At 45.5% G+C, this 140,301-nt stretch overlaps 48 non-coding genes and 2 pseudogenes across 48 annotated transcripts; 22 read left to right on the forward strand and 28 right to left on the reverse strand.

Annotated features, from left to right (window-relative positions):
* Positions 1-13,593: 13,593 nt before the first annotated feature.
* Positions 13,594-13,667, reverse strand: TRNAS-ACU (transfer RNA serine (anticodon ACU)). The gene has a single exon. It is a non-coding gene; the product is annotated as a tRNA-Ser (tRNA).
* Positions 13,668-17,098: 3,431 nt separating this feature from the next.
* TRNAS-ACU (transfer RNA serine (anticodon ACU)) lies at positions 17,099-17,172 on the reverse strand. The gene has a single exon. It is a non-coding gene; the product is annotated as a tRNA-Ser (tRNA).
* Positions 17,173-36,327: 19,155 nt separating this feature from the next.
* Positions 36,328-36,491, forward strand: LOC134986642 (U1 spliceosomal RNA). Its single transcript, XR_010192492.1, has one exon. It is a non-coding gene; the product is annotated as a U1 spliceosomal RNA (small nuclear RNA).
* Positions 36,492-36,643: 152 nt separating this feature from the next.
* LOC134986573 (U1 spliceosomal RNA) lies at positions 36,644-36,806 on the forward strand. The gene has a single exon (XR_010192423.1). It is a non-coding gene; the product is annotated as a U1 spliceosomal RNA (small nuclear RNA).
* Positions 36,807-37,479: 673 nt separating this feature from the next.
* On the forward strand, positions 37,480-37,643 carry LOC134986569 (U1 spliceosomal RNA). Its single transcript, XR_010192419.1, has one exon. It is a non-coding gene; the product is annotated as a U1 spliceosomal RNA (small nuclear RNA).
* A 152-nt stretch (positions 37,644-37,795) lies between these two features.
* Positions 37,796-37,958, forward strand: LOC134986578 (U1 spliceosomal RNA). The gene has a single exon (XR_010192428.1). It is a non-coding gene; the product is annotated as a U1 spliceosomal RNA (small nuclear RNA).
* A 670-nt stretch (positions 37,959-38,628) lies between these two features.
* On the forward strand, positions 38,629-38,792 carry LOC134986553 (U1 spliceosomal RNA). The gene has a single exon (XR_010192405.1). It is a non-coding gene; the product is annotated as a U1 spliceosomal RNA (small nuclear RNA).
* A 152-nt stretch (positions 38,793-38,944) lies between these two features.
* Positions 38,945-39,107, forward strand: LOC134986593 (U1 spliceosomal RNA). Its single transcript, XR_010192444.1, has one exon. It is a non-coding gene; the product is annotated as a U1 spliceosomal RNA (small nuclear RNA).
* A 670-nt stretch (positions 39,108-39,777) lies between these two features.
* Positions 39,778-39,941, forward strand: LOC134986643 (U1 spliceosomal RNA). The gene has a single exon (XR_010192493.1). It is a non-coding gene; the product is annotated as a U1 spliceosomal RNA (small nuclear RNA).
* A 152-nt stretch (positions 39,942-40,093) lies between these two features.
* LOC134986591 (U1 spliceosomal RNA) lies at positions 40,094-40,256 on the forward strand. The gene has a single exon (XR_010192441.1). It is a non-coding gene; the product is annotated as a U1 spliceosomal RNA (small nuclear RNA).
* A 671-nt stretch (positions 40,257-40,927) lies between these two features.
* Positions 40,928-41,091, forward strand: LOC134986537 (U1 spliceosomal RNA). Its single transcript, XR_010192390.1, has one exon. It is a non-coding gene; the product is annotated as a U1 spliceosomal RNA (small nuclear RNA).
* Positions 41,092-41,243: 152 nt separating this feature from the next.
* Positions 41,244-41,406, forward strand: LOC134986610 (U1 spliceosomal RNA). The gene has a single exon (XR_010192459.1). It is a non-coding gene; the product is annotated as a U1 spliceosomal RNA (small nuclear RNA).
* An 18,005-nt stretch (positions 41,407-59,411) lies between these two features.
* On the reverse strand, positions 59,412-59,575 carry LOC134986640 (U1 spliceosomal RNA). The gene has a single exon (XR_010192490.1). It is a non-coding gene; the product is annotated as a U1 spliceosomal RNA (small nuclear RNA).
* A 443-nt stretch (positions 59,576-60,018) lies between these two features.
* Positions 60,019-60,181, reverse strand: LOC134986574 (U1 spliceosomal RNA). Its single transcript, XR_010192424.1, has one exon. It is a non-coding gene; the product is annotated as a U1 spliceosomal RNA (small nuclear RNA).
* A 152-nt stretch (positions 60,182-60,333) lies between these two features.
* LOC134986617 (U1 spliceosomal RNA) lies at positions 60,334-60,497 on the reverse strand. The gene has a single exon (XR_010192466.1). It is a non-coding gene; the product is annotated as a U1 spliceosomal RNA (small nuclear RNA).
* A 671-nt stretch (positions 60,498-61,168) lies between these two features.
* On the reverse strand, positions 61,169-61,331 carry LOC134986587 (U1 spliceosomal RNA). Its single transcript, XR_010192437.1, has one exon. It is a non-coding gene; the product is annotated as a U1 spliceosomal RNA (small nuclear RNA).
* Positions 61,332-61,483: 152 nt separating this feature from the next.
* On the reverse strand, positions 61,484-61,647 carry LOC134986628 (U1 spliceosomal RNA). Its single transcript, XR_010192477.1, has one exon. It is a non-coding gene; the product is annotated as a U1 spliceosomal RNA (small nuclear RNA).
* Positions 61,648-63,015: 1,368 nt separating this feature from the next.
* On the reverse strand, positions 63,016-63,179 carry LOC134986641 (U1 spliceosomal RNA). Its single transcript, XR_010192491.1, has one exon. It is a non-coding gene; the product is annotated as a U1 spliceosomal RNA (small nuclear RNA).
* A 443-nt stretch (positions 63,180-63,622) lies between these two features.
* LOC134986575 (U1 spliceosomal RNA) lies at positions 63,623-63,785 on the reverse strand. The gene has a single exon (XR_010192425.1). It is a non-coding gene; the product is annotated as a U1 spliceosomal RNA (small nuclear RNA).
* Positions 63,786-63,937: 152 nt separating this feature from the next.
* LOC134986618 (U1 spliceosomal RNA) lies at positions 63,938-64,101 on the reverse strand. Its single transcript, XR_010192468.1, has one exon. It is a non-coding gene; the product is annotated as a U1 spliceosomal RNA (small nuclear RNA).
* A 671-nt stretch (positions 64,102-64,772) lies between these two features.
* Positions 64,773-64,935, reverse strand: LOC134986588 (U1 spliceosomal RNA). Its single transcript, XR_010192438.1, has one exon. It is a non-coding gene; the product is annotated as a U1 spliceosomal RNA (small nuclear RNA).
* Positions 64,936-65,087: 152 nt separating this feature from the next.
* LOC134986629 (U1 spliceosomal RNA) lies at positions 65,088-65,251 on the reverse strand. Its single transcript, XR_010192479.1, has one exon. It is a non-coding gene; the product is annotated as a U1 spliceosomal RNA (small nuclear RNA).
* Positions 65,252-66,330: 1,079 nt separating this feature from the next.
* LOC134986548 (U1 spliceosomal RNA) lies at positions 66,331-66,494 on the forward strand. Its single transcript, XR_010192400.1, has one exon. It is a non-coding gene; the product is annotated as a U1 spliceosomal RNA (small nuclear RNA).
* A 152-nt stretch (positions 66,495-66,646) lies between these two features.
* Positions 66,647-66,809, forward strand: LOC134986594 (U1 spliceosomal RNA). Its single transcript, XR_010192445.1, has one exon. It is a non-coding gene; the product is annotated as a U1 spliceosomal RNA (small nuclear RNA).
* Positions 66,810-67,480: 671 nt separating this feature from the next.
* Positions 67,481-67,644, forward strand: LOC134986633 (U1 spliceosomal RNA). Its single transcript, XR_010192483.1, has one exon. It is a non-coding gene; the product is annotated as a U1 spliceosomal RNA (small nuclear RNA).
* Positions 67,645-67,796: 152 nt separating this feature from the next.
* LOC134986589 (U1 spliceosomal RNA) lies at positions 67,797-67,959 on the forward strand. Its single transcript, XR_010192439.1, has one exon. It is a non-coding gene; the product is annotated as a U1 spliceosomal RNA (small nuclear RNA).
* A 671-nt stretch (positions 67,960-68,630) lies between these two features.
* LOC134986646 (U1 spliceosomal RNA) lies at positions 68,631-68,794 on the forward strand. Its single transcript, XR_010192496.1, has one exon. It is a non-coding gene; the product is annotated as a U1 spliceosomal RNA (small nuclear RNA).
* Positions 68,795-68,946: 152 nt separating this feature from the next.
* Positions 68,947-69,109, forward strand: LOC134986566 (U1 spliceosomal RNA). The gene has a single exon (XR_010192417.1). It is a non-coding gene; the product is annotated as a U1 spliceosomal RNA (small nuclear RNA).
* A 671-nt stretch (positions 69,110-69,780) lies between these two features.
* Positions 69,781-69,944, forward strand: LOC134986552 (U1 spliceosomal RNA). The gene has a single exon (XR_010192404.1). It is a non-coding gene; the product is annotated as a U1 spliceosomal RNA (small nuclear RNA).
* Positions 69,945-70,096: 152 nt separating this feature from the next.
* Positions 70,097-70,259, forward strand: LOC134986605 (U1 spliceosomal RNA). The gene has a single exon (XR_010192453.1). It is a non-coding gene; the product is annotated as a U1 spliceosomal RNA (small nuclear RNA).
* Positions 70,260-70,930: 671 nt separating this feature from the next.
* On the forward strand, positions 70,931-71,094 carry LOC134986550 (U1 spliceosomal RNA). Its single transcript, XR_010192402.1, has one exon. It is a non-coding gene; the product is annotated as a U1 spliceosomal RNA (small nuclear RNA).
* Positions 71,095-71,246: 152 nt separating this feature from the next.
* On the forward strand, positions 71,247-71,388 carry LOC134986616 (U1 spliceosomal RNA; annotated as a pseudogene).
* A 688-nt stretch (positions 71,389-72,076) lies between these two features.
* Positions 72,077-72,240, forward strand: LOC134986559 (U1 spliceosomal RNA). The gene has a single exon (XR_010192411.1). It is a non-coding gene; the product is annotated as a U1 spliceosomal RNA (small nuclear RNA).
* A 2,075-nt stretch (positions 72,241-74,315) lies between these two features.
* On the reverse strand, positions 74,316-74,478 carry LOC134986567 (U1 spliceosomal RNA). Its single transcript, XR_010192418.1, has one exon. It is a non-coding gene; the product is annotated as a U1 spliceosomal RNA (small nuclear RNA).
* A 152-nt stretch (positions 74,479-74,630) lies between these two features.
* On the reverse strand, positions 74,631-74,794 carry LOC134986541 (U1 spliceosomal RNA). Its single transcript, XR_010192393.1, has one exon. It is a non-coding gene; the product is annotated as a U1 spliceosomal RNA (small nuclear RNA).
* A 695-nt stretch (positions 74,795-75,489) lies between these two features.
* Positions 75,490-75,631, reverse strand: LOC134986601 (U1 spliceosomal RNA; annotated as a pseudogene).
* Positions 75,632-75,783: 152 nt separating this feature from the next.
* On the reverse strand, positions 75,784-75,947 carry LOC134986622 (U1 spliceosomal RNA). Its single transcript, XR_010192472.1, has one exon. It is a non-coding gene; the product is annotated as a U1 spliceosomal RNA (small nuclear RNA).
* A 661-nt stretch (positions 75,948-76,608) lies between these two features.
* Positions 76,609-76,771, reverse strand: LOC134986595 (U1 spliceosomal RNA). Its single transcript, XR_010192446.1, has one exon. It is a non-coding gene; the product is annotated as a U1 spliceosomal RNA (small nuclear RNA).
* A 152-nt stretch (positions 76,772-76,923) lies between these two features.
* Positions 76,924-77,087, reverse strand: LOC134986624 (U1 spliceosomal RNA). The gene has a single exon (XR_010192473.1). It is a non-coding gene; the product is annotated as a U1 spliceosomal RNA (small nuclear RNA).
* Positions 77,088-85,312: 8,225 nt separating this feature from the next.
* Positions 85,313-85,475, reverse strand: LOC134986604 (U1 spliceosomal RNA). The gene has a single exon (XR_010192452.1). It is a non-coding gene; the product is annotated as a U1 spliceosomal RNA (small nuclear RNA).
* A 152-nt stretch (positions 85,476-85,627) lies between these two features.
* Positions 85,628-85,791, reverse strand: LOC134986551 (U1 spliceosomal RNA). Its single transcript, XR_010192403.1, has one exon. It is a non-coding gene; the product is annotated as a U1 spliceosomal RNA (small nuclear RNA).
* A 671-nt stretch (positions 85,792-86,462) lies between these two features.
* LOC134986598 (U1 spliceosomal RNA) lies at positions 86,463-86,625 on the reverse strand. The gene has a single exon (XR_010192449.1). It is a non-coding gene; the product is annotated as a U1 spliceosomal RNA (small nuclear RNA).
* A 152-nt stretch (positions 86,626-86,777) lies between these two features.
* LOC134986539 (U1 spliceosomal RNA) lies at positions 86,778-86,941 on the reverse strand. The gene has a single exon (XR_010192392.1). It is a non-coding gene; the product is annotated as a U1 spliceosomal RNA (small nuclear RNA).
* A 671-nt stretch (positions 86,942-87,612) lies between these two features.
* LOC134986614 (U1 spliceosomal RNA) lies at positions 87,613-87,775 on the reverse strand. The gene has a single exon (XR_010192464.1). It is a non-coding gene; the product is annotated as a U1 spliceosomal RNA (small nuclear RNA).
* Positions 87,776-87,927: 152 nt separating this feature from the next.
* LOC134986554 (U1 spliceosomal RNA) lies at positions 87,928-88,091 on the reverse strand. Its single transcript, XR_010192406.1, has one exon. It is a non-coding gene; the product is annotated as a U1 spliceosomal RNA (small nuclear RNA).
* Positions 88,092-88,761: 670 nt separating this feature from the next.
* LOC134986580 (U1 spliceosomal RNA) lies at positions 88,762-88,924 on the reverse strand. The gene has a single exon (XR_010192430.1). It is a non-coding gene; the product is annotated as a U1 spliceosomal RNA (small nuclear RNA).
* A 152-nt stretch (positions 88,925-89,076) lies between these two features.
* On the reverse strand, positions 89,077-89,240 carry LOC134986565 (U1 spliceosomal RNA). The gene has a single exon (XR_010192416.1). It is a non-coding gene; the product is annotated as a U1 spliceosomal RNA (small nuclear RNA).
* A 674-nt stretch (positions 89,241-89,914) lies between these two features.
* On the reverse strand, positions 89,915-90,077 carry LOC134986576 (U1 spliceosomal RNA). Its single transcript, XR_010192426.1, has one exon. It is a non-coding gene; the product is annotated as a U1 spliceosomal RNA (small nuclear RNA).
* Positions 90,078-90,229: 152 nt separating this feature from the next.
* On the reverse strand, positions 90,230-90,393 carry LOC134986644 (U1 spliceosomal RNA). Its single transcript, XR_010192494.1, has one exon. It is a non-coding gene; the product is annotated as a U1 spliceosomal RNA (small nuclear RNA).
* Positions 90,394-109,773: 19,380 nt separating this feature from the next.
* On the forward strand, positions 109,774-109,847 carry TRNAS-ACU (transfer RNA serine (anticodon ACU)). Its single transcript has one exon. It is a non-coding gene; the product is annotated as a tRNA-Ser (tRNA).
* Positions 109,848-140,301: the final 30,454 nt, after the last annotated feature.

Raw genomic sequence — 140,301 nt, forward strand, 5'->3', positions numbered from 1 at the left:
TTTAATTTGTTTTAATAGTATATTGACAGTATAGTTTTCTTTCAAAAATCCACTTAATTTTCTTTACCCTATTATTAAAATGGTAATTGACAAAAACAAACTACATTGTCACCAGAAGAGCAATACAAAATGTACAAGTGATATATTAAAATCATCTTTCCAGCTTGAATTTCAATGATGCATTGGGGCAACGATTTTGTGAGAAACATCTTCACCCTTAAATAAAGATTTTCTTAATTCCTTACCTGTGTGCTAATTAGATATCACCTTGTTTTCACATTAAACAGACTTCCACATGAGAAAGCAGCAAGGATGCATTGGCGTTAATGTTTCCTGGTGTCAACCTGTATTATTTCAGTAGACATTGAAATGAGGATGCATCTTGCTGCCTTTCCAATGAAGCAAGTTTAATTTAGTAATAGGTTAAAAACCATCCTTACAAAGGTGTTAATCAGAGACTTGGCTTTGTGGACACTTTTCAGAGAACAAATTTGTTAGCATAAAAATAAAGCCAGAAAATTAAGAGCTGTTGAATCACTCAATTAGATTTTTTTTGCCAGCATATTTCTTTTTCTCTGCAACCCACTGCTAAATTGTGCTTCCTAGCTGTTTTTATAAAATCACTGAATCAAATCTAACTCTGATTACATCAGAGAAGGCCAGGTACCCTACACCAGAACAGGGGGTTTGAAATTTTGACTTGTCTACTTAAAGATCACCAAAATCTGATAACAAGGTCAATTACGTCCCTGGTTGGGATTGAACCACCAACCTTTTGGTTAGTAGCCGGACACACTAACCGATTGCGCCACAGAAACACTTTGCAAAAAGTACATACTGACAAAGGATAATAAGCATACATCTAGAACGTTTCCTAGAAAAACTTTAAAAAGTCAATAATCTGGAGAGTTTTTGTAAGATGTTTCTTCCATCAACCAATGAAGAAACACATTGGTACTTTCCCATGATGAGTGAGTGCTTCAGGATCTCTTGCACTTACATGTGCAGCAGAGTACTGCAATGGAAGCATGCTGGGCCCATTACCCAGAGGTAGGCAGATTGAAACTATCCTCTGCTATATGCATTTTTTTTGTTAAAGTAATCAAAACTGGGATTGATATTTTTGCTCTTTTATTTTTACTTAAAGTACAATAACTTTTACCATTTTAATTTGTTTTAATAGTATATTGACAGTATAGTTTTCTTTAAAAAATCCACTTAATTTTCTTTACCCTATTATTAAAAGGGTAATTGACAAAAACAAACTGCATTGTCACCAGAAGAGCAATACAAAATGTACAAGTGATATATTAAAATCATCTTTCCAGCTTGAATTTCAATGATGCATTGGGGCAACGATTTTGTGAGAAACATCTTCACCCTTAAATAAAGATTTTCTTAATTCCTTACCTGTGTGCTAATTAGATATCACCTTGTTTTCACATTAAACAGACTTCTACATGAGAAAGCAGCAAGGATGCAGTGGCGTTAATGTTTCCTGGTGTCAACCTGTATTATTTCAGTAGACATTGAAATGAGGATGCATCTTGCTGCCTTTCCAATGGAGCAAGTTTAATTTAGTTATAGGTGAAAAAACCATCCCTACAAAGGTGTTAATCAGAGACTTGGCTTTGTGGACACTTTTTAGAGAACAAATTTGTTAGCATAAAAATAAAGGCAGAAAACGAAGAGCTGTTTAATCACTCAATTGGATTTTTCTACCAGCATATTTTTTTCTCTGCAACCCATTGCTAAATTGTGCTTCCTAGCTGTTTTTTATAAAATCACTGAATCAAATCTAACTCTGATTACATCAGAGAAGGCCAGGTACCCTACACCATAAGAGGGGGTTTGAAATTTTGACTTGTCTACTTAAATATCACCAAAACCTGATCACAAGGTCAATTATGTCCCTGGGTGGGATTGAACCACAAACCTTTTGGTTAGTAGCCAGACACACTAACCGATTGAGCCACAGAGACACTTTGCGAAAAGTACATACTGACAAAGGCTAATAAGCATTCATCTAGAACGTTTCCTAGAAAAACTTTAAAAAGTCAATAATCTGGAGAGTTTTTGTAAGATGTTTCTTCCATCAACCAATGAAGAAACACATTGGTACTTTCCCATGATGAGTGAGTGCTTCAGGATCTCTTGCACTTACATGTGCAGCAGAGTACTGCAATGGAAGCATGCTGGGCCCATTACCCAGAGGTAGGCAGATTGAAACTATCCTCTGCTATATGCATTTTTTTTGTTAATTTAAGTAATCAAAACTGGGATTGATATTTTTGCTCTTTTATTTTTACTTAAAGTACAATAACTTTTACCATTTTAATTTGTTTTAATAGTATATTGACAGTATAGTTTTCTTTAAAAAATCCACTTAATTTTCTTTACCCTATTATTAAAAGGGTAATTGACAAAAACAAACTGCATTGTCACCAGAAGAGCAATACAAAATGTACAAGTGATATATTAAAATCATCTTTCCAGCTTGAATTTCAATGATGCATTGGGGCAACGATTTTGTGAGAAACATCTTCACCCTTAAATAAAGATTTTCTTAATTCCTTACCTGTGTGCTAATTAGATATCACCTTGTTTTCACATTAAACAGACTTCTACATGAGAAAGCAGCAAGGATGCAGTGGCGTTAATGTTTCCTGGTGTCAACCTGTATTATTTCAGTAGACATTGAAATGAGGATGCATCTTGCTGCCTTTCCAATGGAGCAAGTTTAATTTAGTTATAGGTGAAAAAACCATCCCTACAAAGGTGTTAATCAGAGACTTGGCTTTGTGGACACTTTTTAGAGAACAAATTTGTTAGCATAAAAATAAAGGCAGAAAACGAAGAGCTGTTTAATCACTCAATTGGATTTTTCTACCAGCATATTTTTTTCTCTGCAACCCATTGCTAAATTGTGCTTCCTAGCTGTTTTTTATAAAATCACTGAATCAAATCTAACTCTGATTACATCAGAGAAGGCCAGGTACCCTACACCATAAGAGGGGGTTTGAAATTTTGACTTGTCTACTTAAATATCACCAAAACCTGATCACAAGGTCAATTATGTCCCTGGGTGGGATTGAACCACAAACCTTTTGGTTAGTAGCCAGACACACTAACCGATTGAGCCACAGAGACACTTTGCGAAAAGTACATACTGACAAAGGCTAATAAGCATTCATCTAGAACGTTTCCTAGAAAAACTTTAAAAAGTCAATAATCTGGAGAGTTTTTGTAAGAATTTTCTTAAATCAACCAACGAAGAAACACATTGGTACTTTCCCATGATGAGTGAGTGCTTCAGGATCTCTTGCACTTACATGTGCAGCAGAGTACTGCAATGGAAGCATGCTGGGCCCATTACCCAGAGGTAGGCCGATTGAAACTATCCTCTGCTATATGCATTTTTTTTGTTAAAGTAATCCAAAACTGGGATTGATATGTTAGCTATTTTATGTTTACTTAAAGTACAATGACTTTTACCATTTTAATTTGTTTTAATAGTATATTGACAGTATTTTTTTCTTTCAAAAATCCACTTAATTTTCTTTACCCTATTATTAAAATGGTAATTGACAAAAACAAACTACATTGTCACCAGAAGAGCAATACAAAATGTACAAGTGATATATTAAAATCATCTTTCCAGCTTGAATTTCAATGATGCATTGGGGCAACGATTTTGTGAGAAACATCTTCACCCTTAAATAAAGATTTTCTTAATTCCTTACCTGTGTGCTAATTAGATATCACCTTGTTTTCACATTAAACAGACTTCCACATGAGAAAGCAGCAAGGATGCATTGGCGTTAATGTTTCCTGGTGTCAACCTGTATTATTTCAGTAGACATTGAAATGAGGATGCATCTTGCTGCCTTTCCAATGAAGCAAGTTTAATTTAGTAATAGGTGAAAAACCATCCTTACAAAGGTGTTCATCAGAGACTTGGCTTTGTGGACACTTTTCAGAGAACAAATTTGTTAGCATAAAAATAAAGCCAGAAAATGAAGAGCTGTTTAATAACTCAATTGGATTTTTTTGCCAGCATATTTCTTTTTCTCTGCAACCCACTGCTAAATTGTGCTTCCTAGCTGTTTTTATAAAATCACTGAATCAAATCTAACTCTGATTACATCAGAGAAGGCCAGGTACCCTACACCATAAGAGGGGGTTTGAAATTTTGACTTGTCTACTTAAAGATCACCAAAATCTGATAACAAGGTCAATTACGTCCCTGGGTGGGATTGAACCACCAACCTTTTGGTTAATAGCCATACACACTAACTGATTGCGCCACAGAGACACTTTGCAAAAGTACATACTGACAAAGGCTAATAAGCATTCATCTAAAACGTTTCCTAGAAAAACTTTAAAAAGTCAATAATCTGGAGAGTTTTTGTAAGATGTTTCTTCCATCAACCAACGAAGAAACACATTGGTACTTTCCCATGATGAGTGAGTGCTTCAGGATCTCTTGCACTTACATGTGCAGCAGAGTACTGCAATGGAAGCATGCTGGGCCCATTACCCAGAGGTAGGCAGATTGAAACTATCCTCTGCTATATGCATTTTTTTTGTTAAAGTAATCAAAACTGGGATTGATATTTTTGCTCTTTTATTTTTACTTAAAGTACAATAACTTTTACCATTTTAATTTGTTTTAATAGTATATTGACAGTATAGTTTTCTTTAAAAAAATCCACTTAATTTTCTTTACCCTATTATTAAAAGGGTAATTGACAAAAACAAACTACATTGTCACCAGAAGAGCAATACAAAATGTACAAGTGATATATTAAAATCATCTTTCCAGCTTGAATTTCAATGATGCATTGGGGCAACGATTTTGTGAGAAACATCTTCACCCTTAAATATAGATTTTCTTAATTCCTTACCTGTGTGCTAATTAGATATCACCTTGTTTTCACATTAAACAGACTTCTACATGAGAAAGCAGCAAGGATGCAGTGGCGTTAATGTTTCCTGGTGTCAACCTGTATTATTTCAGTAGACATTGAAATGAGGATGCATCTTGCTGCCTTTCCAATGAAGCAAGTTTAATTTAGTAATAGGTGAAAAACCATCCCTACAAATGTGTTAATCAGAGACTTGGCTTTGTGGACACTTTTCAGAGAACAAATTTGTTAGCATAAAAATAAAGGCAGAAAATGAAGAGCTGTTTAATCACTCAATTGGATTTTTTTTGCCAGCATATTTCTTTTTCTCTGCAACCCACTGCTAAATTGTGCTTCCTAGCTGTTTTTATAAAATCAATTAATCAAATCTAACTCTGATTACATCAGAGAAGGCCAGGTACCCTACACCATAACAAGGGGTTTGAAATTTTGACTTGTCTACTTAAAGATCACCAAAATCTGATAACAAGGTCAATTACGTCCCTGGGTGGGATTGAACCACCAACCTTTTGGTTAGTAGTCGGACACACTAACCGATTGCGACACAGAGACACTTTGCAAAAAGTTCATACTGACAAAGGCTAATAAGCATTCATCTAAAACGTTTCCTAGAAAAACTTTAAAAAGTTAATAATCTGGAGAGTTTTTGTAAGATGTTTCTTCCATCCACCAACGAAGAAACACATTGGTACTTTCCCATGATGAGTGAGTGCTTCAGGATCTCTTGCACTTACATGTGCAGCAGAGTACTGCAATGGAAGCATGCTGGGCCCATAACCCAGAGGTAGGCAGATTAAAACTATCCTCTGCTATATGCATTTTTTTTGTTAATTAAAGTAATCCAAAACTGGGATTGATATTTTTGCTCTTTTATTTTTCATTAAAGTACAATAACTTTTACCATTTTAATTTGTTTTAATAGCATATTGAAAGTATTGTTTTCTTTTAAAAATCCATTAATTTTCTTTACCCTATTATTAAAATGGTAATTGACAAAAACAAACTACATTGTCACCAGAAGAGCAATACAAAATGTACAAGTGATATATTAAAATCATCTTTCCAGCTTGAATTTCAATGATGCATTGGGGCAACGATTTTGTGAGAAACATTTTCACCCTTAAATAAAGATTTTCTTAATTCCTTACCTGTGTGCTAATTAGATATCACCTTGTTTTCACATTAAACAGACTTCTACATGAGAAAGCAGCAAGGATACAGTGGCGTTAATGTTTCCTGGTGTCAACCTGTATTATTTCAGTAGACATTAAAATGAGGATGCATCTTGCTGCCTTTCCAATGAAGCAAGTTTAATTTAGTAATAGGTGAAAAACCGTCCTTACAAAGGTGTTAATCAGAGACTTGGCTTTGTGGACACTTTTCAGAGAACAAATTTGTTAGCATAAAAATAAAGCCAGAAAATGAAGAGCTGTTTAATCACTCAATTGGATTTTTTTGCCAGCATATTTCTTTTTCTCTGCAACCCACTGCTAAATTGTGCTTCCTAGCTGTTTTTATAAAATCACTGAATCAAATCTAACTCTGATTACATCAGAGAAGGCCAGGTACCCTACACCATAAGAGGGGGATTTGAAATTTTGACTTGTCTACTTAAAGATCACCAAAATCTGATAACAAGGTCAATTACGTCCCTGGGTGGGATTGAACCACCAACCTTTTGGTTAACAGCCGTGCACACTAACTGATTGCGCCACAAAGACATTTTGCAAAAGTATATACTGACAAAGGCTAATAAGCATTCATCTAAAATGTTTCCTAGAAAAACTTTAAAAAGTCAATAATCTGTAGAGTTTTTGTAAGATGTTTCTTCCATCAACCAACGAAGAAACACATTGGTATTTTCCCATGATGAGTGAGTGCTTCAGTATCTCTTGCACTTACATGTGCAGCAGAGTACAGCAATGGAAGCATGCTGGGCCCATAACCCAGCGGTAGGCAGATTGAAACTATCCTCTGCTATATGCATTTTTTTTTGTTAATTAAAGTAATCCAAAACTGGGATTGATATTTTGGCTCTTTTATTTTTACTTAAAGTACAATAACTTTTACCATTTTAATTTGTTTTAATAGTATATTGACAGTATAGTTTTCTTTCAAAAATCCACTTAATTTTCTTTACCCTATTATTAAAATGGTAATTGACAAAAACAAACTACATTGTCACCAGAAGAGCAATACAAAATGTACAAGTGATATATTAAAATCATCTTTCCAGCTTGAATTTCAATGATGCATTGGGGCAACGATTTTGTGAGAAACATCTTCACCCTTAAATAAAGATTTTCTTAATTCCTTACCTGTGTGCTAATTAGATATCACCTTGTTTTCACATTAAACAGACTTCCACATGAGAAAGCAGCAAGGATACAGTGGCGTTAATGTTTCCTGGTGTCAACCTGTATTATTTCAGTAGACATTGAAATGAGGATGCATCTTGCTGCCTTTCCAATGAAGCAAGTTTAATTTAGTAATAGGTGAAAAACCATCCCTACAAAGGTGTTAATCAGAGACTTGGCTTTGTGGACACTTTTCAAAGAACAAATTTGTTAGCATAAAAATAAAGCCAGAAAATGAAGAGCTGTTTAATCACTCAATTGGATTTTTTTTGCCAGCATATTTCTTTTTCTCTGCAACCCACTGCTAAATTGTGCTTCCTAGCTGTTTTTATAAAATCACTGAATCAAATCTAACTCTGATTACATCAGAGAAGGCCAGGTACCCTACACCATAACAGGGGGTTTGAAATTTTGACTTGTCTACTTAAAGATCACCAAAATCTGATAACAAGGTCAGTTACGTCCCTGGTTGGGATTGAACCACCAACCATTTGGTTAGTAGCCGGACACACTAACCGATTGCGCCACAGAGACTTTTTGCAAAAAGTACATACTTACAAAGTCTAATAAGCATACATCTAGAACGTTTCCTAGAAAAACTTTAAAAAGTCAATAATCTGGAGAGTTTTTGTAAGATGTTTCTTCCATCAACCAATGAAGAAACACATTGGTACTTTCCCTTGATGAGTGAGTGCTTCAGGATCTCTTGCACTTACATGTGCAGCAGAGTACTGCAATGGAAGCATGCTGGGCCCCTAACCCAGAGGTAGGCAGATTGAAACTATCCTTTGCTATATGCATTTTTTTTTGTTAATTTAAGTAATCAAAACTGGGATTGATATTTTTGCTCTTTTATTTTTACTTAAAGTACAATAACTTTTACCATTTTAATTTGTTTTAATAGTATATTGACAGTATAGTTTTCTTTAAAAAATCCACTTAATTTTCTTTACCCTATTATTAAAAGGGTAATTGACAAAAACAAACTACATTGTCACCAGAAGAGCAATACAAAATGTACAAGTGATATATTAAAATCATCTTTCCAGCTTGAATTTCAATGATGCATTGGGGCAACGATTTTGTGAGAAACATCTTCACCCTTAAATAAAGATTTTCTTAATTCCTTACCTGTGTGCTAATTAGATATCACCTTGTTTTCACATTAAACAGACTTCTACATGAGAAAGCAGCAAGGATGCAGTGGCGTTAATGTTTCCTGGTGTCAACCTGTATTATTTCAGTAGACATTGAAATGAGGATGCATCTTGCTGCCTTTCCAATGAAGCAAGTTTAATTTAGTAATAGGTGAAAAACCATCCTTACAAAGGTGTTCATCAGAGACTTGGCTTTGTGGACACTTTTCAGAGAACAAATTTGTTAGCATAAAAATAAAGCCAGAAAATGAAGAGCTGTTTAATCACTCAATTGGATTTTTTTGCCAGCATATTTCTTTTTCTCTGCAACCCACTGCTAAATTGTGCTTCCTAGCTGTTTTTATAAAATCACTGAATCAAATCTAACTCTGATTACATCAGAGAAGGCCAGGTACCCTACACCATAAGAGGGGATTTGAAATTTTGACTTGTCTACTTAAAGATCACCAAAATCTGATAACAAGGTCAATTACGTCCCTGGGTGGGATTGAACCACCAACCTTTTGGTTTATAGCCGTACACACTAACTGATTGCGCCACAGAGACACTTTGCAAAAGTACATACTGACAAAGGCTAATAAGCATTCATCTAAAACGTTTCCTAGAAAAACTTTAAAAAGTCAATAATCTGGAGAGTTTTTGTAAGATGTTTCTTCCATCCACCAACGAAGAAACACATTGGTACTTTCCCATGATGAGTGAGTTCTTCAGGATCTCTTGCACTTACATGTGCAGCAGAGTACTGCAATGGAAGCATGCTGGGCCCATAACCCAGAGGTAGGCAGATTAAAACTATCCTCTGCTATATGCATTTTTTTTTGTTAATTAAAGTAATCCAAAACTGGGATTGATATTTTTGCTCTTTTATTTTTCATTAAAGTACAATAACTTTTACCATTTTAATTTGTTTTAATAGCATATTGAAAGTATTGTTTTCTTTTAAAAATCCATTAATTTTCTTTACCCTATTATTAAAATGGTAATTGACAAAAACAAACTACATTGTCACCAGAAGAGCAATACAAAATGTACAAGTGATATATTAAAATCATCTTTCCAGCTTGAATTTCAATGATGCATTGGGGCAACGATTTTGTGAGAAACATTTTCACCCTTAAATAAAGATTTTCTTAATTCCTTACCTGTGTGCTAATTAGATATCACCTTGTTTTCACATTAAATAGACTTCCACATGAGAAAGCAGCAAGGATGCAGTGGCGTTAATGTTTCCTGGTGTCAACCTGTATTATTTCAGTAGACATTGAAATGAGGATGCATCTTGCTGCCTTTCCAATGAAGCAAGTTTAATTTAGTAATAGGTGAAAAACCATCCTTACAAAGGTGTTAATCAGAGACTTGGCTTTGTGGACACTTTTCAGAGAACAAATTTGTTAGCATAAAAATAAAGCCAGAAAATGAAGAGCTGTTTAATCACTCAATTGGATTTTTTTGCCAGCATATTTCTTTTTCTCTGCAACCCACTGCTAAATTGTGCTTCCTAGCTGTTTTTATAAAATCACTGAATCAAATCTAACTCTGATTACATCAGAGAAGGCCAGGTACCCTACACCATAAGAGGGGGATTTGAAATTTTGACTTGTCTACTTAAAGATCACCAAAATCTGATAACAAGGTCAATTACGTCCCTGGGTGGGATTGAACCACCAACCTTTTGGTTAACAGCCGTGCACACTAACTGATTGCGCCACAAAGACATTTTGCAAAAGTATATACTGACAAAGGCTAATAAGCATTCATCTAAAATGTTTCCTAGAAAAACTTTAAAAAGTCAATAATCTGGAGAGTTTTTGTAAGATGTTTCTTCCATCAACCAACGAAGAAACACATTGGTACTTTCCCATGATGAGTGAGTGCTTCAGGATCTCTTGCACTTACATGTGCAGCAGAGTACAGCAATGGAAGCATGCTGGGCCCATAACCCAGCGGTAGGCAGATTGAAACTATCCTCTGCTATATGCATTTTTTTTGTTAATTAAAGTAATCCAAAACTGGGATTGATATTTTGGCTCTTTTATTTTTACTTAAAGTACAATAACTTTTACCATTTTAATTTGTTTTAATAGTATATTGACAGTATAGTTTTCTTTCAAAAATCCACTTAATTTTCTTTACCCTATTATTAAAATGGTAATTGACAAAAACAAACTACATTGTCACCAGAAGAGCAATACAAAATGTACAAGTGATATATTAAAATCATCTTTCCAGCTTGAATTTCAATGATGCATTGGGGCAACGATTTTGTGAGAAACATCTTCACCCTTAAATAAAGATTTTCTTAATTCCTTACCTGTGTGCTAATTAGATATCACCTTGTTTTCACATTAAACAGACTTCCACATGAGAAAGCAGCAAGGATACAGTGGCGTTAATGTTTCCTGGTGTCAACCTGTATTATTTCAGTAGACATTGAAATGAGGATGCATCTTGCTGCCTTTCCAATGAAGCAAGTTTAATTTAGTAATAGGTGAAAAACCATCCCTACAAAGGTGTTAATCAGAGACTTGGCTTTGTGGACACTTTTCAGAGAACAAATTTGTTAGCATAAAAATAAAGCCAGAAAATTAAGAGCTGTTTAATCACTCAATTGGATTTTTTTTGCCAGCATATTTCTTTTTCTCTGCAACCCACTGCTAAATTGTGCTTCCTAGCTGTTTTTATAAAATCACTGAATCAAATCTAACTCTGATTACATCAGAGAAGGCCAGGTACCCTACACCATAACAGGGGGTTTGAAATTTTGACTTGTCTACTTAAAGATCACCAAAATCTGATAACAAGGTCAGTTACGTCCCTGGTTGGGATTGAACCACCAACCATTTGGTTAGTAGCCGGACACACTAACCGATTGCGCCACAGAGACTTTTTGCAAAAAGTACATACTTACAAAGTCTAATAAGCATACATCTAGAACGTTTCCTAGAAAAACTTTAAAAAGTCAATAATCTGGAGAGTTTTTGTAAGATGTTTCTTCCATCAACCAATGAAGAAACACATTGGTACTTTCCCATGATGAGTGAGTGCTTCAGGATCTCTTGCACTTACATGTGCAGCAGAGTACTGCAATGGAAGCATGCTGGGCCCCTAACCCAGAGGTAGGCAGATTGAAACTATCCTTTGCTATATGCATTTTTTTTTGTTAATTTAAGTAATCAAAACTGGGATTGATATTTTTGCTCTTTTATTTTTACTTAAAGTACAATAACTTTTACCATTTTAATTTGTTTTAATAGTATATTGACAGTATAGTTTTCTTTAAAAAATCCACTTAATTTTCTTTACCCTATTATTAAAAGGGTAATTGACAAAAACAAACTACATTGTCACCAGAAGAGCAATACAAAATGTACAAGTGATATATTAAAATCATCTTTCCAGCTTGAATTTCAATGATGCATTGGGGCAACGATTTTGTGAGAAACATCTTCACCCTTAAATAAAGATTTTCTTAATTCCTTACCTGTGTGCTAATTAGATATCACCTTGTTTTCACATTAAACAGACTTCTACATGAGAAAGCAGCAAGGATGCAGTGGCGTTAATGTTTCCTGGTGTCAACCTGTATTATTTCAGTAGACATTGAAATGAGGATGCATCTTGCTGCCTTTCCAATGAAGCAAGTTTAATTTAGTAATAGGTGAAAAACCATCCCTACAAAGGTGTTAATCAGAGACTTGGCTTTGTGGACACTTTTCAGAGAACAAATTTGTTAGCATAAAAATAAAGCCAGAAAATGAAGAACTGTTTAATCACTCAATTGGATTTTTTTTGCCAGCATATTTCTTTTTCTCTGCAACCCACTGCTAAATTGTGCTTCCTAGCTGTTTTTATTAAATCACTGAATCAAATCTAACTCTGATTACATCAGAAAAGGCCAGGTACCCTACACCATAACAGGGGGTTTGAAATTTTGACTTGTCTACTTAAAGATCACCAAAATCTGATAACAAGGTCAATTACGTCCCTGGGTGGGATTGAACCACCAACTTTTTGGTTAGTAGCCGGACACACTAACCGATTGCACCACAGAGACACTTCACAGAAAGTACATACTGACAAAGGCTAATAAGCATGCATCTAGAACGTTTCCTAGAAAAACTTTAAAAAGTCAATAATCTGGAGAGTTTTTGTAAAATGTTTCTTCCATCAACCAACGAAGAAACACATTGGTACTTTCCCATGATGAGTGAGTGCTTCAGGATCTCTTGCACTTACATGTGCAGCAGAGTACTGCAATGGAAGCATGCTGGGCCCATAACCCAGAGGAAGGCAGATTGAAACTATCCTTTGCTATATGCATTTTTTTTTGTTAATTTAAGTAATCAAAACTGGGATTTATATTTTTGCTCTTTTATTTTTACTTGAAGTACAATAACTTTTACCATTTTAATTTGTTTGAATAGTATATTGACAGTATAGTTTTCTTTAAAAAATCCACTTAATTTTCTTTACCCTATTATTAAAAGGGTAATTGACAAAAACAAACTACATTGTCACCAGAAGAGCAATACAAAATGTACAAGTGATATATTAAAATCATCTTTCCAGCTTTAATTTCAATGATGCATTGGGGCAACGATTTTGTGAGAAACATCTTCACCCTTAAATAAAGATTTTCTTAATTCCTTACCTGTGTGCTAATTAGATATCACCTTGTTTTCACATTAAACAGACTTCCACATGAGAAAGCAGCAAGGATGCAGTGGCGTTAATGTTTCCTGGTGTCAACCTGTATTATTTCAGTAGAAATTGAAATGAGGATGCATCTTGCTGCCTTTCCAATGAAGCAAGTTTAATTTAGTAATAGGTGAAAAACCATCCCTACAAAGGTGTTAATCAGAGACTTGGCTTTGTGGACACTTTTCAGAGAACAAATTTGTTAGCATAAAAATAAAGCCAGAAAATGAAGAGCTGTTTAATCACTCAATTGGATTTTTTTTTGCCAGCATATTTCTTTTTCTCTGCAACCCACTGCTAAATTGTGCTTCCTATCTGTTTTTATAAAATCACTGAATCAAATCTAACTCTGATTACATCAGAGAAGGCCAGGTACCCTACACCATAACAAGGGGTTTGAAATTTTGACTTGTCTACTTAAAGATCACCAAAATCTGATAACAAGGTCAATTACGTCCCTGGGTGGGATTGAACCACCAACCTTTTGGTTAGTAGCCAGACACACTAACCGATTGCGCCACAGAGACACTTTGTAAAAAGTACATACTGACAAAGGCTAATAAGCATACATCTAGAACGTTTCCTAGAAAAACTTTAAAAAGTCAATAATCTGGAGAGTTTTTGTAAGATGTTTCTTCCATCAACCAACGAAGAAACACATTGGTACTTTCCCATGATGACTGAGTGCTTCAGGATCTCTTGCACTTACATGTGCAGCAGAGTACTGCAATGGAAGCATGCTGGGCCCCTAACCCAGAGGTAGGCAGATTGAAACTATCCTTTGCTCTATGCATTTTTTTTTTAATTTAAGTAATCAAAACTGGGATTGATATTTTTGCTCTTTTATTTTTGCTTAAAGTACAATAACTTTTACCATTTTAATTTGTTTTAATAGTATATTGACAGTATAGTTTTCATTAAAAAATCCACTTAATTTTCTTTACCCTATTATTAAAAGGGTAATTGACAAAAACAAACTACATTGTCACCAGAAGAGCAATACAAAATGTACAAGTGATATATTAAAATCATCTTTCCAGCTTGAATTTCAATGATGCATTGGGGCAACGATTTTGTGAGAAACATCTTCACCCTTAAATAAAGATTTTCTTAATTCCTTACCTGTGTGCTAATTAGATATCACCTTGTTTTCACATTAAACAGACTTCCACATGAGAACGCAGCAAGGATGCAGTGGCGTTAATGTTTCCTGGTGTCAACCCGTATTATTTCAGTAGACATTGAAATGAGGATGCATCTTGCTGCCTTTCCAATGAAGCAAATTTAGTTTAGTAATAGGTGAAAAACCATCCCTACAAAGGTGTTAATCAGAGACTTGGCTTTGTGGACACTTTTCAGAGAACAAATTTGTTAGCATAAAAATAAAGCCAGAAAATTAAGAGCTGTTTAATCACTCAATTGGATTTTTTTGCCAGCATATTTCTTTTTCTCTGCAACCCACTGCTAAATTGTGCTTCCTAGCTGTTTTTATAAAATCACTGAATCAAATCTAACTCTGATTACATCAGAGAAGGCCAGGTTCCCTACACCATAATAGGGGGTTTGAAATTTTGACTTGTCTACTTAAAGATCACCAAAATCTGATAACAAGGTCAATTACGTCCCTGGGTGGGATTGAACCACCAACCTTTTGGTTTATAGCCGTACACACTAACTGATTGCGCCACAGAGACACTTTGCAAAAGTACATACTGACAAAGGCTAATAAGCATTCATCTAAAACGTTTCCTAGAAAAACTTTAAAAAGTCAATAATCTGGAGAGTTTTTGTAAGATGTTTCTTCCATCCACCAAAGAAGAAACACATTGGTACTTTCCCATGATGAGTGAGTGCTTCAGGATCTCTTGCACTTAAATGTGCAGCAAAGTACTGCAATGGAAGCATGCTGGGCCCATAACCCAGAGGTAGGCAGATTAAAACTATCCTCTGCTATATGCATTTTTTTTGTTAATTAAAGTAATCCAAAACTGGGATTGATATTTTTGCTCTTTTATTTTTCATTAAAGTACAATAACTTTTACCATTTTAATTTGTTTTAATAGTATATTGAAAGTATTGTTTTCTTTTAAAAATCCACTTAATTTTCTTTACCCGATTATTAAAATGGTAATTGACAAAAACAAACTACATTGTCACCAGAAGAGCAATACAAAATGTACAAGTGATATATTAAAATCATCTTTCCAGCTTGAATTTCAATGATGAATTGGGGTAACGATTTTGTGAGAAACATTTTCACCCTTAAATAAAGATTTTCTTAATTCCTTACCTGTGTGCTAATTAGATATCACCTTGTTTTCACATTAAACAGACTTCCACATGAGAAAGCAGCAAGGATGCAGTGGCGTTAATGTTTCCTGGTGTCAACCTGTATTATTTCAGTAGACATTGAAATGAGGATGCATCTTGCTGCCTTTCCAATGAAGCAAGTTTAATTTAGTAATAGGTGAAAAACCATCCTTACAAAGGTGTTAATCAGAGACTTGGCTTTGTGGACACTTTTCAGAGAACAAATTTGTTAGCATAAAAATAAAGCCAGAAAATGAAGAGCTGTTTAATCACTCAATTGGATTTTTTTTGCCAGCATATTTCTTTTTCTCTGCAACCCACTGCTAAATTGTGCTTCCTAGCTGTTTTTATAAAATCACTGAATCAAATCTAACTCTGATTACATCAGAGAAGGCCAGGTACCCTACACCATAAGAGGGGGTTTGAAATTTTGACTTGTCTACTTAAAGATCACCAAAATCTGATAACAAGGTCAATTACGTCCCTGGGTGGGATTGAACCACCAACCTTTTGGTTAATAGCCATACACACTAACTGATTGCGCCACAGAGACACTTTGTAAAAGTACATACTGACAAAGGCTAATAAGCATTCATCTAAAACGTTTCCTAGAAAAACTTTAAAAAGTCAATAATCTGGAGAGTTTTTGTAAGATGTTTCTTCCATCAACCAACGAAGAAACACATTGGTACTTTCCCATGATGAGTGAGTGCTTTAGGATCTATTGCACTTACATGTGCAGCAGAGTACAGCAATGGAAGCATGCTGGGCACATAACCCAGAGGTAGGCAGATTGAAACTATCCTCTGCTATATGCATTTTTTTTTGTTAATTAAAGTAATCCAAAACTGGGATTGATATGTTGGCTCTTTTATTTTTACTTACAGTACAATAACTTCTACCATTTTAATTTATTTTAATAGTATATTGATAGTATTGTTTTCTTTCAAAAATCCACTTAATTTTCTTTACCCTATTATTAAAATGGTTATTGACAAAAACAAACTACATTGTCACCAGAAGAGCAATACAAAATGTACAAGTGATATATTAAAATCATCTTTCCAGCTTGAATTTCAATGATGCATTGGGGCAACGATTTTGTGAGAAACATTTTCACCCTTAAATAAAGATTTTCTTAATTCCTTACCTGTGTGCTAATTAGATATCACCTTGTTTTCACATTAAACAGACTTCCACATGAGAAAGCAGCAAGGATGCAGGGGCGTTAATGTTTCCTGGTGTCAACCTGTATTATTTCAGTAGACATTGAAATGAGGATGCATCTTGCTGCCTTTCCAATGAAGCAAGTTTAATTTAGTAATAGGTGAAAAACCATCCTTACAAAGGTGTTAATCAGAGACTTGGCTTTGTGGACACTTTTCAGAGAACAAATTTGTTAGCATAAAAATAAAGCCAGAAAATGAAGAGCTGTTTAATCACTCAATTGGATTTTTTTGCCAGCATATTTCTTTTTCTCTGCAACCCACTGCTAAATTGTGCTTCCTAGCTGTTTTTATAAAATCACTGAATCAAATCTAACTCTGATTACATCAGAGAAGGCCAGGTACCCTACACCATAAGAGGGGGTTTGAAATTTTGACTTGTCTACTTAAAGATCACCAAAATCTGATAACAAGGTCAATTACGTCCCTGGGTGGGATTGAACCACCAACCTTTTGGTTAGTAGCCAGACACACTAACCGATTGCGCCACAGAGACACTTTGTAAAAAGTACATACTGACAAAGGCTAATAAGCATACATCTAGAACGTTTCCTAGAAAAACTTTAAAAAGTCAATAATCTTGAGAGTTTTTGTAAGATGTTTCTTCCATCAACCAACGAAGAAACACATTGGTACTTTCCCATGATGACTGAGTGCTTCAGGATCTCTTGCACTTACATGTGCAGCAGAGTACTGCAATGGAAGCATGCTGGGCCCCTAACCCAGAGGTAGGCAGATTGAAACTATCCTTTGCTCTATGCATTTTTTTTTTTAATTTAAGTAATCAAAACTGGGATTGATATTTTTGCTCTTTTATTTTTACTTAAAGTACAATAACTTTTACCATTTTAATTTGTTTTAATAGTATATTGACAGTATAGTTTTCTTTAAAAAATCCACTTAATTTTCTTTACCCTATTATTAAAAGGGTAATTGACAAAAACAAACTACATTGTCACCAGAAGAGCAATACAAAATGTACAAGTGATATATTAAAATCATCTTTCCAGCTTGAATTTCAATGATGCATTGGGGCAACGATTTTGTGAGAAACATCTTCACCCTTAAATAAAGATTTTCTTAATTCCTTACCTGTGTGCTAATTAGATATCACCTTGTTTTCACATTAAACAGACTTCCACATGAGAACGCAGCAAGGATGCAGTGGCGTTAATGTTTCCTGGTGTCAACCCGTATTATTTCAGTAGACATTGAAATGAGGATGCATCTTGCTGCCTTTCCAATGAAGCAAATTTAGTTTAGTAATAGGTGAAAAACCATCCCTACAAAGGTGTTAATCAGAGACTTGGCTTTGTGGACACTTTTCAGAGAACAAATTTGTTAGCATAAAAATAAAGCCAGAAAATTAAGAGCTGTTTAATCACTCAATTGGATTTTTTTGCCAGCATATTTCTTTTTCTCTGCAACCCACTGCTAAATTGTGCTTCCTAGCTGTTTTTATAAAATCACTGAATCAAATCTAACTCTGATTACATCAGAGAAGGCCAGGTACCCTACACCAGAACAGGGGGTTTGAAATTTTGACTTGTCTACTTAAAGATCACCAAAATCTGATAACAAGGTCAATTACGTCCCTGGGTGGGATTGAACCACCAACCTTTTGGTTAATAGCCGTGCACACTAACTGATTGCGCCACAGAGACACTTTGCAAAAGTCCATACTGACAAAGGCTAATAAGCATTCATCTAAAACGTTTCCTAGAAAAACTTTAAAAAGTCAATAATCTGGAGAGTTTTTGTAAGATGTTTCTTCCATCAACCAACGAAGAAACACATTGGTACTTTCCCATGATGAGTGAGTGCTTCAGGATCTCTTGCACTTACATGTGCAGCAGAGTACAGCAATGGAAGCATGCTGGGCCCATAACCCAGCGGTAGGCAGATTGAAACTATCCTCTGCTATATGCATTTTTTTTTTGTTAATTAAAGTAATCCAAAACTGGGATTGATATTTTGGCTCTTTTATTTTTACTTAAAGTACAATAACTTTTACCATTTTAATTTGTTTTAATAGTATATTGACAGTATAGTTTTCTTTAAAAAATCCACTTAATTTTCTTTACCCTATTATTAAAAGGGTAATTGACAAAAACAAACTACATTGTCACCAGAAGAGCAATACAAAATGTACAAGTGATATATTAAAATCATCTTTCCAGCTTTAATTTCAATGATGCATTGGGGCAACGATTTTGTGAGAAACATCTTCACCCTTAAATAAAGATTTTCTTAATTCCTTACCTGTGTGCTAATTAGATATCACCTTGTTTTCACATTAAACAGACTTCCACATGAGAAAGCAGCAAGGATGCAGTGGCGTTAATGTTTCCTGGTATCAACCAGTATTATTTCAGTAGAAATTGAAATGAGGATGCATCTTGCTGCCTTTCCAATGAAGCAAGTTTAATTTAGTAATAGGTGAAAAACCATCCCTACAAAGGTGTTAATCAGAGACTTGGCTTTGTGGACACTTTTCAGAGAACAAATTTGTTAGCATAAAAATAAAGCCAGAAAATGAAGAGCTGTTTAATCACTCAATTGGAATTTTTTTGCCAGCATATTTCTTTTTCTCTGCAACCCACTGCTAAATTGTGCTTCCTAGCTGTTTTTATAAAATCACTGAATCAAATCTAACTCTGATTACATCAGAGAAGGCCAGGTACCCTACACCATAACAAGGGGTTTGAAATTTTGACTTGTCTACTTAAAGATCACCAAAATCTGATAACAAGGTCAATTACGTCCCTGGGTAGGATTGAACCACCAACCTTTTGGTTAGTAGCCAGACACACTAACCGATTGCGCCACAGAGACACTTTGTAAAAAGTACATACTGACAAAGGCTAATAAGCATACATCTAGAACGTTTCCTAGAAAAACTTTAAAAAGTCAATAATCTGGAGAGTTTTTGTAAGATGTTTCTTCCATCAACCAACGAAGAAACACATTGGTACTTTCCCATGATGACTGAGTGCTTCAGGATCTCTTGCACTTACATGTGCAGCAGAGTACTGCAATGGAAGCATGCTGGGCCCCTAACCCAGAGGTAGGCAGATTGAAACTATCCTTTGCTCTATGCATTTTTTTTTAATTTAAGTAATCAAAACTGGGATTGATATTTTTGCTCTTTTATTTTTACTTAAAGTACAATAACTTTTACCATTTTAATTTGTTTGAATAGTATATTGACAGTATAGTTTTCTTTAAAAAATCCACTTAATTTTCTTTACCCTATTATTAAAAGGGTAATTGACAAAAACAAACTACATTGTCACCAGAAGAGCAATACAAAATGTACAAGTGATATATTAAAATCATCTTTCCAGCTTGAATTTCAATGATGCATTGGGGCAACGATTTTGTGAGAAACATCTTCACCCTTAAATAAAGATTTTCTTAATTCCTTACCTGTGTGCTAATTAGATATCACCTTGTTTTCACATTAAACAGACTTCTACATGAGAAAGCAGCAAGGATGCAGTGGCGTTAATGTTTCCTTGTGTCAACCTGTATTATTTCAGTAGACATTGAAATGAGGATGCATCTTGCTGCCTTTCCAATGAAGCAAGTTTAATTTAGTAATAGGTGAAAAACCATCCCTACAAATGTGTTAATCAGAGACTTGGCTTTGTGGACACTTTTCAGAGAACAAATTTGTTAGCATAAAAATAAAGCCAGAAAATTAAGAGCTGTTGAATCACTCAATTAGATTTTTTTTGCCAGCATATTTCTTTTTCTCTGCAACCCACTGCTAAATTGTGCTTCCTAGCTGTTTTTATAAAATCACTGAATCAAATCTAACTCTGATTACATCAGAGAAGGCCAGGTACCCTACACCATAAGAGGGGGTTTGAAATTTTGACTTGTCTACTTAAAGATCACCAAAATCTGATAACAATGTCAATTACGTCCCTGGGTGGGATTGAACCACCAACCTTTTGGTTTATAGCCGTACACAGTAACTGATTGCGCCACAGAGACACTTTGCAAAAGTACATACTGACAAAGGCTAATAAGCATTCATCTAAAACGTTTCCTAGAAAAACTTTAAAAAGTCAATAATCTGGAGAGTTTTTGTAAGATGTTTCTTCCATCCACCAACGAAGAAACACATTGGTACTTTCCCATGATGAGTGAGTGCTTCAGGATCTCTTGCACTTACATGTGCAGCAGAGTACTGCAATGGAAGCATGCTGGGCCCATAACCCAGAGGTAGGCAGATTAAAAATATCCTCTGCTATATGCATTTTTTTTGTTAATTAAAGTAATCCAAAACTGGGATTGATATTTTTACTCTTTTATTTTTCATTAAAGTACAATAACTTTTACCATTTTAATTTGTTTTAATACTATATTGAAAGTATTGTTTTCTTTTAAAAATCCACTTAATTTTCTTTACCCTATTATTAAAATGGTAATTGACAAAAACAAACTACATTGTCACCAGAAGAGCAATACAAAATGTACAAGTGATATATTAAAATCATCTTTCCAGCTTGAATTTCAATGATGCATTGGGGCAACGATTTTGTGAGAAACATCTTCACCCTTAAATAAAGATTTTCTTAATTCCTTACCTGTGTGCTAATTAGATATCACCTTGTTTTCACATTAAACAGACTTCTACATGAGAAAGCAGCAAGGATGCAGTGGCGTTAATGTTTCCTTGTGTCAACCTGTATTATTTCAGTAGACATTGAAATGAGGATGCATCTTGCTGCCTTTCCAATGAAGCAAGTTTAATTTAGTAATAGGTGAAAAACCATCCCTACAAATGTGTTAATCAGAGACTTGGCTTTGTGGACACTTTTCAGAGAACAAATTTGTTAGCATAAAAATAAAGCCAGAAAATTAAGAGCTGTTGAATCACTCAATTGGATTTTTTTTGCCAGCATATTTCTTTTTCTCTGCAACCCACTTGCTAAATTGTGCTTCCTAGCTGTTTTTATAAAATCACTGAATCAAATCTAACTCTGATTACATCAGAGAAGGCCAGGTACCCTACACCAGAACAGGGGTTTTGAAATTTTGACTTGTCTACTTAAAGATCACCAAAATCTGATAACAAGGTCAATTACGTCCCTGGGTGGGATTGAACCACCAACCTTTTGGTTAATAGCCGTGCACACTAACTGATTGCGCCACAGAGACACTTTGCAAAAGTCCATACTGACAAAGGCTAATAAGCATTCATCTAAAACGTTTCCTAGAAAAACTTTAAAAAGTCAATAATCTGGAGAGTTTTTGTAAGATGTTTCTTCCATCAACCAACGAAGAAACACATTGGTACTTTCCCATGATGAGTGAGTGCTTCAGGATCTCTTGCACTTACATGTGCAGCAGAGTACAGCAATGGAAGCATGCTGGGCCCATAACCCAGCGGTAGGCAGATTGAAACTATCCTCTGCTATATGCATTTTTTTTTGTTAATTAAAGTAATCCAAAACTGGGATTGATATTTTAGCTCTTTTATTTTTACTTAAAGTACAATAACTTTTACCATTTTAATTTGTTTTAATAGTATATTGAAAGTATTGTTTTCTTTAAAAAATCCACTTAATTTTCTTTACCCTATTATTAAAATGGTAATTGACAAAAACAAACTACATTGTCACCAGAAGAGCAATACAAAATGTACAAGTGATATATTAAAATCATCTTTCCAGCTTGAATTTCAATGATGCATTGGGGCAACGATTTTGTGAGAAACATCTTCACCCTTAAATAAAGGTTTTCTTAATTCCTTACCTGTGTGCTAATTAGATATCACCTTGTTTTCACATTAGGGTAATCTCCTGTTTGCGGTCAGCACACTCTTTGAGGGTAGCCGTATCCTGGGACGGGAGGGCTACCTTCTTGGATAAGCGTGTTATCCACGGGAGGATTCCCATCGTAACCTATCCGTTGATGGGAAAGGATACGCCATAAGAATCCTTTTGGAAATCTGCAGTCTTTTATCTGGAGATTTCCAAGCTTTTTCACATAACTCGTTCAGCTCGTGTGAGGGGGGAAAGGTTACCTCAGGCTTCTTTCCCTTGTACATATGTACCCTCTTGTCAGCGACAGGGGGTTACTCTGTGATGTGCAAAACATCTTTTATTGCCATAATCATAAATCGAATGGATTTTGCCAATTTTGGCTGTAACTTTGCATCATCGTAATCGACACTGGAGTCAGAATCCGTGTCGGTATCTGTGTCAACAAACTGGTATAGTGGGCGCTTATGAGACCATGACAGTCCCTGCAACATAGGATCAGGCATGTGTTGAGACCCTGACTGTCCCAAAGCTTCTGCCTTGTCTAATCTTTTGTGCAATGAGTTTACACTAGCATTTAAAACATTCCACATATCCATCCAATCAGCTGTCGGCGGAGACACCACATTCATTTGCTCCCGCTCCTCTCTAATATAGCCTTCTTCCTCAGACATGTCGACACACGTGTACCGACACACCACACACACAGGGAATGCTTTTTCTGAAGACAGTTTTCCCACAAGGCCCTTTGGAGAGACAGAGAGGGAGTATGCCAGCACACACCCCAGCGCTATATAACCCAGGAATAAAACAGTAACTTAATGTTTGCCCAGTAGTGCTGCTGTATGTAATTTGCGAATTATGTGCCCCCCCCTCTTTTCAACCCTCTTGTCTAACATGGTATAAGCAGGGTAGAGTCCGGGGAGCTTCCTCTCAGCGGTGCTGTGGAGAAAAAATGGCGCTGGTGAGTGCTGAGGGAGAAGCCCCGCCCCCTCGGAGGCGGGCTTCTGTCCCGCTTAAACTGTAAAATTGGTGGGGGCTCATACATATATACAGTGCCCAGCTGTATATATGTTATATTTTTGCGAAAGAGGTTTATATTGCTGCCCAGGGCGCCCCCCCTGCGCCCTGCACCCTTACAGTGACCGGAGTATGTGAGGTGTATGGGAGCAAAGGCACACAGCTGCAGTGCTGTGTTTTACCTCAGTGAAGATCATGAAGTTTTTCTGCCGCCTCTGAAGTCTTCTTTTCTTCTCATACTCACCCGGCTTCTATCTTCCGGCTCTGCGAGGGGGACGGAGGCGCGGCTCTGGGACGGACGGCGAGGGTGAGATCCTGCGTACCAATCCCTCTGGAGCTAATGGTGTCCAGTAGCCTAAGAAGCAGGACCTTGCAACTCAGAGAGTAGGGCTGCTTCTCTCCCCTCAGTCCCTCGATGAGGGAGTCTGTTGCCAGCAGTGCTCCCTGAAAATTAAAAACCTAACAAAATACTTTCTGTCAGAAAGCTCAGGAGAGCTCCTGAAAAGCACCCAGTCTCCACTGGGCACAGTATCAAACTGAGATCTGGAGGAGGGGCATAGAGGGAGGAGCCAGTGCACACCCAGAACTAAAGTCTTTCTTAAAGTGCCCATGTCTCCTGCGGAGCCCATCTATCCCCATGGTCCTTACGGAGTCCCCAGCATCCTCTAGGACTTTAGAGAAAATAGGATTTTAATACCTACTGGTAAATCCTTTTCTCTTAGTCCGTAGAGGATGCTGGGCACCCGTCCCAGTGCGTACTGTGTCTGCAGTTATTAAATGGCCCTTAACTCCAGAACATTTATGTGGAGACAACTTTCCTGACTTGACCATCTTCCTTGGATGTTTTCCCCCTGTGTGACTGCTCCCCAGCCTCGGAGGGTTGCATCCGTGGTCCCTAGGATCCCGTCCTGGATCCCAAACCATCGCCCCTCTAGGTGGTGAGAACTGTGCAGCCACCAATGGAGTGAGATTCTGGTCTTGGAAGACAGGATTATCCTCCGGTGCATGTGTAGGTGGGATCCGGACCACTTGTCCAACAGGTCCCACTGGAACACTCTGGCATGGAGCCTGCCAAACTGAATGGCCTCGTAGGCCGCAACCATCTTCCCCAGCAACCGAATGCATTGATGGATTAACACTCTTGCTGGTTTCAGAATTTGTTTGACCAGACTCTGGATCTCCAGAGCCATTCCACTAGAAGAAAACCTCTTCTGTGTCCAGTATCACTCCCAAAAACAACAACCGCGTCATTAGGACCAACTGCGATTTTGGCAAGTTTAGGAGCCAACCATGTTGTTGAAGAACTGTCAGGGAGAGTGCAATGTTTTGCACCAACTGGTCCCTGGATCTCGCCTTTATCAGGAGATCATCCAAGTACGGGATAATTGTGACTCCTTGCTTGCGAAGGAGAACCATCATTTCCGCCATCACCCTGGTGAAAATCCTCGGAGCCGTGGACAGACCAAACGGCAACGTCTGAAATTGGTAATGACAATCATGAATTGCAAACCTCAGGTAGCTTGATGCAGTGGCTAAATGGGAACATGTAAGTAGGCATCCTTTATGTCTACCAAAACCATGAAATCTCCTTTATCCCCCGGACTGGAGATCACTACCCTGAGAGATTCCATCTTGAAATTTAATTTCTTTAGGTAGAAATTAAGGGATTTCAGATTTAAGATTGGTCTGACTGAGCCGTCCGGCTTCGGGACCACGAAGAGGCTTGAATAAAAACCTTCTCCCTGCTGACTAAGGCTGATTTGAACAATCGGTGAGGGGGAACTTTTTGAAACCCCAGTTTGTACCCTTGGGACACTATTTGTAAAACCCACGAGTCGAGGTCCGAATGAATCCAGAACTGACTGAAGAGTTTTAGACGTGCCCCCCAGTGGCGGAACTAGCGAGCAGTGGGCCCATGTGCGACAAAATGGCTTGGGCCCCCCTCCATCCCATCCCATCCAAGTCCACCCCCTCACCCCTGGAGAGGATCTGGTGAGGGGGGCCTGCTCAGGGAAGTGGATACCTAGCAACAGTGCCGTAACTAGACATTTTAGCAGTGTGTGCAAGAAACGGCATTGGAGCCCCACCCCTGCATGCAAAACAGGGGCAGTGCGCGCCGTAGGCGCGTGCAAAAAAACATAGTGGCGTGGCTTCGTGGTTAAGGGGTGTGGCCACAAAATAATACCAATTCATAAAACGGTGCACAGTAGTCTCCATTATTCAAATTACGCCCCACAGTAGCACCACTACACCAGGTAGAGACCCTTTTACACCTTACGGCGGACAGCGTCCTCTTTTTACACATTACAGCAGACAGCGTCCCCTTTTTACACATTACGGCAGACAGCATCCCCCTTTTTTACACAACGGCAGACAGCGTGCCCTTGTTACACATAGCGGCAGACAGCGTACATTTTTTTCACATAACGGCAGACAGCCTGCCCTTGTTAAACATAGCGGCAGACAGCGTACACTTTTTTCACATAACAGCAGTCAGCCTGCCCTTGTTACACATAATGGCAGACATCGTACACTTTTTACACATTACAGCAGACAGCTTGCCCTTGTTACACATTACAGCAGACAGCTTGCCCTTGTTACACATTTTGGCAGACAGCGTGCCCTTGTTACACATTAAGGCAGACAGCATCCCCCTTGTTACACATTACGGCAGGCAGATTCCCCCTTGTTACACATTGCGGCAAGCAGATTCCCCCTTTTTACACATTGCGGCAAGCAGCTTCCCCCTTTTTACACATTGCGGCAGGCAGATTCCCCCTTTTTACACATTGCGGCAGGCAGTCCCCCTTTTTACACATAGCTGCAGGCAGATTCCCCCTTTTTACACATAGCGGCAGGCAGATTCCCCCTTTTTACACATTGCGGCAGGCAGTCCCCCTTTTTACACATAGCTGCAGGCAGATTCTCCCTTTTAACACATTGCGGCAGGCAGATTCCCCCCTTTTACACATAGCTGCAGGCAGATTCCCCCTTTTTACACATAGCGGCAGGCAGATTCCCCCTTTTTACACATAGCGGCAGGCAGATTCCCCCTTTTTACACATAGCGGCAGGCAGATTCCCCCTTTTTACACATAGCGGCAGGCAGTCCCAAGAAAGAAAGAGAAGAAAGAAAGAAAGAAAGAAAGAAAGAAAGAAAGAAAGAAAGAAAGAAAGAAAGAAAGAAAGAAAGAAAGAAGAATTATACTTACCCTCTTCGCTGGCTCAGGCTCCTCGTGCAGCTTGACGATTCCCGGGCAGTAGAGAAGGAGGAGGAGGGAGGTAGAGGAGGGAGCCGCAGCAGCGCTGTGTTATTGGTGGAGGCGCTGCTGCTGCTGCCCCTCTGCTTCACTATAGGCTGTTCTCGGTAGACAGCCTATAGTGAAGCAGAGGGGCAGCAGCAGCAGCGCCTCCACCAGTAACAAAGCGCTGCTGCGGCTCCTTCCTTCACCTCCCTCCTCCTCCCCCCCCCCCCCCTCCGTGCCGCTGCTCCTCTCATCTCCAAGCGACCCTCCTCCCTCTTCGTGTGTTACAGAGGCGGCAGCGTGTCTGGTGCTGCGGCTGCTGCCCGTAGTGCCCTGGCCTGATCTGTTCGTTACGACGGGCGGGCGGCTGGAGTCGCAGGACGCAGACCCGACGGGAGCGCTGGTGTGCGGCTGCGGCATGATACAATGAGTCATTGTGACTCATTGTAATGCCGGCGGCTGTGGGCCCTTGAGTGCGGCGGGGCCCCAGTGCAATGCACTGCCTGCCCTGCCAGTAGTTCCGCCCCTGGTGCCCCCCACTGGTGTGGGCTCCTGCAAGAGAGCCCCAGCGTCATGCAGTGGATTTGGCAGAAGCAGAGGACTCTGCTCCTGCGATCTTGAAGAGGCTTCTTGGAGTCAGCATCAGCATTCCCTTGGTGAATCCACAATGCCCTCCTATCCGAGACTGCCATGAAATTGGCCCGTGAGCACTTGTGCCCGGTGTAGGATTTTTAAATATGTGTAGTTTACTGTATGCAAGGGTTTAAAACCTTTTAGGAACTGAGATCTAAGGTGTATTACATGTAGTTTAAAAAAAACAAAAAAGGTTTATTTTATGGCAGTAGTTTCCAAACTGGGGTTCTTGCACTGGTAGCATAGTTTGGTGGTCCAGGACCAATTAAAATTATTTATACTTTATTAAATTGGCAAAACCATTCCCTCACAACATAACTGAACCTGAGGATGACATGCTATAAACACAATTTACTTAATTTTATATTTTTTTCTGAATTTCTCAATAAAAAAAACTTTGGCCTAGGGGTGCCGTGAAACAAATTTTGATACTATTTATTTATATAGTGCTCTTTCTCCAACAGGACTCAAGGCGCTTGAGATATGGCTTCTGGAACTGAACACAGGATTCTAAATGTGGCTGTACCAAGGACCTATACAGTGGCATTACAGGTTGAGTATCCCTTATCCAAAATGCTTGGGACCAGAGGAATTTTGGATATCGGATTTTTCTGTATTTTGGAATAATTGCATACCATAACGAGATATTATGGTGATGGGACCTAAATCTAAGCACAGAATGCATTTATGTTTCATATATACCATATACACACAGCCTGAAGGTCATTTTAGCCAATATTTTTTATAACTTTGTGCATTAAACAAAGTGTGTGTACATTCACAGAATTCATTTATGTGTCATATACACCTTATACACACAGTCTGAAGTTCATTTAATACAATATTTTTAATAACTTTGAGTATTAAACAAAGTTTGTGTACACTGAGCCATCAAAAAACAAAGGTTTCACTATCTCAGTCTCACTCAAAAAAGTCCGTATTTCGGAATATTCCGTATTTCGGAATATTTGGATATGGGATACTCAACCTGTATTACTTTTTTCTGCTACTGGTTCTTTACCTATGCAAACAAGCATCTGACTTGCCTTTCCTATTGCTTTGTTACATTGCTCACCTGAAATAGTAATACTTAGATAGCTTTCCTCTTGCCATTATAATGCCCTTAATATTATAGTTAGCCTTTGTATTTTTGAGACGTGTATGATTTTGCATTTTTTGGCATTAAATGTTGCCATGTTCTTGACCATTCCTCTAGTCCAGGGGCGGAACTGCCAGAGACAACGGAGTCAGTTGCCGCCGGGCTCCAGCCCTAAAGGGGCTTCCTCCATTGCCCTCCGGCTGTTACGTGCCCTTCCTACTAAATAGACAAAGGCGCTACCAGCAGGGTCTCGCAGTTTGTACATTCCATGCCGTAACACCCTTCTTTCCACCTTTTTCAAGACCCAGCCCAGCAGCCTCGCCGCTGCCACCACCGCTAGCTGCAGCACTGCCAGCGGTGGGGTGCCCCTGCTTCTTCTCACACCACAGATAGCTGGGCAGCACTGCAACTGCCTGCCTGATTGCTCCGCCCCCTTCCGGCTCCAAAGCACCTCTGCTGCCCAGTGATCCAGGAGCCTGCTGCTAGGAAGAAGTGGCCGAGCTTCAGCAAGCGAGTCTGGACACTGGCGGAGGAAGCCATGATAACCAGATAATGGGGAGTGGAGAGCCAGTTCCAAGGTAATACTTTATACAGCTGGTTGAGATCCTGGTCGGTGGATATGGATTCCAAGAAAACCCTGGAGGTGCTTCCTTTCAAGGGAGACACTCTCTTTGGAGAAGACCTCAATAAGATTGTAGCTGATCTGGCTACTGCTAAAACTGCTTGCCTACCTAGTATGACTCCTACCACGCAGAAGGCTAAAAGTACTTTCCCTTGGCCCTTTCATCCTCAAGGTAAAGCGTACCCAAGGTCAGGCATACCCAAAGCAAGCTCATGCTTCCAGACCTGCCAAGCCCAGACTGAAGCAAGCCTGGGCTGCCCATTAGCCTGCTTCCAAAACGGACAAGCCTGCCGCATGACGGTGCAGGCCTCCCTCTGGGGGATCCCAGGGTGGGGGGCCCGACTTCTAGGTTTGGCATAATTCTAAGCTAGAGAATTCTGTTTGGAGCTCACCTTGTACTTTGTGAAGAAATAATCAGCATTGTGGCTGAGCAGATACATGTAGTGTGTGGCTGCAAACTGCATGGATCTGCTGCGTTGTAATACTTTTTTTTTCAAAGTACCAATAGCTTCATATAATGTTCACAATTTTTATGCAGGATCAAATAGCTCAATAGGTAGGGTGTTTGATTAGAATTCAACAGGTTATAGGTTTGAATCCTGGGTATGGTAGTTTGAGATGTGTTATTTAATAAAGTATGTTGTTCTGACTGCCGGCATCCTATCACCTGGGATATCATACTAAATAAATGGAGTTGATCAATTTTTTTTATTTTTATTTTAAACTAGGGACAATTTCCAGATACTTTTCTTTATAACTGAGATTGCCCCCTGGAACTTCACATCAGTTGACAACTATGCATGAGTGGGCAGTGCTTGCTCTGGATCTGCCCACCCATTTATGTGCCGTCATAAAAGAAAGCACAACTGACAGTTATCCTGGGCGTACACTACACAATTATCTGTCAGGCTATCTATCCAGTCTGGATGGATGGAATGAAAATCTGGTAATGTATAGGAGCAAATGTCAATTAACCATTTGCTCCCAAACACTAGAAAAGTGGTCAAAAATGGTCATTACACAAATTAGTTAAACCCAAAATTTAACCAATTTGTTTAGGGGACCATTTTTGTCCATTTTCTAGTGTTTGAGAGTAAATCGTTGATGGTCATTTGCTCACATAGATAACCGGATTTCTATTCCAACCAGCCAGTGTTGGAGATATGGTCTGCCAGATTACATAATGCATACCAGAGCCATAACTAGACTTTTTGGTGCCCTGTGACAGATAATTATATGCCCCCCCCTCCCCATTTTTGCAATATGGACAAAAGGCGCATGCCTTGTGGGGAAGGGGCATAACAAGATTGCTCTCAGAGAAAGCACATGAGATATGAAGATATATCTAGTATACTTGACACTCAATGGTTTGTGGTATTGCCGGGGTGCCCTCCTTAAATGCATATACAGTCACACATGGCGTGTTTGTGCAAATGGCATATCAGCAGTCAGCACTAACTGGTGACATGCCATTTGTACAAGTAAGCCATGTGTGACTAATATATAAACATACTTTATTAAATAACACCTCAAACTATCATACCCAGGATTCAAACCTATAACCTGTTGAATTCTAATCAAATACCCTACCCATTTAGCTACTTGATCCTGCATCTATTCTAACCTCCAAAAACAGATTCAGTTGCATTTTCCAGCGTGTTTTGTTTGCGCCTTTGCAAATGTCTTACATCGACAAACTTATTTAGTACTATTTTGCAAATAGGGTTACATTGTCGCAACATTGTGTTCCCTAATTGCTTGATTTTTTTTAAATGCAACAATTGATAAAGACACCTGATAATTGCTCTGTGGAGTCTTATTTTGTGTCTACTTCTTATCTACATTTAATTCCCTACCTCTAATCAAGGCATTTTTAAATGCTGGGGGCTGCCAGGACGTGAGGCCTACCTAGACTTTAGATCTGAATTTGAATGTACTTGTGAACTAACTTAATTTCCTACTTCTAAATTCATTCCTAAATTCACTACTTACATTAATCCTGTAGTTGGGCATTTTGAGCCTTCAATTGTGGGCATTGTTTTGTGTCCAGACCAGCAGCTGGTGGTGTGCATTTGCTGGAAAGGCATCGAAGACCTCCGATATGCTGCATCTCCTGATGTGTGTCTCCCTCAAGTGGCTGTCAGCAAATGCATGCTAGACACCCCATTCCAAGCTGATTGTGACATCACGGAACATGCATCATAGAACAGGCATGCTAGAATATGGGTCTTCAACCTGCGACCCTCCAGCTGCTGTGGAACTACATATACCAGCATGCCCTGCCTCAGTTTTAGCATACCTTAATAGCAAAACTGTGGCAGGGCATGCTGGGATGTGTAGTTTCACAGCAGCTGGAGGGCCACAGGATGAAGACCCATGTGCTAGAGCCAAGCCGCAGGTACATTGAATGCTAGCAAGCTGAATGTTTAAATCCTTTTTGTTCCGCAGCATTCCAATGTGGAAGATTCCATGGAACCAGAGATTATTCCATTGAGAAGGACATGCTGCCTGGATGACTGCACTGTGCAAATTAAGTCACGGAGCCAGTTGGCTTGTTGGTGGCTCTGGTGACTGGGTATTTGGGTTGGCGGTGTGTCGGAGGTGGAGCACATGCAAATGAATGTGTATCATCCAGCTAGTGAGAGTGAAAACTCATGCAGGAGTGTGCCTGCTTGTCAGTGGGTTATGCACCTTGCCAGGCGTCAAATCTCCATGGAGCAGCTGGAGGGGACAAGAGCAGGTTTGCAAAATATAGATAGAAGAGCATATATGCTGGCGCATTCTCCATGATTGTGTCAGCTTATGTTTTGGTGCACTGCACTTTCCTTCACTAAGTTTTAGCCATTTTGGTTAAACGCAAGTGTAGTGGCTTCTCGCCCTTTTGGCTGTGATCTTGTATCGTGGTTGAAGGGTCTGCTGGAGGGATTGTTTTCTTCATTGGCGAGAGACTGAAGATATTCCAGGATGGAAGGCTTGGGAACACTATCCGTTTTTCAGTTGTGGAAGAGTTGAAAGACCGGATTGGACTACATTCTATAGTAAAGGATATCTTTGTATTTATTAATCCTCCCATTATATGTGTCTGTCTTTCAATAAAGATTCGGGCTTGTGATTCCCTCACCCTCTTACACTCCACACCCATAGCCTTATTAACTGTTGTATTATTGTATTGTTTAAATGTATAGCGCAGTTCATGATTTATAGTGTAGGCTGGCCTGTGCTGTAGTTCTTGAACTGTACTATACCGACAGCATTTGTATTGTGTTTTGGCTGTGCTGCAACACGGTACTTATGTGTGTAATGTTTATGTATGTTTTTTTGCTTCTTTATGTCAATAAAGACTGCTTTTTCAATCCAATATCTGAAAACAATCAATGTTTATCTTTGATGGCAATAGAAGTGGTATGATATTTGCTGCTTTTGAAAGGCAATATCTGATATGTCCCCTATCTGGGAACCATATATTAAATGGCTTTTCAGAAAAGGGAGATGGGAGAAGAGCTTTCAGTACTTGTAGGACCGATGCTCATTTCCTATTCTAGCCTTCAAAAACAGATTCAGTTGCATTTTCCAGCGTGTTTTGGATGCGCCTTTGCAAATGTCTTACATCGACAAACTTATTTAGTACTATTTTGCAAATAGGGTTACATTGTTGCAACATTGTGTTCCCTAATTGCTTGATTTTTTAAATGCAACAATTGATAAAGACACCTGATAACTGCTCTGTGGAGTCTTATTTTGTGTCTACTTCTTATCTACATTTAATTCTCTACCTCTAATCAAGGCATTTTTAAATGCTGGTGGCTGCCAGGACGTGAGGCCTACCTAGACTTTAGATCTGAATTTGAATGTACTTGTGAACTAACTTAATTTCCTACTTCTAAATTCATTCCTAAATTCACTACTTACATGAATCCTGTAGTTGGGCATTTTGGGACTTCGATTGTGGGCATTGTTTTGTGTCCAGACCAGCAGCAGGTGGTGTGCATTTGCTGGAAAGGCATCGAAGACCTCCGATATGCTGCATCTCCTGATGTGTGTCTCCCTCAAGTGTCTGTCAGCAAATGCCTGCTAGACACCCCATTCCAAGCTGATTGTGACATCACGGTACATGCATCATAGAACAGGCATGCTAGAACATGGGTCTTCAACCTGCGACCCTCCAGCTGCTGTGGAACTACACATCCCAGCATGCCCTGCCTCAGTTTTAGCATACCTTAATAGCAAAACTGTGGCAGGGCATGCTGGGATGAGTAGTTTCACAGCAGCTGGAGGGCCACAGGATGAAGACCCATGTGCTAGAGCCAAGCCGCAGGTACATTGAATGCTAGCAAGCTGAATATTTAAATCCTTTTTGTTCCGCAGCATTCCAATGTGGAAGATTCCATGGAACCAGAGATCCTTCCATTGAGAAGGACATGCTGCCTGGATGACTACACTGTGCAAATTAAATCACGGAGCCAGTTGGTTTGTGGGTGGCTCTGGTGACTGGGTGGTTGGGTGGGTGGTGTGTCGGAGGTGGAGCACATGCAAATGATTGTGTATCATCCAGCTAGTGAGAGAGAAAACTCATGCAGGAGTGTGCCTGCTTGTCAGTGGGTTATGCACCTTGCCAGACGTCAAATCTACATAGAGCAGCTGGAGGGGACAAGAGCAGGTTTGCAAAATATAGATAGAAGAGCATATATGCTGGCACATTCTCCATGATTGTGTCAGCTTATGTTTTGGTGCACTGCACTTTCCTCCACTAAGTTTTAGCCATTTTTGTTAAGCTCAAGTGTAGTTGCTTCTCGGCCTTTTGGCTGTGATCTTGTATCGTGGTTGAAGGGTCTGCTGGAGGGAGGGATTGTTTTCTTCATTGGCGAAAGACCAAAAATATTCCAGGATGGAATGCTTGGGAACACTATCCGTTTTTCAGTTGTGGAAGAGCACAGAGGTCGGATTGGACTACATTCTATAGTAAAGGATACCTTTCTATTTATTGCCCCTCCCCTTATATGTGACTGTGTTACAATAAAGCTTCGGTCTTGTGATTCCCTCACCCTCTTACACTCCACACACATAGCCTTATTAACTGTTGTATTATTGTATAGTTTAAATGTATAGTGCAGTTCATGATTTATAGTGTAGGCTGGCCTGTGCTGTAGTTCTTGAACTGTACTATACCGACAGCATTTGTATTGTGTTTTATCTGTGCTGCAACACAGTACTTATGTGTGTAATGTTTATGTATGTTTTTTTGCTTCTTTATGTCAATAAAGACTGCTTTTTCAATCCAATATCTGAAAACAATCAATGTTTATCTTTGATGGCAATAGAAGTGGTATGATATTTGCTGCTTTTGAAAGGCAATATCTGATATGTCCCCTATCTGGGAATCATATATTAAATGGCTTTTCAGAAAAGGGAGATGGTAGAAGAGCTTTCAGTACTTGTAGGACCGATGCACATTTCCTATTCTAGCCTCCAAAAACAGATTCAGTTGCATTTTCCAGCGTGTTTTGGATGCGCCTTTGCAAATGTCTTACATCGACAAACTTATTTAGTACTATTTTGCAAATAGGGTTACATTGTTGCAACATTGTGTTCCCTAATTGCTTGATTTTTTAAATGCAACAATTGATAAAGACACCTGATAACTGCTCTGTGGAGTCTTATTTTGTGTCTACTTTTTATCTACATTTAATTCTCTACCTCTAATCAAGGCATTTTTAAGTGCTGGGGGCTGCCAGGACGTGAGGCCTACCTAGACTTTAGATCTGAATTTGAATGTACTTGTGAACTAACTTAATTTCCTACTTCTAAATTCATTCCTAAATTCACTACTTACATGAATCCTGTAGTTGGGCATTTTGGGACTTCGATTGTGGGCATTGTTTTGTGTCCAGACCAGCAGCAGGTGGTGTGCATTTGCTGGAAAGGCATCGAAGACCTCCGATATGCTGCATCTCCTGATGTGTGTCTCCCTCAAGTGTCTGTCAGCAAATGCCTGCTAGACACCCCATTCCAAGCTGATTGTGACATCACGGTACATGCATCATAGAACAGGCATGCTAGAACATGGGTCTTCAACCTGCGACCCTCCAGCTGCTGTGGAACTACACATCCCAGCATGCCCTGCCTCAGTTTTAGCATACCTTAATAGCAAAAATGTGGCAGGGCATGCTGGGATGTGTAGTTTCACAGCAGCTGGAGGGCCACAGGATGAAGACCAATGTGCTAAAGCCAAGCCGCAGGTACATTGAATGCTAGCAAGCTGAATATTTAAATCCTTTTTGTTCCGCAGCATTCCAATGTGGAAGATTCCATGGAAACAGAGATCCTTCCATTGAGAAGGACATGCTGCCTGGATGACTACACTGTGCAAATTAAATCACGGAGCCAGTTGGCTTGTGGGTGGCTCTGGTCACTGGGTGGTTGGGTGGGTGGTGTGTCGGAGGTGGAGCACATGCAAATGATTGTGTATCATCCAGCTAGTGAGAGAGAAAACTCATGCAGGAGTGTGCCTGCTTGTCAGTGGGTTATGCACCTTTCCAGACGTCAAATCTACATGGAGCAGCTGGAGAGGACAAGAGCAGGTTTGCAAAATATAGACAGAAGAGCTCTCCAGCCTAGTTTGCTGTCTGTTTCCACTTCTCTTTTCTTGAGCCGCTCCCTTATATGCCCTTGCGCACTATCCTGACTTCTCCCATCTGCTTACTTTGTGCCTTCCAACGCACAATGCGAACTACAGGTAGTGCTGCAGGGCCCACACCCTTTTACTTGCCATACAGAGCAGCTCTGGAGCTGTTACAGTGCCCAGCTTCTGCAAGAAATCAGCTTGAATGCTTCAGGGGCTGGGGCATAGCCAACATGAGCCCCACACCGAAGGAGGGTGGAGGTGTTTAATGCGAACTAGGGGTCATCCAAGCGCCGCAAAAGGCCGCCATGCCCTGCACGCCCCTTTTCTCTTTTCATATGCAGACGAGGGTTGAAGCCAACTTTGACCCACTGCTTGGATGACATCACCATATGCAAATCCATCTGCTGCAGGCCTTCCCCCAGGAATGCTTGCACTAGTTGTTGCATTTGGTTTGTTGTTTGGGGGTGCTTCAGTATTAGGCAGCCTTCTGCCCTCCCATGTTCATCTGAAAATATGTGTTCTCCCTGCAGTTGTTGTCCCCAGATGAGAGTTCCCTTGTGCTGCCTCAGTTGAATCTTCTTTACTTGACAGAGATGTGCCTGAGCAGCGGCCCTCCCCAGCCCTATCCCAAATCATACTTATTTTGCATAGGAGATACCATGGTCATGAAGATTGCTCTCCCAGGGTGAGGTTCATTCATTGCATTCTGGGTATGCTGACCCCTGTGATTTCCCCAAATGTGGGAAACTTGACTGCATTATTTGTGGTAGTGGGGGACTGTGTTTGTGCTTTCCTCTGGTCAGCTCTGGTAAAAGTCAGATTTCTTTGTCTCAGATCTTCCTCTAGCCTTGTTCTTCTTTCGAGAGTTCCCTTGTGCTGCCTCAGTTGGATCTCCTTTACTTGACAGGGGGGTGCCCAAGCAGCGACCCTCCCCAGCTCTAGCCCAACTCCTACTTACCTGCCAGGTGAGATACTATGATCATGAAGGTGCTTCTCCCAGGGCAAGGCTCACCCATTGCACTCTGGGTGTGCTGCCCCTGTGATTTCCCCAAATGTGGGAAACTTGACTGCATAATTTGTGATTCCACTGGTCGGCTTTCATATAATTCAGATCTCTTTGTCTCAGGTCTCTCTCCAGCCTAGTTTGCAGTCTGTTTCCACTTCTTTTTTTTGAGCCCCTCCCTTCTATACCCTTGTGCACTATCCTGACTTCTCCTCCTGTCTGCTTACTTTGTGCCTTCCAATGCACAATGCAAACTACAGGTAGTGCTGCAGGGCCCACAAACTTTTACTTGCATTACAGAGCAGCTCTGGAGCTGTTACAGTGCCAAGCTGCTGCAAGAAATCAGCTTGAATGCTTCAGGGGCTGGGGCATTGCCAACATGAGCCCCACACCGAAGGAGGGTGGGGGTGTTTAATGCGAACTAAGGGTCATCCAAGCGCCGCAAATGGCCGCCATTCCCTGCATACCCCTTTTCTCTTTTCATATGCAGATGAGGGTTCCAGCCAACTTTGGCCCACTGCTTGGATGACATCACTGTATGCAAATCCGTCTTCTGCAGACCTTCCCCCAGGAATGCTTGTACTAGTTGTTGCATTTGGTTTGTTGTTTGGGGGTGCTTCAGTATTAGGCAGCCTTCTGCCCTCCCATGTTCATCTGAAAATATGTGTTCTCCCTGCAGTTGTTGTCCCCAGATGAGAGTTCCCTTGTGCTGCCTCAGTTGAATCTCCTTTACTTGACAGAGATGTGCCTGAGCAGCGGCCCTCCCCAGCCCTATCCCAAAGCATACTTATTTTGCATAGGAGATATCATGGTAATGAAGACTGTTATCCCAGAGTGAGGTTCATTCATTGCATTCTGGGTATGCTGACCCCTGTGATTTCCCCAAATGTGGGAAACTCGACTTCATTATTTGTGGTAGTGGGGGACTGTGTTTGTGCTTTCCTCTGGTCAGCTCTGGTAAAAGTCAGATTTATTTGTCTCAGATCTTCCTCTAGCCTTGTTCTATTTTCGAGAGTTCCCTTGTGCTGACTCAGTTGGATCTCCTTCACTTGACAGGGAAGTGCCCGAGCAGCGACCCTACCCAGCTCTAGCCCAACTCCTACTTACCTGCCAGGTGAGATACTATGATCATGAAGGTGCTTCTCCCAGGGCAAGGCTCACCCATTGCACTCTGGGTGTGCTGCTCTTGCGATTTCCCCAAATGTGGAAAACTTGACTGCATAATTTGTGTTTCCCCTGGTCGGCTCTCGTATAATTCAGATCTCTTTGTCTCAGGTCTCTCTCCAGCCTAGTTTGCTGTCTGTTTCCACTTCTCTTTTCTTGAGCCGCTCCCTTCTATGCCCTTGCGCACTATTATGACCTCTCCTGTCTGCTTACTTTGTGCCTTCCAACGTCAATGCAAACTACAGGTAGTGCTGCAGGGCCCACACCCTTTTACATGCTTTACAGAGCAGCTCTGGAGCTGTTACAGTGCCCAGCTGCTGCAAGAAATCAGCTTGAATGCTTCAGGGGCTGGGGCATAGCCAACATGAGCCCCACACCGAAGGAGGGTGGAGGTGTTTAATGTGAATTAGGGGTCATCCAAGCGCCGCAAAAGGCCGCCATGCCCTGCACATCCCTTTTTTCTTTTCATATGCAGACGAGGGTTGAAGCCAACTTTGACCCACTGCTTGGATGACATCACCATATGCAAATCCATCTGCTGCAGGCCTTCCCCCAGGAATGCTTGCACTAGTTGTTGCATTTGGTTTGTTGTTTGGGGGTGCTTCAGTATTAGGCAGCCTTCTGCCCTCCCATGTTCATCTGAAAATATGTGTTCTCCCTGCAGTTGTTGTCCCCAGATGAGAGTTCCCTTGTGCTGCCTCAGTTGAATCTTCTTTACTTGACAGAGATGTGCCTGAGCAGCGGCCCTCCCCAGCTCTATCCCAAATCATACTTATTTTGCATAGGAGATACCATGGTCATGAAGATTGTTCTCCCAGGTTGAGGTTCATTCATTGCATTCTGGGTATGCTGACCCCTGTGATTTCCCCAAATGTGGGAAACTTGACGGCATTATTTGTGGTAGTTGGGGACTGTGTTTGTGCTTTCCTCTGGTCAGCTCTGGTAAAAGTCAGATTTCTTTGTCTCAGATCTTCCTCTAGCCTTGTTCTTCTTTCGAGAGTTCCCTTGTGCTGCCTCAGTTGGATCTCCTTCACTTGACAGGGGGGTGCCCGAGCAGCGACCCTCCCCAGCTCTAGCCCAACTCCTACTTACCTGCCAGGTGAGATACTATGATCATGTAGGTGCTTCTCCCAGAGCAAGGCTCACCCATTGCACTCTGGGTGTGCTGCCCCTGTGATTTCCCCAAATGTGGGAAACTTGACTGCATAATTTGTGTTTCCCCTGGTCGGCTCTCGTATAATTCAGATCTCTTTGTCTCAGGTCTCTCTCCAGCCTAGTTTGCTGTCTGTTTCCACTTCTCTTTTCTTGAGCCGCTCCCTTCTATGCCCTTGCGCACTATTCTGACCTCTCCTGTCTGCTTACTTTGTGCCTTCCAACGCACAATGCAAATTACAGGTAGTGCTGCAGGGCCCACGCCCTTTTACATGCTTTACAGAGCAGCTCTGGAGCTGTTACAGTGCCCAGCTGCTGCAAGAAATCAGCTTGAATGCTTCAGGGGCTGGGGCATAGCCAACATGAGCCCCACACCGAAGGAGGGTGGAGATGTTTAATGCGAATTAGGGGTCATCCAAGCGCCGCAAAAGGCCGCCATTCCCTGCACATCCCTTTTTTCTTTTCATATGCAGACGAGGGTTGAAGCCAACTTTGACCCACTGCTTGGATGACATCACCATATGCAAATCCATCTGCTGCAGGCCTTCCCCAGGAATGCTTGCACTAGTTGTTGCATTTGGTTTGTTGTTTGGGGGTGCTTCAGTATTAGGCAGCCTTCTGCCCTCCCATGTTCATCTGAAAATATGTGTTCTCCCTGCAGTTGTTGTCCCAAGATGAGAGTTCCCTTGTGCTGCCTCAGTTGAATCGCCTTTACTTGACAGAGATGTGCATGAGCAGCGGCCCTCCCCAGCCCTATCCCAAATCATACTTATTTTGCATAGGAGATACCATGGTCATGAAGATTGTTCTCCCAGGGTGAGGTTCATTCATTGCATTCTGGGTATGCTGACCCCTGTGATTTCCCCAAATGTTGGAAACTCGACTGCATTATTTGTGGTAGTGGGGGGCTGTGTTTGTGCTTTCCTCTGGTCAGCTCTGGTAAAAGTCAGATTTCTTTGTCTCAGATCTTCCTCTAGCCTTGTTCTTCTTTCGAGAGTTCCCTTGTGCTGCCTCAGTTGGATCTCCTTCACTTGACAGGGGGGTGCCCGAGCAGCGACCCTCCCCAGCTCTAGCCCAACTCCTACTTACCTGCCAGGTGAGATACTATGATCATGTAGGTGCTTCTCCCAGGGCAAGGCTCACCCATCGCACTCTGGGTGTGCTGCCCCTGTGATTTCCCCAAATGTGGGAAACTTGACTGCATAATTTGTGTTTCCCCTGGTCGGCTCTCGTATAATTCAGATGTCTTTGTCTCAGGTCTCTCTCCAGCCTAGTTTGCTGTCTGTTTCCACTTCTCTTTTCTTGAGCCGCTCCCTTCTATGCCCTTGCGCACTATCCTGACTTCTCCCGTCTGCTTACTTTGTGCCTTCCAACGCACAATGCGAACTACAGGTAGTGCTGCAGTGCCCACACCCTTTTACTTGCCTTACAGAGCAGCTCTGGAGCTGTTACAGTGCCCAGCTGCTGCAAGAAATCAGCTTGAATGCTTTAGGGGCTGGGGCATAGCAAACATGAGCCCCACACCGAAGGAGGGTGGGGGTGTTTAATGCGAACTAGGGGTCATCCAAGCGCCGCAAAAGGCCGCCATGCCCTGCACGCCCCTCTTCTCTATTCATATGCAGATGAGTGTTGAAGCCAACTTTGACCCACTGCTTGGATGACATCACCATATGCAAATCCATCTGCTGCAGGCCTTCCCCCAGGAATGCTTGCACTAGTTGTTGCATTTGGTTTGTTGTTTGGGGGTGCTTCAGTATTAGGCAGCCTTCTGCCCTCCCATGTTCATCTGAAAATATGTGTACCTCCTGCAGTTGTTGTCCCCAGATGAGAGTTCCCTTGTGCTGCCTCAGTTGAATCTCCTTTACTTGACAGAGATGTGCCTGAGCAGCGGCCCTCTCCAGCCCTATCCCAAATCATACTTATTTTGCATAGGAGATACCATGGTCATGAAGATTGTTCTCCCAGGGTGAGGTTCATTCATTGCATTCTGGATATGCTGACCCCTGTTATTTCCCCAAATGTGGTAAACTTGACAGCATTATTTGTGGTAGTGGGGGACTGTGTTTGTGCTTTCCTCTGGTCAGCTCTGGTAAAAGTCAGATTTCTTTGTCTCAGATCTTCCTCTAGCCTTGTTCTTCTTTCGAGAGTTCCCTTGTGCTGCCTCAGTTGGATCTCCTTCACTTGACAGGGGGGTGCCCGAGCAGCGACCCTCCCCAGCTCTAGCCCAACTCCTACTTACCTGCTAGGTGAGATACTATGATCATGAAGGTGCTTCTCCCAGGGCAAGGCTCACCAATTGCACTCTGGGTGTGCTGCTCCTGCGATATCCCCAAATGTGGGAAACTTGACTGCATAATTTGTGTTTCCCCTGGTCGGCTCTCGTATAATTCAGATCTCTTTGTCTCATGTCTCTCTCCAGCCTAGTTTGCTGTCTGTTTACACTTCTCTTTTCTTGAGCCACTCCCTTCTATGCCCTTGCGCACTATCTTGACTTCTCCCGTCTGCTTACTTTGTGCCTTCCAACGCACAATGCGAACTACAGGTAGTGCTGCAGGGCCCACACCCTTTTAGTTGCCTTACAGAGCAGCTCTGGAGCTATTACAGTGCCTAGCTGCTGCAAGTAATCAGCTTGAATGCTTCAGGGGCTGGGGCATAGCCAACATGAACCCCACACCGAAGGAGGGTGGAGGTGTTTAATGTGAATTAGGGGTCATCCAAGCGCCGCAAAAGGCCGCCATGCCCTGCACGCCCCTTTTCTCTTTTCATATGCAGACGAGGGTTGAAGCCAACTTTGACCCACTGCTTGGATGACATCACCATATGCAAATCCATCTGCTGCAGGCCTTCCCCCAGGAATGCTTGTACTAGTTGTTGCATTTGGTTTGTTGTTTGGGGGTGCTTCAGTATTAGGCAGCCTTCTGCCCTCCCATGTTCATCTGAAAATATGTGTTCTCCCTGCAGTTGTTGTCCCCAGATGAGAGTTCCCTTGTGCTGCCTCAGTTGAATCTCCTTTACTTGACAAGGGAGGCATTTTGGATTTTTTCTTTGGGTACCCTTACACCTGATGGTCTGAATGAGAGCATCGAACTGAACAACATTGGCAGTCTCTGAAGATTTTATCTATTGATTTACCTAATATATTATTTATTGAATATCCATTTATTGTATGTTTAATAAATAAACAAAATTATTAGAAGTAGCTATTTTGGAAACAGCTTTCCTCTTAGGATGAAACTGTATAATCCTGTTGTGTGTGTTCCTTTAAAGTTCTTTAGTAAAATCCACTAGTAATGATGAACATCAGATTTCTTCCTCCATCCTCTTTTTACACTTTCTCTTGGTTCTATATATATATATTTTTTTTTCTATTTTTATTTTTCCCCCCCTCCTTCTCCCAAAAGGCCCCCCTCCCTCCCCCCCTCCCTGTTTTAAATTTTAAAATCTTTAAATATTTAAATCTTCGAATCCTTAAATTGTCTGTTTAATATTTATTTTTTCTTCAATTCTTTTTGTTGTTTAAACAGCAATGTAATTATTCCAGGGGTTAAAATAATGAAATATAGAAATAATATTAACAAAAATTAAAGGTAAAAATGAATTGATAGAATGATCCCATTAAAAGTAAATAAATAATATGGATGTTAAGCTGAGCGGGTTGGATTCGAACATGGGACTAGCTGCATAGAGTGCATTTGATGTTTCCCCTGCGCCACAAGAAATGCTTTAGTAGTGGCATGGATTTATGTTACCCTAAAAGGTTTTGATAAAGCTAAATATTTATCTTACTTAAAACCCTTTAAGAGGCCTAAGAACACTGTACGCTATTGACGTCTGGAGTACCGTAAGGGTATGCACGTTGCGTAGCAATCGCTTAGCGTAGCGTACGCTCGGGACCACGAGAAGATCACCAGCGGCGCAGACGCTCACAATGTTAAACCTTTACATGTAAACCATGAACAATGTATTATACAGGAAAAACCTTAGTGTAATAGTGGGGTGTAGATGCAACACAATGTAACCTTATTAACTTAAAGCTGTTCGAGCGTCTCCGACAGACCTGAGAATACTTAACACCATAAGAAATACACAAATGCCGGGCTTAGGGTCTAACGCCTTATATGAATGTTATACTTGCAAAAGAATAATACAATACAAGTCATACACTACCAATATAACATAGACTAACTAACCAGATAACTACACAGGAAATACAATACAATACAAGTACGTTTAAGGAAAAAAATGAGAGAAAGAGGAGAGGAGAGAGAGAGAGAGATATGGCCCACAATACCAATAAAGACAATATGATTGCGGAGAAAAACTTACGCACAAGGGGAACGATCGCATGCGCCTCTGGATATCCAGCTCCCGATTATCAGCAATGAGAACCGTTGAAGAGTGAGAGCTGGATATGATCGGCTTGTCTATTTATGCCCCACACACACAATACAATTCAATGGTCCCTACAATCTCATTGTTCATTGGACACAGGAATTCGTCTTCGCATTATAACAAAAGGTTATAGGTTGATTCATACAGGTGGGCTGTGACTATTTCCAACTGCTCAGGTGGGTGGGAAACTAGGTTTCCCGCCGCATGGATAAGTAAGTGCAAATAATAGTAAAAGTACATAAACTTCTTATGTCCATAACTATTCGCACGAGCGATTAATCTGCTTCAAACCAACACCGGAATATTGCTAATTAAATACTCTTCCGATGGATACTAAACACCACTGTATGACTCATGTCTGACCCTTCGTATCAAACAAAGAGGGATCTCTCTGTCCATGAACATGCTATATTAACTAAACTTTCAGATTCTATCAAAGGGACCATAATCTACAAAATACATTATATGGTTAAAATATATATCGATTGAGTCGCCCGCTAGACGCATACAAACTCTACCGTAAATCCGCATATCGTGCGCCTGCGGGTGCACGCGACTGCGAGTATGCGCACGCACGGGAGAGCTCTTGCACGCGCAGCGGGAGCTCGCATGAGGTGCAGATATGGCAGTGTGCATAGTGATATTTTTCTGACTTTGACAGTCCACCCTTTGGCAGTCAACAATAACTGCCACTTCCTAAAACATTTCAAAACGAGAAAAATATATATCAAGTGTAAATACATTTCTATGATTGGGTAAGGGAGGAGAGGAGAAGGTAGGAAAAGGGTATGACCTATTGAGATAGCAGAAGCATGTGTGTATGAATCCATGTTTGGGGGGTCATGTATTATCGTGCCGTACGTGTTTTAAATCAAGCTTCGAGGTATTGCGAAGTATACATTTGAATTCCTTCTTATCCCGTGGTACGGGTCTGTGGATGGGCTGTCAAACTTTACCGAGCTCTTTTCGGCTGTGGTTGTAACAAAATGGGGGAGCACATTTTTGGTGATGATACATGAATGGGGGAATATGTGAATGCTGATATCTGTGCGGGTATTCCCTATCGACTATGGGGTAAATTTACTAAGATTCGTGTTTTCCCGTTTCAGGTCAAAGTTCAATCACGAATGACATCGAAAGTGTAAAACTGCAACTTTTTAAATTTGTTACGACGGATTTACTAAGCTGTCGTATTCGGGTTTTTCTTTTGTTCCGATGTCGATGTCATTCGTGTTTTATTTTTTTATTTTTACGGCAGTGATTAGCAAAACACTGCCGACTTTTTTACAATGAATCTCGGCCGGATCTGTGTGATCCGTGCTGGGGTTCATTTTTTTTTTTTTTTTTTAATTAAACACTGTAAAATCCAAAAAAAAAATTGCGTGGGGTCCCCTCTCCTAAGCATAACCAGCCTCGGGCTCTTTGAGCCGATCCTGGTTGCAGAAATATGGGGAAAAAATTGACAGGGGTTCCCCCATATTTAAGCAACCAGCATCGGGCTCTGCGCCTGGTCCTGGTTCCAAAAATACGGGGGACAAAAAGAGTAGGGGTCCCCCGTATTTTTAAAACCAGCACCGGGCTCCACTAGCTGGACAGATAATGCCAAAGCCGGGGGTCACTTTTATATAGTGCCCTGCGGCCGTGGCATCAAAAATCCAACTAGTCACCCCTGGCCGGGGTACCCTGGGGGAATGGGGACCCCTTCAATCAAGGGGTCCCCCCCCAGCCACCCAAGGGCCAGGGGTGAAGCCCGAGGCTGTCCCCCCCCCATCCAATGGGCTGCGGATGGGGGGGCTGATAGCCTTTTGTGATAATGAAAAGATATTGTTTTTAGTAGCAGTACTACAAGGCCCAGCAAGCCTCCCCCGCATGCTGGTACTTGGAGAACCACAAGTACCAGCATGCGGCGGAAAAACGGGCCCGCTGGTACCTGTAGTACTACTACTAAAAAAAATACCCAAAAAAAGACAAGACACACACACCGTGAAAGTAAAGATTTATTACATACATGCACACAAACATACATACATACTTACCTTATGTTCACACGAGGGTCTGTCCTCTTCTCCAGTAGAATCCAAGGGGAACCTGTTGAATAAATTCTACTCACCAGATCCCGGGTCCCAGGGTCCTCGGGGCAACCATTTGTAATCCAGGTACTTGCATAAAATAACAAAACGGAAAGCCGAGCCACGAACTGAAAGGGGCCCCATGTTTTTACATGGGACTCCTTTCCCCGAATGCCAGAAACCCACTCTGACTTCTGTCTAAGTGGGTTTCTTCAGCCAATCAGGGAGCGCCACGTTGTAGCACCCTCCTGATCGGCTGTGTGCTCCTGTACTGAGTGACAGGCGGCACACGGCAGTGTTACAATGTAGCGCCTATGCGCTACATTGTAACCAATGGTGGGAACTTTCTGCCCTGCGGTTGACCTAAAGTGACGTCACCGCTGAGCAGAAAGTTCCCACCATTGGTTACAATGGAGCGCATAGGCGCTACATTGTAACACTGCCGTGTGCCGCCTGTCACTCAGTACAGGAGCACACAGCCGATCAGGAGGGTGCGACAACGTGGCGCTCCCTGATTGGCTGAAGAAACCCACTTAGACAGAAGTCAGAGTGGGTTTCTGGCATTCGGGGAAAGGAGTCCCATGTGAAAACATGGGGCCCCTTTCAGTTCGTGGCTCGGCTTTCCGTTTTGTTATTTTATGCAAGTACCTGGATTACAAATGGTTGCCCCGAGGACCCTGGGACCCGGGATCTGGTGAGTAGAATTTATTCAACAGGTACCCCTTGGATTCTACTGGAGAAGAGGACAGACCCTCGTGTGAACATAAGGTAAGTATGTATGTATGTTTGTGTGCATGTATGTAATAAATCTTTACTTTCACGGTGTGTGTGTCTTGTCTTTTTTGGGGTATTTTTTTAGTAGTAGTACTACAGGTACCAGCGGGCCCGTTTTTCCGCCGCATGCTGGTACTTGTGGTTCTCCAAGTACCAGCATGCGGGGAAGGCTTGCTGGGCCTTGTAGTACTGCTACTAAAAACAATATATTTTCATTATCACAAAAGGCTATCAGCCCCCCCATCTGCAGCCCATTGGATGGGGGGGGACAGCCTCGGGCTTCACCCCTGGCCCTTGGGTGGCTGGGGGGGGGACCCCTTGATTGAAGGGGTCCCCACTCCCCCAGGGTACCCCGGCCAGGGGTGACTAGTTGGATTTTTGATGCCACGGCCGCAGGGCACTATATCAAAGTGACCCCCGGCTGTGGCATTATCTGTCCAGCTAGTGGAGCCCGGTGCTGGTTTTAAAAATACGGGGGACCCCTACTCTTTTTGTCCCCCATATTTTTGGAACCAGGACCAGGCGCAGAGCCCGATGCTGGTTGCTTAAATATGGGGGAACCCCTGTCAATTTTTTCCCCATATTTCTGCAACCAGGATCGGCTCAAAGAGCCCGAGGCTGGTTATGCTTAGGAGGGGGGACCCCACGCAATTTTTTTTAAGAAAATAACCACTTTCCAACCCCTTCCCACTGATATACATGCACGGATCTCATGGATCCGTGCATGCCTATACAATCACGGATTAAAAAAGCAGGTCTGTTTTTTTTTAGCACTTTTGTACGAGTTGTAATTTTTCACGGCAGTGTTTGTTTTTTTTTTGCTTTGCACTTCTTAGTAAATTACCGAGATTCATACTTAAACAGCCGCGTTTTGACCAATGGTGTATTCATTTGTATTTTTTTGTTGGACTTCCAAAAAATTACGAATGCCCTCATCACTGCCGTGATTATTGCTTAGTAAATTACCGAGATGACACTTTGATAAAAAAACGGCATCTTGGTCAAAATCGGGACCTTAGTAAATTTACCCCTATGTGTGTAATTACCTGAAGGTTGTAGAGATGAAGATAAGACACAATTATGGTAAATGCAGTGGTATTCTATGTCAGGTTAATGAACATTTGTCGGTTGAAGTCTTGTTCGGTGTCTGTTGAATGCAGTCTTCTTTGGGCTTTTGTCAAAAGGTGTGGGCAAAAAGCTTTGTCAATGTCCATAGACTTACAAAAGTGTTGGGCTAGCGTAATTTTAAAATTTCTAGGGAAACTGGGGGTCTATGGCATAGTTCATCAAATATCTGTGTATAAGGTTGTCAAAACTTCTTCTTTAATCCATCAGTTGTCTGTATACAGGGTCATCAAATTCCTCGTCAAAAAGTGGGTCTTTTTACCTTGGAAAAACCGGAAAAACAGGTGAAAGAAACGGACCGTATAATCGCATTTTCATCACATCATTGTTTCTACAGTTGGGTCATAAATCAAATCCATTGGAATTACAATTTCCTCACTCCTTAGACTCATTACCCTGGTACTACGTTTGCACTTCATTAAAGCCTGACCGCATCTAAATGTCAAGCCAATCGTTATGACAACACCTAAGATACATAGAAGAAACTTCCCTACATCCATTATGACTCCTTGAGCCCATTCTCCTAAACCAGAGAACCAATTTCACGGGTTCAACCATGACACCCAACCAGTCAGCTCATTACCCACAGCAGCAAGGGTGAGATTGTGTCTCCTGCGAAATTCCCACTTTAATTGGAGAATATCGTCCATCTTTTGGTCTATGACCTCGACCGGATCCTCGGTACTATTCGTTATATATGTGCAGCATTTCACGCCGTACTGCGTTGCCAGTGTGACACAATATCCACCTGTTACTGCTGTGAGATAATTAAGAACCATTCTATGCTGAACCAGTTCTGTTTTATAAGCTTGAAGCTCTCTTCCAGTATACCTAAAAGTGTCATCATACATTTCTGTGATATTGTCTAACAAATTTGCAAGCGCAGATATGTATTTATAATTCAACACTCCTCTGGCGGTGCAAGTGATGTCTAACGCGAGTAGAACCTGAATCCCGGTGGATTCATGGATCATGTCAGAGGCCGGATGCTCTGTTCTTTCTATCAGGTGCCGTTTAACTACGTGCTCGTAGTGGGTGTGAGTATAAGGAGCTTGGGCAACACGGTGTATATCTTTCATTTTGGCATGTGATACAGTCATTACTTCAGGCAGTACTTTTCCAATATAACACAATCCTTCAGAGTTTGGGGCAAGCCACTTATACGCCTTCCTCCCGCATATGAAATATGCATTATCGGGGAGAACATATGGGACGGAGTAGGACATAACCATATTACACATCTTCCATGTGAAATCTCCTAACCCTAATTCTCCCATCTGTCTAGTACACGTATCAGCTTGTACGATATGTGCACAGTATCCTGGTGATACCTCTCCAACTCTCGTAATCCTACTTCCTAGGGTATACCTATATCGGAAAGATTTTTCTCTACTGGCTATGTGGCGTATAAGCTCTGTATCTGTCGGCATTCTATCTGCTCTATATGAAAAGGTCATGGTTTGGTTACTCCATGACACTTCCCAATTTCCCGACTTTCGGGGATTGGAAATGTTAAAACATATTAGGGATCTATCCACATGATATTGGTGGAGCTTCAAACTAGGAGGACTGGAGATATTAAACCTCCTGTCCACCGGTCCCCCACCCTTTAGCTCAAGTACCTCCCCTACCATTAAAGGAAATGGTACTAGTCCTGATTTGCTATGACCTTGAGGTACTTGAGAGCATACCCAACAATCTGTTTGATTTAACACACTACCCACTAAGGAGTGATAGTCACTCAAGGGCTGCCGGTCCATGTGGATATTAAAACTGGATTGGCATTTCTTGATGCACCCATCCTCAACTACATTGTCACAGAGCCTACAGATACAGTTTTCTTCAGCTAACAATCCTTCACAATTCCTTCTATTGTCAATGCTATCGGATCGTTTTCTGATACTCGCCTTTACTTGTTGGTTAAGTTGTTCTTGGAAAACTACGCCTCCATCTTTGTCATCAGAACCCATTCCAGAACCTTTCTCGACCTCCATGGTACTCTCGCCGGAACAGACTGCTCTGGTCAACATCATGGTCAACAGGAAAATCCGTATCACAGTCTCTTGGGGCAAGTCCATCTTATAGGAGGAAACGAAGAAGAATGAGAAGGGGGAAAAAATAATTTGAGGGAGAGGGGATGGGAAGTGGAGAAAAACAATAAAAGGGAACAGGGAATCGACAACTGCTTTTGATCTTGTTATTTTCAATGCTCAGGTGCCGCCTCAGTCCTCCTGGAACAGACACTCCAGTGATACAACTTCCTCTACCGTCTGTTCCTTATCACGGGACCTCTCTGGATCAGCAACCTTCTTACAATGGGACGAATGAACCCAAGTCTCTCTCTGGACAACCTTCAATGCTGTAGTGCTAGTCAATAAGACTTGGTCTGACCATCTGTCAATAAGGCAACCTGAGCGTAGAAAATTCCGTATCATTACATAATCCCCAGGTTCAATGTCATGACAATTACTATCTGGTAAATCAGGAATCAATAACTTCAAATTATCATTTTGATTCCTTAGCTGTTTACTCATGTTAATCAGGTACTTTACAGTCACTTCATTGTTACACTTCAAATCATCCTGAGGGTTAATCATAACATGCGGTTGTCGACCAAACAAGATTTCAAAGGGAGACAGATTAAGAGGGGACCTGGGAGTGGTTCTGATGCTGTACAGTACTATGGGTAAAGCTTCTGGCCATGCCAATCCTGTTTCTGCCATAACTTTGCTCAGTTTATTTTTAATAGTGCTGTTCACTCTTTCCACCTTCGCACTCGCCTGTGGACGGTATGGAGTGTGCAGCTTACTATCAATTCCCATCAACATACACATTCCTTGAAAGACATCACCTGTAAAATGGGTACCCCTATCACTTTCGATTATTCTAGGGATACCATATCTACACACAAATTCCTGCACAATTTTCTTAGCAGTAAACATAGTGGTATTTGTGGCCGCAGGAAATGCTTCAACCCAATTTGAGAATACATCTATACAAACAAGTACATATTTCAAATTTCGACAAGGGGGTAATTGAATAAAGTCAATCTGTATTACCTGAAAAGGGCCGCCTGTAGGTGGGATATGAGATGGTTCTGTTGGTATTGCCTTTCCGATGTTCTTCCTCAAACAGGTAAGGCATGACATTGCTCTCTTACCTGCATGAGATGAAAATCCTGGGGCGCACCAATATGCTCTTACCAACTTGCACATTCCCTCCTTGCCCAGATGAGTCAGCCCGTGTGCTGCCTCAGCTAAACATGGAAGATATGCTCTGGGGGCCACTGGTTTACCCTGTCCATCCGTCCAGAGTCCTGAGGACTCCTGGCCATATCCTTTTGCCTTCCAGACTGCCTTTTCCTGTGTGGAACACAAATTTTGCATCTCACACAACTTCTGTGTGTTGATGGTATTAAATACCATCAGTTGTGTGGTGTCTGTCTGTCTGTCTGGGGGTACCAGCTGCTAACTTAGCAGCTTCATCTGCTCGGCTGTTACCAAGTGATACTGGGTCCTGGCTATATGTGTGTGCTTTACACTTGATAACAGCCACTCTGTCGGGTTCCTGTATCGCTGCTAGAAGCCTTTTGATGTGAGCTGCATGCGCTACCGGTGTACCAGCTGCCGTCATGAAATTTCTGAGGCGCCATAGGGCTCCGAAATCATGGACTACCCCAAATGCGTATCTAGAGTCGGTGTAGATATTGGCTGATTTGCCCTTAGCCAATTCACATGCTCTGGTTAGGGCGACCAGTTCAGCAACCTGGGCTGAGTGAGGTGGGCCTAGTGGTTCTGCTTCTATGGTGCCTTGATCATCTACGACTGCGTATCCAGTACACAAGTCTCCCGAGTCCGACTGTCTGTGACAACTACCATCCGTGTAGAAGGTAAGATCTACATCTTCCAGTGGGTTGTCACTGATGTCAGGCCTTGCGGTAAAATTTTGGGTCAAATATTCCATACAATCATGTGTGTCCTCCTTTGTATTAAATTCTCCTTCCCCACCACTCTCATCCTCCACCCTTTGTGCCTGTCCAGGCACACCTGGGAGATATGTTGCAGGATTTAATGCACTGCATCTCCTTATGGTGATGTTTACGGGGGCCATTAGTGCCAATTCCCATCGTGTAAACCGCGCTGATGAGACGTGTCTGGTTTGGGCAGAATTTAGCAAGGCTGACACTGCATGTGGTGTATGAATTGTGAGGTTGTGACCTAGCACTACATCTTCGCTTTTCGTTACTAGCAATGCTATCGCAGCAACGCTTCGCAAGCATGTGGGGAGGGATCGCGCTACCGTATCTAGCTGAGCGCTGTAGTATGCTACCGGCCTGCTGGCATCACCGTGCTTTTGGGTTAGGACGCCTGCTGCGCAACCAGCACTTTCTGTTCCGTACAGCTCAAAGGGTTTCCCATAGTCTGGCATACCTAATGCTGGTGCCTGCGTTAGGCACTGTTTAAGTCTCTCAAATGCCATCTCGGACTCGTCTGTGTGCGAAATCCGATCAGGCTTGTTTGAGGAGACCATCTCCTGCAAAGGTAATGCTAGAATGGAAAATCCTGGGATCCAGTTACGGCAATACCCACACATTCCTAAAAACGTTCTGATCTGTTGCTGGGTTTGAGTCAGAGTCATGTCTCTAATTGCTTGAATTCTATCAGCGGTCAGGTGTCTCAGTCCTTGTGTTAGACAGTGTCCCAAATATTTTACTTTAGTTTGGCATAATTGCAACTTGTCTTTGGAAACCTTGTGTCCTGTGTCTGAAAGATGAAACAGGAGCTGTTTCGTATCCTTCAGGGATGCTTCCAATGAATCTGAACACAGTAGTAAATCACCCACGTACTGTATCAATATTGATCCACTCTCTGGTTGGAAAGACTGTAAACAATCATGCAAAGCCTGGGAAAATATACTTGGACTGTCTATGAAACCTTGTGGTAATCGAGTCCATGTGTATTGGACTCCTCTGTATGTAAATGCAAACAAATATTGGCTGTCAGGGTGCAGAGGTACCGAAAAGAAAGCGGAGCAGAGGTCAATAACAGTGAAAAATTTCGCAGTGGGAGGGATTTGCATAAGGATGACAGCTGGATTTGGCACTACGGGGAACTGACTCTCAACTATTTTGTTAATCCCCCTTAAATCCTGCACTAGCCGGTAACCCCTCCCCCCACTCTTTTTCACAGGGAAGATGGGACTATTGGCTGTGCTGGATGTTCTTACCAGGATGCCCTGTTGTAGCAAGCGCTCTATTACTGGGTATACTCCTAACTCCACCTCTGGCTTCAGAGGGTATTGTGGGATTTTTGGAGCTATCCTACCATCTTTTACTTGCACAACTACTGGAGCTACGTTTGCCATCAATCTAGTGTCTTGTCCGTCTTTAGTCCACAGTGACTCTGGTATCTGGGATGGCATTTCTTCTACTTGGGATGGAGTCCTATTTGTCATAATGGTATGTGACATTAATTTTGATGGGGAGTCTAACATGTCTCGCACTTCCTGAGCGTGATTCTCAGGTATGTCCAAGAATACACCTTCAGGAGTACAATAAATGACGCACCCCATTTTACACAATAAGTCTCTTCCCAAGAGATTTGTCGGTGCCGATGCAGCCAGCAAAAAGGAATGCTTGGTATGTAAAGGCCCTATTGTAATCTCGGCTGGTTTGCTAGCAGGGTAATGCTGGACTACTCCCGTTACTCCCATGGCTGGAATTGTCTTACCAGTGGTTCTCATGCCCACTGTCGAATTTATCACTGATTTGGCCGCCCCCGTATCTACAAGAAAGTTTAATGTTTTACCAGCTACATCAATTGCAATTTCGGGTTCACTACCAAGACTTGCAATCAATTTTACTGGCTGCAGATTACAGGTATGGCCACACCCCTATTGGGTATGGTGACCTCCCTGAATCCCGCTGGCAGCAACTACTTGTGAAGGGGTTAACTGGGAACTGCCAGAGGCTTGCCAGTCTCTGTTCGGGGGGTATCTTTTTGTTTCCCCTGCATGTGGCTCATAACTCCGTTTCTGCGGACCCTGCTCCCAATGTCGTGTGTCGTGTCGTTGTCTAGGGGGTTGAAAAGACTTTTGTATGTTTCTCGATTTACAGTCTCGTGCAAAGTGTCCCTCTCTATGACAGAAATAACAGGTTACCACATTCGACTTACCCACAGGGTTTGGTGATTTATACAAAGGCTGCCTTGTGGTCAGGGCCTGTATACTTACGGCCATTAACTTATCACCTTGTAATTCCCTGTGTCTGGTGATATTCCGATCGTGATCCACAGCTGCCTCTCTCAAAGTAGCCACCGACAGACCTCGCCAACATGGTTGCGTGGTCTGTACCCTTGTCTTTAATGCCTCTTTTAAACCATCCATTAGTACAGATACTGCTACTTCTCGATGGTTTATGTTTGTTTTAATGTCCTCTATGCCTGTGTATTTTGCCATATCTAGTAATGCCCTGTGAAAATACTCTGCAGCTGTTTCTGACTCCTTTTGTTTAATGGAGAAAATCTTGTTCCATTTAACTACAGCTGGAAAATACTCCTTTAACTGTAAACTTATCCTTTTTACATTGTCTTTGTTGTACACATCTGTAAGAGGTACATCCTGATCCAATCCACAGTCAGCTAAAAATTGAGCTGAGTCGACATTGGAGGGTAAACAAGCCCTCAGCAATACCTGCCAGTCTTTGTTATTGGGCTCTAAAGTGTTCCCTAGGTCACTGATGTATTTCTGGCTAGCAACTAAGTCTTTCCTAGGGTCAGGGAATTCAGACACTATGGTTCTTAATTCCATTCGGGAAAACGGGCTGTACATGGCAATGTTCCTAATAGGAGTGACTCCTGTAGTGTCCGTTTTCCCATTTGGAACTGCTATTACCCTAACGGGAGCAAGTTTAATAACATCATTCTGTGTAGATTCTACAGCCTGTGGTGAAATGGTTTCAGCATAGTGTATGGTGCCGTACTTACCTGTTGATACGACCTCACCTGTCCCTCCGCTAGGGGCCTTTGTTACTAATCTTAAGGGTTGGGCCGTGCCTACTGTTGTTTCTGATATGGTGGCTGCTAGAGAGAGCGCCGATATTGTTGCCGATTCGTCCTCTTGATCACACTCCTGGGGAAAGTTCAAAACAGGGTACAACTTGCACGGGTTAATACTTGCATTGGTTAACTTATTAACATTTACACAGTTGCTAAGTGTTTGTTTGTTACACCCTAATGCGTCATTCTCCGCAACCGATTTCTCTCCTGATATGTATGGTGGCGGCGGTGCCGTGGCTATCAGTTTCCTGATAGGGTTAGATCTTGCCGCCTGAGCCAATCCTCTCTGTATTTCACCCTCCTGTTGCCATAACTGCAAATAATCATAATGTTTAATCCGTCTCTTTGTTGATTTAATGAGACATATCCTCCTCCTTAGATTTTGTAACACTTCTGGGCTAAAGCTGCCTACTCTTGGGAACTTCTCCCCGTCATGTACCGTCATTCTCTCCCATTCATCACATAAAACCTCTGTGTGTGAACCGTATTTTTCACACATTACGTACCTTGCCGACCCGATTGGTCGGTTTACTGAATCAACCCGAACCGAGGTTGATCGCCCCCTACCTGAACAATTGGCCCCCATACCTGTAGGTGTTGCTTTCACCACCTCTGACCTTCAATCAGGGTCTTCAGCGAACCCTTACAAAAACCAAAATGTTCAAGATAGGCTGACGGTGGCGGTTTACCGAGTACCTCACTCACTCGCCCACGCCGACCAATACGACCTACACACTGCCCTAGTGCTGGCGTACTCGACCCAGGGCCCCTATGAACCTTCGTTTACTGGAACATGTGAGTGTGATCCGCAGAGCATTAACCCTTTCCAGTAACTGTTGGTTGTTGGATAATTCCTGAGTGACCAGCGAACTTCCCTTCAGAAAATAAAAAATTACACAAATCACGTCAGAATGTACAAATAGTGTTTATGACCCGTTTCGTACACAAATGGTACTGGTCAGATTAACTAATGCACACAATTACGTGCGGTACAATCAGTCTGCACATAAGCAACTAATCTTATGTGCAGAGCGACCAGTGGAATCGAAAATTGCGGCTGCGAATTCCTTCAGCATGAGCTTTAATGGCCTATATGGGTTCTGCACCAACCCCCTGGGTTGTGCTCTTTTCTCTATTTATAGCGGACTTCCTTGTCTGCTGTACCTGGACCTCCTGGTCAATTCCGGACCTCCTGGTCTGTGCTACAATAGACCTCCTGGTCTGCTATACTCTAATGCTCAGATTTTATGTTTAACAAAGGATGCCTCCCTTGCCACCATGCACGTCACTTACATGTATGTACCCTGCGAGAACTCGACTTCTTGTGGTTCAACCTCAAAAAATTGTATAAACTTATATATGCAAACACTCACTCACCACATGTACACTTTTGTTTCTATTTCTATTTCTGCGCAGAAATTTTCTTTCCTTTAGACCAGATGTGTTGTAAATTTGGAGAAGGATCTGTTAATCTAAATTTCGGACACTAAAATAGATTTGCGCTATTTATCGCGTTGCCACCTTTTCGCCTGTTACAATAACACTAGCGTGTGATTTGAGTTACGTGGGCGTACCCGGACGCTCCGTTGCGTAATATACGCTGCGTGCGTCGGCCTTTGAGTTGCGTACGCGAGTCTCACCCTTTGTTAGAGACACGTGTACACAAAGCAAATATCCACCGTAACACAATTTTACACGTTTATCAATGTAGATGATCCTCGATCATCTACCGAACACCACACCAATCTCTCCTTGTATCTTTAGGTAGAGCTGCGTGCGTGCTTTTCAATTTACACCTTAATGTATTACTTTTACTCTTTAACTATGAAATAGCGGCAAATCTCTCTTAGCACGTTTATCAATTATAAAATGGCAAACAGAAGAGTGATATATGAAAATACAAGAAAATGAAAAGAAATGCAGATATGTGCGTGCGTACGCAAGACAGAAATAAACAGTTTTAAAAGACACTAGCGTGTTGTTCTTACCTCCGGTTCCGGATTCCCTCAGCACCCTTTACTAAGCGAAGCAGACGCTTATCCAGACAGCACTACGAGGAATATGACCTCCCGCCCTTTGCTGATGGATAATGTCTGCTGAAATTACCTAGTGCAGATATGTGAAGGACGGACGAGCCGCCAATTGATAAAGCTAAATATTTATCTTACTTAAAACCCTTTAAGAGGCCTAAGAACACTGTACGCTATTGACGTCTGGAGTACCGTAAGGGTACGCACGTTGCGTAACAATCGCTTAGCGTAGCGTACGCTCGGGACCACGAGGAGATCACCAGCGGCGCAGACGCTCACAATGTTAAACCTTTACATGTAAACCATGAACAATGTATTATACAGGAAAAACCTTAGTGTAATGGTGGGGTGTAGATGCAACACAATGTTACCTTATTAACTTAAAGCTGTTCGAGCGTCTCCGACAGACCAGAGAATACTTAACACCCTAAGAAATACACAAATGCCGGGCTTAGGGTCTAACGCCTTATATGAATGTTATACTTGCAAAAGAATAATACAATACAAGTCATACACTACCAATATAACATAGACTAACTAACCAGATAACTACACAGGAAATACAATACAATACAAGTACGTTTAAGGAAAAAAATGAGAGAAAGAGGAGAGGAGAGAGAGAGATATGGCCCACAATACCAATAAAGACAATATGATTGCGGAGAAAAACTTACGCCCAAGGGGAACGATCGCATGCGCCTCTGGATATCCAGCTCCCGATTATCAGCAATGAGAACCGTTGAAGAGTGAGAGCTGGATATGATCGGCTTGTCTATTTATGCCCCACACACACAATACAATTCAATGGTCCCTACAATCTCATTGTTCATTGGACACAGGAATTCGTCTTCGCATTATAACAAAAGGTTATAGGTTGATTCATACAGGTGGGCTGTGACTATTTCCAACTGCTCAGGTGGGTGGGAAACTAGGTTTCCCGCCGCATGGATAAGTAAGTGCAAATAATAGTAAAAGTACATAAACTTCTTATGTCCATAACTATTCGCACGAGCGATTAATCTGCTTCAAACCAACACCGGAATATTGCTAATTAAATACTCTTCCGATGGATACTAAACACCACTGTATGACTCATGTCTGACCCTTCGTATCAAACAAAGAGGGATCTCTCTGTCCATGAACATGCTATATTAACTAAACTTTCAGATTCTATCAAAGGGACCATAATCTACAAAATACATTATATGGTTAAAATATATATCGATTGAGTCGCCCGCTAGACGCATACAAACTCTACCGTAAATCCGCATATCGTGCGCCTGCGGGTGCACGCGACTGCGAGTATGCGCACGCACGGGAGAGCTCTTGCACGCGCAGCGGGAGCTCGCATGAGGTGCAGATATGGCAGTGTGCATAGTGATATTTTTCTGACTTTGACAGTTTTATATAAGTAAATGGGGATCCTTAGTGCTGAGTCTCTGAATTATGTATATGTGATTATAGATATGAGGTATTGATTGAAAGATTATAGGTTAATCTGTATATAGATTATATATTTTCTGTTATTTTTTAAACCACCTTGTTGCTTATTTTATTATTATTTTTAATCACCATGTTGCTTATTTTTATATTATGAAATGCCTTTATATGTGCAATTGCAATTAGAAAGTTGTTCCATATGTGAGTCATTACATGTATGCATCCAATTAGTACATGTATGTATCCAATCAACTAATTAGTAATACTATTGGTCCGGTGCATTTTAAAAAGAGCCTGCTAGGCTGCTGATGTATCCTCTGACGAAACCGCTCTTGGATAACAGCGGAGAAACGCGTAAGAAAGGTGATTACAGGACACTCTGATTGCTGAGATATAAGCCCGTTCATGAACGAGCTACATCACGGCGGACGTCTGATGTAAAGACAGCGGTGAAGGGGAAAAAGCAATTTGAGACCGAGCAAAAGGAGGTCTCTACCCCACGGCAGGGAGAAATATCCCGACCGCGAGTGCCAATATGATCCAGCCAAGGTTAACGGGGGTCGTAGCATACCGCTGTGTTTCACCAACCATCACAGCGCTCTCCCCCTGTTTTCTTTCATTACTCACGTGAGTTACATATGAACTTTAACTGCAGTAAATAAGAGGCGTTGGTTACAACTGTTGCTGTTCATCCACAAGAAGGAATTTAATGTATCAATTACAATTGGAAAGTAACGAATAAATTACAACAGCTGTATCCAGGAGGATTTTTTGGACACTTTAATAAACATTCCGTTGTCATCAAGGGCAATATGAAATAGATCCTGATTACATTTAGATATGGATAGTGGTGCCTATATATGTTGACTCCATTGTATTTTATTGAATGTGGGTTTCTTCTGTCTATATATATTTTTTAAAAATAAGGAGCTTGTATATTTTATTTTTTGCGCTCCCTTTATAACAAATGTGATTATCTTTAAAATTTGGTTTATTATTGGTAGAACAGTACTACCTATGGGAGCAGCATTTTATAATATATGGTGAAAATTAATAGATGTATAAAGATTAAATAAGCAACAAATTGGTGAAATAGATAAGTTTTGATAGGAGCGCTGGGTTCTATATATATATATTGACATTTGGTTATATATATGTATAGACTTTATAAATTCTTGACAGAGATGTGCCTGAGCAGCGGCCCTCCCCAGCCCTATCCCAAATCATACTTATTTTGCATAGGCTGGGGAGGGCCGCTGCTCAGGCATACCGCAGGAGCAGCACACCCAGAGTGCAATGGGTGAGCCTTGCCCTGGGAGAAGCACCTTCATGATCATAGTATCTCACCTGGCAGGTAAGTAGGAGTTGGGCTAGAGCTGGGGAGGGTCGCTGCTCGGGCACCCCCCTGTCAAGTGAAGGAGATCCAACTGAGGCAGCACAAGGGAACTCTCGAAAGAGGAACAAGGCTAGAGGAAGATCTGAGACAAAGAAATTTGACTTTTACCAGAGCTGACCAGAGGAAAGCACAAACACAGTCCCCCACTACCACAAATAATGCAGTCAAGTTTCCCACATTTGGGGAAATCACAGGGGTCAGCATACCCAGAATGCAATGAATGAACCTCACCCTGGGAGAAAAATCTTCATGACCATGGTATCTCCTATGCAAAATAAGTATGATTTGGGATAGGGCTGGGGAGGGCCGCTGCTCAGGCATATCTCTGTCAAGTAAAGGAGATTCGTCTGCATATGAAAAGAGAAAAGGGGCGTGCAGGGCATGGCGGCCTTTTGCGGCGCTTGGATGACCCCTAGCTCGCATTAAGCACCTCCACCCTCCTTCGGTGTGGGGCTCATGTTGGCTATGCCCCAGCCCCTGAAGCATTCAAGCTGATTTCTTGCAGCAGCTGGGCACTGTAACAGCTCCAGAGCTACTCTGTAAGGCAAGTAAAAGGGCGTGGGCCCTGCAGCACTACCTGTAGTTTGCATTGTGCGTTGGAAGGCACAAAGTAAGCAGACGGGAGAAGTCAGGATAGTGCGCAAGGGCATAGAAGGGAGCAGCTCAAGAAAAGAGAAGTGGAAACAGACAGCAAACTAGGCTGGAGAGAGACCTGAGACAAAGAGATCTGAATTATACGAGAGCCGACCAGGGGAAACACAAATTATGCAGTCAAGTTTCCCACATTTGGGGAAATCACAGGAGCAGCACACCCAGAGTGCAATGGGTGAGCCTTGCCCTGGGAGAAGCACCTTCATGATCATAGTATCTCACCTGGCAGGTAAGTAGGAGTTGGGCTAGAGCTGGGGAGGGTCGCTGCTCGGGCACCCCCCTGTCAAGTGAAGGAGATCCAACTGAGGCAGCACAAAGGAACTCTCGAAAGAAGAACAAGGCTAGAGGAAAATCTGAGACAAATAAATCTGACTTTTACCAGAGCTGACCAGAGGAAAGCACAAACACAGTCCCCCACTACCACAAATAATGCAGTCGAGTTTCCCACATTTGGGGAAATCACAGGGGTCAGCATACCCAGAATGCAATGAATGAACCTCACCCTGGGAGAACAATCTTCATGACCATGGTATCTCCTATGCAAAATAAGTATGATTTGGGATAGGGCTGGGGAGGGCCGCTGCTCAGGCACATCTCTGTCAAGTAAAGGAGATTCAACTGAGGCAGCACAAGGGAACTCTCATCTGGGGACAACAACTCCAGGGAGAACACATATTTTCAGATGAACATGGGAGGGCAGAAGGCTGCCTAATACTGAAGCACCCCCAAACAACAAACCAAATGCAACAACTAGTGCAAGCATTCCTGGGGGAAGGCCTGCAGCAGATGGATTTGCATATGGTGATGTCATCCAAGCAGTGAGTCAAAGTTGGCTTCAACCCTCGTCTGCATATGAAAAGAGAAAAGGGGCGTGCAGGGCATGGCGGCCTTTTGCGGCGCTTGGAAGACCACTAGTTCGCATTAAACACCTCCACCCTCCTTCGGTGTGGGGCTCATGTTGGCTATGCCCCAGCCCCTGAAGCATTCAAGCTGATTTCTTGCAGCAGCTGGGCACTGTAACAGCTCCAGAGCTGCTCTGTAAGGCAAGTAAAAGGGTGTGGGCCCTGCAGCACTACCTGTAGTTCGCATTGTGCGTTGGAAGGCACAAATTAAGCAGACGGGAGAAGTCAGGATAGTGCGCAAGGGCATAGAAGGGAGCGGCTCAAGAAAAGAGAAGTGGAAACAGACAGCAAACTAGGCTGGAGAGAGACCTGAGACAAAGAGATCTGAATTATACGAGAGCCGACCAGGGGAAACACAAATTATGCAGTCAAGTTTCCCACATTTGGGGAAATCACATGAGCAGCACACCCAGAGTGCAATGGGTGAGCCTTGCCCTGGGAGAAGCACCTTCATGATCATAGTATCTCACCTGGCAGGTAAGTAGGAGTTGTGCTAGAGCTGGGGAGGGTCGCTGCTCGGGCACCCCCCTGTCAAGTGAAGGAGATCCAACCGAGGCAGCACAAGGAAACTCTCGAAAGAAGAACAAGGCTAGAAGAAGATCTGAGACAAATAAATCTGACTTTTACCAGAGCTGACCAGAGGAAAGAACAAACACAGTCCCCCACTACCACAAATAATGCAGTCGAGTTTCCCACATTTGGGGAAATCACAGGGGTCAGCATACCCAGAATGCAATGTATGAACCTCACCCTGGGAGAACAATCTTCATGACCATGGTATCTCCTATGCAAAATAAGTATGATTTGGGATAGGGCTGGGGAGGGCCGCTGCTCAGGCACATCTCTGTCAAGTAAAGGAGATTCAACTGAGGCAGCACAAGGGAACTCTCATCTGGGGACAACAACTGCAGGGAGAACACATATTTTCAGATGAACATGGGAGGGCAGAAGGCTGCCTAATACTGAAGCACCCCCAAACAACAAAACAAATGCAACAACTAGTACAAGCATTCCTGGGGGAAGGCCTGCAGCAGATGGATTTGCATATGGTGATGTCATCCAAGCAGTGGGTCAAAGTTGGCTTCAACCCTCGTCTGCATATGAAAAGAGAAAAGGGGCGTGCAGGGCATGGCGGCCTTTTGCGGCGCTTGGATGACCCCTAGTTCGCATTAAACACCTCCACCCTACTTCGGTGTTGGGCTCATGTTGGCTATGCCCCAGCCCCTGAAGCATTCAAGCTGATTACTTGCAGCAGCTGGGCACTGTAATAGCTCCAGAGCTGCTCTGTAAGGCAAGTAAAAGGGTGTGGGCCCTGCAGCACTACCTGTAGTTCACATTGTGCGTTGGAAGGCACAAAGTAAGCAGACGGGAGAAGTCAAGATAGTGCGCAAGGGCATAGAAGGGAGCGGCTCAAGAAAAGAGAAGTGGAAACAGACAGCAAACTAGGCTGGAGAGAGACCTGAGACAAAGAGATCTGAATTATACGAGAGCCAACCAGGGGAAACACAAATTATGCAGTCAACTTTCCCACATTTGGGGAAATCGCAGGAGCAGCACACCCAGAGTGCAATGGATGAGCCTTGCCCTGGGAGAAGCACCTTCATGATCATCTATTAATTTTCACCATATATTATAAAATGCTGCTCCCATAGGTAGTACTGTTCTACCAATAATAAACCAAATTTTAAAGATAATCACACTTGTTATCAAGGGAGCGCAACAAATATATAAGCAACAAATTGGTGAAATAGATACGTTTTGATAGGAGCGCTGGGTTCTATATATATATATTGACATTTGGTTATATATATGTATAGACTTTATAAATTCTTGACAGAGATGTGCCTGAGCAGCGGCCCTCCCCAGCCCTATCCCAAATCATACTTATTTTGCATAGGCTGGGGAGGGCCGCTGCTCAGGCATACCGCAGGAGCAGCACACCCAGAGTGCAATGGGTGAGCCTTGCCCTGGGAGAAGCACCTTCATGATCATAGTATCTCACCTGGCAGGTAAGTAGGAGTTGGGCTAGAGCTGGGGAGGGTCGCTGCTCGGGCACCCCCCTGTCAAGTGAAGGAGATCCAACTGAGGCAGCACAAGGGAACTCTCGAAAGAGGAACAAGGCTAGAGGAAGATCTGAGACAAAGAAATTTGACTTTTACCAGAGCTGACCAGAGGAAAGCACAAACACAGTCCCCCACTACCACAAATAATGCAGTCAAGTTTCCCACATTTGGGGAAATCACAGGGGTCAGCATACCCAGAATGCAATGAATGAACCTCACCCTGGGAGAAAAATCTTCATGACCATGGTATCTCCTATGCAAAATAAGTATGATTTGGGATAGGGCTGGGGAGGGCCGCTGCTCAGGCATATCTCTGTCAAGTAAAGGAGATTCGTCTGCATATGAAAAGAGAAAAGGGGCGTGCAGGGCATGGCGGCCTTTTGCGGCGCTTGGATGACCCCTAGCTCGCATTAAGCACCTCCACCCTCCTTCGGTGTGGGGCTCATGTTGGCTATGCCCCAGCCCCTGAAGCATTCAAGCTGATTTCTTGCAGCAGCTGGGCACTGTAACAGCTCCAGAGCTACTCTGTAAGGCAAGTAAAAGGGCGTGGGCCCTGCAGCACTACCTGTAGTTTGCATTGTGCGTTGGAAGGCACAAAGTAAGCAGACGGGAGAAGTCAGGATAGTGCGCAAGGGCATAGAAGGGAGCGGCTCAAGAAAAGAGAAGTGGAAACAGACAGCAAACTAGGCTGGAGAGAGACCTGAGACAAAGAGATCTGAATTATACGAGAGCCGACCAGGGGAAACACAAATTATGCAGTCAAGTTTCCCACATTTGGGGAAATCACAGGAGCAGCACACCCAGAGTGCAATGGGTGAGCCTTGCCCTGGGAGAAGCACCTTCATGATCATAGTATCTCACCTGGCAGGTAAGTAGGAGTTGGGCTAGAGCTGGGGAGGGTCGCTGCTCGGGCACCCCCCTGTCAAGTGAAGGAGATCCAACTGAGGCAGCACAAAGGAACTCTCGAAAGAAGAACAAGGCTAGAGGAAAATCTGAGACAAATAAATCTGACTTTTACCAGAGCTGACCAGAGGAAAGCACAAACACAGTCCCCCACTACCACAAATAATGCAGTCGAGTTTCCCACATTTGGGGAAATCACAGGGGTCAGCATACCCAGAATGCAATGAATGAACCTCACCCTGGGAGAACAATCTTCATGACCATGGTATCTCCTATGCAAAATAAGTATGATTTGGGATAGGGCTGGGGAGGGCCGCTGCTCAGGCACATCTCTGTCAAGTAAAGGAGATTCAACTGAGGCAGCACAAGGGAACTCTCATCTGGGGACAACAACTCCAGGGAGAACACATATTTTCAGATGAACATGGGAGGGCAGAAGGCTGCCTAATACTGAAGCACCCCCAAACAACAAACCAAATGCAACAACTAGTGCAAGCATTCCTGGGGGAAGGCCTGCAGCAGATGGATTTGCATATGGTGATGTCATCCAAGCAGTGAGTCAAAGTTGGCTTCAACCCTCGTCTGCATATGAAAAGAGAAAAGGGGCGTGCAGGGCATGGCGGCCTTTTGCGGCGCTTGGAAGACCACTAGTTCGCATTAAACACCTCCACCCTCCTTCGGTGTGGGGCTCATGTTGGCTATGCCCCAGCCCCTGAAGCATTCAAGCTGATTTCTTGCAGCAGCTGGGCACTGTAACAGCTCCAGAGCTGCTCTGTAAGGCAAGTAAAAGGGTGTGGGCCCTGCAGCACTACCTGTAGTTCGCATTGTGCGTTGGAAGGCACAAATTAAGCAGACGGGAGAAGTCAGGATAGTGCGCAAGGGCATAGAAGGGAGCGGCTCAAGAAAAGAGAAGTGGAAACAGACAGCAAACTAGGCTGGAGAGAGACCTGAGACAAAGAGATCTGAATTATACGAGAGCCGACCAGGGGAAACACAAATTATGCAGTCAAGTTTCCCACATTTGGGGAAATCACATGAGCAGCACACCCAGAGTGCAATGGGTGAGCCTTGCCCTGGGAGAAGCACCTTCATGATCATAGTATCTCACCTGGCAGGTAAGTAGGAGTTGTGCTAGAGCTGGGGAGGGTCGCTGCTCGGGCACCCCCCTGTCAAGTGAAGGAGATCCAACCGAGGCAGCACAAGGAAACTCTCGAAAGAAGAACAAGGCTAGAAGAAGATCTGAGACAAATAAATCTGACTTTTACCAGAGCTGACCAGAGGAAAGAACAAACACAGTCCCCCACTACCACAAATAATGCAGTCGAGTTTCCCACATTTGGGGAAATCACAGGGGTCAGCATACCCAGAATGCAATGTATGAACCTCACCCTGGGAGAACAATCTTCATGACCATGGTATCTCCTATGCAAAATAAGTATGATTTGGGATAGGGCTGGGGAGGGCCGCTGCTCAGGCACATCTCTGTCAAGTAAAGGAGATTCAACTGAGGCAGCACAAGGGAACTCTCATCTGGGGACAACAACTGCAGGGAGAACACATATTTTCAGATGAACATGGGAGGGCAGAAGGCTGCCTAATACTGAAGCACCCCCAAACAACAAAACAAATGCAACAACTAGTACAAGCATTCCTGGGGGAAGGCCTGCAGCAGATGGATTTGCATATGGTGATGTCATCCAAGCAGTGGGTCAAAGTTGGCTTCAACCCTCGTCTGCATATGAAAAGAGAAAAGGGGCGTGCAGGGCATGGCGGCCTTTTGCGGCGCTTGGATGACCCCTAGTTCGCATTAAACACCTCCACCCTACTTCGGTGTTGGGCTCATGTTGGCTATGCCCCAGCCCCTGAAGCATTCAAGCTGATTACTTGCAGCAGCTGGGCACTGTAATAGCTCCAGAGCTGCTCTGTAAGGCAAGTAAAAGGGTGTGGGCCCTGCAGCACTACCTGTAGTTCACATTGTGCGTTGGAAGGCACAAAGTAAGCAGACGGGAGAAGTCAAGATAGTGCGCAAGGGCATAGAAGGGAGCGGCTCAAGAAAAGAGAAGTGGAAACAGACAGCAAACTAGGCTGGAGAGAGACCTGAGACAAAGAGATCTGAATTATACGAGAGCCAACCAGGGGAAACACAAATTATGCAGTCAACTTTCCCACATTTGGGGAAATCGCAGGAGCAGCACACCCAGAGTGCAATGGATGAGCCTTGCCCTGGGAGAAGCACCTTCATGATCATCTATTAATTTTCACCATATATTATAAAATGCTGCTCCCATAGGTAGTACTGTTCTACCAATAATAAACCAAATTTTAAAGATAATCACACTTGTTATCAAGGGAGCGCAACAAATATATAAGCAACAAATTGGTGAAATAGATACGTTTTGATAGGAGCGCTGGGTTCTATATATATATATTGACATTTGGTTATATATATGTATAGACTTTATAAATTCTTGACAGAGATGTGCCTGAGCAGCGGCCCTCCCCAGCCCTATCCCAAATCATACTTATTTTGCATAGGAGATACCATGGTCATGAAGATTGTTCTCCCAGGGTGAGGTTCATTCATTGCATTCTGGGTATGCTGATCCCTGTGATTTCCCCAAATGTGGGAAACTGGACTGCATTATTTGTGGTAGTAAGGGACTGTGTTTGTGCTTTCCTCTGGTCAGCTCTGGTAAAAGTCAGATTTCTTTGTCTCAGATCTTCCTCTAGCCTTGTTCTTCTTTCGAGAGTTCCCTTGTGCTGCCTCAGTTGGATCTCCTTCACTTGACAGGGGGGTGCCCGAGCAGCGACCCTCCCCAGCTCTAGCCCAACTCCTACTTACCTGCCAGGTGAGATACTATGATCATGAAGGTGCTTCTCCCAGGGCAAGGCTCACCCATTGCACTCTGGGTGTGCTGCTCCTGCGGTTTCCCCAAATGTTGGACACTTGACTGCATAATTTGTGTTTCCCCTGGTCGGCTCTCGTATAATTCAGATCTCTTTGTCTCAGGTCTCTCTCCAGCCTAGTTTGCTGTCTGTTTCCACTTCTCTTTTCTTGAGCCGCTCCCTTCTATGCCCTTGCGCACTATCCTGACTTCTCCCGTCTGCTTACTTTGTGCCTTCCAACGCACAATGCAAACTACAGGTAGTGCTACAGGGCCCACGCCCTTTTACTTGCCTTACAGAGCAGCTCTGGAGCTGTTACAGTGCCCAGCTGCTGCAAGAAATCAGCTTGAATGCTTCAGGGGCTGGGGCATAGCCAACATGAGCCCCACATCGAAGGAGGGTGGAGGTGTTTAATGCGAACTAGGGGTCATCCAAGCGCCGCAAAAGGCCGCCATGCCCTGCACGCCCCTTTTCTCTTTTCATATGCAGACGAGGGTTGAAGCCAACTTTGACCCACTGCTTGGATGACATCACCATATGCAAATCCATCTGCTGCATGCCTTCCCCCGGGAATGCTTGCACTAGTTGTTGCATTTGGTTTGTTGTTTGGGGATGCTTCAGTATTAGGCAGCCTTCTGCCCTACCATGTTCATCTGAAAATATGTGTTCTCCCTGCACTTGTTGTCCTCAGATGAGAGTTCCCTTGTGCTGCCTCAGTTGAATCTCCTTTACTTGACAGAGATGTGCCTGAGCAGCGGCCCTCCCCAGCCCTATCCCAAATCATACTTATTTTGCATAGGAGATACCATTTTCATGAAGATTGTTCTCCCAGGGTGAGGTTCATTCATTGCATTCTGGGTATGCTGACCCCTGTGATTTCCCCAAATGTGGGAAACTCGACTGCATTATTTGTGGTAGTGGGGGACTGTGTTTGTGCTTTCCTCTGGTCAGCTCTGGTAAAAGTCAGATTTATTTGTCTCAGATTTTCCTCTAGCATTGTTCTTCTTTCGAGAGTTCCCTTGTGCTGCCTCAGTTGGATCTCCTTCACTTGACAGGGGAGTGCCCGAGCAGCGACCCTCCCCAGCTGTAGCCCAACTCCTACTGATCTGCCAGGTGAGATACTATGATCATGAAGGTGCTTCTCCCAGGGCAAGGCTCACCCATTGCACTCTGGGTGTGCTGCTCCTGTGATTTCCCCAAATGTGGGAAACTTGACTGCATAATTTGTGTTTCCCCTGGTCGGCTCTCGTATAATTCAGATCTCTTTGTCTCAGGTCTCTCTCCAGCCTAGTTTGCTGTCTGTTTCCACTTCTCTTTTCTTGAGCCGCTCCCTTCTATGCCCTTGCGCACTATCCTGACTTCTCCCGTCTGCTTACTTTGTGCCTTCCAACGCACAATGCAAACTACAGGTAGTGCTGCAGGGCCCACGCCCTTTTACTTGCCTTACAGAGCAGCTCTGGAGCTGTTACAGTGCCCAGCTGCTGCAAGAAATCAGCTTGAATGCTTCAGGGGCTGGGGCATAGCCAACATGAGCCCCACATCGAAGGAGGGTGGAGGTGTTTAATGCGAACTAGGGGTCATCCAAGCGCCGCAAAAGGCCGCCATGCCCTGCACGCCCCTTTTCTCTTTTCATATGCAGACGAGGGTTGAAGCCAACTTTGACCCACTGCTTGAATGACATCACCATATGCAAATCCATCTGCTGCAGGCCTTCCCCCAGGAATGCTTGCACTAGTTGTTGCATTTGGTTTGTTGTTTGGGGGTGCTTCAGTATTAGGCAGCCTTCTGCCCTACCATGTTCATCTGAAAATATGTGTTCTCCCTGCAGTTGTTGTCCCCAGATGAGAGTTCCCTTGTGCTGCCTCAGTTGAATCTCCTTTACTTGACAGAGATGTGCCTGAGCAGCGGCCCTCCCCAGCCCTATCCCAAATCATACTTATTTTGCATAGGAGATACCATGGTCATGAAGATTGTTCTCCCAGGGTGAGGTTAATTCATTGCATTCTGGGTATGCTGACTCCTATGATTTCCCCAAATGTGGGAAACTCGACTGCATTATTTGTGGTAGTGGGGGACTGTGTTTGTTCTTTCCTCTGGTCAGCTCTGGTAAAAGTCAGATTTATTTGTCTCAGATCTTCCTCTAGCCTTGTTCTTCTTTCGAGAGTTTCCTTGTGCTGCCTCGGTTGGATCTCCTTCACTTGACAGGGGGGTGCCCGAGCAGCGACCCTCCCCAGCTCTATCCCAAATCTTACTTACCTGCCAGGTGAGATACTATGATCATGAAGGTGCTTCTCCCAGGGCAAGGCTCACCCATTGCACTCTGGGTGTGCTGCTCCTGCGATTTCCCCAAATGTGGGAAACTTGACTGCATAATTTGTGTTTCCCCTGGTCGGCTCTCGTATAATTCAGATCTCTTTGTCTCAGGTCTCTCTCCAGCCTAGTTTGCTGTCTGTTTCCACTTCTCTTTTCTTGAGCCACTCCCTTCTATGCCCTTGCGCACTATCCTGACTTCTCCCGTCTGCTTAATTTGTGCCTTCCAACGCACAATGCGAACTACAGGTAGTGCTGCAGGGCCCACACCCTTTTACTTGCCTTACAGATCAGCTCTGGAGCTGTTACAGTGCCCAGCTGCTGCAAGAAATCAGCTTGAATTCTTCAGGGGCTGGGGCATAGCCAATATGAGCCCCACACCGAAGGAGGGTGGAGGTGTTTAATGCGAACTAGGGGTCTTCCAAGCACCGCAAAAGGCTGCCATGCCCTGCACGCCCCTTTTCTCTTTTCATATGCAGACGAGGGTTGAAGCCATCTTTGACCCACTGCTTGGATGACATCACCATATGCAAATCCATCTGCTGCAGGCCTTCCCCCAGGAATGCTTGCACAAGTTGTTGCATTTGGTTTGTTGTTTGGGGGTGCTTCAGTATTAGGCAACCTTCTGCCCTCCCATGTTCATCTGAAAATATGTGTTCTCCCTGGAGATGTTGTCCCAAGCTGAGAGTTCCCTTGTGCTGCCTCAGTTGAATCTCCTTTACTTGACAGAGATGTTCCTGAGCAGCGGCCCTCCCCAGCCCTATCCCAAATCATACTTATTTTGCATAGGAGATACCATGGTCATGAAGATTGTTCTCCCAGGGTGAGATTCAGTCAATGCATTCTGGGTATGCTGACCCCTGTGATTTCCCCAAATGTGGGAAACTTGACTGCATTATTTGTGGTAGTTGGGGACTGTGTTTGTGCTTTCCTCTGGTCAGCTCTGGTAAAAGTCAGATTTCTTTGTCTCAGATCTTCCTCTAGCCTTGTTCTTCTTTCGAGAGTTCCCTTGTGCTGCCTCAGTTGGATCTCCTTCACTTGACAGGGGGGTGCCCGAGCAGCGACCCTCCCCAGCTCTAGCCCAACTCCTACTTACCTGCCAGGTGAGATACTATGATCATGAAGTTGCTTCTCCCAGGGCAAGGCTCACCCATTGCACTCTGGGTGTGCTGCTCCTGCGGTTTCCCCAAATGTTGGACACTTGACTGCATAATTTGTGTTTCCCCTGGTCGGCTCTCGTATAATTCAGATCTCTTTGTCTCAGGTCTCTCTCCAGCCTAGTTTGTTGTCTGTTTCCACTTCTCTTTTCTTGAGCCACTCCCTTCTATGCCCTTGCGCACTATCCTGACTTCTCCCGTCTGCTTAATTTGTGCCTTCCAACGCACAATGCGAACTACAGGTAGTGCTGCAGGGCCCACGCCCTTTTACTTGCCTTACAGAGCAGCTCTGGAGCTGTTATAGTGCCCAGCTGCTGCAAGAAATCAGCTTGAATGCTTCAGGGGCTGGGGCATAGCCAACATGAGCCCCACACCGAAGGAGGGTGGAGGTGTTTAATGCGAACTAGGGGTCATCCAAGCACCGCAAAAGGCCGCCATGCCCTGCATGCCAATTTTCTCTTTTCATATGCAGACGAGGGTTGAAGCCAACTTTGACCCACTGCTTGGATGACATCACCATATGCAAATCCATCTGCTGCAGGCCTTCCCCCAGGAATGCTTGCACTAGTTGTAGCATTTGGTTTGTTGTTTGGGGGTGCTTCAGTATTAGGCAGCCTTCTGCCCTCCCATGTTCATCTGAAAATATGTGTACCTCCTGCAGTTGTTGTCCCCAGATGAGAGTTCCCTTGTGCTGCCTCAGTTGAATCTCCTTTACTTGACAGAGATGTGCCTGAGCAGCGGCCCTCCCCAGCCCTATCCCAAATCATACTTATTTTGCATAGGAGATACCATGGTCATGAAGATTGTTCTCCCAGGGTGAGGTTCATTCATTGCATTCTGGGTATGCTGACCCATGTGATTTCCCCAAATGTGGTAAACTTGACAGCATTATTTGTGGTAGTGGGGGACTGTGTTTGTGCTTTCCTCTGGTCAGCTCTGGTAAAAGTCAGATTTCTTTGTCTCAGATCTTCCTCTAGCCTTGTTCTTCTTTCGAGAGTTCCCTTGTGCTGCCTCAGTTGGATCTCCTTCACTTGACAGGGGGGTGCCCGAGCAGCGACCCTCCCCAGCTCTAGCCCAACTCCTTCTTACCTGCTAGGTAAGATACTATGATCATGAATGTGCTTCTCCCTGGGCAAGGATCACCCATTGCACTCTGGGTGTGCTGCCCCTGTGATTTCCCCAAATGTGGGAAACTTGACTGCGTAATTTGTGTTTCCCCTGGTCGGCTCTCATATAATTCAGATCTCTTTGTCTCAGGTCTCTCTCCAGCCTAGTTTGCTGTCTGTTTCCACTTCTTTTTTCTTGAGCCCCTCCCTTCTATACCCTTGTGCACTATCCTGACTTCTCCTCCCATCTGCTTACTTTGTGCCTTACAATGCACAATGCAAACTACAGGTAGTGCTGCAGGGCCCACACCCTTTTACTTGCCTTACAGAGCAGCTCTGGAGCTGTTACAGTGCCCAGCTGCTGCAAGAAATCAGCTTGAATGCTTCAGGGGCTGGGGCATGGCCAACATGAGCCCCACACAGAAGGAGGGTGGGGGTATTTAATGCAAACTAGGGGTCATCCAAGCGCCGCAAAAGGCCGCCATGCCCTGCATACCCCTTTTCTCTTTTCATATGCAGACGAGGGTTGAAGCCAACTTTGACCCACTGCTTGGATGACATCACCATATGCAAATCCATCTGCTGCAGCCTTCCCCCAGGAATGCTTGCACTAGTTGTTGCATTTGGTTTGTTGTTTGGGGGTGCTGCAGTATAAGGCAGCCTTCTGCCCTCCCATGTTCATCTGAAAATATGTGTTCTCCCTGCAGTTGTTGTCCCCAGATGAGAGTTCCCTTGTGCTGCCTCAGTTGAATCTCCTTTACTTGACAGAGATGTGCCTGAGCAGCGGCCCTCCCCAGCCCAAATCATACTTATTTTGCATAGGCGATACCATGGTCATGAAGATTGTTCTCTCAGGGTGAGGTTCATTCATTGCATTCTGGGTATGCTGACCCCTGTGATTTCCCCAAATGTGGGAAACTTGACTGCATTATTTGTGGTAGTGAGTGACTGTGTTTGTGCTTTCCTCTGGTCAGCTCTGGTAAAAGTCAGATTTCTTTGTCTCAGATCTTCCTCTAGCCTTGTTTTTCTTTCGAGAGTTCCCTTGTGCTGCCTCAGTTGGATCTCCTTCACTTGACAGGGGGCTGCCCGAGCAGCGACCCTCCCCAGCTCTAGCACATGTAAGTTTGTTTTTATTTTACTACATTGTGGTTTGTGGCTCTATACCATGTAATGCATGTCTTTTAACAGTAGTCAAGTCTTCCAATGTGCTTGTTAGTGAAACCCAATACATAGCTTTATTTTATTTTGTTTCTTCAAATATTGAATGCATATGTCTTATAACTTTTTTTTTCAATATATAAACATTTTTATTATAAGATTTTCAATGACACAAGTACATCCAAGTTGCAGATTATGGGTTGTGAAGGACAAATCAACCATATAAACAATTTAAGCAATTTAAATTGCATGCAGGTAGTAGAATATCAAACTCCTTGGATGAGAGTTGGTCGTAATAAACTAGGATAGAAAAGAATAAAGTAGAAAATAAGATTTTAAACCTACCGGTAAATCTTTTTCTCGTAGTCCGTAGAGGGTGCTGGGGACTCCGTAAGGACCATGGGGATAGACGGGCTCCGCAGGAGACATGGGCACTTTAAGAAAGACTTTAGTTCTGGGTGTGCACTGGCTCCTCCCTCTATGCGCCTCTATGCCACAGTTAGAGAAACTGTGCCCAGAGGAGACTGACAGTATGAGGAAAGGATTTTGTTAATCCAGGGCAAGATTCATACCAGCCACACCAATCACACCGTATAACTTGTGATAAACTACCCAGTTATGAGTATGAAAAAACAACATACTGTAGCATCAGTGCAGGACCGATGCAACTATAACATAACCCTTATTGAAGCAATAACTATATACAAGTATTGCAGAAGTAGTCCGCACTTGGGACGGGCGCCCAGCATCCTCTACGGACTACGAGAAAAAGATTTACCGGTAGGTTTAAAATCTTATTTTCTCTAACGTCCTAGAGGATGCTGGGGACTCCGTAAGGACCATGGGGATTATACCAAAGCTCCAAAACGGGCGGGAGAGTGCGGATGACTCTGCAGCACCGATTGAGCAAACATGAGTTCCTCCTCAGCCAGGGTATCAAACTTATAGTATTTTGAAAAGGTGTTTGAACCTGACCAAGTAGCAGCTCGACACAGCTGTAGTGCCGAGACCCCTCGGGCAGCCGCCCAAGGAGAGCCCACTTTCCTCGTGGAATGGGCCTAGACCGATTTCGGTAACTGCAATCCAGCCATAGAATGCGCTTGCTGAATCGTGTTACAAATCCAGCGAGCAATAGCCTGCTTTGAAGCAGGGGCACCAATCTTGTTGGTTGCATACAGGACAAACAGCGCTTCAGTTTTCCTGACTCTAGCCGTCCTGGCCACGTAAATTTTCAAAGCCCTGACCACATCAAGTAACTCGGAATCCTCCAAGTCACGCGTAGCCAAAGGCACCACAATAGATTGGTTCATATGAAAAGATGAGACCACTTTTGGTAGGAATTGAGGATGGGTCCGCAATTCCGCTCTATCCACATGGAACACCAAATATGGGCTTTTATGTGACAAAGCCGCTAATTCCGACACTCGCCTAGCCGAAGCCAAGGCTAATAACATGACCACCTTCCACGTGAGATATGTTAACTCCACCGTTTTAAGGCTGCTAAAAACTGCTAGCGAGCAATCAACTCAGAATGACCCCCATAGTGTATTGCAAGAAAATATCTGTAAATCCAATGGTACCGTAAGTGCGGTATATACTTGCACTTCTTTGCGGGGCGAGAACATCTCCCCTAAGTGAAGTCAGCCCTATGAATAGAGTTTGTGTGATCCCTGTGCAGCAGTCACAGAAAGGGTTCATCTCTGCAGTTTGTCACTCAAATTACATTGTTGCATTTTTTCTAGAAGTGGATCTGAGAGCTGTTACCCGCAGACGAGCTACAATAATTATCCTGGGATAGTGCGCAAGGGCATAGAAGGGAGCGGCTCAAGAAAAGAGAAGTGGAAACAGACAGCAAACTAGGCTGGAGAGAGACGTGAGACAAAGAGATCTGAATTATACGAGAGCCGACCAGGGGAAACACAAATTATGCAGTCAAGTTTCCCACATTTGGGGAAATCGCAGGAGCAGCACACCCAGAGTGCAATGGGTGAGCCTTGCCCAGGGAGAAGCACCTTCATGATCATAGTATCTCACCTGGCAGGTAAGTAGGAGTTGGGCTAGAGCTGGGGAGGGTCGCTGCTCGGGCACCCCCCTGTCAAGTGAAGGAGATCCAACTGAGGCAGCACAAGGGAACTCTCGAAAGAAGAACAAGGCTAGAGGAAGATATGAGACAAAGAAATCTGACTTTTACCAGAGCTGACCAGTGGAAAGCACAAACACAGTCCCTCACTACCACAAATAATGCAGTCAAGTTTCCCACATTTGGGGAAATCACAGGGGTCAGCATACCCAGAATGCAATGAATGAACCTCACCCTGGGAGAACAATCTTCATGACCATGGTATCTCCTATGCAAAATAAGTATGATTTGGGATAGGGCTGGGGAGGGCCGCTGCTCAGGCACATCTCTGTCAAGTAAAGGAGATTCAACTGAGGCAGCACAAGGGAACTCTCATCTGGGGACAACAACTGCAGGGAGAACACATATTTTCAGATGAACATGGGAGGGCAGAAGGCTGCCTAATACTGAAGCACCCCCAAACAACAAACCAAATGCAACAACTAGTGCAAGCATTCCTGGGGGAAGGTCTGCAGAAGACGGATTTGCATACGGTGATGTCATCCAAGCAGTGGGCCAAAGTTGGCTGGAACCCTCATCTGCATATGAAAAGAGAAAAGGGGTATGCAGGGCATGGCGGCCTTTTGCCGCGCTTGTATGACCCCTAGTTTGCATTAAATACCCCCACCCTCCTTCTGTGTGGGGCTCATGTTGGCCATGCCCCAGCCCCTGAAGCATTCAAGCTGATTTCTTGCAGCAGCTGGGCACTGTAAAAGCTCCAGAGCTGCTCTGTAAGGCAAGTAAAAGGGTGTGGGCCCTGCAGCACTACCTGTAGTTTGCATTGTGCATTGTAAGGCACAAAGTAAGCAGACGGGAGGAGAAGTCAGGATAGTGCACAAGGGTATAGAAGGGAGGGGCTCAAGAAAAAAGAAGTGGAAACAGACAGCAAACTAGGCTGGAGAGAGACCTGAGACAAAGAGATCTGAATTATATGAGAGCCGACCAGGGGAAACACAAATTACGCAGTCAAGTTTCCCACATTTGGGGAAATCACAGGGGCAGCACACCCAGAGTGCAATGGGTGATCCTTGCCCTGGGAGAAGCAACTTCATGATCATAGTATCTCACCTGGCAGGTAAGTAGGAGTTGGGCTAGAGCTGGGGAGGGTCGCTGCTCGGGCACCCCCCTGTCAAGTGAAGTAGATCCAACTGAGGCAGCACAAGGGAACTCTCGAAAGAAGAACAAGGCTAGAGGAAAATCTGAGACAAAGAAATCTGACTTTTACCAGAGCTGACCAGAGGAAAGCACAAACACAGTCCCCCACTACCACAAATAATGCAGTCGAGTTTCCCACATTTGGGGAAATCATAGGGGTCAGCATACCCAGAATGCAATGAATGAACCTCACCCTGGGAGAACAATCTTCATGACCATGGTATCTCCTATGCAAAATAAGTATGACTTGGGATAGGGCTGGGGAGGGCCGCTGCTCAGGCACATCTCTGTCAAGTAAAGGAGATTCAACTGAGGCAGCACAAGGGAACTCTCATCTGGGGACAACAACTGCAGGGAGAATACATATTTTCAGATGAACATGGGAGGGCAGAAGGCTGCCTAATACTGAAGCACCCCCAAACAACAAACCAAATGCAACAACTAGTGCAAGCATTCCTGGGGGAAGGCCTGCAGCAGATGGATTTGCATATGGTGATGTCATCCAAGCAGTGGGTCAAAGTTGGCTTCAACCCTTGTCTGCATATGAAAAGAGAAAAGGGGCGTGCAGGGCATGGCGGCCTTTTGCGGCGCTTGGATGACCCCTAGTTCGCATTAAACACCTCCACCCTACTTCGGTGTGGGGCTATGCCCCAGCCCCTGAAGCATTCAAGCTGATTTCTTGCAGCAGCTGGGCACTGTAACAGCTCCAGAGCTGCTCTGTAAGGCAAGTAAAAGGGTGTGGGCCCTGCAGCACTACCTGTAGTTTGCATTGTGCGTTGGAAGGCACAAAGTAAGCAGACAGGAGAAGTCAGGATAGTGCGCAAGGGCATAGAAGGGAGCAACTCAAGAAAAGAGAAGTGGAAACAGACAGCAAACTAGGCTGGAGAGAGACCTGAGACAAAGAGATCTGAATTATACGAGAGCCGACCAGGGGAAACACAAATTATGCAGTCAAGTGTCCAACATTTGGGGAAACCGCAGGAGCAGCACACCCAGAGTGCAATGGGTGAGCCTTGCCCTGGGAGAAGCACCTTCATGATCATAGTATCTCACCTGGCAGGTAAGTAGGAGTTGGGCTAGAGCTGGGGAGGGTCGCTGCTCGGGCACCCCCCTGTCAAGTGAAGGAGATCCAACTGAGGCAGCACATGGAAACTCTCGAAAGAAGAACAAGGCTAGAGGAAGATCTGAGACAAATAAATCTGACTTTTACCAGAGCTGACCAGAGGAAAGCACAAAAACAGTCCCCCACTACCACAAATAATGCAGTCGAGTTTCCCACATTTGGGGAAATCACAGGGGTCAGCATACCCAGAATGCAATGAATGAACCTCACCCTGGGAGAACAATCTTCATGACCATGGTATCTCCTATGCAAAATAAGTATGATTTGGGATAGGGCTGGGGAGGGCCGCTGCTCAGGCACATCTCTGTCAAGAATTTATAAAGTCTATACATATATATAACCAAATGTCAATATATATATATAGAACCCAGCGCTCCTATCAAAACTTATCTATTTCACCAATTTGTTGCTTATTTAATCTTTATACATCTATTAATTTTCACCATATATTATAAAATGCTGCTCCCATAGGTAGTACTGTTCTACCAATAATAAACCAAATTTTAAAGATAATCACACTTGTTATCAAGGGAGCGCAAAAAATAAAATATACAAGCTCTTTATTTTTAAAAAATATATATAGACAGAAGAAACCCACATTCAATAAAATACAATGGAGTCAACATATATAGGCACCACTATCCATATCTAAATGTAATCAGGATCTATTTCATATTGCCCTTGATGACAACGGAATGTTTATTAAAGGGTCCAAAAAATCCTACTGGATACAGCTGTTGTAATTTAATCGTTACTTTCCAATTGTAATTGATACATTAAATTCCTTCTTGTGGATGAACAGCAACAGTTGTAACCAACGCCTCTTTTCTCTAACGTCCTAAGTGGATGCTGGGGACTCCGTAAGGACCAAGGGGAATAGCGGCTCCGCAGGAGACTGGGCACATCTAAAGAAAGCTTTAGGACTATGTGGTGTGCACTGGCTCCTCCCCCTATGACCCTCCTCCAAGCCTCAGTTAGATTTCTGTGCCCGACGAGAAGGGTGCACACTAGGGGCTCTCCTGAGCTTCTTAGTGAAAGTTTTAGTTTAGGTTTGTTATTATCAGTGAGACCTGCTGGCAACAGGCTCACTGCATCGAGGGACTAAGGGGAGAAGAAGCGAACTCACCTGCGTGCAGAGTGGATTGGGCTTCTTGGCTACTGGACATTAGCTCCAGAGGGACGATCACAGGCCCAGCCTGGATGGGTCCCAGAGCCTCGCCGCCGGCCCCCTTACAGAGCCAGAAGAGCGAAGAGGTCCGGAAAAATCGGCGGCAGAAGACGTTCCTGTCTTCAATAAGGTAGCGCACAGCTGTGCGCCATTGCTCTCAGCACACTTCATACTCCGGTCACTGAGGGTGCAGGGCGCTGGGGGGGGCGCCCTGAGACGCAATAAAACATGATAAAAATACCTTACATGGCAAAAAATACATCACATATAGCTCCTGGGCTATATGGATGCATTTGACCCCTGCCAGAATATACAGAAAAACGGGAGATAAGGCCGCCGAAAAGGGGGCGAAGACTATCTCCTCAGCACACTGGCGCCATTTTCCCTCACAGCTCAGTTGGAGGGAAGCTCCCTGGCTCTTCCCTGCAGTCACTACACTACAGAAAGGGTTAAAAAAAGAGAGGGGGGCACTAATTAGGCGCAGTATTAAAACATACAGCAGCTATAAGGGGAAAAACACTTATATAAGGTTATCCCTGTATATATATATATAGCGCTCTGGTGTGTGCTGGCATACTCTCCCTCTGTCTCCCCAAAGGGCTAGTGGGGTCCTGTCCTCTATCAGAGCATTCCCTGTGTGTGTGCTGTGTGTCGGTACGTTTGTGTCGACATGTATGAGGAGAAAAATGATGTGGAGACGGAGCAGAGTGTCTGTAACAGTGATGTCACCACCTAGGGGGTCGACACCTGAGTGGATGTACTGTTGAAAATTACGTGACAGTGTCAGCTCTGTATAAAAAAACAAAACAAAAAAACAGTGGTTGACATGAGACAGCCGGCTACTCAGCTTGTGCCTGTCCAGACGTCTCATAGGCCGTCAGGGGCTCTAAAGCGCCCGTTACCTCAGATGGCAGATACAGACGCCGACACGGATACTGACTCCTGTGTCGACGGTGAAGAGACAACCGTGATTTCCAGTAGGGCCACACGTTACATGATTGAGACAATGGAAAATGTTTTATACATTTCTGATAATACGAGTACCACCAAAAAGGGGTATTATGTTCGGTGAGGGAAAAACTACCTGTAGTTTTCCTGAATCTGAGAAATAAAATGAGGTGTGTGATGATGCGTGGGTTTCCCCCCCGATAACAATTGATAATTTCTTAAAAAGTATTGGCTGTATACCCTTTCCCGCCAGAGGTTAGGGTGCGTTGGGAAACACCCCCTAGGGGGGATAAGGCGCTCACACGCTTGTAAGAACAAGGGCTCTACCCTCTCATGAGATGGCCGCCCTTAAGGATCCTGCTGATAGAAAGCAGGAGGGTATCCAAAAATGTATTCACACACATACTGGTGTTATACTGCGACCAGCAATCGCCTCAGCCTGGAGGTGCAGTGCTGGGTTGGCATGGTCGGATTCCCTGACTGGAAATATTGATATCCTAGATAAGGATAGTATATTATTGCCTATAGAGCATTTAAAAGATGCATTTCTATATATGCATGATGCACAGCGGAATATTTGCCGACTGGCATCAAGTATAAGTGCGTTGTCCAATTCTACCAGTAAAATGGTCAGGTGATGCGGATTCCAAACGGCATTTGGAAGTATTGCCTTTGAAAGGGGACATTTGGGGTCGGTCTTTTAGACCTGGTGGCCACGGCAACAACTGGGAAATCCACGTTTGTACCCCAGGTCGCCTCTCAAAATAAGACGCCGTATTATCAGGCGCAGTCCTTTGTTGGCAAGCGGACAAAAGGTTCCTCTTTTCTGCTCGTGACAGAGGGAGAGGAAAAAGGCTGAAGAGATTAGCCAGTTCCCAGGAACAGAAACCCTTTCCCACCTCTGCCAAGCCCTCAGTATGACGCTAGGGCCTTACAAGCTCAGGCACGGTGGGGGCCCGTTCTCAATGAATTTCAGTGCGCAGTGGGCTCACTCGCAAGTAGACCCCTGGATCCTTCAGGTAATATCTCAAGGGTACATATTGGAATTCGAGACGTCTCCCCCTCGCCGTTTCCAAAAGTCGGCTTTACCGACATCTCCCTCTGACAGGGAGGCAGTTTTGGAAGCCATTCACAAGCTGTATTCCCAGCAGGTGATAATCAAGGTACCCCTCCTGCAACAGGGAACGGGGTATTATTCCACACTATTGTGGTACCGAAGCCAGACGGCTCGGTGAGACCGATTCTAAATCTAAAATCTAAAATCTTTGAACACTTACATACAGAGGTTCAAATTCAAGATTGAGTCACTCAGAGCAGTGATTGCGAACCTGGAAGAAGGGGACTTCATGATGTCTCGGGACATCAAGGATGCTTACCTTCATGTCAAAATTTACCCTTCTCACCAAGGGTACCTCAGGTTATGGTACAAAACTGTCACTATCAGTTCAGACGCTGCCGTAGGGATGGTCCACGGCACCCCGGGTCTTTACCAAGGTAATGGCCGAAATGATATCCCTTCGAAGGAAGGGAATTTTAGTTATCCCTTACTTGGACGATTCCCTGATAAGGGTAAGATCCAGGGAACAGTTGGAAGTCGGTGTAGCACTATCTCAGGTAGTGTTGCGGCAGCACGATTGGATTCTCAATATTCCAAAATCGCAGCTGGTTCCGACGACTTGTCTTCTGTTTCCTAGGGATGTTCCTGGACACAGTCCAGAAAAAAGGTGTTTCTCCCGGAAGAGAAAGCCAGGGAGTTATCCGAGCTAGTCAGGAACCTCCTAAAACCGAACCAAGTCTCAGTGCATCAATGCACAAGGGTTCTGGGTAAAAATGGTGGCTTCCTACGAAGCAATCCCATTCGTTAGATTCCACGCAAGAACTTTCCAGTGGAACCTACTGGACAAATGGTCCGGGTCGCATTTTCAGATGCATCAGCGGATAACCCTGTCACCAAGGACAAGGGTATCCATCCTGTGGTGGTTGCAGAGTGCTCATCTTCTAGAGGGCCGCAGATTCGGCATTCAGGACTGGGTCCTGGTGACCACGGATGCCAGCCTGCGAGGCTGGTGAGCAGTCACACAGGGAAGGAATATCCAGGGCTTAGGGTCAAGCCTGGATACATCACTTCACATAAATATCCTGAAGCTAAGGGCCATTTACAATGCTCTAAGCTTAGCAAGACCTCTGCTTCAAGGTCAGCCGGTGTTGATCCAGTCGGACAACATCATGGCAGTCACCCACGTAAATAGACAGGGTGGCACAAGAAGCAGGAGGGCAATGGCAGAAGCTGCAGGGATTCTTCGCTGGGCGGAAAATCATGTGATAGCACTGTCAACAGTATTCATTCCGGGAGTGGACAACTGGGAAGCAGACTTCCTCAGCACGACCTCCACCCGGGAGAGTGGGGACTTCACCCAGAAGTCGTCCACATGATTAAAAAACTCGACAGGTATTGCGCCAGGTCAAGAGACCCTCAGGCAATAGTTGTAGACGCTCTGGTAACACTGTGGGTGTACCAGTCAGTGTATGTGTTCCCTCCTCTGCCTCTCATACCCAAGGTACTGAGATTGATAAGATGGAGAGGAGAAAGCACTATATTCGTGGCTCCGGATTGGCCAAGAAGGACTTGGTAACCGGAACTTCAAGAGATGCTCACGGAGGATCCGTGGCCTCTACCTCTAAGAAGGGACCTGCTCCAGCAAGGACCCTGTCTGTTCCAAGACTTACCGCGGCTGCGTTTGACGGCATGCCGGTTGAACACCGGATCCTGAAGGAAAAAAGGCATTCCGGATGAAGTCATCCATATCCTGATCTAAAGCCAGGAAGGATGTAACCGCAAAAACATTATCACCGCAATTGGCGAAAATATGTTGCGTAGTGCGAGGCCAGTAAGGCCAGACGGAGGAAATTCAACTGGGTCGATTCCTACATTTCCTGCAAACAGGAGTGTCTATGGGCCTGAAATTGGGGTCCATTAAGGTTCAGATTTCGGCCCTGTCAATTTTCTTCCAAAAAAGAACTAGCTTCAGTCCCTGAAGTTTAGACGTTTGTAAAAGGGGTACTGCATATACAGCCTCCTTTTGTGCCTCCAGTGGCAATTTGGGATCTCAATGTAGTTTGGGTTCCAAAAGTCACATTGGTTTGAACCACTTAAATCTGTGGAGTTAAAATATCTCACATGGAAAGTGGTCATGCTGTTGGCCTTGGCCTGGGCCAGGCGCGTGTCAGAATTGGCGGCTTTATCCTGTAAAAGCCCTTATCTGATTTTCCATTCGGACAGGGCGGAATTGAGGACTCGTCCTCAGTTTCTCCCTAAGGTGGTTCCAGCGTTTTCACCTGAACCAACCTATTGTGGTGCCTGCGGCTACTAGGGACTTGGAGGAATCCAAGTTGCTGGATGTTGTCAGGGCCCTGAAAATATGTTTCCAGGACGGCTGGAGTCAGGAAATCTGACTCGCTGTTTATCCTGTATGCACCCAACAAGCTGGGTGCTCCTGCTTCTAAGCAGACTATTGCTCGTTGGATTTGTAGTACAATTCAGCTTTCACATTCTGTGGCAGGCCTGCCACAGCTAAAATCTGTAAAAGCCCGTTCCACAAGGAAAGTGGGCTCATCTTGGGCGGCTGCCCGAGGGGTCTCGGCTTTACAACTTTGCCGAGCAGCTACTTGGTCAGGGGCAAACACGTTTGCTAAATTCTACAAATTTGATACCCTGGCTGAGGAGGACCTGGAGTTCTCTCATTCGGTGCTGCAGAGTCATCCGCACTCTCCCGCCCGTTTGGGAGCTTTGGTATAATCCCCATGGTCCTTACGGAGTCCCCAGCATCCACTTAGGACGTTAGAGAAAATAAGAATTTACTTACCGATAATTCTATTTCTCATAATCCGTAGTGGATGCTGGGCGCCCATCCCAAGTGCGGATTGTCTGCAATACTTGTACATAGTTATTGTTACAAAAATCGGGTTATTATTGTTGGGAGCCATCTTTTCAGAGGCTCCTCTGTTATCATACTGTTAACTGGGTTCAGATCACAAGTTATACGGTGTGATTGGTGTGGCTGGTATGAGTCTTACCCGGGATTCAAAATCCTTCCTTATTGTGTACGCTCGTCCGGGCAAAGTATCCTAACTGAGGCTTGGAGGAGGGTCATAGGGGGAGGAGCCAGTGCACACCACATAGTCCTAAAGCTTTCTTTAGATGTGCCCAGTCTCCTGCAGAGCCGCTATTCCCCATGGTCCTTACGGAGTCCCCAGCATCCACTACGGACTATGAGAAATAGAATTATCGGTAAGTAAATTCTTATTATTTACTGCAGTTAAAGTTCATATGTAACTCACGTGAGTAATGAAAGAAAACAGGGGGAGAGCGCTGTGATGGTTGGTGAAACACAGCGGTATGCTACGACCCCCGTTAACCGTGGATGGATCTTATTGGCACTCGCGGTCGGGATATTTCTCCCTGCCGTGGGGTAGAGACCTCCTTTTGCTCGGTCTCAAATTGCTTTTTCCCCTTCACCGCTGTCTTTACATCAGACGTCCGCCGTGATGTAGCTCGTTCATGAACGGGCTTATATCTCAGCAATCAGAGTGTCCGGTAATCACCTTCCTTACGCGTTTCTCCGCTGTTATCCAAGAGCGGTTTCGTCAGAGGATACATCAGCAGCCTAGCAGGCTCTTTTTAAAATGCACCGGACCAATAGCATTACTAATTAGTTGATTGGATACATACATGTACTAATTGGATGCATACATGTAATGACTCACATATGGAACAACTTTCTAATTGCAATTGCACATATAAAGGCATTTCATAATATAAAAATAAGCAACATGGTGATTAAAAATAATAATAAAATAAGCAACAAGGTGGTTTAAAAAATAACAGAAAATATATAATCTATATACAGATTAACCTATAATCTTTCAATCAATACCTCATATCTATAATCACATATACATAATTCAGAGACTCAGCACTAAGGATCCCCATTTACTTATATAAAACCTTTTAGGGTAACATAAATCCATGCCACTACTAAAGCAGTTCTTGTGGCGCAGGGGAAACATCAAATGCACTCTATGCAGCTAGTCTCATGTTTGAATCCAACCCGCTCAGCTTAACATCCATATTATTTATTTACTTTTAATGGGATCATTCTATCAATTCATTTTTACCTTTAATTTTTGTTAATATTATTTCTATATTTCATTATTTTAACCCCTGGAATAACTACATTGCTGTTTAAACAACAAAAAGAATTGAAGAAAAAATAAATATTAAACAGACAATTTAAGGATTCGAAGATTTAAATATTTAAAGATTTTAAAATTTAAAACAGGGAGGGGGGGGAGGGAGGGGGGCCTTTTGGGAGAAGGAGGGGAAAAAAATAAAAATAAAAATATATATATATATATATATAGAACCAAGAGAAAGTGTAAAAAGAGGATGGAGGAAGAAATCTGATGTTCATCATTACTAGTGGATTTTACTAAAGAACTTTAAAGGAACACATACAACAGGATTATACAGTTTCATCCTAAAAGGAAAGCTGTTTCCAAAATAGCTACTTCTAATAATTTTGTTTATTTATTAAACATACAATAAATGGATATTCAATAAATAATATATTAGGTAAATCAATAGATAAAATCTTCAGAGACTGCCAATGTTGTTCAGTTCGATGCTCTCATTCAGACCATCAGGTGTAAGGGTACCCAAAGAAAAAATCCAAAATGCCTCCCTTGTCAAGTAAAGGAGATTCAACTGAGGCAGCACAAGGGAACTCTCATCTGGGGACAACAACTGCAGGGAGAACACATATTTTCAGATGAACATGGGAGGGCAGAAGGCTGCCTAATACTGAAGCACCCCCAAACAACAAACCAAATGCAACAACTAGTACAAGCATTCCTGGGGGAAGGCCTGCAGCAGATGGATTTGCATATGGTGATGTCATCCAAGCAGTGGGTCAAAGTTGGCTTCAACCCTCGTCTGCATATGAAAAGAGAAAAGGGGCGTGCAGGGCATGGCGGCCTTTTGCGGCGCTTGGATGACCCCTAGTTCGCATTAAACACCTCCACCCTACTTCGGTGTGGGGCTCATGTTGGCTATGCCCCAGCCCCTGAAGCATTCAAGCTGATTACTTGCAGCAGCTGGGCACTGTTATAGCTCCAGAGCTGCCCTGTAAGGCAACTAAAAGGGTGTGGGCCCTGCAGCACTACCTGTAGTTCGCATTGTGCGTTGGAAGGCACAAAGTAAGCAGACGGGAGAAGTCAAGATAGTGCGCAAGGGCATAGAAGGGAGTGGCTCAAGAAAAGAGAAGTGTAAACAGACAGCAAACTAGGCTGGAGAAAGACATGAGACAAAGAGATCTGAATTATACGAGAGCCGACCAGGGAAAACACAAATTATGCAGTCAAGTTTCCCACATTTGGGGATATCGCAGGAGCAGCACACCCAGAGTGCAATTGGTGAGCCTTGCCCTGGGAGAAGCACCTTCATGATCATAGTATCTCACCTAGCAGGTAAGTAGGAGTTGGGCTAGAGCTGGGGAGGGTCGCTGCTCGGGCACCCCCCTGTCAAGTGAAGGAGATCCAACTGAGGCAGCACAAGGGAACTCTCGAAAGAAGAACAAGGCTAGAGGAAGATCTGAGACAAAGAAATCTGACTTTTACCAGAGCTGACCAGAGGAAAGCACAAACACAGTCCCCCACTACCACAAATAATGCTGTCAAGTTTACCACATTTGGGAAAATAACAGGGGTCAGCATACCCAGAATGCAATGAATGAACCTCATCCTGGGAGAACAATCTTCATGACCATGGTATCTCCTATGCAAAATAAGTATGATTTGGGATAGGGCTGGAGAGGGCCGCTGCTCAGGCACATCTCTGTCAAGTAAAGGAGATTCAACTGAGGCAGCACAAGGGAACTCTCATCTGGGGACAACAACTGCAGGAGGTACACATATTTTCAGATGAACATGGGAGGGCAGAAGGCTGCCTAATACTGAAGCACCCCCAAACAACAAACCAAATGCAACAACTAGTGCAAGCATTCCTGGGGGAAGGCCTGCAGCAGATGGATTTGCATATGGTGATGTCATCCAAACAGTGGGTCAAAGTTGGCTTCAACCCTCGTCTGCTTATGAAAAGATAAAATTGGCATGCAGGGCATGGCGGCCTTTTGCGGTGCTTGGATGACCCCTAGTTCGCATTAAACACCTCCACCCTCCTTCGGTGTGGGGTTCATGATGGCTATGCCCCAGCCCCTGAAGCATTCAAGCTGATTTCTTGCAGCAGCTGGGCACTGTAACAGCTCCAGAGCTGCTCTGTAAGGCAAGTAAAAGGGTGTGGGCCCTGCAGCACTACCTGTAGTTTGCATTGTGTGTTGGAAGGCACAAAGTAAGCAGACGGGAGAAGTCAGGATAGTGCGCAAGGGCATAGAAGGGAGCAACTCAAGAAAAGAGAAGTGGAAACAGACTGCAAATTAGGCTGGAGAGAGACCTGAGACAAAGAGATCTGAATTATACGAGAGCCGACCAGGTGAAACACAAATTATGCAGTCAAGTGTCCAACATTTGGGGAAACCGCAGGAGTAGCACACCCAGAGTGCAATGGGTGAGCCTTGCCCTGGGAGAAGCACCTTCATGATCATAGTATCTCACCTGGCAGGTAAGTAGGAGCTGGGCTAGAGCTGGGGAGGGTCGCTGCTCGGGCACCCCCCTGTCAAGTGAAGGAGATCCAACTGAGGCAGCACAAGGGAACTCTCGAAAGAAGAACAAGGCTAGAGGAAGATCTGAGACAAAGAAATCTGACTTTTACCAGAGCTGACCAGAGGAAAGCACAAACACAGTCCCTCACTACCACAAATAATGCAGTCCAGTTTCCCACATTTGGGGAAATCACAGGGGTCAGCATACCCAGAATGCAATGAATGAACCTCACCCTGGGAAAACAATCTTCTTGACCATGGTATCTCCTATGCAAAATAAGTATGATTTGGGATAGAGCTGGGGAGGGCCGCTGCTCAGGCACATCTCTGTCAAGTAAAGGAGATTCAACTGAGGCAGCACAAGGGAACTCTCATCGGGGGACAACAACTGCAGGGAGAACACATATTTTCAGATGAACATGGGAGGGCAGAAGGCTGCCTAATACTGAAGCACCCCCAAACAACAAACCAAATGCTACAACTAGTGCAAGCATTCCTGGGGGAAGGCCTGCAGCAGATGGATTTGCATATGGTGATGTCATCCAAGCAGTGGGTCAAAGTTGGCTTCAACACTCATCTGCATATGAATAGAGAAGAGGGGCGTGCAGGGCATGGCGGCCTTTTGCGGCGCTTGGATGACCCCTAGTCCGCATTAAACACCTCCACCCTCCTTCGGTGTGGGGCTCATGTTGGCTATGCCCCAGCCCCTGAAGCATTCAAGCTGATTTCTTGCAGCAGCTGGGCACTGTAACAGCTCCAGAGCTGCTCTGTAAGGCAAGTAAAAGGGTGTGGGCCCTGCAGCACTACCTGTAGTTCGCATTGTGCGTTGGAAGGCACAAAGTAAGCAGACGGGAGAAGTCAGGATAGTGCGCAAGGGCATAGAAGGGAGCGGCTCAAGAAAAGAGAAGTGGAAACAGACAGCAAACTAGGTTGGAGAGAGACCTGAGACAAAGACATCTGAATTATACGAGAGCCGACCAGGGGAAACACAAATTATGCAGTCAAGTTTCCCACATTTGGGGAAATCATAGGGGCAGCACACCCAGAGTGCGATGGGTGAGCCTTGCCCTGGGAGAAGCACCTACATGATCATAGGATCTCACCTGGCAGGTAAGTAGGAGTTGGGCTAGAGCTGGGGAGGGTCGCTGCTCGGGCACCCCCCTGTCAAGTGAAGGAGATCCAACTGAGGCAGCACAAGGGAACTCTCGAAAGAAGAACAAGGCTAGAGGAAGATCTGAGACAAAGAAATCTGACTTTTACCAGAGCTGACCAGAGGAAAGCACAAACACAGCCCCCCACTACCACAAATAATGCAGTCGAGTTTCCAACATTTGGGGAAATCACAGCGGTCAGCATAACCAGAATGCAATGAATGAACCTCACCCTGGGAGAACAATCTTCATGACCATGGTATCTCCTATGCAAAATAAGTATGATTTGGGATAGGGCTGGGGAGGGCCGCTGCTCAGGCACATCTCTGTCAAGTAAAGGCGATTCAACTGAGGCAGCACAAGGGAACTCTCATCTTGGGACAACAACTGCAGGGAGAACACATATTTTCAGATGAACATGGGAGGGCAGAAGGCTGCCTAATACTGAAGCACCCCCAAACAACAAACCAAATGCAACAACTAGTGCAAGCATTCCTGGGGAAGGCCTGCAGCAGATGGATTTGCATATGGTGATGTCATCCAAGCAGTGGGTCAAAGTTGGCTTCAACCCTCATCTGCATATGAAAAGAAAAAAGGGATGTGCAGGGAATGGCGGCCTTTTGCGGCGCTTGGATGACCCCTAATTCGCATTAAACATCTCCACCCTCCTTCGGTGTGGGGCTCATGTTGGCTATGCCCCAGCCTCTGAAGCATTCAAGCTGATTTCTTGCAGCAGCTGGGCACTGTAACAGCTCCAGAGCTGCTCTGTAAAGCATGTAAAAGGGTGTGGGCCCTGCAGCACTACATGTAGTTTGCATTGTGCGTTGGAAGGCACAAAGTAAGCAGACAGGAGAGGTCAGATTAGTGCACAAGGGCATAGAAGGGAGCGGCTCAAGAAAAGAGAAGTGGAAACAGACAGCAAACTAGGCTGGAGAGAGACCTGAGACAAAGAGATCTGAATTATACGAGAGCCGACCAGGGGAAACACAAATTATGCAGTCAAGTTTCCCACATTTGGGGAAATCGCAAGAGCAGCACACCCAGAGTGCAATGGGTGAGCCTTGCCCTGGGAGAAGCACCTTCATGATCATAGTATCTCACCTGGCAGGTAAGTAGGAGTTGGGCTAGAGCTGGGTAGGGTCGCTGCTCGGGCACTTCCCTGTCAAGTGAAGGAGATCCAAGTGAATCAGCACAAGGGAACTCTCGAAAGAAGAACAAGGCTAGATGAAGATCTGAGACAAATAAATCTGACTTTTACCAGAGCTGACCAGAGAAAAGCACAAACACAGTCCCCCACTACCACAAATAATGAAGTCGAGTTTCCCACATTTGGGGAAATCACAGGGGTCAGAATACCCAGAATGCAATGAATGAACCTCACCCTGGGATAACAGTCTTCATTACCATGATATCTCCTATGCAAAATAAGTATGATTTGGGATAGGGCTGGGGAGGGCCGCTGCTCAGGCACATCTCTGTCAAGTAAAGGAGATTCAACTGAGGCAGCACAAGGGAACTCTCATCTGGGGACAACAACTGCAGGGAGAACACATATTTTCAGATGAACATGGGAGGGCAGAAGGCTGCCTAATACTGAAGCACCCCCAAACAACAAACCAAATGCAACAACTAGTACAAGCATTCCTGGGGGATGGTCTGCAGAAGACGGATTTGCATACAGTGATGTCATCCAAGCGTTGGGCCAAAGTTGGCTGGAACCCTCATCTGCATATGAAAAGAGAAAAGGGGTATGTAGGGAATGGCGGCCTTTTGCGGCGCTTGGATGACCCTTAGTTCGCATTAAACACCCCCACCCTCCTTCGGTGTGGGGCTCATGTTGGCAATGCCCCAGCCCCTGAAGCATTCAAGCTGATTTCTTGCAGCAGCTTGGCACTGTAACAGCTCCAGAGCTGCTCTGTAATGCAAGTAAAAGTTTGTGGGCCCTGCAGCACTACCTGTAGTTTGCATTGTGCATTGGAAGGCACAAAGTAAGCAGACAGGAGGAGAAGTCAGGATAGTGCACAAGGGTATAGAAGGGAGGGGCTCAAAAAAAAAGAAGTGGAAACAGACTGCAAACTAGGCTGGAGAGAGACCTGAGACAAAGAGATCTGAATTATATGAAAGCCGACCAGTGGAAACACAAATTATGCAGTCAAGTTTCCCACATTTGGGGAAATCACAGGGGCAGCACACCCAGAGTGCAATGGGTGAGCCTTGCCCTGGGAGAAGCACCTTCATGATCATAGTATCTCACCTGGCAGGTAAGTAGGAGTTGGGCTAGAGCTGGGGAGGGTCGCAGCTTGGGCACCCCCCTGTCAAGTAAAGGAGATCCAACTGAGGCAGCACAAGGGAACTCTCGAAAGAAGAACAAGGCTAGAGGAAGATCTGAGATAAAGAAATCTGACTTTTACCAGAGCTGACCAGAGGAAAGCACAAACACAGCCCCCCACTACCACAAATAATGCAGTCGAGTTTCCAACATTTGGGGAAATCACAGGGGTCAGCATACCCAGAATGCAATGAATGAACCTCACCCTGGGAGAACAATCTTCATGACCATGGTATCTCCTATGCAAAATAAGTATGATTTGGGATAGGGCTGGGGAGGGCCGCTGCTCAGGCACATCTCTGTCAAGTAAAGAAGATTCAACTGAGGCAGCACAAGGGAACTCTCATCTGGGGACAACAACTGCAGGGAGAACACATATTTTCAGATGAACATGGGAGGGCAGAAGGCTGCCTAATACTGAAGCACCCCCAAACAACAAACCAAATGCAACAACTAGTGCAAGCATTCCTGGGGGAAGGCCTGCAGCAGATGGATTTGCATATGGTGATGTCATCCAAGCAGTGGGTCAAATTTGGCTTCAACCCTCGTCTGCATATGAAAAGAGAAAAGGGGCGTGCAGGGCATGGCGGCCTTTTGCGGCGCTTGGATGACCCCTAGTTCGCATTAAACACCTCCACCCTCCTTCGGTGTGGGGCTCATGTTGGCTATGCCCCAGCCCCTGAAGCATTCAAGCTGATTTCTTGCAGAAGCTGGGCACTGTAACAGCTCCAGAGCTGCTCTGTATGGCAAGTAAAAGGGTGTGGGCCCTGCAGCACTACCTGTAGTTCGCATTGTGCGTTGGAAGGCACAAAGTAAGCAGATGGGAGAAGTCAGGATAGTGCGCAAGGGCATAGAAGGGAGCGGCTCAAGAAAAGAGAAGTGGAAACAGACAGCAAACTAGGCTGGAGAGCTCTTCTGTCTATATTTTGCAAACCTGCTCTTGTCCTCTCCAGCTGCTCCATGTAGATTTGACGTCTGGAAAGGTGCATAACCCACTGACAAGCAGGCACACTCCTGCATGAGTTTTCTCTCTCACTAGCTGGATGATACACAATCATTTGCATGTGCTCCACCTCCGACACACCACCCACCCAACCACCCAGTGACCAGAGCCACCCACAAGCCAACTGGCTCCGTGATTTAATTTGCACAGTGTAGTCATCCAGGCAGCATGTCCTTCTCAATGGAAGGATCTCTGGTTCCATGGAATCTTCCACATTGGAATGCTGCGGAATAAAAAGGATTTAAATATTCAGCTTGCTAGCATTCAATGTACCTGCGGCTTGGCTTTAGCACATGGGTCTTCATCCTGTGGCCCTCCAGCTGCTGTGAAACTACACATCCCAGCATGCCCTGCCACAGTTTTGCTATTAAGGTATGCTAAAACTGAGGCAGGGCATGCTGGGATGTGTAGTTCCACAGCAGCTGGAGGGTCGCAGGTTGAAGACCCATGTTCTAGCATGCCTGTTCTATGATGCATGTACCGTGATGTCACAATCAGCTTGGAATGGGGTGTCTAGCAGGCATTTGCTGACAGCCACTTGAGGGAGACACACATCAGGAGATCGGAGGTCTTCGATGCCTTTCCAGCAAATGCACACCACCTGCTGCTGGTCTGGACACAAAACAATGCCCACAATCGAAGTCCCAAAATGCCCAACTACAGGATTCATGTAAGTAGTGAATTTAGGAATGAATTTAGAAGTAGGAAATGAAGTTAGTTCACAAGTACATTCAAATTCAGATCTAAAGTCTAGGTAGGCCTCACGTCCTGGCAGCCCCCAGCACTTAAAAATGCCTTGATAAGAGGTAGAGAATTAAATGTAGATAAAAAGTAGACACAAAATAAGACTCCACAGAGCAGTTATCAGGTGTCTTTATCAATTGTTGCATTTAAAAAATCAAGCAATTAGGGAACACAATGTTGCAACAATGTAACCCTATTTGCAAAATAGTACTAAATAAGTTTGTCGATGTAAGACATTTGCAAAGGCGCATCCAAAACACGCTGGAAAATGCAACTGAATCTGTTTTTGGAGGCTAGAATAGGAAATGTGCATCGGTCCTACAAGTACTGAAAGCTCTTCTACCATCTCCCTTTTCTGAAAAGCCATTTAATATATGGTTCCCAGATAGGGGACATATCAGATATTGCCTTTCAAAAGCAGCAAATATCATACCACTTCTATTGCCATCAAAGATAAACATTGATTGTTTTCAGATATTGGATTGAAAAAGCAGTCTTTATTGACATAAAGAAGAAAAAAACATACATAAACATTACACACATAAGTACTGTGTTGCAGCACAGATAAAACACAATACAAATGCAGTCGGTATAGTACAGTTCAAGAACTACAGCACAGGCCAGCCTACACTATAAATCATGAACTGCACTATACATTTAAACAATACAATAATACAACAGTTAATAAGGCTATGGGTGTGGAGTGTAAGAGGGTGAGGGAATCACAAGCCCGAAGCTTTATTGAAAGACCGACACATATAAAGGGAGGATTAATAAATACAAAGATATCCTTTACTATAGAATGTAGTCCAATCCGGTCTTTCAACTCTTCCACAACTTAAAAACGGATAGTGTTCCCAAGCCTTCCATCCTGGAATATCTTCAGTCTCTCGCCAATGAAGAAAACAATCCCTCCAGCAGACTCTTCAACCACGATACAAGATCACAGCCAAAAGGGCGAGAAGCAACTACACTTGCGTTTAACCAAAATAGCTAAAACTTAGTGGAGGAAAGTGCAGTGCACCAAAACATAAGCTGACACAATCATGGAGAATGCGCCAGCATATATGCTCTTCTATCTATATTTTGCAAACCTGCTCTTGTCCCCTCCAGCTGCTCCATGTAGATTTGACGTCTGGCAAGGTGCATAACCCACTGACAAGCAGGCACACTCCTGCATGAGTTTTCACTCTCACTAGCTGGATGATACACATTCATTTGCATGTGCTCCACCTCCGACACACCGCCCACCCAACCACCCAGTCACCAGAGCCACCCACAAGCCAACTGGCTCCGTGACTTAATTTGCACAGTGCAGTCATCCAGGCAGCATGTCCTTCTCAATGGAATAATCTCTGGTTCCATGGAATCTTCCGCATTGGAATGCTGCGGAACAAAAAGGATTTAAACATTCAGCTTGCTAGCATTCAATGTACCTGCGGCTTGGCTCTAGCACATGGGTCTTCATCCTGTGGCCCTCCAGCTGCTGTGAAACTACACATCCCAGCATGCCCTGCCACAGTTTTGCTATTAAGGTATGCTAAAACTGAGGCAGGGCATGCTGGGATGTGTAGTTCCACAGCAGCTGGAGGGTCGCAGGTTGAAGACCCATGTTCTAGCATGCCTGTTCTATGATGCATGTTCCGTGAAGTCACAATCAGCTTGGAATGGGGTATCTAGCAGGCATTTGCTGACAGCCACTTGAAGTAGACACACATCAGGAGATGCAGCATATCGGAGGTCTTCGATGCCTTTCCAGCAAATGCACACCACCTGCTGCTGGTCTGGACACAAAACAATGCCCACAATCGAAGTCCCAAAATGCCCAACTACAGGATTCATGTAAGTAGTGAATTTAGGAATGAATTTAGAAGTAGGAAATTAAGTTAGTTCACAAGTACATTCAAATTCAGATCTAAAGTCTAGGTAGGCCTCACGTCCTGGCAGCCCCCAGCATTTAAAAATGCCTTGATTAGAGGTAGGGAATTAAATGAAGATAAGAAGTAGACGCAAAATAAGACTCCACAGAGCAGTTATCAGGTGTCTTTATCAATTGTTGCATTTAAAAAATCAAGCAATTAGGGAACACAATGTTGCAACAATGTAACCCTATTTGCAAAATAGTACTAAATAAGTTTGTCGATGTAAGACATTTGCAAAGGCGCATTTAAAACACACTGGAAAATGCAACTGAATCTGTTTTTGGAGGCTAGAATAGGAAATGTGCATCGGTCCAACAAGTACTGAAAGCTCTTCTACCATCTTCCTTTTCTGAAAAGCCATTTAATATATGGTTCCCAGATAGGGGACATATCAGATATTGCCTTTCAAAAGCAGCAAATATCATACCACTTCTATTGCCATCAAAGATAAACATTGATTGTTTTCAGATATTGGATTGAAAAAGCAGTCTTTATTGACATAAAGAAGCAAAAAAACATACATAAACATTACACACATAAGTACTGTGTTGCAGCACAGCCAAAACACAATACAAATGCTGTCGGTATAGTACAGTTCAAGAACTACAGCACAGGCCAGCCTACACCAGTGTTGCCAACTCTGAAATGGAAAACAAGCAACCGATGACTGAAAAATAAGCCCAAAACAAGCCCAAACCAATCCTAAAAAGCCCCAAAAAAAGCCCAACTCAAGGTTGTTGTTTTTTTATATATATATATATATATATATATATATATATATATATTCCATAGACAAAAAACCTTACGGTTTCACATGTCCCATTAAGGCTTCTTAGACATGATCGAAATTTCAGAAACCTGTTGTAACTCTTCCACTCAAACTCCAAAAAGCAATGAAATTCCGATCATTAAGGCTGACGCCTTAATGGACGTGTTCCTTGCGCAATACAGATATGGTATGCCATCACAGCCTGTGGGTAAGTGCAGATTCAGCACTCTCACAGAGTGAGATTGCTGTCACTCACACAATGGTGGAGCTGCTAATTCACAGATTTGTGTGCTCATTGGAATACACACATGCAGTCTATGCAACTGAAGGTCTGAGCAGTTTTGTGGTGCTCCCATCCCACACAGTGCCCACAACCATCCCATTCGGTCACCACAACAATCCCACCTTGTTACAACATCCTTCTAACTCCATACATCCATCTCACTTAGTATACACATTTAGCTCCCTCAAACATCTTGGTTAATTGCTAAAACTATAATACCCTATCTACGGTCTATGCATCTACACTTACTTCCCCTATACACCCCCATGCTGCCCTGTCTTCCCCAATCCCTACTGCTGTGTTCTCCCATCTGTGCTAGTCTGTACTAACTTATCTGTACCATCTGTCTTTCCCCACCTGTGCCTTGTCTGTACCACCGTTTCCTTCTCTCTGTGCTGCTCAGTGTTTCCTTCTTCAACGTCACTCTGCCTCCTTCAGTACATGGCACACTATCTTCTCTCCCATCTGCATCAGTTTTCTACCCATCCATGCCAGTGTTTTCAACCCATCTGCACCGCTCTGTCTCCCTTCCCATACTTGCTGCTTAATCTACCCCCTATCCACACCACTCTTACCCCATTCATGTAGCTGACATCCTGAAGGTAAATTTCGTGGATCCTGCGCTCTTGGCAGGGGATAACCGCTACAGCCCACCCCCCAGTGGTCCGGAAACGCCTCCGTTGTGCAGACCATGCCCTGCCAATGGCATTCTAACGCTGTTTGCACGCCCCCCTCCTTCCCCGCAACCATCTCTGCCTATCAATCAGGCAGGGTGAACGCAGCCATTGAAATGCTGATAGCACCTCACTGGGCTCCTGGGGTACGCACGCGCAGTGCGGCCATTGCACGTGCGCACCTCACAAACTAATTCAGACTGCGATTGCTGCTGCTGCGGTCTGAATTACCCCCTGTGTTTCTTTGTCCCCCCCATCAGTGCTGCTTAGTGTTCCCTCTATCCACACACTTCTGTTCCCCCATCCACACCGCTCTCCTCCCTCCAATCAACAACACTCTTACCTCATCTGAGCAGCTTTGTCTTCCGCTCAGACTTTCAGTTGCATAGACTGCATGTGTGTATTCCAATGAGCACACAAATCTGTGAATTAGCAGCTCCACCATTGTGTGAGTGACAGCAATCTCACTCTGTGAGAGTGCTGAATCTGCACTTACCCACAGGCTGTGATGGCATACCATATCTGTATTGCGCAAGGAACACGTCCATTAAGGCGTCAGCCTTAATGATCGGAATTTCATTGCTTTTTGGAGTTTGAGTGGAAGAGTTACAACAGGTTTCTGAAATTTCGATCATGTCTAAGAAGCCTTAATGGGACATGTGAAACCGTAAGGTTTTTTGTCTATGGAATTTCATCGCTTTTTTTAAATTTATTTTTTTTATTCAGAAATGTAAAATTTCACTGTAAGAATAAACATTTGATTATTTAAATGTTTAATGAAAATGTTCGTATAACATCACTGTTCTGTGCAAAATTATTTTATTAACCAAACCGAATTGTTTAAGGTCCATACACACTTAACGATTTAATGAGCAACGTCGCTCATTTTCCCCCTCCTTGAGCGACGTCGCTCGTTTTATCGTTAAGTGTGTATGCCGCCAGCGACGAACGATGCGCGGCCCCGCGGGTCGGCAACAATAGTCGCTGTCGGTAGGTCATGCATGAAGGATGTGGACTGTCGTCCACGACCTTCATGCAGGGCTGGCGGGGGCGTGACGTCACTGAGCGATATGAGCGGTCATATCGCTCAGTGTGTACAGTCGGCCGCCGGCCGGCCCGGGAGGGGGAAACATTAGACGATGTCGCTCACAGAGCGACATCGTTTAATGTGTATTGGCCTTGAGACTTTAGTCAAAATATTTTGCTGCCTTTGCAGCTGATGCAGGGAGGGGGGTAGGCGGAAGCAGCCTGTGACTGAGGCTGGAGGTAAGCGTGAAATGCATTGCTTGTACGTGTGAGTGTGTGGTGTCAGGTGCTGCGCGTGTATGTGTGTGTGTGTCAGGTGCTGCCTGTGTATCAGCTCCTGTGTGTGTGTGTGTGTTTGTCTGATGGTGCGTGTGTATGCGTCAGCTGCCGCACGTGTGTGTGTCAGGTGTTGCGGGTGCATATGTGTGTGAGTATCAGGTGCTCCGCGTGTGTACAAGTGTATGTCTGGTGCTGTGCATGAATACGTATGTCTGTGTCAGGTGCTGCGCGTGTACATGAGTGTGCGTCAGGTGCTGCACGTGTACATGAGTGTGCATTAGGTGCTGCGCGTGTACATGAGTGTGCGTCGGGTGCTGCATGTGTACATGAGTGTGCATTAGGTGCTGCGCGTGTACACGAGTGTGCGTCAGTTGCTGCGTGTGTACATGAGTGTGCGTCAGGTGCTGCACGTGTACATGTGTGTGCGTCAGGTGCTACACGTGTCTATGTGTGTGAGTAAGGTGCTGCATGTGTATGTGTGTGTCTGATGGTGTGCGTGTATATGTATGTGTCAGGTGCTGCGTGTATATGCATGTGTCAGGTGCTGCATGTTTATTTTATTGTGTCTGATGCTACGTGTGTCAGGTGCCGCACGTGTATATGTGTGTGTGTCAGGTGTTGCGCGTGTATGTGTGGGTCAGGTGCTGCATGTTTATTTTATTGTGTCTGATGCTACGTGTGTGTGTGTCAGGTGCCGCACGTGTATGTGTGTGTGTGTGTGTGTCAGGTGTTGCGCGTGTATGTGTATGTCAAGTGCCGTTCCCCTTCTTCCCATCCCAGCTCTCTCTGTAGAATACAGCTCTGCACCCAGAGAGAGGGAAAGACCAGGGGGCTGATCACTGCACTGCTCACTTTTTGGTCATGAGTTCGGCCTCCTGTTTCTTCCAGTGCTGTGTTCCTGCAGCCCAGCCCTCCCTGTTGATCCAGAGAATCAGCCCTTCCTTCCCCTGCCAGAGAGAGAGAGCCCGAGGCAGAGACACTCTTCCCGTAGCTGGCTTACCCCCAGTACTTCAGCACTGGTCATGCGGCAGTCAACAAAGGAGACCAGCAGGGGGTTCTGGCAGCATCAGCTGTGGCCGCAGCTGGATCGGGGAGGCCTGTAGTGTCTGAGGTGGGCAGCACTTCCTCCGCCGCTGTCACCTTCCCCTGCCAGAGAGAAAGCCAGAGACATACCCTTCCCGCAGCTGGGCTACCCCTAGTACCTCAGCGCTGGCCAGGCGGAAGTCTATGGAGGGGACCGGCAGGGGTTTCAGGCCGCAGCAGCAGCGGCCGCAGCCAGATCAGGGAGGCCTGCAGGGTCAGAGCTGGGCAGCACTTCCACCAACACTGTCACCTCTGTGCTGGGCATGTACACCAGTCCGTACGGACGGAGGTGTCCACAACAGGCAGCAGTATAATGAGTCAGACAAACTCATTCACGCTGCCCACTGCTGCGCCGCATGCCCTCGATGGAGGAAGCCTAGATGCGGTCCCCAGCGGCAGCGAGGGAGAAGGGTGATCACATCACCCTTCAACCCGGCACCTCACAATCAGCTGGGGATCTGCAGTAGCTTCATCTCTCTCTTCCTCTCCCTCTCTGACAGCACAGCAGCCCCTCTGGGTCCCATGTAGCTCTGCCCCCCTGCTCACAGTTCACTCGGCCTCTCCTGATTAAAAAGAAAATAAGAGCTTGAGCTGCTGCTCAGATGCGAGGAGGGGACGGGCGGTAGGTCCTCTGTGAGTACACTACACAGTCAAAATTAACTCTGACTCCTCACAACAGTGTGGACTGCGGGCGACGTCAGACGCCAATTTGGGGGTACTTGCCGCACTACCTGCCCATCAAGCCCAACGTGGTGCCATGGTGCCAGCCCCGCCCACTATATGGATTCCATTTTGTATTAGGAACCCTATAACAGCATTCCGACATCCCTCCCTATGACGCTGCCATCCATACACTGCCGCTCTCATACATCCGTACACCGCCACTCTCATACATCCGCACACTGCCGCTCTCACACTACTGTACACTGCTGCTCTCATACATCCATACACTGCCGCTCTCATACATCCGTACAACCCCGCTCTCATACATCCGCACACTGCCGCACTCTTACAGCCGCACACCATCGCACTCTTACAGCCGCACACCATCGCACTCTTACAGCCGCACACCGACGCAGTTATACAGCCGTACATTGCCGCTCTCATACATCCGCACACTGCCGCTCTCATACATCCGCACACTGCCGCTCACATCTATACAAACATAGCCTCCATACATCTACACATCCAATCCCCGCGCAAGGGAACACTGAAATCACTATCACTTTTGCCCGGGGTGTGACCACAGCCAGCCACTACTCCGGCCACCTTCTTGTGACACCAAAATGCATCTCACCTATCATCAGGGTGGTGCTGCTGCTGGGGGTGGGTTGCTGCCTCAGTCTCCTGGTTGGTGCTGCGATTGGAGGGGGTACTGCTTCCCTGTGCTGCCACTGTCTCCCGGATCATCGTGCCGCTGGCTGAATTGCAGCTTGACGCTACTGCTGCCGGGAGTAACAGCTTCCTGGCTGTTGTTGCTGGTGGCTGCCTACTGCTCATTGCCGCCGGAACACTGACCGGCTCGGCAGTGATGCTGGCGGAGGAGTAGTGGCGGTGGGGTGGGGGGGTGCCTGTTCCCTTCCCTCGAGCATGCCGCAGTGTAAAAAAAAAAATAATAAATAGAGAGCATACCAGGGTGAGAGTCTGTATGGATCACAGTGATTACACGGGGCACAGCATAAGGACACCTTGCTGTGAGGGGCTCTGCCCACACAGATTGCTGCACCCTCTCTGATGTCAGCCGCTGCCCTCTCGTTCTCTGGGCGGCCAGTTCCAGTGTGAGGTAGGAGAGGAAGAGAACACACAGGAGAGCAGCCCTGATATATAACAGAGGTGGAAGTTCTATAGGCAGCAGAGACGGAGACCAGCCAGCCAGTCTCCCAGTGCCCTGATCACTACACGCCGCCAGCACAGCATTGCCCTGAGCTAACAGGTGTGTGTACCAAGTGTACCCCGTACAGTGTGCTGCGCCCTGGTGTCTCTGAGAAGGGTGAGGTCACCGTGCCGCTTTAGTATATGGCTTTTCCTTAGTACTGTACGTTACAGCCCTGCACTAGTAGTGGCAACTCTGCCCTATGTGAACCTGTGAGGTTATTTTCCTATTTACAGAATAACCGGGGAGAAGGCGGCCATATTGCGGCTCTCAAGTGAAGGCACTCTAGTACACCCCCTGCTGGCGGCCACTGTGCAGGCGCAACAAATTGAAATGCCCGATCTCTATAATGGGGCATATTTCTCTTAATTAAAAAAAACCTGTAACTTTCTGAAAAACCACAACCCCAAAAGGCACTTCACTGGGACATGCTCTATCTAATAAAACAAACCCCAAGTCATATATACATATATATATATATATATATATATACACACACACACACACACACACACACACACACACACACACACACTCATGTATATACATGTATACACAAATACACGTATGTACATGTTTATGTATGTATAATACACTGATAAAGTACATTATATTTATGAATTAATTGCTTCCCGATTCTGCAGCAGCATCATCAGCACCACCAGTGTTACTCACAGTCACTTCACACTGACTGCTGCACAACACATCATTTAATTTCCGGGCCGCCCGCCACCTGGTGAAGAGACATGGGAGATGAAGGACCAGCAGTGCCACGTTGAGCGGAAGTATTGTGAATTAGTTACCCACACACTCCTTGTGACACCTGTTCCCCGTCTGCCCTCCCACCCGCCACCTGCCGTCCGGAACCCGCACTGACAATTAAGTCTCAGCAGAATGTGTCTGCCGGCGGCTCCCAGTCCCCAGTGGTGTGGCGGCCGCGGCACACTAGGACTGAGAGACCGCAGCCGGAGGAAAGCACAGGTGGGCGGGAGGAGAGCATGGGCGGACATCACCACGTCACATTGCAAGGTGACGCCAGTCCCCCCAGTGAGGCCGCCGACGAATGCACTCAGCATAGTATTAGCAGCAGGCAGAGGGGGGCGGGCGTAGCGGTGGTGAGAGGTACGGAAATGAGCTGCAGGCTAGGCTCCACCGATCACACACCGATCACTGTGCTACAGCAAGCGTGGCGTGCAGCGGTGCTGGACATTAGGGAGTGCCTGTGCGCACCAGGCACCCCCTGTACGCACGCCTATGCGCTACCACCCCCGATATGCCACACTACATCACTATGCTATAGCCCTCCCATATGCTGCACTTCATAATTACACTATACCCCCCATACAACATACTACATCACCACACTACACTACTCACAATAAAATTAAAACATCCCAGTTCCTCATTCTTAATGAGCTCACGTGAGTTCTCTCCCCAAAGGAGCTCCAGACCAAGTAACAATGAAGACACCAGCAGCGTGTAGGGGGCAGGCCTGGTCCACTTGTCAGGAGAGAGCAGTCACTGGAGGGTAAGAAGGGGGCGGGGCCTAGTCCTACAGACGGGAGAGAGCACAGACAGGAGAGAGCAAGGTACAGGGGTAGAAGGGGACGGCTGATGTGAAGAAGGGGGCGGGGCCTATTCTTACAGGCTTTCAAAATTCGACTTTTTAAAATTCGACATTTGACAAATTCGACTTTTCTGCAATGGTACAAATGCAGCAATTCGACAAAAGTATATTCAATTGAAGTTTGTAAATTCGACAACAGTGCTTTTAAACAGTAAATTCGTCATTTTCAATCCGCCACACTTTGCAGGCGGAATCTAATAAATAAAAGTTTTGTTTTTTTGGTAATAGCATATCTATATTAGAAGGGATTAGGTACTTGGTTTGTCTTTTTTGGAGGCACAAGTATTATTTATATATTTTTTAAAAGATTATTATTTTTTAAATGGAAAGTAAAAAACCCGAAAAAAAAAATTGCGTGGGGTCCCCCCTCCAAGCATAACCAGCCTCGGGCTCTTCGAGCCGGTCCTGGTTCTAAAAATCCGGGGGAAAAACGTACAGGGGATCCCCCGTATTTTTAAAACCAGCACCGGGCTCTGCGCCTGGTGCTGGTGCAAAAAATACGGGGGACAAAAAGAGTAGGGGTCCTCCGTATTTTTTACACCAGCATCGGGCTCCACTAGCTGGACAGATAATGCCACAGCCGGGGGTCACTTTTATACAGTGCCCTGCGGCCGTGGCATTAAATATCCAACTAGTCACCCCTGGCCGGGGTACACTGGGGGAGTGGGGACCCCTTCAATCAAGGGGTCCCCCCCCCCAGCCACCCAAGGGCCAGGGGTGAAGCCCGAGGCTGTCCCCCCCCATCCAAGGGCTGCGGATGGGAGGCTGATAGCCTTGAGAAAATTGAAAGAATATTGTTTTTTCCAGTAGTACTACAAGTCCCAGCAAGCCTCCCCCGCAAGCTGGTACTTGGAGAACCACAAGTACCAGCATGCGGGAGAAAAACGGGCCCGCTGGTACCTGTAGTTCTACTGGAAAAAAAATACCCAAATAAAAACAGGACACAGACACCGTGAAAGTATAACTTTATTTCACACCTGCCAACACACACATACTTACCTATGTTGACACGAAGCAGTCGGTCCTCTTCTCCAAGTAGAATCCACGGGTACCTGAAAATAAAAGATAATTATACTCACCTGATCCAGGTTCCAGATTAAATCCACGTACTTGGCAAAACAACAAACCGTACACCGGGACCATACGGACTGAAAGGCGTCCCATGTTTACACATGGGACCCCTTTCCACGAATGCAGACATCCGAATCTCGTGAGAATCCGACAGCGGGATGATGACGTTCGGGCGCGCTCGGGTTAGCCGAGCAAGGCGGGAAGGTTCGAACCTGCCTCGTGTAAAATGGGTGAAGTTCGGGGGGTCCGGATTCCGACTAACCGAACCCACTCATCACTAGTATGTGCGTGTGTGTGTCAGGCGCTGCGTGTCTGTGTCAGGCGCTGCTTGTCTGCGTGTCAGGCGCTGCGTGTGAGTGCGTGTGCGTGTCAGGCGCTGCGTGTGAGTGCGTGTCAGGCGCTGCGTGTCAGTGCGTGTGCGTGTCAGGCGCTGCGTGTCAGTGCGTGTGCGTGTCAGGCGCTGCGTGTGAGTGTCAGGCGCTGCGTGTGAGTGTCAGGCGCTGCGTGTGAGTGCGTATGCATGTCAGGCGCTGCGTGTGAGTGCGTGTGCGTGTCAGGCGCTGCGTGTGAGTGTGTGTCAGGCGCTGCGTGTGAGTGCGTGTGCGTGTCAGGCGCTGCGTGTGAGTGCGTGTGAGCGTGTCTGTCAGGCGCTGCGTGTGTGTCAGGTGCTGCGTGTCTGTGTGTGTCAGGCGCTGCGTGTCTGTGTGTGTCAGGCGCTGCGTGTCTGTGTGTGTCAGGCGCTGCGCGTCTGTGTGTGTGTGTCAGGTGCTGCGTGTCTGTGTGTCAGGTGCTGCGTGTGTGTCAGGTCCGTGTGAGTGTCAGGTGCTGCGTCTGTGTGTGTGTGTGTGTGTCAGGTGCTGCCTGTGTGTGTGTGTGTGTCAGGTGCTGCATGTCTGTATGTGTGTGGGTTTGTCAGGTGCTGCATATCTGTGTGTGTGGGTGTGTCAGGTGCTGCATGTCTGTGTGTGTGTGTCTGTCAGGTGCTGCATGTCTGCGTGTGTGTGTCAGGCGCTGCATGTCTGCGTGTGTGTGTCAGGCGCTGCATGTCTGCGTGTCAGGTGCTGCATGTGTGTGTGTGTCAGGTGCTGCGTGTGTGTGTGTCAGGTGCTGCGTGTGTGTGTGTGTGTCAGGTGCTGCGTGTGTGTGTCAGGTGCTGCGTGTGTGTGTCAGGAGCTGCGTGTGTGTGTCAGGTGCTGCGTGTCTGCGTGTGTCAGGTGCAGCATGTGTCAGGTGCTGCGTGTGTCAGGTGCTGCGTGTGTGCGTGTGTCAGGTGCTGCGTGTGTGCGTGTGTCAGGTGCTGCGTGTCTGCGTGTGTCAGGTGCTGCGTGTGTGTGTGTCAGGTGCTGCGTGTGTGTGTGTCAGGTGCTGCGTGTGTGTGTGTCAGGTGCTGCGTGTGTGTGTGTCAGGTGCTGCGTGTCTGCGTGTGTGTGTCAGGTGCTGCGTGTCTGCGTGTGTGTGTCAGGTGCTGCGTGTGAGTATGTCAGGTGCTGCGTGTGAGTGCATGTGTCAGGTGCTGCGTGTGTGTGTCAGGTGCTGCGTGTGTGTGTCAGGTGCGTGTGAGTGTGTGTCAGGTACGTGTGAGTGTGTGTGTCAGGTGCTGCGTGTGTGTCAGGTGCTGCGTGTGCGTCAGGTGCTGCGTGTGCGACAGGCGCTGCGTGTGCGACAGGCGCTGCGAGTGCGACAGGCGCCGCGTGTGTGTCAGGCGCTGCGTGTGTGTCAGGCGCTGCGTGTCTGTGTGTGTCAGGCGCTGCGCGTCTGTGTGTGTCAGGTGCTGCGTGAGAGTGTGTGCATGTGTGTCAGTTCCGTGTGAGTGTCAGGTGCTGCGTCTGGGGACGGCGGGGGGGGGGGGGGGGTGGACGATGGACGGACACACGGCGGGGAGGGCGGGGGGGGGATGGACGGACACACGGCGGGGAGGGATGGACGGACACACGGCGGGGGGGGGATGGACGGACACACGGCGGGGAGGGCGGGGGGGGATGGACGGACACACGGCAGGGAGGGCGGGGGGAGAGAGGGTGGACGGACACACGGCAGGGAGGGCGGGGGGGATGGACGGACACACGGCAGGGAGGGCGGGGGGGGATGGACTGACACAGCAGGGCGGGTGGGGGGGATGGACGGACACAGCAGGGAGGGCGGGGGGGGGTGGATGGACGGACACAGCAGGGAGGGCGGGGGAGGGGATGGACGGACACAGCAGGGAGAGCGGGGGGGATGGACGGACACAGCAGGGAGGGCGGGGGGGATGGACGGACACAGCAGGTAGGGCGGGGGGGGGATGGACGGACACAGCAGGGAGGGCGGGGGGGGGATGAACGGACACAGCAGGGAGGGCGGGGGGGGGATGGACGGACACAGCAGGGAGGGCGGGGGGGGGGATGGACGGACACAGCAGGGAGGGCGGGGGGGGGTGGACGGACACAGCAGGGAGGGCGGGGGGATGGACGGACACAGCAGGGAGGGCGGGGGGGGTGGACGGACACAGCAGGGAGGGCGGGGGGGATGGACGGACACAGCAGGGAGGGCGGGGGGGGATGGACGGACACAGCAGGGAGGGCGGGGGGGGATGGACGGACACAGCAGGGAGGGCGGGGGGGATGGACGGACACAGCAGGGAGGGCGGGGGGGGGGTGGACGGACACAGCAGGGAGGGCGGGGGGATGGACGGACACAGCAGGGAGGGCGGGGGGGGTGGACGGACACAGCAGGGAGGGCGGGGGGGATGGACGGACACAGCAGGGAGGGCGGGGGGGGATGGACGGACACAGCAGGGAGGGCGGGGGGGGTTGCACGGACACAGCAGGGAGGGCGGTGGGGGGGATGGACGGACACAGCAGGGAGGGCGGGGGGGGATGGACGGACACAGCAGGGAGGGCGGGGGGGGATGGACGGACACAGCAGGGAGGGCGGGGGGGGGGGTGGACGGACACAGCAGGGAGGGCGGGGGGATGGACGGACACAGCAGGGAGGGCGGGGGGGGGTGGACGGACACAGCAGGGAGGGCGGGGGGGATGGACGGACACAGCAGGGAGGGCGGGGGGGGATGGACGGACACAGCAGGGAGGGCGGGGGGGGATGGACGGACACAGCAGGGAGGGCGGGGGGGATGGACGGACACAGAAGGGACGGCGGGGGGGGGGATGGACGGACACAGCAGGGAGGGCGGGGGGGATGGACGGACACAGCAGGGAGTGCGGGGGGGGATGGACAGACACAGCAGGGAGTGCGGGGGGGGATGGACGGACACAGCAGGGAGGGCGGGGGGGTGGACGGACACAGCAGGGAGGGAGGGAGGGCGGGGGGGGATGGACGGACACAGCAGGGAGGGCAGGGGGGAGATGGACGGACACAGCAGGGAGGGCGGGGGGGGATGGACGGACACAGCAGGGAGGGCGGGGGGGTGGACGGACACAGCAGGGAGGGCGGGGGGGTGGACGGACACAGCAGGGAGGGCGGGGGGGTGGACGGACACAGCAGGGAGGGCGGGGGGGGGATGGACGGACACAGCAGGGAGGGCGGGGGGGGGGGTGGACGGACACAGCAGGGAGGGTGGGGGATGGACGGACACAGCAGGGAGGGCGGGGGGGAATGGACAGACACAGCAGGGAGGGCGGGGGGGAATGGACAGACACAGCAGGGAGGGCGGGGGGGAATGGACAGACACAGCAGGGAGGGCGGGGGGGAATGGACAGACACAGCAGGGAGGGCGAGGGGGAATGGACAGACACAGCAGGGAGGGCGGGGGGGAATGGACAGACACAGCAGGGAGGGCGAGGGGGAATGGACACACACAGCAGGGAGGGCGGGGGGGAATGGACAGACACAGCAGGGAGGGCGGGGGGGAATGGACAACACAGCAGGGAGGGCGGGGGGGAATGGACAGACACAGCAGGGAGGGCGGGGGGGAATGGACAGACACAGCAGGGAGGGCGGGGGGAATGGACAGACACAGCAGGGAGGGCGGGGGGGAATGGACAGACACAGCAGGGAGGGCTGGGGGGAATGGACAGACACAGCAGGGAGGGCGGGGGGGAATGACAGCAGGGAGGGCGGGGGGGATGGACGGACACAGCAGGGAGGGCGGGGGGGGATGGACGGACACAGCAGGGAGGGCGGGGGGGATGGACGGACACAGCAGGGAGGGCGGGGGGGGATGGACGGACACAGCAGGGAGGGCGGGGGGGATGGACGGACACAGCAGGGAGGGCGGGGGGGGATGGATGGACACAGCAGGGAGGGCGGGGGGGGATGGACGGACACAGCAGGGAGGGCGGGGGGGATGGACGGACACAGCAGGGAGGGCGGGGGGGGGATGGACGGACACAGCAGGGAGGGCGGGGGGGGATGGACGGACACAGCAGGGAGGGCGGGGGGGGGTGGACGGACACAGCAGGGAGGGCGGGGGGGGTGGACGGACACAGCAGGGAGGGCTGGGGGGGATGGACGGACACAGCAGGGAGGGCGGGGGGGGATGGACGGACACAGCAGGGAGGGCGGGGGGGATGGACGGACACAGCAGGGAGGGCGGGGGGGGATGGACGGACACAGCAGGGAGGGCGGGGGGGGATGGACGGACACAGCAGGGAGGGCGGGGGGGGATGGACGGACACAGCAGGGAGGGCGGGGGGGGATGGACGGACACAGCAGGGAGGGCGGGGGGGGATGGACTGACACAGCAGGGAGGGCGGGGGGGGGATGGACGGACACAGCAGGGAGGGCGGGGGGGGATGGACGGACACAGCAGGGAGGGCGGCGGGGGGATGGACGGACACAGCAGGGAGGGCGGGGGGGGATGGACGGACACAGCAGGGAGGGCGGGGGGGATGGATGGACGGACACAGCAGGGAGGGCGGGGAGGGATGGACGGACACAGCAGGGAGGGCGGGGGGGGGATGGACGGACACAGCAGGGAGGGCGGGGGGGGGGATGGACGGACACAGCAGGGAGGGCGGGGGGGATGGACGGACACAGCAGGGAGGGCGGGGGGGGATGGACGGACACAGCAGGGAGGGCGGGGGGGGATGGACGGACACAGCAGGGAGGGCGGGGGGGAGGGCGGGGGGGGGATGGACGGACACAGCAGGGAGGGCGGGGGGGGGATGGACGGACACAGCAGGGAGGGCGGGGGGGGATGGACGGACACAGCAGGGAGGGCGGGGGGGGGATGGACGGACACAGCAGGGAGGGCGGGAGAAGTAGAAGAAAAATAAGAAATGATAGTATACATCCTGCCGACGCTCCCGCTGGAGGTAAGTGGACCCGGCTTCCTCCGAGCTGCGGCTATCTCCTCCCGCTGACACTCCTGAAGGGGACCCGTCTTCCTCCGGTTCTCTCCGTGTGACTGCTCCGTCGTTCTCCTCCCCCAGTAAGGCTCCCTCCGTCGCTCACGTCCCGCGATCTCCTCCGGATCTTGTAGACGCTCCCTCCTTCTCGTCCTCCCGCCGCCTGCAGCTGTCCTCGTCATGCACGAGACACTGCTTCCAGCGCTCTCCTCGTGCACAACTGCCAGTACACAGCGCGTGAGGCTACTAGAGCCATTATGCCACCAATGACAAGCTCATCTATGTTCACCCCCTGCTGGCGGCCACTGCGCAGGCGCAACAAATTGAAAAGCCCTATCTTTAAAATGGGGCATATTTTACTTAATTAAAAAAAAACTATAACTTTCTCAAAAACCACAACCCCAAAAGGCACTACACTGGGACATACTCTATCTAATAAAACAAACCCCAAGTCTTAATTCGTCCTCTATCCTGAGTTATGCCTTCCCAAAAATAATCTCATTCACTCTATGGGACAACCATGTCAAAAAGCCATACAGGAAGTCGCAGAAAAAAACTGACAGTTGAAACTTTAGGTTACTCCCAATTCCTCATTTTTTATTATTTTACCCTGAAATTTGGCATGCAGCACCGGGTGACGATTCTACGCGTCCATGCCAAATTTCAGCTCAGTACGTCTAATCACTTTTGAGGTGTAGCCCTTCAAACACCATGCCCCCATCTCAGAAGTTCCCTATGGGAGAATTCCGTTTGTTCGATTCAGCCTTAATATAAGGGCACGACCGTGCCCTTATAATATATATATATATATAAACAGACATTATTGTTTGTCTTATTAAAATACATATAATTATTTATATAATCTGCCTTTAAGGTCTTTACAATGATATTTATCAGCACAAAACTGGCTTTTAAAGAATACTGGAATTTTTATAAATATTATAGTTAGAGTTGTGAATTTAAGATACTATGCTTTCATGTTTCCTCTAAAGAAAAATCTCAAGTGAAAATTGCCAACTGTATATACTGTATCTGTGGTCATTTGTATTCACTGTGAAATATTTATTCTATGGAAAGATAAAACAAATAATCTTACAACATCCAACTTTGTACTTCTATTAAATAAATTAAGAGGCCAAATCAAGGTAACAAAACAAAAGATTATTAAGACAATTCAAAATAATAAATGCATATATAAATATTAAATAGTAACTCAATTCAATAAATAACAAAGGAATTACTGAGAGGTAAAGTGCATTGCAGATGGCACACTGTGAGGTAAAGTGCATGGTACACTGTGTGAAGTAAAGTGCATTGCAGATGGCATACTATGTGAGGTAAAGTGCATGGCACACTGTGTGAAGTATAGTGTATTGCAGATAGCACACTGGGGGTCATTCTGAGTTGTTCGCTCGTTGCCGATTTTTGCAACGGAACGATTAAGGCAAAAATGCGCATGCGTATGGTACGCAGTGCGCATGCGCTAAGTAATTTAGAACAAAACTTAGTAGATTTACTCACGTCCGAACGAAGAATTTTCATCATTGAAGTGATCGGAGTGTGTTTTTGGAGGTTAGAATAGATGCAGGATCAAGTAGCTCAATGGGTAGGGTATTTGATTAGAATTCAACAGGTTATAGGTTTGAATCCTGGGTATGATAGTTTGAAGTGTTATTTAATAAAGCAGTGCCTCGTGCCTCGTTTTGGATTACTTTAATTAACAAAAAAAAATGCATATAGCAGAGGATAGTTTCAATCTGCCTACCTCTGGGTTATGTGCCCAGCATGCTTCCATTGCTGTACTCTGCTGCACATGTAAGTGCAATAGATCCTGAAGCACTCACTCATCATGGGAAAGTACCAATGTGTTTCTTCGTTGGTTGATGGAAGAAACATCTTACAAAAACTCTCCAGATTATTGACTTTTTAAAGTTTTTCTAGGAAACGTTTTAGATGAATGCTTATTAGCCTTTGTCAGTACGTACTTTTTGCAAATTGTCTCTGTGGCGCAATCGGTTAGTGTGTCTGGCTACTAACCAAAAGGTTGGTGGTTAAATCCCACCCAGGGACATAATTGACCTTGTGATCAGGTTTTGGTGATATTTAAGTAGACAAGTCAAAATTTCAAACCCCCTGTTATGGTGTAGGGTACCTGGCCTTCTCTGATGTAATCAGAGTTAGATTTGATTCAGTGATTTTATAAAAAACAGCTAGGAAGCACAATTTAGCAATGGGTTGCAGAGAAAAAAAATATGCTGGCAGAAAAATCCAATTGAGTGATTAAACAGCTCTTCATTTTCTGCCTTTATTTTTATGCTAACAAATTTGTTCTCTAAAAAGTGTCCACAAAGCCAAGTCTCTGATTAACACCTTTGTAGGGATGGTTTTTCACCTATAACTAAATTAAACTTGCTTCATTGGAAAGGCAGCAAGATGCATCCTAATTTCAATGTCTACTGAAATAATACAGGTTGACACCAGGAAACATTAACGCCACTGCATCCTTGCTGCTTTCTCATGTAGAAGTCTGTTTAATGTGAAAACAAGGTGATATCTAATTAGCACACAGGTAAGGAATTAAGAAAATCTTTATTTAAGGGTGAAGATGTTTCTCACAAAATCGTTGCCCCAATGCATCATTGAAATTCAAGCTGGAAAGATCACTTGTACATTTTGTATTGCTCTTCTGGTGACAATGTAGTTTGTTTTTGTCAATTACCCTTTTAATAATAGGGTAAAGAAAATTAAGTGGATTTTTTAAAGAAAACTATACTGTCAATATACTATTAAAACAAATTAAAATGGTAAAAGTTATTGTACTTTAAGTAAAAATAAAAGAGCAAAAATATCAATCCCAGTTTTGATTACTTTAATTAACAAAAAAAATGCATATAGCAGAGGATAGTTTCAATCTGCCTACCTCTGGGTAATGGGCCCAGCATGCTTCCATTGCAGTACTCTGCTGCACATGTAAGTGCAAGAGATCCTGAAGCACTCACTCATCATGGGAAAGTACCAATGTGTTTCTTCATTGGTTGATGGAAGAAACATCTTACAAAAACTCTCCAGATTATTGACTTTTTAAAGTTTTTCTAGGAAACGTTCTAGATGTATGCTTATTAGACTTTGTCAGTATGTACTTTTTGCAAAGTGTCTCTGTGGCGCAATCGGTTAGTGTGTCTGGCTACTAACCAAAAGGTTGGTGGTTCAATCCCAACCAGGGATGTAATTGACCTTGTTATCAGATTTTGGTGATCTTTAAGTAGACAAGTCAAAATTTCAAACCCCCTGTTATGGTGTAGGGTACCTGGCCTTCTCTGATGTAATCAGAGTTAGATTTGATTCAGTGATTTTATAAAAACAGCTAGGAAGCACAATTTAGCAGTGGGTTGCAGAGAAAAAGAAATATGCTGGCAAAAAAAATCCAATTGAGTGATTAAACAGCTCTTCATTTTCTGGCTTTATTTTTATGCTAACAAATTTGTTCTTTGAAAAGTGTCCACAAAGCCAAGTCTCTGATTAACACCTTTGTAGGGATGGTTTTTCACCTATTACTAAATTAAACTTGCTTCATTGGAAAGGCAGCAAGATGCATCCTCATTTCAATGTCTACTGAAATAATACAGGTTGACACCAGGAAACATTAACGCCACTGTATCCTTGCTGCTTTCTCATGTGGAAGTCTGTTTAATGTGAAAACAAGGTGATATCTAATTAGCACACAGGTAAGGAATTAAGAAAATCTTTATTTAAGGGTGAAAATGTTTCTCACAAAATCGTTGCCCCAATGCATCATTGAAATTCAAGCTGGAAAGATGATTTTAATATATCACTTGTACATTTTGTATTGATCTTCTGGTGACAATGTAGTTTGTTTTTGTCAATTACCCTTTTAATAATAGGGTAAAGAAAATTAAGTGGATTTTTTAAAGAAAACTATACTGTCAATATACTATTAAAACAAATTATAATGGTAAAAGTTATTGTACTTTAAGTAAAAATAAAAGAACAAAAATATCAATCCCAGTTTTGATTACTTAAATTAACAAAAAAAAATGCATATAGCAAAGGATAGTTTCAATCTGCCTACCTCTAGGTTATGGGCCCAGCATGCTTCCATTGCAGTACTTTGCTGCACATGTAAGTGAAAGAGATCCTGAAGCACTCAGTCATCATGGGAAAGTACCAATGTGTTTCTTCTTTGGTTGATGGAAGAAACATCTTACAAAAACTCTCCAGATTATTGACTTTTTAAAGTTTTTCTAGGAAACGTTCTAGATGTATGCTTATTAGCCTTTGTCAGTATGTACTTTTTGTGAAGTATCTCTGTGGCGCAATCGGTTAGTGTGTCCGGCTACTAGCTAAAAGGTTGTTGGTTCAATCCCACCCAGGGATGTAATTGACCTTGTTATCAGATTTTGGTGATCTTTAAGTAGACAAGTCAAAATTTCAAACCCCTTGTTATGGTGTAGGGTACCTTGCCTTTTCTGATGTAATCAGAGTTAGATTTGATTCAGTGATTTAATAAAAACAGCTAGGAAGCACAATTTAGCAGTGGGTTGCAGAGAAAAAGAAATATGCCGGCAAAAAAAAATCCAATTGAGTGATTAAACAGCTCTTCATTTTCTGGCTTTATTTTTATGCTAACAAATTTGTTCTCTGAAAAGTGTCCACAAAGCCAAGTCTCTGATTAACACCTTTGTAGGGATGGTTTTTCACCTATTACTAAATTAAACTTGCTTCATTGGAAAGGCAGCAAGAAACACTAGACTAATTGGAGGTGCGCCCTAAAGCAAATTACAATGTTAGGATTAGGGGGTTCGGAAAGACCTCTAGTGTATACTGTCACGATCCGGGTATCTGGACGCCATAACTTACCTTTCAGATGCCTCCTAAGGCTGGCTCAGCGCTCCAGGACCGGATCCCATCTGTTATTCTGATGTCCCCATTCCTGCCTCCTCTCCTGTCACTCTGAGACGCTGTCACAGCGGCGCCATGTTACATCTTGAATGGCATCTCCCGCGGCCTCCGCCGCCGTCCCTGAGTTTCTGCATGCAGGATGTCAGAGTGGCGCTTATGTCAGCCGCGGCTTCCGCTGTTGCCCGCGTGGTTCAAATGTGCACTCATCAGTCTGGCGTCTCCTGTTTACTGTGGCCGGCGCCGCCATTGCTGTTAAAGTTCCCACATGGATTATCAAACCAATCTTCCCTCCAAGTGTCTGCATGGGCGCAGCCATGTTGGATTCTGTCACCTGTTCATTTCCACCAATCCGCTGTTTCCATTGTAATCTGCATAATTGCCTAGCCAATCCCTTCCTTGCTGCAGGTATAAGTATTCTGTGCCTGAGCAAGGAAGGCGTCAGTGATTTGGTTGTCAAACCTAGTTCCAGTTTGTCTCTCTCCCGTGGTTGTTTTCCAGGTTCCAGTTACCATCTCCAAACCTCCACTAAAGAGACCCGCTCTAGTCTACCACCTGCGGTGCAGCCTGACTCTCCAGTCCTCTGGGACTCATCTGTTTCCAGTTACAGATTTACCTGCTTCCAGCCTAGCTTCCAGCAGAGATCAGCTCTTCTTAAAGTGCCGGTATCATTTCCGCAGATTACCACTCACCACCGGCACTATTATTTCACCGCTCTCAAACGCCATATATCAATCATATTTCATCGCTCTCAAGCTTCATTTATTATTTGGCTGGTTCCATCCAGCAATCCACTCCGTGCTTACATCAGTCTGGTTTCAGCCAGTACCCACAGCAGCCATTTTATCCACAGCAGCCCAGCTTTTCCTGGAACACCAGCTAGTATGATCCTGGGCTATCTCCATTGCTACAGTCGGGCCTGGTAAGGACTTTCCAACTAGAAGATAATAAGAACTGTCTCATACTACCAGAGCCCTGTGGTCCTTGTCCTCCTGTAGTACCCAGGAACTGTATTATTTCTCTGCTGATTTTATGTTTCTCTTTTATTACTGCTGTGATGCATGGAGTTTGTCAAAATAAACATCATTGACTTTTATCCTGGTTGTCGTGGGCACGCCTTCGGGCAATTCTTCTACATTTAACTTACATGTCCAGGGGTCTGATACAACCTCCCAGGTTCCACTACACCTCAGCCCCTACAACTGAGGCTGCCTCCAGTCAGCTCAGGCCCTCAGTTGTGACATATACACTGTATATACATTTTAAGATAGGAAGGTACAAATTACATATTCACATTGCATCTATGGGCTGGATTCAAATGTCCCTTTTCTCCCTCAATCGTGCCCGTCAGCAGCTATTCTATTCTATATAAGGAGCCACGAGTCGCCGCCATTTTCACTTGTGCATTGGAGATGATAGGGAGAGGATGTGCAGCGTTTTCTCAGTTTCTGTGTTCAGTGTGCTGCAAATATCTGTGCTCAGTGTGCTTGCAAATATCTGTGCTCAGTGTGCTGAAAATATCTACGTTCTCTGCCTGAAAAATGCTCCATATCTGTGCTGCATTGTATTATATAGTATGAGGACAGGGCAGAATTTTGCTGACCACCAGTATATAATATATAGCAGTACGGTACAGTAGGCCACTGCTCTACCTACCTCTGTGTCGTCAAGTATACTATCCATCCATACCTGTGGTGTATTTTAGTGGTTGTGCGCAGTATATATAGTAGGAGGACAGAGCAGAATTTTGCTGACCACCAGTATATAATATATAGCAATACGGTACAGTAGGCCACTGCTCTACCTACCTCTGTGTCGTCAAGTATACTATCCATCCATACCTGTGGTGTATTTTAGTAGTTGTGCGCACTATATATAGTAGGAGGACAGTGCAAAATTTTGCTGACCACCAGACTTCTACTTAAGTCCAATGGTGTAGGATGTGCAAAGCTGTTTGGCTGTGCATTTATTGATCAAAGCATGCATTTTTATCAAAGCGTGATAAAATTGACACATAACGCAGCGTTCAATCAGCGTTAATTTATCTTCAGCTGATATCGATTGTGAATTGACGTTTCTTCTCTTCTTGTCACCTACAGGTAATTACAATTGACTACAACCACCAATCTATTCTGCTGCACTATATCTATATATGCAAAGCTAATTCTGCTGGGTAATGCAAATTGAAACATTATTGCATAGAATGTGATTTTGAAGTACTTTTTTAAAGTTTTGAATGATATAGACCCAGTTTAATCTTTGTGGAATGCCTGGTTGTTGTTTTTAAGGTAATTTATTGCCTGGCATTTGAGGGGGTGGGGTGTGGTTACAGATTTCAATTATTGGTTTCACTTGTAATAGTCTTCTACTAAAGTCCAATGGTGTAGGCTGTGCAAAGCCATTTGGCTGTGCATTTATTGATCTAAGCGTGCATTTTTATAAAAGCGTGATAAAATTGACACATAACAGCAGTGTTCAATTAGCGTTCAATCGAAGTGAAAAAAAGAAGGAAAACAGAAGCACACCAATCTAACAAAACAAAGAAAACTGAAGAACTAATAACAAATGTGAGTCACTTACTCCTCAGATCACTCACCTCCTGATTGTTGCATCTGATTACATAGCACAGAACTACCTTACTTGGACATTTCATAAACCATCCATTTCACCTACAAATGCCTGTATCTGTATTATTGTAATTTTGTTTTTTAAGCACAGCTGCACCAATGCAATTTTACCTGCAAACACTTAAAACATCTAACATAATTACCATTGCTTCTTAAACCTCTCACAATCCTTTCATTTCTTACACTCCAAATACATTTCTGCACCCACTTTATCTACGCTTTTGACTCATTTCATACTAAATCTACACCCCTTGAGCCTACACTGCTTTTCTCACCTGCATTTCTACAATTCTTCTGCTCGGATTCCCTTACAGTCTCCTCTCCTACTTCCACTTTCCCTCAACCTATTTACCTACTTAACACTATGTGAATGCTTTCTTATACTCCCCACATCACTCAGTGTCTACCTAATAATGTATCTTTATCCTTCCCCCCTAGTCTCCTCCACCTCCTCCTCTGTCTCCCCTCCATCCCTCTGTTTCCTTCCCCCACCTTTCCTGTTACCCCACTTTCATTCACCTCTGCCCCATGGTCCTGCTACCCCACAACTCAGCCCTGCTCCCTCTCTCCCTCCCCTGTCACCTCCCCACACCCCCATCCACATCACACTGACCTCCCTCCCTGCCCACCTCCTGCAGTTTCCCCTCCTATCTCAGGCACCCGTACCATCACTACTCTCTCATCCCTGCCCTCAAAGTTAATCCCACCTCATCGCTACAGCAACCCTGAACATCTAATTCACATCTCTCCCACAAACTCATACCCCCTATCCTGTGCCCTCTGGAATGCCAGATCCGTTTGTAACAAACTGGTCCCCACTCATGACCTTTTCATTTCCAACTCCCTACACCTACTAGCCATTACTGAAACTTGGATTACGCCCTCTGACACTACTTCTGCTGCTGCTCTCTCTGCTGGGGGCCTTACATTCACACACACACCCCGACCTGGGGGTCGCCATGGGGGTGGTGTTGGGGTCCTTTTACCTTCTAGTTACTCCTACCAACTCATACCACCAGAACCATCCCTTATATTATCTACATTTGAGGTCCACTCCATATGTCTCTTCCAACCAGTCCATCTTAGAGTAGCTGTCATTTACCGCCCCCCTGGCACTGCTTCCAAATTCATCGACAACTTTGCTTCCTGGCTTCCTCACTTCCTCTCTTCTGACATTCCCACCATTATCCTAGGCGATTTCAACATCCCTATTGACATCCCCACACAATCCCCTGCCTCTAAACTCCTTAACCTCACCTCTTCACTTGGTCTCTCCCAGTGGACCTCCTCACCCTCCCATGTGAATGGGAGCTCACTGGATCTGGTCTTCACTCACCGCTGTGATATTTCTGATTTTTCCAACTCCCCATTTCCCCTCTCTGACCACCACCTGCTCTCCTTCAACCTATCTCTCTCGACTTCCCCATCTCAACCTCCTAAGGCTACCATCACTAAGCGTAACATTGAAGCTATTGACACCACATTCCTTTCCTCCCTGTTTGACTCACTTCTCTCTCCTATTCTCTCTCTCTCTCATGCCCTGAACAAGCCACTTCCACATACAATGCTTCCCTTACTTCTGCTCTTGACTCTGTTGCTCCACCAACCACTGTTCACCCTCGCAAATTAACACCTCAACCCTGGCACACCAAATGCACCAGATATCTGCAAAAATGCTCACGTACTGCTGAGCGACACTGGAGGAAATCACGCTCTAAGGCAGACTTCCTCCATTTCAAACTTATGCTCTCATCCTTCAGTGCTGCCCTTTCTCTTGCTAAACAGTCATACTTCAAGAACCTCATCTCCTCCCAGTCTTCCAACCCCCGGCGCCTCTTTGCCACTCTCAACTCACTCCTCTGCCCACCTCCACCTCGTCTCCCTTCCTCACTCTCTGCTCTTGACTTTGCCACTTACTTCACATCCAAAATTGACTCCATACGTCAGGACATCACATCACACCAGACTATCAGTAACCAGCCTTCTCCCATCCCTTACCAACCCTCCCCATCCCTCGCACCAACTCTGTCATCTTTCTCCCATGCATCTGGAGAGGAAGTCATGGCCCTCATTCGTTCCTGTCCCCTCACCACCTCCCCACTTGACCCTATCCCCTCCCGCCTCCTCTGCCACATCTCTTCTTCCGCTTGTTCCCATCTTTCCCACCTTCTCAATCTCTCCCTCTCATCAGGCACTGTCCCCTCTGCCTTCAAGCACGCTCTCATCTCTCCTATTCTTAAAAAACCTACCCTTGATCCAAACACTCTCTCCAACTACCGACCCATCTCTCTTCTCCCTTTTGCCTCCAAACTCCTTGAGCGTATTGTCTACAACCGCCTTACTTCCCTCACACTCACTGCTTGACCCATTCCAGTCTGGCTTCCGTCCTCTCCACTCCACTGAAACTGCCCTTACAAAAGTATGCAATGACCTCCATGCTGCTAAATCTAAGGGACACTACTCTCTACTTATTCTACTTGATCTCTCTGCTGCTTTTGACACTGTGGACCATCCTCTCCTACTGCAAATCCTTCACTCCATTGGTCTGCGTAACACTGCCCTCTCTTGGTTGTCGTCCTACCTTTCTGACCGTTCATTCTCTGTCTCCTCTCATGACTCCACCTCCCCCTCACTTCCACTAACTGTAGGGGTACCCCAAGGTTCTGTCCTTGGTCCTCTTCTCTCTCTATACGTCCTCACTAGGTAAGCTCATTAGTTCTTTTGGTTTCCAATATCATCTCTATGCTGATGACACTCAAATCTATCTTTCCTCTCCAGACCTCTCCCCTACTCTCCTCACTCGTATCTCCAACTGTCTCTCTGCTATCTCTTCCTGGATGTCCCAGCGCTTTCTTAAACTTAACATGTCTAAGACCGAGCTGATCATCTTCCCTCCCTCCCGCATAACCTCACCTCCTACAATCTCATTATCTATTGATGGCACTACTATCTCCTCTACCCCCCAAGTGCGCTGTCTTGGAGTAATCCTTGACTCCTCCCTCTCCTTCAAACCACACATTCAGCACCTCTCACAAACCTGCCGTTTTCATCTAAAAAATATTTCCAGGATCAGACCCTTTCTGACCCAGGATGCTACTAAGACTCTTATCCACTCACTGGTCATCTCCAGACTGGACTACTGTAATCTCCTCCTGACTGGCATTCCTGACAAATACCTCTCTCCACTCCAATCTATCCTCAATGCGGCTGCCCGGCTCATTTTCCTCACCAAATGCACTACGTCCACCTCTCCTCTCTTACTAGTCCTTCACTGGCTCCCCTTCCCTTTCAGAATCCATTTCAAGCTTCTCACACTTGCTTACAAAACCCTCACCCACTCCTCTCCCATCTACATCTCTGATCTTATCTTGCTTTACACTCCCACCCGTCCTCTTCGCTCTGCTAATGCACGCCGACTCTCCTGCCTACGGATTACTTCCTCCCACTCCTACCTCCAAGATTTTTCATGTGCTGCACCACTTCTCTGGAATTCCCTACCTCTCCCCCTCAGACTCTTCACCTCTCTACAAAACTTCAAATGGGCTCTCAAGACCCACTTCTTCACCAAACCCAGCCAAATCTCATCCTAAACCTCTGTTCCACGCTCTCTATGTACCCCATCTGTCTCACCCCTGTCTGTCTACCCCTCCCCTTTAGAATGTAAGCTCTCATGAGCAGGGCCCTCTTCCCTCATGTGCTTACTCTTTTCTTACTTTAATAATCTTCAGCTGCACCAAATCCAGCAGTCTTCTGCCACCTGATACTTATTCCAGTGTCATCTGCTGATGTAGCTATGTTTATTTACCCTGTACTTGTCCTATATTGTCATCAACTGTAAGTTGCTGTTTTCCTGTTTGATTATTTGTTTATGTACTCTGTAATTTGGTGCTGCGGAACCCTTGTGGCGCCATATAAATAAAGGATAATAATAATAAATAATATAATATATAGCAGTACGGTACAGTAGGCCACTGCTCTACCTACCTCTGTGTCGTCAAGTATACTATCCATCCATACCTGTGGTGCATTTTAGAAAAAAAACATATCTCGGCAGAGCAATCTATAAATCCATCATTTTTCAGACAGCAACAGTGGGTATTGTAATAGTCACCCAATCCATCACTTTTATAGGGTTACATGCATCCACATGCTACAGCCTGTCTCAATAATTTTACTGTCACGGTGTGTGTGTTTGTGTTTTTATTTGGGTATTTTTTGTTGTTGTAGAACTACAGGTACCAGCGAGCCTGTTATTTCCCCGCCTGCTGGTACTTGAGGTTCTCCAAGTACCAGCAAGTGGGGGAGGCTTGCTGGGCCTTGTAGTTCCACAACAAAAAAACAATATTCTTTTTTTACACATATGGCTATCAGCCCGGCACCCACCACCCAGGGGTGCTGGGGACAGCCTCGGGCTTCACCCCTGGCCCTTGGGTGCCTCGAGGGGAGGAACCTCTTGATTTAAGGGATCCCCACTCCTCCAGGGAACCCCGGCCAGGGGTGACTAGTTGGAGGGGTAATGCCAGGGCCCTACATAAAAGTGTCCCCTGGCTGTGGCATTATCTCTCTGGCTAGTGGAGCCCGGTGCTGGTTTTAAAAATATGGGGTACCCCTACATCTTTTGTCCCACGTATTTTTGGAACCAGGACCCGTATAAGAGCCCGGTGCTGGTTGTCTAAATACGGGGAACCTCGTCCAATTTTTCCCCCAGTATTTAAATAACCAGGACCGGCTCAAAGAGGCTGGTTATACTAAGGAGGGGGGACCTCACACATTTTTTTTTAACCCATTCAGACCCTTCTCCTTTAAGTTAATGGAAGCCCTGGACAACAAAATTGCATTCATGTCCTCCTCCCTCACCCTTCCCAGTCCCAAACACTCATTTTTTTTCTTTAAAAATTTATAATATATCACAAGAACAATGAGCAGGCAGGCAGCGGGCATTGGCGGCATCGGACTGAGATAGAAATTAGTGGTGGAGGGCTGGGTCAGTTGATTGTGGGAGAGTTTGTAAGCCATTGGCGGTGGCAGTGGGTATCGGCTCAGAGGCAGTAGCGGGCATTGGCTAAGGGTCATCGGCAGGATTCGGCGGACATTATGGCTGTAGTGCCTCACTAGCCACTGACCTCACCGCACGCCACTGTGGGACAGATGTAACATGCAGAGAGAGGTAGATTTTGGGAGAAGGAATGTCCTAGCATAACTGTTAATTGCAGTGTAATACTGTAATTCAACTGTGCAGCATTTGTGGCTAAATGTCAAAGAAGCCAGTATTTACCCTGCATGCAAAACAATAAATGTATTTGCACATACCTCCCAACTAACCCAATTTTTGCAGGACAGTCACTTTTTTTGGGAATGTCCAGCTAACCCAAATAACCCCCCCCCCCCCAGTGTCCCATAGTCTTGGGGAAGGGGGGGGGGGGTGGAAGGCTCCCTGTAGCTTGTTGCTCTGCAAATATGCACATTGTGGGTAATTCAGACCTGATCGCTAGGGTGTGTTTTTTGCATCCCTGTGATCAGGTGGTTGCCGCCTACAGCGGAAGGGAAAATTTGCTGTGCAGGTGTGTGATCACATGTGCACAAGAGCTGCACAGCTCAGCACTTACTCAGCCATTGAGGTGACGTCACAAATCCTCCCACAAAACGCCGGGTCCCTCCAGTGTTTTTCCGGACACTCCCTAGAAACATTCAGTTGCCACCCACACAAACACCCTCTTCTTGTCAATCTTCTTGTGATCTCCGGACCGTCGCACCTACGCATTGTGGCGCATACGCATGTGCAGTGCAGACCTGATTGCCCGCTGGGTGAAAATAAATTGAAGCGATCTGGTCTGAATAAGCCCCAATGTCTATTCACGGGAGACAGAGGGGCTGGGGCATTGTCAGCAGCTCACAGAGCACCTATAATGACAAAAATGGGAGACATGGCTCATGATCGCGATATACCTGCGAAGGTACGCCCTCTAGAATGTAAGCTCTCACGAGTAGGGCCCTCTTCCCTCATGTGCTTATACTTTTCTTACTTTAATAATCCTCAACCGCCCCGATCCCACAGTTTTTTGACCACCTGGAACTTATCTCTATGTTTACTGGTGTAGTTATGCTTAGCTGCCCTGTACTTGTCCTATATTGTATTCAACTGTAAGTCACTGTTTTCCTATTTTTTATGTGCATTTGTACTCTGTAATCGGGCGCTGCGGAACCCTTGTGGCGCCATATAAATAAAGGATAATAATAATAATAATAATAATAATATTGATTGACAGGCAGAGGCATTCGCATTTTCTGCGGGGCACCCGGAGAAAATGTAGGCACATGCACAGGATGGACCCTGCGTATATGGCCCCATCCTCTTCATAGTTTTTGGGGTTGGAACGAGCAGTGTGAAAACATCAATCGATGGGGGTAATTCCAAGTTGATCGCAGCAGGATTTTTGTTAGCAGTTGGGCAAAACCATGTGCACTGCATTTACGAACAGATGATTTTTTATATAAATTTTAAAATGTTAGTAAATGTGTGTTGTTTTCAACCTGGAAGCCCAACATCGATTAAGATCGATCTTAAATAGACCCCTGGGTTTTAAGGATAACCATGGTTGAGTCCAATAATTAATTCACATTGACCGAAGTTCTAATTAAGTAGTGATGTGCACCGGAAATTTTTCGGGTTTTGGTTTTGGGTTCGGTTCCGCGGCCGTGTTTTGGGTTCGGACGCGTTTTGGCAAAACCTCACCGAAATTTTTTTGTCGGATTCGGGTGTGTTTTGGATTCGGGTGTTTTTTTCAAAAAACCCTAAAAAACAGCTTAAATCATAGAATTTGGGGGTCATTTTGATCCCATAGTATTATTAACCTCAATAACCATAATTTCCACTCATTTTCAGTCTTTTTTGAACACCTCACACCTCACAATATTATTTTAATTGGTATTTGGTACCGGGGACACAGTACCTCAATCAAGTCTATAGTTGGCTCTGAAATCAGCATTAAACTGGATCCACACTTAGATTATCTGTCCAATTTTTTTTTCTAGTTGAAACAAAATTATGCTAATATGTGGCAGCAAATGACAATTGACCTTTTGCTCCCAAACACTGGAAAACATCCAAAAATGGTCATTTAGATAAATTGGTTAAATCCATTTCATTTAGCTAATTTATCCAAACTACCTTTATTGTATCTTTGTGGGTGAATGATGTGTGGGTCAGTGTTGAGGGTGGTGGAGGAGATGGGTAATAGGCACAGCAGGGTGTGGACAGTCAAATAGTGTGCTTAGAGGTGCAGATAAATAGGGATATCTAATAATTCACCCACTATTCTATAGAATTATTAGATATCCCTATTTATCTGCATTACTCACCTAACACTCAGCATTTATCTACATGCTGATGCTATTCATAGCACTTAGCTTGCAAGTATTTTACCCATAAGGAGACACATTAGATGTTCCCTCTCTTTTCATTAAAGACGTCCCCAGCAACCATACTGTACTATACTACAACAGGAATAATTACTGTGGGGGATTATACCATTTGATCTGGAATAAAGGGAAAATATTGTGGAAAGAGTGCTGTAAGTGTATGATATGTAGAACTATTGCCAGGTTCTGACATTTGTCAAGTGAATTACTAATATACATTCAACTAATATTACATAGTGTCCAGTAATTCAGTATCAGACTAATTGATATAGTCAATTTGGATCAATAATAAAGACACAACACAGGTAGCGAACCTTGATATTAATAAATGTATTTCCATTTATTATATATGGTAATTACATTATACAAACTTATTGTACTTTATTTCGTGTTTAGACAATTTTAACGAATTTATTAAAAGTTAATTTTTAAATCATCATTTGTGCGCCAGCAAAAGAGACATTCTTTTCTCTTCTCCTTTCCTGCATAACATTACTTGTCTCTGGTAGCACCCCCGAACGTCCTACAATTAATATTTAATATAACTGATGGACTTTTATTGGGGCCTCTTCATACAAATATTTAGAATTTAATAGCTGGTGCAGAACACATCCCCTTCCCCCCATTCCCTGTATATCTGGATTCACCAAGGAAATGCTGATACTGACTCCAAGAAGAAAGGGAGTCTCTTCCCTATGAAGGTGAAGCCTTGTTTGGTGACGGCCTAGTTAATTTGATCTCGGCAGCTCCCGCAGGTAAGTCAACCTTCTTGCACTATGTTCCCTCTCAACGGATAAAGACGCATCATTATCTGATGCAGTCATTTCGGCCCAATAGATATGCAATAAGTTAAGATTCCTCTTTCTTTGCAGGTAGAGGAAGGAGAAGAGGGAAGAGGTCTGTAGCCTCTTCAAGATTGCAGGAGCAGAGATTGTCCTCTGCTTCTGCCAAATCCACTGCATGACGCTAGGGCTTTCTTGCAGGAGCCCGCACCAGTGGGGGCACGTCTAAAACTCTTCAGTCAGTTCTGGATTCATTCGGACCTGGACTCGTGGGTTTTATAAATAGTGTCCCAAGGGTACAAACTGGGGTTTCAAGACGTTCCCCCTCACCAATTGTTCAAATCAGCCTTAGTCAGCAGGGAGAAGGTTTTTATTCAAGCTGCTTCGTGGTCCCGAAGCCGGACTGCTCAGTCAGACCAATCTGAAATCTGAAATCCCTCAATTTCTACCTAAAGAAATTCAATTTCAAGATGGAATCTCTCACGGTAGTGATCTCCAGTCCGGAGGAAGGAGATTTCATGGTTTTGGTAAACTTAAAGGATGCCTACTTACATTTCCCATTTAGCCACTGCATCAAGCTACCTGAGGTTTGCAATTCAGGATTGTCATTACTAATTTCAGACGTTGCCATTTGGTCTGTCCACGGCTCCGAGGATTTTCACCAGGGTGATGGCGGAAATGATGGTTCTCCTTCGCAAGCATGGAGTCACAATTATCCCGTACTTGGATGTTCTCCTGATAAAGGCGAGATCCAGGGACCAGTTGGTGCAAAACATTGCACTCTCCCTGACAGTTCTTCAACAACATGGTTGGCTCCTAAACTTGCCAAAATCGCAGTTGGTCCCAATGACGCGGTTGTTGTTTTTGGGAGTGATACTGGACACAGAAGAGGTTTTCCTCCAGTGGAAAGGCTATGGAGATCCAGAGTCTGGTCAAACAAATTCTGAAACCAGCAAGAGTGTTAATCCATCAATGCATTCGGTTGCTGGGGAAAATGGTTTTGGCCTACGAGGCCATTCAGTTTGGCAGGTTCCATGCCAGAGTGTTCCAGTGGGACCTGTTGGACAAGTGGTCCGGATCCCACTTACACATGCACCGGAGTATAATCCTGTCTTCCAAGACCAGAATCTCACTCCATTGGTGGCTGCACAGTTCTCACCTCCTAGAGGGGCGATGGTTCGGGATCCAGGACTGGATCCTAGGGACCACGGATGCAACCCTTTCGAGGTGGGGAGCAGTCACACAGGGGGAAAACGTCCAAGGAAGATGGTCAAGTCAGGGAAGTTGTCTCCACATAAATGTTCTGGAGTTAAGGGCCATTTAATAACAGCAGACACAGTACGCACTGGGACGGGTGCCCAGCATCCTCTACGGACTAAGAGAAAAGGATTTACCGGTAGGTATTAAAATTCTAGTTTCTCTAATGTCCTAGAGTATGCTGGGGACTCCGTAAGGACCATGGGGATAGACGGGCTCCGCAGGAGACATGGGCACTTTAAGAAAGACTTTAGTTCTGGGTGTGCACTGGCTCCTCCCTCTATGCCCCTCCTCCATACCTCAGTTTGATACTGTGCCCAGTTGAGACTGGGTGCTTTTCAGGAGCTCTCCTGAGCTTTCGGACAGAAAGTATTTTGTTAGGTTTTTTTATTTTCAGGGAGCACTGCTGGCAACAGACTCCCTGCATCGAGGGACTGAGGGGAGAGAAGCAGCCCTACTCTCTGAGTTGCAAGGTTCTGCTTCTTAGGCTACTGGACACCATTAGCTCCAGAGGGATTGGTACACAGGATCTCACCCTCGCCGTCCGTCCCAGAGCCGCGCCGCCGTCCCCCTCGCAGATTCAGAAGATAGAAGCCGGGTGAGTATGAGAAGAAAAGAAGACTTCAGAGGCGGCAGAAGAGTTCATGATCTTCACTGAGGTAACGCACAGCACGGCAGCTGTGCACCATTGCTCCCATACACCTCACATACTCCGGTCACTGTAAGGGTGCAGGGCGCAGGGGGGGCGCCCTGGGCAGCAATATAAACCTCTTTTTGGCAAAAATATAACATATATACAGCTGGGCACTGTATATGTATGAGCCCCTGCCAATTTTACAGTTTAAGCGGGACAGAAGCCCGCCGCCGAGGGGGCGGGGCTTCTCCCTCAGCACTCACCAGCGCCATTTTTTCTCCACAGCACCGCTGAGAGGAAGCTGCCCGGACTCTCCCCTGCTTATACTATGGTAGACAAGAGGGTTGAAAAGAGAGGGGGGGGCACATAATTCGGCGCAAATGACATACAGCAGCGCTACTGGACAAACATTAAGTTACTGCGTTATTCCTGGGTTATATAGCGCTTGGGTGTGTGCTGGCATACTCTCTCTCTCTGTCTCTCCAATGGGCCTTGTGGGGAAACTGTCTTCAGAAAAAGCATTCCCTGTGTGTGTGTGTGGTGTGTCGGTACACGTGTGTCGACATGTCTGAGGAAGAAGGCTATATTAGAGAGGAGCGGGAGCAAATGAATGTGGTGTCTCCGCCGACACCTGATTGGATGGATATGTGGAATGTTTTAAATGCTAGTGTAAACTCATTGCACAAAAGATTAGACAAGGCTGAAGCTTTGGGACAGTCAGGGTCTCAACCCATGCCTGATCCTATGTCGCAGGGACTGTCAGGGTCTCATAAGTGCCCACTATCCCAGATTGTTGACACAGATACCGACACGGATTCTGACTCCAGTGTCGATTACGTTGATGCAAAGTTACAGCCAGAATTGGCAAAATCCATTCGATATATGATTATGGCAATAAAAGATGTTTTGCACATCACAGAGGAACCCCCTGTCCCTGACAAGAGGGTACATATGTACAAGGGAAAGAAGCCTGAGGTAACCTTTCCCCCCTCACACGAGCTGAACGAGTTATGTGAAAAAGCTTGGGAATCTCCAGATAAAAGACTGCAGATTTCCAAAAGGATTCTTATGGCGTATCCTTTCCCATCAACGGAGAGGTTACGATGGGAATCCTCCCCTAGGATGGACAAAGCATTAACACGCACAGCTACAGCTGGAAAATCAAATTTTTTACCTTATGTTCCCTCACAGCATAAGAAAGCTCTGCATTATCAAATGCAGTCCTTTCGGTCACAAAGAAACAAGAAAGTGCGAGGTGCGTCCTTTCTTGCCAGAGGTAGGGGCAGAGGAAAAAAGATGCACAACACAGCTAGCTCCCAGGAACAGAAGTCCTCCCCGGCCTCTACAAAATCTACTGCATGGCGCTGGGGCTCCACTGGCGGAGTCCGGCCCATGTGATGTCATGCAGCTGCTCTGACCACGCCTCCTGTTTCTCCGTTGCCGACCCAATATTGAAACCCTGCCCCCGCACCGCTCCATCTCCAACTTGGAAATGGAGTGTTGTTGACCCCCCTCCCCCCCCCCCTGCACCGATTAACAGGCAGAGGCGATCGCATTATCTGCAGGCGGATGCGTATGCTCTTAGCAATTTTTGCAGTTGGATTGCTTATTGCGATTGCAATCCAACCTGAATCAGGCCCTATTACCTATCACAATGCACTACGGGTAGTACAAAATGGGGTTAATATAGGAGAAAAACCCCCAGAGCTGTGCTCCTTAACTGTCCCTGGTGGCTAGTGGAGCAGCTGCCCAGTAATCAGTGTCCACGCCAGTGCGCACACGGCCCGCCCCCTACAGCCACGCTGGATCACGGTATAAAGTGGGCACAGAAGCCCCTTACCACCCTTTCATCAGCGGCCTCGTGATCCCGGAGGGCGGTGTGTGTGTGACTGACCTTAGGAAGAAACCGGAGCCTCCGCTGCAGTGACCCAGCAACCGGGGCACTGGAGTATACTGTGCCGCTGGGAGTGATGGAGCTGCAGTAAATATGTCTATTAGACCTAGCCTGCTGCAGCCCTTGTAGATTCTTATTAAAAAAGTTCTTCTTTTCTTGTCAAAATTAATAGCTAAGAATAGGATGCCTGAGGCAGCCCCCTGTTAAGTGACCTGCTACTGAAGGCACCAACTACAAACTGAGCTCCCTGTTCATGGAAGCGAGGTTATAGAGCAGGGGGCGCTGAGTATCTTGTGAACAGTCAAAAGCTTTGAGCTTGTTGGTGCCTCAGATCAAGATCCTACTCTACACCCCAATATGAATCCTTGTGGAGTCCAGTGTACCCCACAGAAGAAAAAAATGTGTCACAACCATTGGCAGCAACATAAGAATAGCTGCTGATGGGCACAATTGAGAAAGGAAGGGGGGAAAACATTTGAATCCAGCACATATATGTAATTCGAATATGTAATTTGTACCTTCCTACTTTAAAATGTAATGGATGAACCTCACCCTGTGAGAACTATCTTCATGATCAAGAGATCTCATATGCAAGATAAGTATGTGTTGGGATAGGGCTGTGGAGGGCGGCTGCTCGGGCACACCCCCGTCAAGTTAAGGAGATTCAACTGAGGAAGCACAAGGGAACTCTCATCTGGGGACAACAACTGCAGGGAGAACACATTTTCAGATGAATGTGGGAGGGCAGAAGGCTGCCTAATACTGAAGCACCCCCAAACAACAAACCAAATGCAACAACTAGTGCAAGCATTCCTGGGGGAAGGCCCGCAGCAGATGGATCCAATAACAGCTCCAGAGTTGCTCTACAAGACAAGTAAAAGGGTGTGAGCCCTGCAGCACCACCTGTACTTTGCATACACACATATAGGACAGCATCTCTTATATGCCACAGGGTCAATAAAATAGTATCCTTATCTAGGGTATCCATCCCCTCAGATAAGATATCCGTCCATGCTGCTACAGCACTACACACCCAGGCCGACGCAATTGCCGGTCTGAGTAAGGTACCCGAATGTGTATAAATGGACTTCAGGGTTATCTCCTGTTTGCGGTCAGCAGACTCTTTGAGGGTAGCCGTATCCTGGGACGGGAGGGCTACCTTCTTGGATAAGCGTGTTAATGCTTTGTCCACCCTAGGGGAGGATTCCCATCTTAACCAATCCATTGATGGGAAAGGATACGCCATAAGAATCCTTTTGGAAATCTGCAGTCTTTTATCTGGAGATTCCCAGGCTTTTTCACATAACTCGTTCAGCTCGTGTGAGGGGGGAAAGGTTACCTCAGGCTTCTTTCCTTTGTACTTATGTACCCTCTTGTCAGGGACAGGGGGTTCCTCTGTGATGTGCAAAACATCTTTTATTGCCATAATCCTATATCGAATGGATTTTGCCAATTTTGGCTGTAACTTTGCATCATCGTAATCGACACTGGAGTCAGAATCCGTGTCAGTATCTGTGTCAACAATCTGGGATAGTGGGCGCTTATGAGACCCTGACAGTCCCTGCGACATAGGATCAGGCATGGGTTGAGACCCTGACTGTCCCGAAGCTTCAGCCTTGTCTAATTTTTTGTGCACTGAGTTTACACTAGCATTTAAAACATTCCACATATCCATCCAATCAGCTGTCGCAGAGACACCACATTAATTTGCTCCCGCTCCTCTCTAATACAGCCTTCTTCCTCAGACATGTCGACACACGTGTACCGACACACCACACACACAGGGAATGCTTTTTCTGAAAACAGTTTCCCCACAAGGCCCTTTGGAGAGACAGAGAGAGAGAGTATGCCAGCACACACCCAAGCGCTATATAACCCAGGAATAACACAGTAACTTAATGTTTGCCCAGTAGTGCTGCTGTATGTAATTTGCGCCGAATTATGTGCCCCCCCCCCCCCCCCCTCTTTTCAACCCTCTTGTCTACCGTGGTTTCAGCAGGCGAGAGTCTGGGGAGCTGCCTCAGCGGTGCTGTGGAGAAAAAATGGCGCTGGTGAGTGCTGAGGGAGAAGCCCCGCCCCCTCAGCGGCGGGCTTCTGTCCCGCTTAAACTGTAAAATTGGCGGGGGCTCATACATATATACAGTGCTCAGCTGTATATATATGTTATATTTTTGGCAAAAAGAGGTTTATATTGCTGCCCAGGGCGCCCTGCACCCTTACAGTGACCAGAGTATGTGAGGTGTATGGGAGCAATGGCGCACAGCTGCAGTGCTGTGCGTTACTTCAGTGAAGATCATGAAGTCTACTGCCACCGCTGAAGTCTCTTTTCTTCTCATACTCACCCGGCTTCTATCTTCCGGCTCTGCGAGGGGGACGGCGGCGCGGCTCTGGGACGGACGGCGAGGGTGAGATCCTGCGTACCAATCCCACTGGAGCTAATGGTGTCCAGTAGCCTAAGAAGCAGGACCTTGCAACTCAGAGAGTAGGGCTGCTTCTCTCCCCTCAGTCCCTCGATGCAGGGAGTCTGTTGCCAGCAGTGCTCCCTGAAAATTAAAAACCTAACAAAATACTTTCTGTCAGAAAGCTCAGGAGAGCACCTGAAAAGCACACAGTTTCCACTGGGCACAGTATCAAACTGAGGTATGGAGTAGGGGCATAGAGGGAGGAGCCACTGCACACCCAGAACTAAAGTCTTTCTTAAAGTGCCCATGTCTCCTGCGGAGCCCGTCTATCCCCATGGTCCTTACAGAGTCCCCAGCATCCTCTAGGACGTTAGAGAAAATAGGATTTTAATACCTACCGGTAAATCCTTTTCTCTTAGTCCGTAGAGGATGCTGGGCACCCGTCCCAGTGCGTACTGTGTCTGCAGTTATTAAATGGCCCTTAACTCCAGAACATTTATGTGGAGACAACTTTCCCGACTTGACCATCTTCCTTGGATGTTTTCCCCCTGTGTGACTGCTCCCCTGCCTCGGAGGGTTGCATCCGTGGTCCCTAGGATCCAGTCCTGGATCCCGAACCATCGCCCCTCTAGGAGGTGAGAACTGTGCAGCCGCCAATGGAGTGATATTCTGGTCTTGGAAGACAGGATTATCCTCCGGTGCATGTGTAGGTGGGATCCGGACCACTTGTCCAACAGGTCCCACTGGAACACTCTAGCATGGAACCTGCCAAACTGAATGGCCTCGTAGGCCGCAACCATCTTCCCCAGCAACCGAATGCATTGATGGATTAACACTCTTGCTGGTTTCAGAATTTGTTTGACCAGACTCTGGATCTCCATAGCCTTTCCACTGGAGGAAAACCTCTTCTGTGTCCAGTATCACTCCCAAAAACAACAACCGCGTCATTGGGACCAACTGCGATTTTGGCAAGTTTAGGAGCCAACTATGTTGTTGAAGAACTGTCAGGGAGAGTGCAATGTTTTGCAACAACTGGTCCCTGGATCTCGCCTTTATCAAGAGATCATCCAAGTACAGGATAATTGTGACTCCTTGCTTGCGAAGGAGAACCATCATTTCCGCCATCACCCTGGTGAAAATCCTCGGAGCCGTGGACAGACCAAACGGCAACGTCTGAAATTGGTAATGACCATACTGAATTGCAAACCTCAGGTAGCTTGATGCAGTGGCTAAACGGAACATGTAAGTAGGCATCCTTATGTCTACCAAAACCATGAAATCTCCTTCCTCCGGACTGGAGATCCCTACCCTGAGAGATTCCATCTTGAAATTGAATTTCTTTAGGTAGAAATTGAGGGATTTCAGATTTCAGATTGGTCTGACTGAGCCTTCCGGCTTCGGGACCACGAAGAGGCTTGAATAAAAGCCTTCTCCCTGCTGACTAAGGCCGATTTGAACAATCGGTGAGGGGGAACGTCTTGAAACCCCAGTTTGTACCCTTGGGACACTATTTGTAAAACCCACGAGTCCAGGTCCAAATTAATCCAGAACTGACTGAAGTGTTTTAGACGTGCCCCCACTGGTGTGGGCTCCTGCAAGAGAGCCCCAGCGTCATGCAGTGGATTTGGCAGAAGCAGAGGACGATCTCTGCTCCTGCGATCTTGAAGAGGCTACAGACCTCTTCCCTCTTCTCCTTCCTCTACCTGCAAAGAAAGGGGAATCTTAACTTCTTGCATATCTATTGGGCCAAAATGACTGCGTTAGATAATGATGCGTCTTCATCCGTTGAGAGGGAACATAGGGCAAGAAGGTTGACTTACCTGCGGGAGCTGCCGAGATCAAATTAACTAGGCCGTCGCCAAACAAGGCTTCACCTTCATAGGGAAGAGACTCCCTTTCTTCTTGGAGTCAGCATCAGCATTCCCTTGGTGAATCCACAATGCCCTCCTATCCGAGACTGCCATGAAATTGGCCCGTGAACTCAAGAGTCCTATATCCCTTGCAGTCGTAAGTATGCTGCAGTGTCCTTGATATGATCCAACGTAAGGAGCATCCCATGTCTCCAGGATATCTATATCGGATGACAAGGTATTCGACCAATTCTTGAATACTACTACTCACCCATGCGCATGTAATGGCAGGTCTAAGTAATGTACCCGTGGTTACATAACTAGAAATAATGTAGCTTCCTGCATACGATCCGCTGGATTTGTGACAGGGCCCCGTGCAGAACAGGGGGTGATTCCCACTTTATTCTGTCCGCGGCAGGAAATGAATAAACAACCGGAAACCTTTTGGGGATTTGAAACCATCTTGTCGAGCTGGCCCAGACTTTCTCAAACAGAGATGGAGGAACGTTACATCAGCTTTCATTATATATCTATATATACATACATATAGACCCCTTTGTCAGGAACAGCAGGGTCCTCAGTGATGTTAATATGTCCTTAATATCCACAATCATGTACTGAATGCTCCTTGCCAATATTGGATCTAATCAGGAAATATTATGGTCGACATAGGAATCAGTATCCGAGTCAGTATCAGTGTGTAGTAACTGGGCAAAATAACATTTTTGCAGGGCCTGAGGGAAAAGAAGCATAGCCATGAACATCACATCTTTTCTCTACGTCTGTGTCTGGGACACAGATTTATCCAACCTCACTCTGATATTACTGAAACTTTCACCCAGTCAGTTATTGGTGGTGCCAACAGGGCCACCATCATATGTCTGCATTCCTAATATAGTTTCCTCTTGGGAAAAACATTTAGCCACCGACATGTTGACACACATGTACCAAGTACCCACAGACACATCGGCTTATGGGGGATAGACCTACAGTAAATCTGTCAGAGGGACAGATGGGATTTTTCAGCTCACAACCCAGCGTCAAAAGTACACAGTCTGGGAAATAATAAACTCTATAGTGATAGACTTGTAACGCTCTATAGATGTGCTGGTGAGGTGAGGAAGAAGCCCCGCCGCTGTAATGGCACGCTTCTGTCCCGCTCAGAAACAAATAATTAATTACGCTGGTGGGGTAAGGACAGTGCCCAGGCACTAATGTCCACTTTTGCCAGCCTTTTGTGAGGAATTTATGCTGCCCAGGGTGCCCCCCCACGTGCCCTGCACCCTGCAGTGCCTGTGTTTGTGTGGGAGCATGGCGCACAGCATTCCGCTCGCTGCGTGGTACCTCAGAATGCCATCTGTTCTTCTGCTACTCGCCTGTCTGCTGACTTCTGGCTCTGTAAGGGGGTGATGGCAGGCTACGGGAGTGGGCATCTAGGCGTACCCAGCGATCAGCACCCTCCGGAGCTAATGGTGTCCTGTCTGCCAGAAGTAGAGCCATTGAACTCACTAGAAGTTGGTCATACTTCTCTCCCCTAAGTCCCACGAAGCAGGGAGACTGTTGCCAGCAGCCTCCCTGAAAATAAGAAAAACTAACATAAGTCTTTTCAGAGAAACTCAGTAGAGCTCCCCTGTAGTGCATCCAGTCTCACTGGGCACAATTCTAAAACTGGAGTCTGGAGGAGGGGCATAGAGGGAGGAGACAGTTCACACCCTTTGAAAGTCTTAAAGTGCCCATGTCTCCTGCGGATCCCATCTATACCCCATGGTTCTTAATGTGATCCCAGCATCCTCTAGGACGTATGAGAAAACAAATAACGCACACACGAGGAGAGAACAAAGGAAGCTATAAGGAGGGGAGGGGGGGGGGGTAAGGTAAGGTAGTAAAGGCATATTGGATAAACTACAACCTTATACATATTCATTAATGTACCAGTAGTTAGAAGTAGAAGAGCTCTAACAGAAACCACAAAGCTTATCTAAAGCCACACCACACTGGATATGCCCAATCTCATTTGATCTTTGAAGCAAAGCAGTATTGGACTTTGTTACTACCAAGCAGTCTCCCATCTATGTATTATCAGATTCTTTAGGTGTTTTTAAACTACCAACACCCTTTTCTTGGTACATTTAATTTTTACACGTATTCTTTTATGTACCAGAAGTTAGAAGTAGAAAAGCTCTAACAGAAACCACCAGCTCATCTACAGCCACAGCACACTGGATTTGCCCAATCTCTCCTGATCATGGAAGCTGAGCAGTGTTGGTCCTGGTTTTAGTACTTGGATGGGAGACCACCAGGAAATACCAGGAGCTGTGTGTATTTTTACAATACCAACACCGTTCTCTTGATGCATTCCATTTTGAAACATTGGGGCAGATCTATTAAGCCTGGTGAACTGATAAAGTGCAAGGTGATAAAGTACCAGCCAGTCAGCTCCTAACTGTCATTTTTCAAACCCAGCCTGTGACATGGCAATTAGGAGCTGATTGGCTGGTACTTTATCACCATGCAAATTATCATTCCACCAGGTTTAATAAATCGGCCGCTTATTCATTTATGTACTAGTAGTTAGAAGTAGAAGAACTCTAACAGAAACCACTAAGCTCATCTACAGCCACACCACACTGTATATGCCCAATATCACCTGATCTTAGGCCTGGTTTGTTCTTGGATGTGAGACCACCTGGGAATACCAGGTGCTGTAGGTAGTTTTATACTACCAACACCGTTCTCTTGATGCATTCTATTTTGAAACTTATTCATTGATGTAGAAGTTAGAAACAGCAAAAATCATCTACAGCCGCATCACACTGGATATGTCCAATCTCATCTGATGTTGGAAGCTAAGCAGTGTTGTGCCTGGTTAGTTTTTGGATTTCAGGTCCTGCCTTCTGGTTTGGCCACGGCACCTCGGAAATTCACCAAGGTCATGGCCGTGATGACGACCCTTCACCATCGGTGGACCAGGGAGGAATCTCTCCTCCCGATAAACATTCTGGAATTGCGGGCAGTGTTCAATTCATTGATACTGGCCCTGCCTCTAGTACAGAACAGGCCTGTTCAAGTACAATCGGACAACGCCACCACGGTAGTGTACACAAATCATCAAGTCGGCACTCGAAACTGCATGGCAAAGCTGGAAGTATACAAAAAATCCTCAGTTGGGTAGAACGTCATCTGCCAGCAATATCGGCAGTGTTCATTCCCGGAGTCCTCAACTGGGAAGCGGATTTCCTCAGTCGTCAGGACGTTCACGCTGGAGAGTGGAGAGGCTGCAGCAGAAATATCTGCACTGGTGTCAGTAGGTGACTGAGGCAGGGATGACTGGGAGATAGTGGGTGACTGAAGCATGTATGAGTGGGATATAGTGGGTGACTGAAGCCGGGGTGACTGGGAGATAGTGGGTGACTGATGCAGGGGTGACAGTGATAGTGGGTGACTTAGGCAGGGGTGACAGGGAGATAGTGGGTTACTGAGGGAGGGGTGATAGGAAGGGGTTGGGTAAGTATGGGAAGAAAGTGGGTGACAGGGATAATAAATGAATAAGGCAGGGATGATAGGGAGATAGTGGATGACTGTGGCAGGGGTGACAGGGACAGTAAGAGACTGAGGCAGGGTTGACAGGGATAGTGGGTGACTGAAGCAGGGGTGATAGAGTGACAGTGGGTGACTGAGGCAGGGGTGACAGGGATAGTGGGTGACTGAGGCAGGGGTCGCAGGTATAGTGGTTGACTGAGGCAGCGGTGACTGGGAGATAGTGGGTAACTGAGGCAGGGGTGACAGGGAAAGTGTGCGACTCAGGCAGGGGTGATAGGGAGATAGTGGGCAGCATATCTCTGCCTCACTGCAGCAGCACATTCCTGCTTCACTGACAGCAGCACATCCCTGCAACGTTGACAGCAACACATCCCTGCAACATTGACGGCAGCACTTCCCTGCCTCATTGACGGCAGCACATCCCTGCCTCACTTATAGCAGCACATCCCTGCCTCGCTGACAGCAGCACATCACTGCCTCGCTGACAGCAGCACATCACTGCTTCACTGACAGCAGCACATCACTGCTTCACTGACAGCAGAACATCCCTGCCTCACTGGCAGCAGCACATCCCTGCTTTACTGACAGCTGTATATAGGGCCTAATTAAGACCTGATCCCTGCTGTGCATATTCACACAACAGGAGATCAGGTCTGAAGTGCGTGTGCTGGTGCCACAGTGCACTGGCACATGCCAGAGATGCGATCAGCATCTCTGCCCAGTGAGCGCCTCTGCCTGATTGACAGGTAGAGGCGGTCACTGGGCAGGAGGAGTCGGGCCAGCGGCGTTGTGCCGCCATTTTGGGGGCACAGTCAGGACAACGCAGACATGACCGGACCGTATGGGGGCGGGGCCGTGACGGCTGTGTGACCCGGACAGCAACGGGCCTTATTTACTAAAATCTCAGATAAATTTTATGGCATTTATGTGCAGTCTAGTTTGCACAGTTGATAGAGTGTTGATCTTGCACTATCAATGTAAGCCTCACATAGGTTTGATACACATGTAAGTTTGTTTTTATTTTACTACATTGTGGTTTGTGGCTCTATACCATGTAATGCATGTCTTTTAACAGTAGTCAAGTCTTCCAATGTGCTTGTTAGTGAAACCCAATACATAGCTTTATTTTATTTTGTTTCTTCAAATATTACATAGTAACATAGTATCTGAGGTTGAAAAAAGACAATTGTCCATCGAGTTCAACCTATTTGTGGTGTCCTATGCATGATGATTTTACTAAAATTTCTGACTGATGCTGCTGTCAGCCATTGCATTTTATCCCTATTTATAGTAACTATAATGCATGACTATGCACCATACCCCTGGATATCCTTATCCAATAGGAATTTATCTAACCCATTCTTAAAGGTGTTGACAGATTCCGCCATTACAACTCCCTCGGGCAGGGAATTCCAAACACGTATTGTCCTTACCGTGAAAAAGCCTTTACGCTGTATTGTGCGGAATCTCCTCTCCTCTAACCTGAGCGAGTGTCCACGAGTCCTCTGTGTTGATCTAACCAGAAAAAGGTCCCGCGCAAGCTCTGTGTATTGTCCCCTTATATATTTGTAGATGTTGATCATATCCCCTCTTAGTCTCCGCTTTTCCAATGTAAACATGCCTAGTCTTTCAAGCCTTTCCTTGTATTCCATCATCTCCATGCCCTTAATTAGTTTGGTCGCCCTCCTCTGTACCTTTTCAAGCTCCAGGATATCCTTTTTGTAGTACGGTGCCCAGAACTGTACACAGTATTCAAGGTGTGGCCTCACTAGTGATTTATATAACGGGAGTATAATACTCTCGTCCCTAGCATCAATACCCCGTTTTATGCATGCTAATATCTTATTAGCCTTCTTTGCTGCAGTCCTACTTTGGGTACTACTGCTTAGCTTGCTATCTATGAGGACACCTAAGTCCTTTTCCAGTACAGAATCCCCTAATTTTACCCCATTTAGTAGGTAGGCATATGTCTTATAACTTTTTTTTTCAATATGTAAACATTTTTATTATAAGATTTTCAATGACACAAGTACATCCAAGTTGCAGATTATGGATTGTGAAGGACAAATCAACCATATAAACAATTTAAGCAATTTAAATTGCATGCAGGTAGTAGAATATCAAACTCCTTGGATGAAAGTTGGTCGTAATAAACTAGGATAGAAAAGAATAAAGTAGAAAATAAGATTTTAAACCTACCGGTAAATCTTTTTCTCGTAGTCCGTAGAGGATGCTGGGGACTCCGTAAGGACCATGGGGATAGACGGGCTCCGCAGGAGACATGGGCACTTTAAGAAAGACTTTAGTTCTGGGTGTGCACTGGCTCCTCCCTCTATGCCCCTCTATGCCACAGTTAGAGAAACTGTGCCCAGAGGAGACTGACAGTATGAGGAAAGGATTTTGTTAATCCAGGGCAAGATTCATACCAGCCACACCAATCACACCGTATAACTTGTGATAAACTACCCAGTTATGAGTACGAAAAAACAACATACTGTAGCATCAGTGCAGGACCGATGCAACTCTAACATAACCCTTATTGAAGCAATAACTATATACAAGTATTGCAGAAGTAGTCCGCACTTGGGACGGTCGCCCAGCATCCTCTACGGACTACGAGAAAAAGATTTACCGGTAGGTTTAAAATCTTATTTTCTCTTACGTCCTAGAGGATGCTGGGGACTCCGTAAGGACCATGGGGATTATACCAAAGCTCCAAAACGGGCGGGAGAGTGCGGATGACTCTGCAGCACCGATTGAGCAAACATGAGTTCCTCCTCAGCCAGGGTATCAAACTTATAGTATTTTGAAAAGGTGTTTGAACCTTACCAAGTAGCAGCTCGACACAGCTGTAGTGCCGAGACCCCTCGGGCAGCCGCCCAAGAAGAGCCCACTTTCCTCGTGGAATGGGCCTAGACCGATTTCGGTAACTGCAATCCAGCCATAGAACGCGCTTGCTGAATCGTGTTACAAATCCAGCGAGCAATAGCCTGCTTTGAAGCAGGGGCACCAATCTTGTTGGTTGCATACAGGACAAACAGCGCTTCAGTTTTCCTGACTCTAGCCGTCCTGGCCACGTAAATTTTCAAAGCCCTGACCACATCAAGTAACTCGGAATCCTCCAAGTCACGCGTAGCCAAAGGCACCACAATAGGTTGGTTCATATGAAAAGATGAGACCACTTTTGGTAGGAATTGAGGACGGGTCCGCAATTCCGCTCTATCCACATGGTACACCAAATATGGTCTTTTATGTGACAAAGCCGCTAATTCCGACACTCGCCTAGCCGAAGCCAAGGCTAATAACATGACCACCTTCCATGTGAGATATTTTAACTCCACTGTTTTAAGTGGTTCAAACCAGTGTGATTTTAGAAAACTTAACACCACGTTAAGGTCCCAAGGTGCCACCGGAGGCACAAAAGGAGGCTGAATATGCAGCACTCCTTTTACAAAAGTCTGAACTTCTGGAAGAGAAACCAATTCTTTTTGAAAGAAAATGGATAAGGCCGAAATCTGGACCTTAATAGAGCCTAATTTTAGGCCCAAATTCACTCCAGTTTGTAGGAAGTGAAGGAAACGGCCCAGATGGAATTCTTACGTAGGAGCATTCCTGGCCTCACACCAAGAAACATACTTTCGCCATATACGGTGTAATGTTTTGACGTTACATCCTTCCTAGCCTTTATCAACGTAGGGATGACCTCAACTGGAATGCCTTTCACTGCTAGGATCCGGCATTCAACCGCCATGCCGTCAAACGCAGCCGCGGTAAGTCTTGGAACAGACAGGGCCCCTGATGCAACAGGTCCTGTCTTAGAGGAAGAGGCCACGGATCTTCTGTGAGCATTTCCTGCAGATCCGGATACCAGGTCCTCCGTGGCCAATCTGGAACAATGAGGATTGTTCTCACTCCTCTTTGTCTTATTATCCTTAACACCTTGGGTATGAGAGGAAGAGGAGGAAATACATAGACCGGCCGAAACACTTACGGTGTCACTAGGGTGTCTACAGCTACTGCCTGAGGGTCTCTTGACCTTGCGCAATACCTCTGTAGCTTTTTGTTGAGCCGGGACGCCATCATGTCTATCTGTGGCAGTTCCCACCGACTTGTAATCTGTGCAAAGACTTCCTGATGAAGTCCCCACTCTCCCGGATGTAGGTCGTGTCTGCTGAGGAAGTCTGCTTCCCAGTTGTCCACTCCCAGAATGAACACTGCTGACAGTGCGCTAGCGTGATTCTCCACCCAGCGAAGAATTCTGGTGGCTTGTGCCATCGCCACTCTGCTCCTTGTGCCGCCTTGGCGGTTTACATGAGCCACTGCGGTGACGTTGTCTGACTGGATCAGAACCGGTTGGTCGCGAAGTAAGGTCTCCGCTTGACGTAGGGCATTGTATATGGCCCCTAGTTTCAGGATGTTGATGTGAAGACAAGTCTCTTGACTTGACCAAAGACCTTGGATATTTCTTCCCTGTGTGACTGCTCCCCAACCTTGGAGGCTTGCCTCTGTGGTCACCAGGATCCAGTCCTGAATGCCGAATCTGCGTCACTCGAGAAGGTGAGCACTCTGCAGCCACCACAGGAGTGATACCCTGACCCTGGGGGACAGGGTGATCAACCAATGCATCTGCAAATGTGACCCAGACCACTTGTCCAGTAGGTCCCATTGGAAAGTCCTCGCATGGAACCTGCCGAATGGAATGGCTTCGTATGGTGCCACCATCTTTCCCAGGACTCGAGTGCAGTGATGCACTGACACAAGTTTTGGTTTCAATAGGTTCCTGACAAGAGTCATGAGTTCCTGGGCCTTTCCTATCGGGAGATAAACTCTCTTCTGGTCTGTGTCCAGAATCATGCCCAAGAAAGACAGACGAGTCGTAGAAACCAACTGCGACTTTGGGATATTGAAAATCCAGCCGTGTTGCTGTAACACTTTCAGTGAAAGTGATACGCTGTTCAGCAACTGCTCTCTTGATCTCGCTTTTATGAGATCGCTCAAGTACGGGATAATTGTGACACCTTGCTTACGCAGGAGAACCATCATTTCCGCCATTACCTTAGTGAAAATTCTCTGGGCCGTGGAGAGACCAAACAGCAACGTCTGAAATTGGCAATGACAGTCCTGTACCGCAAATCTGAGGTACGCCTGATGAGATGGATAAATGGGGACATGAAGGTATGCATCCTGTACACAAATGCGGACA

The sequence above is a fragment of the Pseudophryne corroboree genome, assembly GCF_028390025.1.
Source record: "Pseudophryne corroboree isolate aPseCor3 chromosome 7 unlocalized genomic scaffold, aPseCor3.hap2 SUPER_7_unloc_4, whole genome shotgun sequence".
NCBI lineage: Eukaryota > Metazoa > Chordata > Amphibia > Anura > Myobatrachidae > Pseudophryne > Pseudophryne corroboree.